General features: G+C 33.8%; 2 protein-coding genes and 3 pseudogenes across 2 annotated transcripts; all 5 read left to right on the forward strand.

The window, feature by feature from the left end:
• The first annotated feature begins 960 nt into the window (after positions 1-960).
• Positions 961-2565, forward strand: LOC149264495 (phospholipase A1-Igamma3, chloroplastic pseudogene; annotated as a pseudogene).
• A 13474-nt stretch (positions 2566-16039) lies between these two features.
• On the forward strand, positions 16040-91094 carry LOC149264496 (phospholipase A1-Igamma1, chloroplastic-like; annotated as a pseudogene).
• LOC149264497 (protein argonaute 10-like) lies at positions 45528-46528 on the forward strand. Its single transcript, XM_089370858.1, has 5 exons — positions 45528-45598; positions 45712-45845; positions 45943-46076; positions 46232-46329; positions 46459-46528. The coding sequence occupies exons 1-5, from the start codon at positions 45528-45530 to the stop codon at positions 46526-46528; spliced, it is 507 nt and encodes a 168-aa protein (XP_089226984.1).
• On the forward strand, positions 46237-48574 carry LOC149264498 (protein argonaute 5-like). The gene is made up of 6 exons (XM_089371266.1): positions 46237-46329; positions 46459-46591; positions 46692-46808; positions 46959-47066; positions 47157-47216; positions 48512-48574. The coding sequence occupies exons 3-6, from the start codon at positions 46707-46709 to the stop codon at positions 48572-48574; spliced, it is 333 nt and encodes a 110-aa protein (XP_089227392.1). The 5' UTR covers positions 46237-46329; positions 46459-46591; positions 46692-46706.
• Positions 91095-128795: 37701 nt separating the features above from the next.
• On the forward strand, positions 128796-131060 carry LOC149264499 (phospholipase A1-Igamma1, chloroplastic pseudogene; annotated as a pseudogene).
• The last annotated feature ends 13119 nt before the right edge of the window (positions 131061-144179 follow it).

A 144179-nucleotide genomic window follows, 5' to 3' on the forward strand; every position in this document is an offset into this window, starting at 1 on the left:
GTGGTATTCTGGAAGGTGGAGGTGTCAAGATTATTTGGTGGGGGTGGTCCTTCATGGGTAGAAAGAGCCATCTTAGTGAATTTGTGTTATTTTGGGTGGTGTTTCTTGGGTCTTCCATCTGCTGGTAGTGTTCTATCAGGTGGCAAGTCTGGTGTTTGATGCCTGTTCAAGGCATGCCTCCATCGTGGGAAGCTATGAAACCGTTGACTCGAAGGGGCTACTCTTCCTCCCCTACTATCCTGGTGTCTTAAGGGGTGACAGACCAGGCTCTGGTCACGGTGATGTCTCTTTGGGGTGGCGAAACAGTTGAGCATGCGCGAAAAGGCAATGTAGGTGTGAGAGGAGGTCACGGAAGTGGCAAGTGGGGTGTGAGCAGACGTGAAGGGCAGCATGGTCGTGGGCAAACTCGCAAGGGCAGCGACACCTGTTTACGCATATTAGGAGAACAAAAGCCAATGTAGAAGCATATTAGGAAAACAAAAGAAACACACTATGGACACATGTATTTTGAAATACACTAATAGTGTAAATACTTTTTCCACACGTATTTCGAAATACACATATTAGTGTAAATACTTTTTTATAACCCTTGACCTTACATAGTTTTCCGGCCCATTTGAAAGTAGACTTACAAATTACCACCGCGAGACATGCATACCTTCTAAAGCGAATTTTAGGCTCTATTTAAAAAAAAGAACGAAGGATCGAATTTTACGCTGAGGGGCATTGGTTGCACATTGCCGCGTAAAGTAGTGGAGTATGGTCAAAAGTGTATAAATTTCTAGCGACGCCTAAAGTTGAAAGCCAGATGGCAGAAATCGAATAACCTCATGACCCGGACTTTCTGGCTTTAGAAGAACGGAATTCGCGTGTTTGAACGCGGCAATCTGTCCCATAAATAACGGTGCTCAACCCCCTCTTCCCCATCTATGATCTAAGTGCTTCATTCCCTCCCTTCCCTTTCCTTTCTGCTGGTACTCATCATCAAACATCACTTCTTCGCTTGCAGCCATGAATTCCACGGGAGTGCTTGGAACCTGTTTCCCTGTGACTATACCTTCCGCTTCCGCGGCTTCTCTCGTTTCAGTACTTCATATGTTCTGCTACGATGCCCTTTCTCTTTCGCACTCCTCGGACAGAGGGCTGAACCTAATTTCTCATCATCACCATCCGCTCAATTGTTTCAGGAACCCGACTCATTGGCATCGTGACCTGACAGACATGAAAAGAAGGGCGCTGCCCATCAGAAATGCGGGAATGGAGTCCCTGACGACCACGCTCGACGCAGTCGACATCGAAGAGAAGAAGGAGCCAAAGATGTCCAAGGCGTCGAAGCCCAAGAGGAATCTGGAAGACATATGGAGGGAAATCCAAGGCGCCAACAACTGGGAAGGGCTGCTTGATCCCATGGACGGCATACTGCGAAAGGAGATCATCAGATACGGAGAGTTTGCCCAGGCCTGTTATGATGCTTTCGATTTCGATCCCTTCTCCAAGTACTGTGGTAGCTGCAAGTATCATCGCAAGGATCTCTTCCAAGGCGTTGGGATGTCGGATTACGGCTACGAAGTGACCAAGTATCTCTATGCCACTTCCAACATCAATCTGCCTGGACTTTTCCAAAAGCCTCGCGTACAGAAGCTGTGGAGTACTCACGCCAACTGGATGGGCTTCATAGCTGTGGCCACGGACGAAGATGAGATCAACAGGCTCGGACGGCGAGATATCGTGATCGCGTGGAGAGGAACGGTGACGAATCTGGAGTGGATCGCGGACCTCATGGATTATCTGAGGCCTGCGGAATTGAACAACGTGCATCCCCATCCTGACGTGAAGGTGGAGGCGGGATTCCTGAATCTGTATACGGCCAGGGAACACGACTGCCGGTTTTGTAAAAGCAGCGCACGGGATCAAGTCCTCTCGGAGTTGAGGCGTCTGTTGCAGAAATACAGAGGCGAGAAGTTGAGCATAACGATCACCGGTCACAGTCTTGGGAGCGCTCTGGCGATGCTGAGCGCGTACGACATCGCAGAGTTGGGATTGAACCGCTCGGGGAACAACGACCAGGCGGTGTCGATTCCTATAGCGGTGTTCTCGTTCGCGGGGCCGTGGGTGGGTAACGCAGCATTCAAGGATCGATGTGAGGAGTTGGGACTCAAGTTTCTGAGAGTGGTGAATGTGCACGACAGCGTGCCGAAGGTCCCGGGGATTCTATTCAACGAAAAGTTGCAGATGATGAAGCAGTGGATCGATAAGCTTCCGTGGAGTTACTGTCACGCGGGGGTGGAGCTGGCTCTTGATCACATGCAATCTCCGTTCCTGAAACCCACGAATGATCCATCGTGCTTTCATAATCTGGAGGCTTATCTCCACCTGGTGGACGGATACCATGGACGAGGGCAGCGCTTCTATCTGTCTTTGCGCCGCGATCCGGCTCTGGTGAATAAGGCGTGCAATTTCCTGAAGGAAGACTACCTAGTTCCTCCCTTCTGGTGGCAGGACGCAAACAAAGGACTGATCAAGAACTCCAAGGGACGGTGGGTTCAGCCGGAGAGAAATTTGTAGAGTTAATGACTTCTGATCAAAATCTGAAGCTTTAATTTGATGGATTTTCTCCTCATGGACTCCAAACTATGAAGTTTACCTTTACGCAAAAGATCTTTTGATATTTCAATTCGAAACTCATAAGGGGTTAGATTATGCAGTCAATGAGGGGTCTTGGTTTTGGGATAGAGTAGTATTTCAATTCGAAACTCATAAGGGGTTAGATTATGCAGTCAATGAGGGGTCTTGGTTTTGGGATAGAGTGGCTATTCATCACACCATGGGTTTCTGATTTTTTATGCTAAATCGATGCTGGTTTCTACTACGCTGATTTTGGGCTAGACTTCCAAAACTACCTTTTCTTTTTTTGCATCATAAAATTCTTGAGAATATAGGTAATATTGTTGGTAAATTAAAAAAAAGGATATGGAAAGAACAAAAAATGGAATCTTCACATTTGCCAAAATATGTGTGGAGATTGATTTGAGCAAAGGGATTCTAAACCATATAATTTTGAAACACAAAAACTTCCATTCGACATAACTTTTTTATTATGGGAACATGACATTTCGATGCCGTGCATATTTTTAGACAAGACACATAATACATTTCCACAGGTTAAGAAAAATCCTAAAAAGAAGAAGAGGCAGTCTAATAGGCCAAAAGGATGGTAATTCATGGAGAAATATCATTCTGAAGATGAAGAAGAAGATATCAAGGAAAGATTTGGCCCAGTAGGGTGATTAACTGAATGTGGTTGATCTTACTCAACCAGACAAAGTCACCATCCAACAAAAAAGTATGGGTCTCGATGTCTCTCTGATAATGGACACATCTGGGGCTCAAAAAGAGCTCATGTGTCTCAAAACTCGGACTCACATAAATATGTCTCTCATGCAGGATGAGAATTGGTGTTGGTTCTTATGGAACCAAATCTCGATGGTTGGCAAAAAATTCAAAAAAGGAAAAACTAAAAATAAAAGATTAACATTAGTTGCTAGACTTAATTTTCTCGCACTTTTTATGTCACTTGTTGGTTCATGCTTTGTGGTTTTTAGCCTTTAAAAGAACCCTTCTATTTATTTTCATGTGCTTTCCAACTTCATTTTGTAATTTCTAACAAAAAAAAATCATAGTATTAATATTTAAAATGTTACATGTCAACTTCATATTAAAAATCTTAAAGAATCTATTAATGGAATAAGAATATATATATATATATATATAATTCACATTCTACATGTAAAATCCATATTAGAAAATAAATGAATTACAAATCTCTTTAAAGAACCTATTAATGAAATAAAAATTATCTCTCTCAAACTCTAAACTCTAAATTGGCCTTACGAGATTGGATCCTAAACTCTAAAGCAGACATTGTTTTTCTCCAAGAAACTCTAGGGAAGAGCGCTGAGGTGGAAGCTATGCTAAGGACCCTGTTACCGGGATGGGTTTTTTCTGCCATTGACTCATCTGGTCACTCAGGGGGTCTAGCAATAGGATACAGAGAAGGAAGAATTAAAGTAATCAATCAGTGGGGTACAAAGCATGTTGTAGGTATGGAGGTCCTCACACCTGTCTTCCCTCGCCCTTTCACCATTATAAACATCTATGGACCTTGCCAAGGAAGAGAATCATTCTGGGTTGATATGATGGCAAAATCTTTTATGAAGGCCTCTATGCTGATTGTAGGAGGTGATCTGAATTTCTCTATGGGGAGAGCCGAGGCTTGGGGACCAACAGCTAGAGTGGACCCATTGTCGGATTTCTTCCATAATCTTCTTGAAGAACATCACCTCACAGATCCATCCCCGATAAAGCTCAAGCCAACTTGGAGGAACAGAAGAGTAGGGGAGGACCGGATAGCAAAGAGATTAGACCGTTTTCTCTTATCCGAGGCTATCACTTCAAATGCTCCTATTTTCAGACAGTGGGTGGAGGAAATCGGGAACTCTGATCATTTTCCGATCTTTCTGGATATTGCCTTCCCTCCCCCAAAACCTCCGGCTCCCTTTAAATTTAACCCATCATGGCTTCAAGATCCTTCTTTTAGCGTTCTCTTCAAAGATACTTGGATCCACCCGAGGTTAAATGCAAGAGAGGACAAAGGCTTTTTATTCATGGAGAACCTTAAGAGATTAAAAAAAGCAACTATCCTGTGGGCAAAAGATAGGAGGTTGAGACAAAATGAAGATCTTCTCAAAATCAGGGAGGAATTGAAGATGTTGGAGAGCACTGAGGAGGATGGATATCAGTCACAATCTTTAAAAGACAGAATTCTTCAGCTAGAAAAGCTCCAAAATAAAATTCTTTTAGACAAGGAAGAAGAATGGAGGATCAAGAGCCGGGCAATCTGGTTAAAATCTGGAGATGAGAACACCAGGTTTTTTCACAACTATGCAAAAGGAAGGAAATCAGTAAATACCATCTGGAGCCTTAAAGATGAAGAAGGAAGGGAGGTTAGCTCTTTTTCGGATCTCTCCAGCTTAGGGAAGAGACATTTTGAAAGAATCTTCTCTGATCCAGGGGAGGCCACTATAGCAGAAGTCCTTAGAACAGCTCAGAGTTTTCCGAGGTTTGTGGAGGAGGAAGAAGCAGAGGACCTCTCTAGACCTGTTTCCAAGGAGGAGGTTGAAGCAGCAATGAAAATAATGGCAAAAGACAAGAGTCCGGGGCCTGATGGATGGACAATTGAACTTTTCCTCTTCTTTTTTGATCTGATAGGCTCTGAAATCACTGATGTAATAGAAGAATCTCGTCTGAAGGGAGAGGTCTACAGGCCTCTAAACTCTACTTTTATAGCCCTCATCCCAAAAAAAGATGACCCGGGAACCTTTGAAGATTTCAGGCCGATTTCTTTGTGCAATTGTATTTATAAAATCATAGCAAAAGTGATTGCTATTCGAATCTTCCCGGTCTTGTCTAGGAACATATCAATGGAACAGTTTGGGTTTCTAGATGGCAGGCAAATCCATGAAGCAATTGGGGTAGCACAGGAAGTCATCCATAGTGTAAGACAAAAGAAAAAGAAGGGAGCGGTCTTAAAAATTGACTTATCAAAAGCCTATGATCGCGTTAATTGGCTTTATCTGCGAATGATGCTGACTCATTTGGGTTTCAACTACACTTTCACCAGCTGGATTATGGGATGCATCTCAAGTGTCAGCTTTGCAGTGCTGATCAATGGTTCTGCTTCCCCCTTTTTCAACAGCCAAAGAGGCCTCAGGCAAGGGTGCCCACTATCGCCGCTCTTATTCCTGTTAGTGGCAGAAGGCTTGAGCAGATTGATTCACAAGGCCAGAAGAGAAGGAAAGGTAAAAGGTATCGAGGTAGCAATCAACCTCTTTATCTCTCATTTGCTTTTTGTAGATGATATTCTGATTTTCACAAATGGTTCATATAACGAAATTAAGGAGTATAAAAGCATTTTTGATCTCTTTATGCAAGCCACCGGAATGCAGATAAACCCTAGGAAGTCTCAAATTTGTGCAGCTGATTTTGACAGAAGGGAAAGAGATAGAATCTCCAATCTTTTTACTTTTCCTCTACAGCCCTTGGACACTCCCTTTAAATATCTGGGGTTCTGGTTAAAGCCAGTAGCCTACAAGAAAGAGGATTGGAATTGGCTTATTGCAAAGATTGAAGCAAGAATAAATCACTGGAGTTTCAGGTGGCTTTCCAGGGCAGGCAGGCTGACACTCCTCAAATCAGTCCTGTTAGCTATCCCAGTTTACTGGGCTGCCCTCACTTGGGTCCCTAAAGGAGTGTTGGAGAAAATAAGGAAGATATGTAGCAGATTTTTATGGGCAGGTTCGGCGAAGGACTCCTCGGTTCTTCCATGGGTGGCTTGGGATAAGATTGCAAGACCTAAAGACTGGGGAGGGTGGGGAATCAAAAGACTCCCCGAGTTCAGCTTGTCGCTGGCAGCTAAGTCTGGATGGAGGCTAATATCGATGGAGAATCTCTGGACAAAGGTTGTCAAAAGGAAGTACATAGACCCAACCCCTTTGGAAGATTGGATCAGAAGTCAGCAGAAGAATCAGAAGAACATATCGGTCATTTGGAAGGCTACGCTGGAGGCTTTCACTGTGATAGAGCAAGGCCTTGCCTGGAAAGTTGGAGATGGCAGACACATCAGAATTGGAAGGGATCCATGGGTGGGATGCAGTGAAGCATATGCTCTATCCCAAGGTCTCCTTAGACACTTAGACAGCAAAGGAATAGTCACTCTTAATCAGGTGGAGAAAGTGGGATTTTCAAATTTATGGGGTCAGGCTTGGAAAAATGATGAAGATCTTGGCCTAAATATCCGTTGGAAGAATGAATGGGACTCTTTCATCCAAGAACTCCACCGCTCTCATGTAAGACTCAAAGATGAACCTGATAAGTTGATCTGGGCACTGGGTAAAACAGGGGATTACTATCCCAAAGAAGGATACTCTTTCCTAATGAAACAGAAAGGATGGGATATCCCTGAGTGGTGGTCTAAAAGCATATGGAAGTTGACAAGCCCGGCAAAAGCCAGAATCTTTCTTTGGTGTATGTTGAAAGGTAAAATTCCAACATGGGATAGGCTGCAAGCTAGATACCTTATCGGTCCAGGTAGATGCCCTCTATGTAAATCAGATGAGGAATCTATCAGACATCTTTTTACATCTTGCACTGTCTCTTTAAAGATTTGGGATGAGCTTACAGGGTTGCTCAACATCAAAGAAAAATGGGGACCTGAACCTTTGGAAGTGGCATGGAAAAACTGGTGGCAGAAACACCCGGACGGATCACTGAGAAACCTGCCTCTCATTTTCTTTTGGGGTGTATGGCTAGCGAGAAACAATAGCATCTTTAATGATAAAACCACCCCATCATCAGTTATAGCTTCAAATTGTGCAGCAATATACTCCGCTATTCCAGCACCCGAGATGAAAACCCCCCCTCCCCGAGACAAGCCCTTCACCATTAGGGAAGGCATTCCTTGGGCTTTTTATGATGGAGCCTCTCAGAATAATAGGGCCGGTGCAGGCATGAGCATTCATCTTTCTGCTGAGCATTTTCTTAAAGCTTCTGTTGGTTTGGGAACCGGGTCAAATAACTTTGCCGAGCTGTCTGCTTTACACCTTTTGATGTGCTGGCTCCTCCAGAGGAGCATTCTCACTATTCAAATCTATGGCGATTCACAAAATGTCACCAATTGGGTCAATGGCAAAGCATCATGTCAAAACCAGATTTTAAAGCCTCTATTAGAAGAAATTATGTTATTAAAGCCATCTTTTAACAGTTTTCACTTATGTCATATCTATAGGGAAAATAATGAAGAAGCCGATCAGCTCTCTAAAGCTGGCTTACAACAGATTCTGGGCGGATGGTCGATAGAGGAAAATCACCAAGGGCATCAATCCATATCGCAGCAGCCACCATTTGCTCCTCCTTCATGAAAGGGGATACGGCTCCTCTCTTAAAATTTTGTTACAGTCTTGTTCTATTTACAGTTTCAAATACTCTGTTTCCAAACTGCTGTTTGGTATATATAACTACTACCGGCTGATTCAGATAGTTAACAAAACTTTAAACATAATCTTCACAGCGGAATGAGTATATGCTCGTTTTTGTTGGTTTTTCCCGGGGTTGTTTTCCTTCGTAGAAGGAGACCCCATCTTGTGCTTTTCAATCAGTTATGTTTTTCTTTACAATATAGCTGAAGATAGAAAAAAAATGATGGACAGATATGCTTGACAGAGCAGCGGTTGAAGTTTTTCACAAGCTCTAAACATGTACAGCCAGTCTTTGGGCACAGCCCCAGCTGAGTAAACTTCTACGGAAGTGATCCAAACAGAATGTAAAAACTTTTTATTTTGCTAATGAAAAGTTTTTGATTTTTTCTTCGGAAAAAAAAATATATTTTTTTAATGCTATATATCAACTCCATATTAAAAATAAAAGAAATTACACATATCTCTTACAATGAAAAGTGAAAATATAATGAAAATTTTAATTTAAATTACATTGTTTTTCTTCATATAAACTTGATATAAAACTATATTAGTTAATATGGATTGTGAAACATTTTATTTATTGTTAATAGTAAAATATATTTTTGTTATTACTATATTTTATTTTAATTATCACGTGCCAACTAAATATAGAATGAATTAGACATCATGTAATATCAATTATATTATTTTTACATGACTTCTATCAATTCCATAATAAGTAGTGAATGAATTACATATTTTTTTTCTTTACTTTCAATTACTTCATCTCTATATAAAGTGGATGTAAAATTAAAGTGGAAATTGAAGCATTTTATTTATAGTCAACATTGATCTATTTTTGTTATTACTATTTTTTAATTTGTTTTTATAACTATTATTTTATTTTTTAAATATAATGCTAAATGACAACATCTCCCAAATTCATACTAAGATATAGAGCATCTCTCAATATAAAAATAAGAAAACAATGTATTATAATATATAATAAATTATTTATTTTTGCCTAGTCTTACATCACCCAGATTTGTGAATTGTGTTATATATATGTAAAGTCTATCCCTTACTGTATTTATTTATTTTCTTCTAGGTTATTATAAACTATTTATTAGTCCAGGATATCCACATCCCAGTCCCCTTAAGGATGAATTCATTCAAGTTACATTTAAGTATTGAGAATTTTGTAGAGCGCTTAGGCATCTTCTTTATTTGAACTTAAAATTTCAAGTTTGTAAAATTATTTTGAATCTCACATGGGGCTATTTCTTCGGGTACATAACATTTGTGGTTTCATAGACTTCTGATTAAGTATTGAGATCTTTTGAGTATTCTCCTATGACTCTTTCTGATATTAAATGAATGAAAACATTTTATAAGTACCTAAAACATCGATACCATCTCTTTATTTTCCATCTATGAACTTGCTTCAAATGTGTGTTCCTCATGATATGTGAATGGATATATATAGTGAAATGTTATTTACTTATTTTTATTATTATGATTTTCTTTGAATCACCTAGTCCACTCATAAGTGAGTATGTTGAAAATTTAATTTATCATTTTGAGTTGTGTAGAAAACTTAAGCCTATGAAAGAGGAGTGCCACTTCTATAAAACATAGATGGATCTTAGATAAGTCCCTAGGAGGTTAAGGATGATCCTTAGTAGGAAAGGTGATCAACGCCTAGGGGACTTCTTATATACGTAAATCCACGTGCATATGAGATTCTACATACAATTACTTTTTAAGGTTGTACTACTTCAAGAGGTACTAGAAGGGGTTATAGGGGTTTCCAACCAGATGAAACCATGTGTAGTTACTCCATGTATTCTTCCCTACTTGTAATTTTACCCACTAAATTATTTGTGAATATGTTATTTAGAGACACTTGAACACATCTCTAAAAACAAAATTAAAAATGATGTTGCTAGCTCCCCAAAAAAAGCTATTAAATTCATTAAAAATTAACAAGTAAAAAACCATAACTTCTACAGGATATATATTATAAAATATAATGAGTCAAAATTTGATTTTTCTTTTATAGATTTCATTCATTATGCCATCTCAAAATTTTGAAAATTTTATAGTCTAAAACTTGACTTAAAAAGGTTATAATGAAAATTCCAAGGTGACTTTTTCAAAACTGATTCCGCGATTAATCACATCTCTAAAAACAAAATTAAAAATGATGTTGCTAGCTCCCAAAAAAAGCTATTAAATTCATTAATAATTAACAAGTAAAAAACCATAACTTCTACAGGATATATATTATAAAATATAATGAGTCAAAATTTGATTTTTCTTTTATAGATTTCATTCATTATGCCATCTCAAAATTTTGAAAATTTTATAGTCTAAAACTTGACTTAAAAGGGTTATAGTGAAAATTCCAAGGTGACTTTTTCAAAACAAATTCTGGGATTAATCACAAGCCTTATCTTCCATAGACCATATCTTTAGAGGCGAAGTGAAAGAAAGCCTACAATTTTGATGACTTGTGTTATAATATTTCCTATCTCCATAAATTTTCATTGTTTGAAATCTCCCAAAAAGACAAATTATAGCTAAAATAAAGAGATGAATTGTTTTAAGCTAATTTCAAGATTAGTCACAAACCATAGGTTCCATAGGTTCCATAGGTTATATCTATGAATTATAGTTAACTATACATGAAATTTGTTATCACACATGTAGTTATCTATTTCACCTCTGTAACCTTCAAATTTTGTTATCCAAAAGTTACTAGAAAATAATTTATAGTGCAAATAAAAGTATGACTTGTTTGAGACTAATTTAAGGATTATCCATAAAGCCTAACTTCTGTAAGTTATATAGCCAAGACTATAGCAACCCAAAGCTTGAAATTTTAACCACATGTACATCAATATTTTTCTTTACACTTAACAAAATTTCACTATTTAAAACATTTTAGGAAAAATGTTATAGTGAAAATTCCAACATGTCTTCCTTGATTAGATAACCCCTAGGATTATATGCTCTTGATATGAAATGTTTGAACCAAACGCTTTGAATATGATAAGAATTCAATTATTACAGTGTATTTCGAGGGGAAAAATTCCATATACAATGAATGAAGTTTACCAAACAAGATTTGATAACCCTAAGACTAGCTCTCCTTGGTATATCTATAGGAGATAAAGGGTACAATTATAATGGAAGGTTACATTGAAAGATTTTAGCCAACCTAATAATCTAACAAATAAACAATGAATGTACTATGATCTTAAGATAAGGGGCCAAAAACCTTAATGTTGTGGCGGTCCTTTATTTAGCCAATTATCATTAGTCACTATCCAAGGCTAAGGTACTGTAGCAATTGCTCAATTATTAAATTTGCAAAATTAATTGTGCTTTGAATATAAATATTTACCTATTTTCTATAGTAAAAAAATAGATAATTAGATCATTTTTATTTTTATGCTATAGTAAATATTTACTTTTTAATTGTTTTATTAATGAAGAGAATCAAAGTCTTATTATTCAACAATGTCTACTAAATGGAAATGGGAAAAAACATCATAATAACAACAATAATAATAAATAAATAAACAAATGAGAAATAAATAAAATAAGATAAAATAAAATGGGAAAATGCTAAATAAAATAGAAATATCAAAATTAAATGACAATAAAACTAAAAAAGAAAAAAAAAAAACCTATAATTAATGGAAAAAGTTTTTTATAATGTTTTTTTATGAACTAAAGTGTCTACCAAAATCTATAATTATTTTTTTCGACAATGATGTGGTATTATGCATTCTATTATTTTTTTCTACAATGATGTGGTATTATGCATTCTTTTTTGTCTTTGACTCGCTATTATTTTGTCTTTGATCAATAATTTATGCCCCTTATCCATAGTTTAACATTGGGAATTCAAATTTTATTATTTATTATTTATTATTTATATTTATTTATTTGCAATGTGATTGGTTGAGGTCTTATTTTGGGTTGTTCAGTAACTTCAATTTCTATTAGTTACTATTTTTTTATTTTTATTTTATTTTTATTTTTTTCATTTTTCTCCATATTTTAAATTTAAAATAACTTATTATTATATTAAAAGCATATTTTAATAAATTTAATTATAAAAGAACTATGTATATTAATAAAAAATAAAACACATAAAAAATATAAATAAATAAATAAACATATATAATAAAGTGGATATATGTTAATACAAACAATATTATTTAATCATATATCTTAATTTTTAGCAATCACATTCAACAATATAATATTTTATTAGTTACTTTACTTTTAAAGTAATTTCTTTTTTTAATTAAACTATATTTCAACTAAATTACAAATACTAACTATTATACAATCCTTATTTTTTTAGATGTTAAATTATTCATTTTATATCAATTTTATTTCTTAAATATTTTTTTGATAGAATCATATTTACTTATCTACTTATTATTATTATTTAATTAAACTATTTTTCAACTAAATTACAAATACTAACCATTATATAACCTCAATTTTATTTTAGATCCCCAATTTTATTTTAGATGTTAAATTTTTTTTTGGATAGAATCACATTTACTTATTTACTTAATCATTTTTCAGAAAGAAAATCACGATGTAGGTTATATTGAGGAAATATAATAAGCTGTATACGTGAGAGGATAAGTTACTTAATCATATTAAATAAATAATTTTTTTTAATTGTGCACCATTTAGTATTCGAAGTTTTAAATGAAATTGCTAGTAAATTAAAACTCTTATATAATATAAATAGACAATATTGATCACTTAAAATTGATTGTTTTTATTTTCAGCAGAGAATTGTTTGTATATTATCGAAGTTATAAAATTTAGTTTTAATTTTTTGGAAGTAAATAGGAAGAGCATTCGTATATACCCCATGTGACGTCCTCCACGTAGTGGAATACGAAGTATATATGACTCCTGATCAAGTTATTTTTTTATTTAAAATATAAAAACGAATATGTACATTGTATCTCTTCACATTTTGACTCTCTGTCATATTGCTTGCTTAAATATAATTCTATTTAACTATATGATATTGTTTTTTAGATGAATTATTTTCTCATCAAGTTTTTGAGAATCCAGAAAATTTTATGAATCAGAAGTTTTGACTTATAGAATTGCTGCACCTGTAAAAATTATGGGAATCTTTGAAATTACTTGGTAAAACATACCAATAGCATTTATCATATGTACCTACTTCATAAGAGGTGTTATTGATGTGTTTTAACAAACCCAGTGTTTATTATAAGTGTTATCATCTATTGATATGCTTTGCATATGTTTTATTAAATATCAATATTAAATTTATTTGTTATTTCAACGCTTTAAGTTATTAAAAAAAAAATAATAAAATTTTTAATGGTTAGTTTAAAGTTTTATGATATTAAAAAAGTTAATAAATAAATGGTTGGTAGAATTAATTTATATTTTTAAATTTTAATTTATGCTTTTTTTTAATAATAAAGAAGAAGTTTAAAATTTATATGATTTAGATTTTTTTAATAATAATATATAATTTTGAGACCAATTGTAATAAAGAGAGTATTGTAGGAAGATGATAAATAAGTTATTGTGGAATTTATTAAAATAAATAAATAAAAGTTAAGAAATAGTATTAAAATATTAGTCAAATAGTTATATAGAAATGGTATAGTGAAAAAAAAAATAATAAATGTAATAAATTAAAATGATAGTAAATTTTTTTATAAAAGTGTTAACATGAAAATATAATAAATATATAAATAAAAATTAATAAGGGATTAGGTCTTAAAAAAGGGAGTATTGGATGGGGTAGTGAAAGGTTTGAAAGGAACATCGGGAAAAATATAGAAGAATTAGGAGGAAGAGAGAAATCATAAAAACATGAAAAAAGATAGACTACAAGAAAGGAAGGGTAACAAACATGACAACAAGAAAGGAAGAAAATAGAGAGAAGAGTAAAGAAAGAATTGGGGTGCAATGGGGTTAGATGTAATAAAGGAAATAAGAAGCAAGGTATAAAGAATAAGTGGAAAGGATTTTAATGAATAAGTAGATGGATAGTGGGTTTTCAAGATTGGCCAATTTTAGCCATCTTCGTGATTGGAATTATTAGGGTGTTTCTTAATTTCAAGATCTTCACGAATGATACAGGGCAAGTGATAAGGAGCCGGTGTGAGGATTTTTCTTGGTTCAAACAAATATTTTTTTTATAATTATGGGAGTGTTATGTGTTTAAAGTCTTAGAGATACAATTGTGAAATGGGTTAGCTATGTTCTCTTTAAGACAAGTTTTAATTGATCTACATTTTTTTCCAATATATGATTTACCACAAGAAAAGGGAATTCGGTTAATCCTTTGACTTAGCATAAAGTCAGATTTATTCTTTGTAGATCTTATTAGATTCTTAAGGGTCTCATGGGTTTAAAGGAGTCTTGATATTATTTCTAGATAAAGTATTTGAATATCACTAGCAAGACCATGGATATGAGGAAGAAAATAAGATTTGTAGGCCTGGTAAAAGAATGAGATATTTTGGTGCGCCCACTCTTGAACATCCTTTCGACTCGACAAGGAAATTGCCTTACTTGATCTGGTTGCGTTAGGGTTTTGCAGAAGCGCGTTCAGAAGCAGCAATGGCGGCAGCACTGGTTTTAGGTGGGGGTTGCCTCTCAGTCGCGGACATAGCCATCTTGACCGCGATTGACAATCTGGACATGATCGTCCTCTCATCCTGTGATAAGCTGATCCGCCTGTGGATCATAACCAGGAAGCCTGTGAAGCATGATATCCCTCGGCGTCGTCTGTTTGGCCAGATCGCGGCCACTTCCTCCGACGGCCAGCCCCCCTGTGGCTCTTGGGATGATAGATCATGCTTTCTGCTAGCCACACGAAGGTTGCCTCAAACGCCGTTTTCCTCTGGCGATCTCTGGGCACAATGAACCCCATGGGGTGGGAAGACTGTGGAATATCGCATCGAGGGGCGGCGAAGAGATGCAGAGATACGTCGCTCCAAGTGGGGGCCTCTCTTGCCCTTCTCCAAATTAGCAGCAAGGCAGGGGTTTGCATGATGCAAAGGCTCATTCGAACGATCCATAGATCTGCAGGCCCATCCTTAGCAGCGAATCAGGGCTGGAGCATTAGCTTCCATCTGCAGAAGCCTTTTCCTCCGCCACCGCCTTCAGTTCGTCAGGATACGGAAAACCCAAAAGATTCAAGCATGGCGTTGATCCAGAAAGCGTTTAAAAACTTCTCTGCCCCCTTTCAGGTTCAAATCTCATAGATCTCAGGCAAGACCATTCTGCAATGGGTCTCCCCTTCAGACCTGGTGTAGGATCTCAAGGTAAAACTGGAACACCGATTCGGGATCCCCTCTGCCCTTCAGAGACTTCTATTTTCAGGTAAACAACTTGATGATCCTCTTCCCCTCTCTTCTTACAGCATTAAAAACAATAGCTCTTTAGTGTTTTCCCTTCGCTTGAGAGGCGGCGCTGCAGGTCAATCTTCTTCTGCTCCTCCCTTCTCCTACAAAGCTGTTGTACACTCTGAGATTCCTTTTTCCCCTGAGGCTCCCAAACCCAAGCCTTTCCTGGTTGACAAGTTAGAGGAGGTTCCCTCTGTTGAGATCTCCCACCCTGGCCTTGCAGATTACCTTCAAAAATTTGCAGAAAGGGCCATCATCTGCAGATTCAACGGGCTTTGGCCACGCTCTAAGGACCTCTATGACTGGATCCATGACAACTGGACTCACCATTGCAAGGTCAGCTTCTGCTCAAAAGGATATTTTATAGTTCTGTTTGACAATCCTAAGCATTATGAACAGGCCTTAGAAGAAGGTCCTTGGTTTATGGGTACAACAGGACTCTTCTTAACTCCATGGTTCCCAGATTTTGACCCAGCAACTGCAGTCATCACCAAAGCGCCTGTCTGGATCAGAATTCCAAATTGACCAGCTCACCTGTGGCATTTAGCAGTCTATAGGTGTATAGGTAACACCTTGGGCTGCTTTTTAATGGGAGATTCTATGCGGGAACATCAAGGTCTCTACACATATGCCAGAATATGTGTGGAGCTAGACCTAAGCAAGGGTCTGCCAGATAAAATCAATCTTAAGATCAACGATTTTGTTTGGACCCAGAACCTGGACTACGAAAACACTGCCTTCCGTTGCCACCATTGTCACCTAACAGGGCACCTACAGAATTCTTGCCCATCGCTCCCTGCAAAAGCGAAAAAGGGCAACATTGCAAAGACCAAACCCAAACGTTGGGCCCCTTGTCCTCCACCGCCAGCAGTGAGCTCTGATTCCTCAAGTTCGGACGATGAAGAGAGTGATGCAGAACCGGACCAGGCGCCTCAATCGATGGATCCGCCCACTGATACTCCTGCGCACCCCTCTGTCTCAGCAATCTCCCAGAAACGCATCCATGAGACCTCCTCTTCTGAATCAGATAAGGAGATCCCCCTGACGAAAAATTCTAGTCTTCAAGTTGCTTTAGCTCATTCTCCCCAGGATGGCTGGATAAAAGTCAATAAAAAGAAAGGGAAAAAACATCGTGTTGAGAATTTTTCCCCTGTGGGGTAAAAGTCAGTCTTTGGTCTCAAGTTAACTGCTGTAGCTCTTTGTATGGTTCATTCCTTTTCCGGAACCGAGGTTGATAGTTTCATCATTTCCGGTCGACCGGTTTCTTGTCTCTCTTGATTGTACTATATTTTATTTAATACAAATAGTTTAATTTTACTGAGAAAAAAAAAAAAAGAATGAGATATTTTAGATCTAGAATTGAGGAATGAGTGAAATGCTCTCTTAATTTGGGTGATGGAATAACCATTAGATGTAATGGCCTTAATGAGGTGGGATTTTTCCTTTTCAAGGAGGTTGGGTGAAGATACACGAATGTCCCAAATAATGAGGGTCTTGAGAGCAATATATCTTTGGGCTATATGGTAGTGAGACTAAGCATGAATATACCTAATAAGGCGTGTATTTTTCCTATAGAATTGGTATGTGAGGGTACCATCGGGTTGATGAGAGATAACAACATCTAAAAAATGGAGACAATTATCGTTTTGAGTTTCTATAGTAAATTGGATGTCAAAAGAAATGTTGCTAAGGTGACGGAAGAAAGAATCCATAGAAGTTTGGTCTTCAATCCACACAACAAAGATCTCGTCAAGAAATTAAAACCAACATTTGGTCTTAAGATGGAAGTGGTTTAAGGTTATAGATTCAAAATGTTCCATAAAAATGTTAGAAACAATACTACATAAGGGTGACCCCATAGCTAAACCTTTAATTCATTCATAAAAGGTAACCATTAGGGAAATTTTGAGGTCTAAAATGAGCCTCCTAAGGAAATTATAAAATAATAATGGAAATAACAAAATAGGATTAGATTACATCATCAAATTTAGAGGGAAAAAAGACAAAACTATATTTTCAACTCGTATTTTCAACTTATCTCCCTATGGGTTTACTCAAATTGCGAGAAGAAACACTCGTTGGATGTAGAATTTGATTCCTCATCCAAGGAGTACCCATGTTGCACACTTTCGACGGACCCTGCTACACGAAAAATGAGAAATGCATGAAAAACTTGATTGCAATCACGTTTTTTCATGTATTTCTCATTTTTCGTGTAGTAGGGTCCATTGAAACTATGCAACATGGGTATTTCTTGGATGAAAATCTTGCATCCAACAAGTACTCCCACTCGAAATTTGAGTAAAAACTTAGGGAGATAAGTTGAAAATATGAGTTGAAAAAATAGTTTTATTATTTTTTAATCCTTTTACTTTTCTACTCCAAAAATGGTGAATCACCCCCCATGGTTGACATCATCATCTTGAAAAAGTGGAAATGAGGTATATTTTCACTGTGTTAGCAATTTCAAGGTGAATGAGTTTGAGGATAAGGTTAGGGGCTTTTGGAATAAGTATTTTGGTGAATGATGTAAAAAATCAAAACAAACCATGACATTATGTTCATCGAGGCTAAGAACACTCCCATAACACCTTATCCTTTCGACCAAGGCAAAATATTTTCATCTACTCCTTATTGCTCATATATCATTCATGAAATTCCCACTCTAATAATTTCAATTGGGAAGATGACCATAAAATTAACCAATCTTGGAAGCCCATTATCTATTGGCTTATTCGATAAACCCCTTCCCCTTATTCCTTATACCTCTCTTCTAATTTCCTTTCCTCCTCGCAATCCCCACCTTCCATTAGTTTTTCTTATTCCTTTCCTCTCCATTCATCTCTATAGTATTCCTTTAATGCTTTCATATTTTTTACCTTCCTTTCTTGTATGACCTAACTCCTCTCATCTTCCTTATTCCTCTCTATATCTTCATTATGTTCCTTTCAACCTTTTAGGTCCTCTTTTTGTTAGTTTATGTCTCCTTCAATTATTATTTATATATTTATTTTATTTATTATATTTTTTATTTAAACTCTTCCTTACAATTTTTTTTATCATCTTAATTTACTAAATTTGTTTTTTTGTTGTTGTGTGAATCAAAATTTTATTTTAGTTCAAATCCATGATACATCATGAGAGGATACACATCTCAAAACTATGGGCCTCATTCCTATCGGACTTGTTGGCCCAAAGATAAAAGCAAAACCACATTACAGACAAAGAGAGCGCACTACATAACCATAAGTAGATAACCCAAAATGACCAAAAGATTCCAAGAACCTAAAAACATCCAATCTTCATCACTAATCAGGAAAGAAATTCAGACTTGGGAAGCCTTGCATATTTCCTTGAGATGGAGGAGGGTATAAAGCATCATGGACTTGAGCTTCCATATGCTCCATTCCACTTTCCACCCACACTAGTCTTTCATGGATTCATTTTTTCTCTCGACACAGCGAAGCCATCCTGTCTATTTATGCTACTAGTTCTACTGGAGGTCATTCATCAATCTGATAACCTCGTTTTTGTCCTCGTGTCTGACCCGATCCATCTATTCCAAGAGTATTGTAATCTATTGAAGGTGTTTTTCTAAAGTATCGAAGAGAGGAGGCATTTCAATTTTTCCAAGAAAGTGTCTAATTGGTTGATCAACATGTTCTCCTAGGTCACGATTGGCTTCAGAGTGAATAACACCATGGACCCATGGTCCCATTCCCTAATGAACGTGACCTCACTATCGAAGCATAGAGAAAGCATATCCACAATTGCACTAGCTGCCTAGAATATACTAGGCTGCACCTAGTGCACCTCCCGAATGGTCACACTAGTCCCACCGCAAACACACCCTCAACCGCGCTCGTAGAGAAATGGCCAAGTTCCTACTATCCATGGCTACCCTCAACCGCGCTCGTAGAGAAATGGCCAAGTTCCTACTATCCATGGCTAGGGAAAAATTATATCCAAAAAAAAAATCCCTAGAGTCCATAAAACCCAAACTGTGACACAAGGATGACCACCCTCAATATACAAGAGCCACACCATAACCCACCTTTGATGCCCAGAATCTTACCCACAGAGCCAAAGACATGAGACACTCTCCACTTCCTATTAATAATTTTCCTGATGATTACCGAGCAAAATTCGACAAATCAACTTGACAGGTGAACCTTCCAACGAAGAAAACGTGAATTCCCCCTCTTTAATTCAGGATAGTTGTAGCTTACCAAGGTACTAGATCTTGAAGTGCACTACTAATTTCCCGATGTTCTGACTTTGCCCAACTGTTGGAATTCCAACCAAGTGGCTACAATACCACAAGAAATAGGAGGTTTCCCCTTCGAGCTCGGATCCCACACCTTCTCACATTGAGTCTCCCTACTGGCTTCCGATTTCGATCCCTTCTCCAAGTACTGTGGTAGCTGCAAGTATCATCGCAAGGCGTTGGGATGTCGGATTACGGCTACGAAGTGACCAAGTATCTCTATGCCACTTCCAACATCAATCTGCCTGGTCTTTTCCAAAAGCCTCGCGTGCAGAAGCTGTGGAGTACTCACGCCAACTGGATGGGCTTCATAGCTGTGGCCACGGACGAGGATGAGATCAAAAGGCTCGGACGACGAGATATCATGATCGCGTGGAGAGGAACGGTGACGAGTCTGGAGTGGATCGCGGACCTCATGGATTATCTGAGGCCTGCGGAATTGAACAACCCGCATCCCCATCCTGACGTGAAGGTGGAGGCGGGATTCCTGAATCTGTATACGGCCAGGGAACACGACTGCCGGTTTTGTAAAAGCAGCGCACGGGATCAAGTCCTCTCAAAGTTGAGGCGTCTGTTACAGAAATACAGAGGCGAGAAGTTGAGCATAACTATCATCGGTCACAGTCTTGGGAGCGCTCCGGCGATGCTGAGCGCGTACGACATCGCAGAGTTGGGATTGAACCGCTCGAGGAACAACGACCAGGCGGTATCTATTCCCATAGCGGTGTTCTCGTTCGCGGGGCCGAGTGTGGGTAACGCAGCATTCAAGGATCGATGTGAGGAGTTGGGACTCAAGTTTCTGAGAGTGGTGAAAGTGCACGACAGCGTGCCGAAGGTCCCGAGGATTCTATTCAACGAAAAGTTGCAGATGATGAACCAGTGGATCGATAAGCTTTCGTGGAGTTACTGTCATGCTGGGGTGGAGCTGGCTCTTGATCACATGCATTCTCCGTTCCTGCAACCCACGAATGATCCATCCTGCTTTCATAATCTGGAGGCGTATCTCCACCTGGTGGACGGATACCCTGGGCGAGGGCAGCGCTTCTATCTGTCTTCGCGCCGCGATCCGGCTCTGGTGAATAAGGCGTGCAATTTCCTGAAGGAATACTACCTAGTTCCTCCCTTCTGGTGGCAGGATGCAAACAATACGACGCAAACAAAGGACTGATCAAGAACTCCGAGGGTCAGTGGGTTCAGCCGGAGAGAATGAGAATCATCGAAGAGGAGTCGCATACATAGTAATGACATCACCGACATGACCATTGAGCATCTCTAATGTAGTGTCGTAGAGTCTATTTAACAATGAAACCATTTAGAAGCCTTATTAACTGCAAAATCCCCAATGATTCGGAAATCGTAAATACAATTACTTTCTGAAGCCATTGGTGAAAATTAAGGTTTCGTAACGCAGAGAGTGAACTTTCTCGAGGCTGTCATGCCGCGAATATATGGTGGTGTAGAGTCAAATTTAAAAGGGGAATTATGTAAATAGTAAAGTAGGAAGGGATAAATTCGTGATCATGTTAGCAAGATAAACTAAAATAGTACCATATTCCAATACAACAACTTATCGAATTTATATATATATATAATTCTTGTTATTAATGGCGGAAGGAGAAAAAGATAGAGGCTAGGGTTTCCTGGTTTTGTTTCATTTCTCATTGTCACGACCAAGATTCCAGCGCTATTTCATCCAATGAGCATGTATTATGGAGTTGAGCATGGATTCTCTTTCATCTTGTGAACAAAGTTGGGTTTTATTAGCAATGGATGTTATTAGAGGATTTTTCTCCTATACTTTTCTTTGGTCAATCATTCTCTGTGGGTTTATGTGGGTTTATTTCTTTGCGGCTCGGTTCTAGATCTAATCTTCTGCAGTTAGATCTAGATCTAATCTTCTACATTATTTCTCTGCAGTTGGGTCTCGACTCTTATGTTGTGTTTCATACTCTCCATTGTCTCACGCTGTGGGGTTATCAAAGGCAACAACCAATTTCATAGATGAACCACCTGTTCAATCTTCTGCGACTAGATCTAGATCTAATCTTCTGCCTTATTTCTCTGCGGTTGGGTTCTACGAGCAAGTAAAATATGGCTCCCAGCTTCGTGAAAATAGTTGTTGGCTCAGTTCCGTCCGCTTCTGGAGGGAAAGGTCAGTGAAGCCCCAGCTCCCACTATCCAGGTAGTCCAGGCCTCACTCGATAAGGCTTTGAAGTTTTTTGAAAGTGCCCTAATCAACCAGTTCAATGGTTTTTGGCCTTGGCTAATAGCTTTCCACAATTGGATCTCGGAGGTATGGAAGCCTGTCATTTTTGATGAAATTAATATCTACCCCTGTGCTAGGGGCTTCTTTATAGTAGATTTTGAAAATCCTAAAAGTAGACAATGTATTCTAGATTCTGGCCCTTGGTGTTGGGAAAACTCAGGCCTATTCATGAAGCCATGGAACCCATCACTTGATCCCTCAGCAATATTCATAACCTCAACACCAGTTTGGGTGAGATTTCCAAGCCTACCCTTGCATCTCTCGAATCTCTCCTTGCTAAAAGCCATTGGAAATGCAATTGAGAAATTTTACTGCCAGTGCCCAGAAATAGAGGAATATGCCAGAACCACCTATGCACGCATCTGTGTGGAAATGGAATTCAATGCTGGATTCCCAACTGAAATAAACCCAACAAGTAAAGACTATGTGTGGAACCAGAAACTCGATTATGAAAGTGTCCTTCTCAGATGTTGATCCTGCTTTGAGACAAGCCATCTAGCCAAAAAATGCCGAAAAGCCTCTCAGAAAAATTCTGCTAGAAAAAACCACCACAGATCTACATGGTGGGAAGGAGCACAAAAAGAACACTACACTATCATCAAAGAAGAATACTCTAGAGAAAAATATGAATAACAAGAAATCGGGCAAGAAAGAAACAACTCTCAAGACAAGTAGGGAGAAAGCCCCACCCAACAACAAAACAATGAACTCGACGACCCCTCAAGCATCAACAATTATGAGGATTCGAATATCGCACAAAATAAATCTTCATTTAATAGCAAAGCAGATCTCCTAGACCAAACTTCTTCTTCGACTATCTTCAAAAGGACGAACACAATAGATCGTGAAGCTAAGACACCAATGTCCCAAGAAACAGAAGAGATGAAGGAGATGCAAGATAAAGGAAGTTGGAAGACCGTAGAGAAAAAAAAGAAAGCTACAGCACCAATCTCACCAAGAAAGATGAGGAGCCAGACAATTAAAAACTAAGAAAATTATAGGTCCGATAGACCTATTTGGTCTCAGTGGACATTAACCACCATCATCATCATCATTATCAGCCAATATCATCTCAATGTCCTGATAAATTTTCTATTTTTCTTACATGCTAGTTTTTTTCCACGGTGTTAAATATTCATGTGATATGGTTGTGATCAAACAAAAGGGTGTCGTGGCCTATGGATTTTTCTATGCCCCTGTAAACTTCTCTCCCTTCTCACCGATTTGAAAAGTATTGAATACAATAGAGATGGGGTGACTCTATCTATTGTGGCTCCTCTTGAGGTCTCATGTTGTGGGGTTTTACTCAATCTGGCCCGAACTGAGACTTCTGCTCCAAAGACAGAGAACATTATGAAATATTGATTTCAAATTTTTATTAAAATTACCTATGGTAAGACTTCATCATTTTAGGTTCGAGAATATCTCACTATTTCTTCTCTCAAATTATTCATTCATAAAAAATGGAGCATGCCTGCATTCCTCCAAAGCTTAAAATTTGAAGGAAAGGTTTTGCAGGAACCATGTCAACTAAAATATTACGGAATTGTAAGAAATTCAAATAGCATACTAAACTGAAGGCTACATGGGGGCACTAATCAAGTCAATATTGCAAAAATTACCTTTGTTTCCTTGAAAGAAGCAATACAAGGGAAATCCTCCGCCCCGATAGATTAACATCAATATATCCCAAGCCCTTATATTGTAGAGCAAATGAAGAAAATTATTTCTATGGAGGTAAATCTCCTTGAGGTTTCATTTCTTTTCTCTATTCTTTAATCTAAGGTAGTAATTTGTAGATTTAATGACTTTTGATCAAAATATGAACCTTTAATTTAATGGATTTGCTCCTCATGGACTCCAAACTATGAAGTTTACCTTTACGCAAAAGATTTTTTGATAGTTCAATTTGAAACTCATAAGGGTTTAGATTATGCACTCAATGAAGGGTCTTGGTTTTGGGATAGAGGTGGGCTATTCATCACACCGTGGTTTCCTGATTTTTATGCTAACATGATGGTGGTTTCCACTATGCCGATTTGGGCTAGAATTCCAAACCTACCCCTTCCTTTTTGGCATCATAAATTCCTTGAGAATATAGGTAATATTGTGGGTAAATTTAAAAAAAGGATATGGAAAGAACGAAAAATGGAATCTTCACATTTGCCGAAATATGTGTGGGGATTGATTTGAGCAAAGGGATACTAAAGCATATAATTTTGAAACACAAAAACTTCCATTGGACATAAGTTTTTTATTATGGGAACATGGCATTTTGATGTCGTGCATGTTTTTAGACAAGACACTTACATAATACATGTCCACAAGTTAAGAAAAATCCTAAGAAGAAGAAGAGGCAGTCTAATAGGCCAAAAGGATGGTAATTCATGGAGAAATATCCTTCTGAGGATGAAAAAGAAGATATCAAGGAAAGCCACCCGAAAAAAAAAAAAAAAAATGAAAGATTTGGCCCAATAGGGTGATTAACTAAATATGGCTGATCTTACTCAATCGGACAAAGTCACCATGCAACAAAAAAGTATGGGTCTCGAGGTCTCGCTGATAATGGACAGATCTGGGGGCTCAAAAATATCTCATGTGTCTCAGAGCTCGGACTCAGTTAAATATGTCTCTCATGCGGGATGAGAATTGGTGTTGGTTCTTGTGGAACCAAATCTCGATAGTTGGTAAAAAATTCAAAAAAGGAAAAACTAAAAATAAAATATTAACATTAGTCACCAACCTTAATTTTCTCGCACTTTTTATGTCACTTGTTGGTTCATGCTTTGTGGTTTTTAGCCTTTAAAAGAACTCTTTTGTTTATTTTCATGTGCTTTCCAACTTCATTTTGTACTTTCTAATAAAAAAATCATGTTATTAATATTTAAAATGTTACATGTCAACTTCATATTAAAAATCTTAAAGAATCTATTAATGGAATAAGAAATATATATATATATATATATATATATATATATATATATATATATATATATATATATAATTCACATTCTACATGTAAAATCCATATTAGAAAATAAATGAATTACAAATCTCTTTAAAGAACCTATTAATGAAATAAAAATTATCTCTCTCTATATATATAATCCATATTAGAATTTTTCTTGTTATTAATATTTTTTTAATGTTATATATCAACTCCATATTAAAAATATAAGAAATTACACATATCTCTTACAATGAAAAGTGAAAATATAATGAAAATTTTAATTTAAATTACATTGTTTTTCTTCATATAAACTTGATATAAAACTATATTATTTAATATGGATTGTGAAATATTTTATTTATTGTTAATAGTAAAATATATTTTTGTTATTACTATATTTTATTTTAACTATCACATGCCAACTAAATATAGAATGAATTACACATCATGTGATATCAATTATATTATTTTTACATGACTTCTATCAACTCCATAATAAGTAGTGAATGAATTACATATTATTTTTCTTTACTTTCAATTACTTTGTCTCTATATAAAGTGGATGTAAAATTAAAGTGGAAATTGAAGCATTTTATTTATAGTCAACATTGATTTATTGATTTATTTTTGTTATTACTATTTTTTAATTTGTTTTTATAACTATTATTTTATCTCTTAAATATAATGCTAAATGCCAACATCTCCCAAATTCATACTAAGATATAGAGCATCTCGCAATACAAAAATAAGAAAACAATGTATTATAATATACAATAAATTATTTATTTTCATGCAATTTCAATGTAACTTTGCGACGACTAGGGTTTGGCCCTAGTCAACCACTCCCATCTCTTCTCCCTCTTATATAGACTTCCCTCGATGGCAGTGCCCATTTTTCTTATAGGAATGGTTCCTCCATTCATTTTTTATTCATGGCTTGGATTTCCCTCTCCAGCCTCATCATCTACTCTGACTCCCATTACAGTAGGTTGTCTAAAAGTGTCCTCTGCTTCGGGTAAAGGTACTCTCTCTTTTAAAGGTGTTGTTATCTTCGGATATAGTTCTCTTCCTCCCGTTCAAGAGGTCCATGAATCTTTTGCAATCACAAATTTGTTTCGGTGAGAAGCCATTAGTGATGTATTGTGTTTTTTGAAAAGAGATTTAGTTTGCAAATTCAATGGTCTTTGGCCTTGTTTAGTTGACCTTCATTCGTAGATCTCAGGGAATTGGAATCCCCTTCTCTCTGATGAACTTAATATTTATCATTTGCCTCGTTTGAGGTGGTTTTTTATAAGTTAAAAGAAAGGAACACCATTTTCAATAATGGTCCTTGGTTTTGGGGAAGTGTGGGGATTTTTATGTAGCCATGGGCCCCCTCCTTCAATCCTATTACAAATTCAATTTATTCTACTCCAATTTAGGTAAGAATTCAAAATCTACCTCGGCATCTCTGGAATCCATCTTAACATAAGGAAATTGGAGTCTTTCATTGTCGAAGCCCATAAAAATATATTTATGTCAACCCCATATCTACTCACATATGTGTGGAGATGAATTTGAGTAATATTTCTCTGATTGAACTGAATTTGACCAGCACATATTATTTGTGAGTTCAAAAGCTCAACTATGAGAACATTTCCTTTCAATTTCAAGAATTTTATGAGACATTGTGCATAGTTAAAAACTATTATAGAGCCATGAAAAATGCCAAGCATAGAGAAGCCAAAAAAATAGCCAAAGGCACAAATGGTGGGAAACACCCAAAGATAACACTACATAGTTTTCAAGGAAGAAGAATCCCATGATAAGGTAGAGGATAAGAAAGAGAAAAATATGGGCAAGAAGAAGTAGAAGTCATAAAGAATCCACCAGACCCAGCCTCAGAAGAAGAACTTGCTCAATAAATCCCAAGAACAATCCCTCCTCCCATGTTTCTTCAGAAAACAAGACTGGACAAGTAACTTCTTGGGTTGATCAAGCAGTTGAGGAAGAGCCACAAAGGATCCAAAAGGATGATGTTGCTAGTAGAGATCATGCTCAGTAGGGTGACCAAACAAATTCATCAGATAACTCGGGATGAACCTAAGTTGGAAAAAATGAAAACAATATCTTGCCAAGGAAAAACAGAAGCTAGTCAAAGTTAAAGTGATAATTAGATAAGAATGGGATGCAAACGTATTTGAATCTTAGGGGCATATGGAAAATATTTAGTTGGAATGTGGTTTTTTATTTTTTAGTTGAATCAGTATGCTCAATCTCAAATCCTCAAGGAATGGAGCTACGAGAGGCATTCATGTAACTTATTTCGTGGGTACCTATTGTGACCAAGTGAGGATTTCATATAAATTCCACTCATTTATATATATATATAAATAAATTATTTAAAATTAAGTTAGTTTATGTATAGATATTAAAGAGTAGGTAAAACATGTGTCATTGAGGTAAAATTTGAATTATCAAATAAATTATATAAAAAAAATAATGTCTTATAATATATAATAAATTATTTAAAATTAATTTAATTTATGTATGGATATTAATGATTAGGTACAACATCGGCCATTAATGTAAAATTTGAATTGTCAAATAAATTATATTAAAAGGTTTATAAATAGGGAGGAAAAAGAAGGAAGATTGGTATTGTCTTTTATTGATCACTAATAGAGTTGATTATATTGTTATTTTGAAGGATTTTTGGACATATCTATTCATTTTCACTGTATATGACTTCATGATATGCTAATTGAAATGATAGAACTGGATGGAAAAGCATAAGGTTTGGATGTTTCGTTAGTGATGCAAGGGCATTAGAGCTTCCAAGCCATCAATATTTTTGAAGAAAAAATACAAAAGGGGTTTCAATATTGTAAAGGAATTCTAATTCCTTAATTGTAAATATTCTTAGTTTCTTTTAATTATTATAGAATAGTTTTAGAAAAGCTATGGATAAGAGAGATTTTTTCCATAAGGCAAAAGAAAAGTTTCCTTGAAAAGAATGAGAGATTTATGGAATAAATCATGAGAGATTTAGTGAATAAATCATGAGAGCTTTAGGGAATAAATCATGGAGTGATTTATGGATTTACTAAAATCTAATTTTCTTGTAACTTTGTATTTAATCATTGTAAGCATGAGGGGAAAACTAATGGCCAAACGTATGTAGTATCAGGCCATAGAGAGTGAATGGAGAGAAATGAGAGATTTTTAGTGTATGTGTATGTACATATTTGATTTAATGAAATAGAGTTTCATATATTTGTGGTGCTCACGAATTGTCTTTGTATGAATGGAAGAATTTTAATTTGTGCATGCTCTAGAATTCACTATAAGTGAAGTAGAATTTTTATATGAAATACTTTTATAGAGAAAATTAAGAGCTTAATGATGAAGTGATTTGTCGTGTGATCTAGAGAAAGCGAATTTCTAGGAAAAGTCAAATTTTCCTGCATCAAGTGGTATGAGAGTTGGTACGCTCTTTGGAATTGAGGATTACAACCAGAATATGGACAACTTCCAACAAGTAGCAATTGGGTAGAAGTTGTCAGAGGGAAATTCCATAGTGAGTGTGGGTAGAATTTCCAAGAGAAGGTTCCAGATAAGGAATCGAGAATACCAACAAGCTAAGCATGGGAGGAAGCTTGGGGAGGTATTGGAAGTAGGTACATAGTTTTCTATAGAGAGGTTTGGTTATAGTTCACTTTTGAGCATGGAGAAGATCACAAATATAGAGAGAAGGATGACCACAGAAGTTCATTACAAAGGTTCAGGTGAAAGCCACAGCATAAGGAAGGAAGATGTTAAGGCAAATGACATCAAGAAGAAAACGAGTAATGAAGAGTTTAATAGGGAACTTGTTGAAATAAAAGCACAGTTGAATGTGCTTATGGAACTACTACAACAAGAAGTAGAAGATCATAAATGCAGATGGATTTTTAAGAAGAAATTTAAATGGTTGGTTAAGGAATTGTTTGCGAGAAAGATGCAAAAGGAGATGAGTCACATGATAAGAACCTTGTTTAAAGAAGGGGAAATAAAAGTTGTTGAGTATAAGGAGGAAAAAGTGCACTATTGTGAACTAGAGAAAGGGTTGTTTCTTGGTGAAGAAGAATATATAATAGTTGATGAGACCCAAGAATCTCATATTTATGAAAATAATGAATTTTATGTGAATGCAGGCATAAAAATTGAAGATGAGCATGAGGAGATAATTAAAGAAATAAAAGACAATATATTTCCTAATGATAGCGTTAAATCTCAAATAAAACATTCAAATTTAGTGTTTAATGATTTTGAGGAGGAGATGAGGTATTTAGAGGAATTGCTAGTAAGAGATGCATGTGAATGCATAGAGGTTGTAGGAATAGTTCAAGTTTATTTAGAGAAACATATTAGAGTGTCATACAACAAAAATATGGAGGAAGAAAGCATGCAACAAATGGAAGTTAACAACAAAAGATTTCAACAACCAATAATAAAGTTGGATGAAAAAATTAATGAGATTTGGATGTTGATGGACAGAGTGTCAAGACAGAGGTACCGTAGAAGGAGGAACAACCAAATCAAAGGAAGGTTGAAATTTAAAGTTTGGAAACCCGGAGAGACAAAGTAAACAAGAGTTGAAGAAGTCGAGCAACATCTTAATGAAGCGGATGAAAAATTACAAACTAAATTTTGGGATCGAGGAGGATTTAACAATTAATGACACATTACAAGGAGGTCATGAATAATTTTTTATACCTTGGGAGTGAGCATTAGAGCTTCCAAGTCATAAAGATTTTTGAAGAAAAGTTGTAAAAGTGGTTTCAATATTGTAAAGGAATTCTATTTCCTTAATTCTAAATATTCTTAGTTTCTTTTAATTATTTTAGAATAGCTTTATAAAAGCAATGGATAAGAGAGATTTTTTCCATAAGGAAAAAGAAAAATTTCCCTGAAAAGAATGAGAGATTTATGGAATAAATCATGAGAGCTTTAAGGAATTTATGGATTTACTAAAATCTAATTTTCTTGTAACTTTGTATTTAATCATTGTAAGCATGAGGTGAAAAATAATGGCCAAACATATGTAGTATCAGGCCATAAAGAGTGAATGGAGAGAAATTAGAGTTTTCTGAGTTTATATGTATTACATATTTGATTTAATGAAATTGAGTTTCATATATTTGTGGTGCTCACGAATTGTCTTTGTATGAATGGAAGAATTTTAATTTGTGCATGCTCTAGAATTCACTGTAAATGAAGTGGAATTTTTATATGAAATAATTTTGCAAAAAAAATTAAGATCTTGATGATGAAGTGATTTGTCGTGTGATCTAAAGAACACAAATTTCTAGGAAAAGTCAAATTTTGCTGCATCAATTAGGCTCAAGGATCCATATAGCATCGTACAACTCATCAACTTGTGTAATGAATTTTGGAATATTTTCTAGCATCTCTGCCAACACCTTGGAACCCAAGAAGTATGAGGAAACTACACGCCAAGGAGAAATAAATGAATAATATTTTTTTGGAGATGATGGTGAAGAGAGACCCTATAATGTTAGTTTTGGAAAATCTAATGTTGTTGCTAGTTTGTCAAGGAGTAACAAACCTTCTTGTAAAAGAGGACAACAAAAAGAAAAAGGACTTACTGACATGGAAGTAGATAGTGCAAAAATCCCTGACTCTGTAGCATTACATCTTGCAGAAAGTAAGAGAATACTTTAAGAATTGGCTACAATGGAGCTAACCATTTTTGAAGAGCAATAATTAACAATTCATAATACTCACTATGATGAGGCTAGTAAGGAGATACAAATTGAAGAGGTGCATGTTAAAAAAAAAAAAAGTTGATAAAGAAATGGAAGTTTGAGGTAGATGTATCAGGAGTTGGTCCTATTGAACTTCTTAAATTACATATAACACAAGGGATTCCTTTACTCATTTTATCATGTCTAGTAAGATATCAAAAATATGTGTCTAAAAAGGAAAATTAGTGAGCTTGAAGAAGTTCTCAATGGTAGACCTTTGTTCATGCTTGCTTTGACTATTATAGCCCAAGAAACTGCACCACTAGTCACACTTATCACACTAAATAAACTTTAGAAATTAACTAAATTATTGAATCGTATTAAGACCTATGTTGTAGAAAATATTAATAAGTGACAATGTATTATTGAAAAAACATGGGAGATATTTTTAAGAGAAATCTCTCTTAGGGAATTTCTTATTTTACAAAAACTGAAACATGATTAACCATTTACAAAAAATTATTTAATAAAAATCATTACTAAAATTTCTACTTTAGTGCTTCCCAAAAAACTCAATAAGGATTTTTATTGGGAAGCAAATAAAATAGATCAAAGTAAGATAGTCTCCCATAATCAAGATGTTAAAAGACATTATTTGGGATGTTCAAGGCCCAAGAATAGTTTAAAACTCGATGTTAATTCCAGAAAATATGTTACAAGAATATTTAAGGGTTATTAAGACATCATGGGGTTATGAGTTTAACAATTTTACATATTTTCACGGAGGGAAGGAAATGGTTAATTACATTTTCCAACGAAAATGAAAACCAATTTTCAAGCATTGAATAGTGAAACCTCAGCTTCAACGGAAATTGAAAAGGAAATATGTGTATTAATGACCAAAAAAAATATAACCATTACACCAATGAAAATGTATATGCCTTGATTAAGAGATTGTAAATCTTGAATAACTATTTCAATAGTTACACTAACAAATATATGAAGCCAAATGTATACCCCAACATTTGATGCTACGAAAAGATAGATGATTTATAATACAGGTCATCCTTCTGGAATTTTATGGGTGTTCTGTATTTATTATATATATGAAAATTTATATGAAATTGCTATTAATTGAAAACTCTTATAGTTTAATGTAAGTAGAGAATATTTATCACTTAAGACTAATTTTTGTTTGGATATTGTTAAAGTTGTAATTTTTTCTTATAATTTATTGAAGTAAATAGAAAGAGCATTCGATTTGGTTGTACAACCGTCACATGTGACGTTAATATTCTTATACGACATACTTTACATCCAGGTGCCAGTTCATATATCCCACATGTGACGTGTAAGGGAATACGATGTATACCTGATATTCTAAAATATAAAATACGAATATGTACATTGTATTTCTTCACATTTTGATTCTGTTATATTGCTTGTTTAAATATATCTATATTTAAGTATATGATAAAAATTAATTCTCACAGTTTTGAGAATCAAGAATATATCAAGATAAATTTATGAATCAAAAGTTTTAAATTATAAGAATGTTACACCTATAAAATCTTTGAAATGACTTAGTAAAACATATCAATAACATTTATTATATGTACCCACTAATATAAATACTAAATTCTAATATGTTTTATTAAATATCAATCTTAAATATAATTGTTATTTCAAAGTTTTAAGTTATCAAAAAAAATATGTTGTAGGTGGTATTGATTTATATTTTAAAATTTTAATTTATGTTATATGATTTAGATATTTTTTTTAATAATAATATTAAAAATTTAGTCAAATTGCAATAAAAAGGGTATTCCATATAAAGACTATAGAGTAAATAAAATAGGGTAATTATTGTAGAATTTATTAAAATAAATAAATAAAATTTAAGAAATATTATTAAAGCACGAGCTAAATAAATATTTAGAAATATTACAGTGAATGCAAGTTTATTAAATTAAATAAATTAAGATGATAATAAACTTTTTTTATAGAAATTTGAAATTGGTAAATATAATAAACAGATAAATAAAATTAAATGAAGATTAGGGTAGAAAAAAAGAAGTGAAATGTTTGAAAGGAATATAGAGGAACTCAAAGGAAAAGATATGTTATAAAAATGTGAAAAAACAATAGACTACAAGAAAGGAAGAGTGCATAGATCAAAAGAAGAAAGGAAGATAATAGAGAGGCATGGAGATGAAAGTAAAGAAAAGAAGTAGGGTGTGATGGGTTGGGTGTAATAAAGGAAATTAGAGGCAAGGTATAAATAACAAGGGGTAGGGATTTCTTGAATAAGTCGATGGATAGTGGTTATCCAAGATTAGGTAAGTTTATAGCCATCTTCTTGATTGAAACTATTAGGGTGTTTCTTGATTTCAAGTGCTTCACCACTGAGATAGGGGGAGTAATAAAGAGTAGATGTGAGGATTTAGTTGGGTCAAAACATTTTTTTTTTTGTAAATGAGGTAGTATTTGCATTTATTGTAGAGATGGAATTACAAAATGTGTTAGATATGTTCTCTTTAAGACAGATTTTAATTGATCTACATGTTTTTCCAATATATGATTTGCCACATGAGTAGGGAATTTGGTTAATCCCTTGACTTAGCATAAGGTCAGATTTATCCTTAATAGATCTTATTTGATTCTTAAGGGTCATATGGGTTTGAAAGGAGTCTTTATATTGTTTCTAGATAATATTTTTGAAATATGATTAGTAACCCCATGTATATAAGCAAGATAAATAAGATCTATAGGCTAGGTAACAGAATGAGATCATTTGGATCTAGAATTGAGGAATTATTGAAATGCTCTCTTAATTTGGGTGGTGGAATAACCATTAGATCTAAGGGCCCGAATGAGGTGGTATTTTCCACTTTTAAGGAGATGGGGTGAAGAGACTCGAATGTCACAAGTAACGAGGGCCTTGAGAACAATATACCTTTGGGCTAGGTGGTGGTGATACTAAGCATGAATATACCTAATAATGTGTGTCTTTTTTTATAGAATTGGTAGGTGAGGGTACCATTAGGTTGATGAGAGATAAGAACATCTAAAAAATAGATAGGGTTATCTTTTTGAGTTTCTATAGTGAATTGGATGTGGAAAGAAATGTTGTTGAGGTGATGGAAGAAACAATCCATAGAAGTTTGGCCTTAAATCTACACAAAAAAAGACATCATCAAGAAATCAAAACCAACATTTGGGATTAAGATGGAAGTTGTTTAAGGCTATAGCTTCAAAATGTTTCATAAGAATTTTAGAAACAGTATGAGGTAAGGATGACCGCATAGCTACCTTCAATCCATTCATAGTAGGTAATTTTAAAGGTAAAAAAGGTGGAGATGAGGTATATTTTCACAATGTTAACAATTTCAAGGTGAATGAGTTTGGGGATAATGTTGAGGGCTTCAGGAATTAGTATTTTGATTAATAATGAAATAAAATCATAACAAACCATGACATCATGTTCATCAATGCTAAGAACACTCCCATAATTCTAAACATCTTATCTTTTTTACCAAAAAGTATTTCTATCTACTCCTTATTATTTCTATATCATTCATGAAGACGTCACTCTAATAATCTCAATTGAGAAGATGACCATAAACTTAACCAATCTTGAAAGCCTACTATCTATCCACTTATTCAATAAACCCTTCGAGTTATTCCTTATACCTAGCTTTTAATTTCCTTTACTCCCCTTGACCCCATCCATCATCACTCTTTTTTAATTCCTTTCCTCTCCATTCATATCTATTTTCTTCCATTCATCCTTTTTACCTTTCTTTCTTGAGTGACTTGACTCCCCTCCTCTTCCTAGTTCTTCTCTACATCTTCTTTATGTTCCTTTCAACCTTTCACCTCCACTTTTGTTACTTAATGTCTCATTCAATTATCATCTATCTATTTATTTTATTTATTATATTTTTTTATTTTAAATTTTCCCTAATTTATTTTTATTATCTTAATTTGCTAAATTTGTTAACCTTGCCTTCATTATAATATTTCTCAATAATTGTTATTTTAATATTTTAATAATATTTGTCAATATTTATTTGTTTATTTTAATGAATTTCGTAAAGTTACTCTTTATCTTTTATAATATTGAATATAATATTTACTTCAACTTGTAAATTTTTTTAATCATTCCTTTAATTTTTATTTTAATAATGATTTAAATATCTACTAGAAAGGTAAAATATTTCAAAAACTTAACCATAATTCAATAAATATATATATATATATAGAAAAAATGTGAATCCTACCATGTTGAGATTACACTTAATAAAAAAGTCTACCTTTAAATATATGACATGGCATTTCTCAATAAAATATTTTTTCTTCGAAAATTGTTATGGAAAAAAATTAAAAACAATATTGAAATTTATTTGAATTTACGGAATGTGTATTTAGAATGTGGTGATTTTTTTTAGTTTTCTAAATTTTATTAGAAATTTAATAGAAAAGGGGACTTTTTAAGGGGAATTCTAATGTAGGGTTGTCATCTCATCAAGATTGTTATTATTAGATTTGAATTAAAGATATATAAAAAGATTTTGATAAGAAAAACAAAAAGTTTGAAATTTAATCATAAATTAGAAAAAATTATAATTTTAAATTACTACATTCATATATTTTGAGTGACTAATCCTTTTTTAATATTAATTTGAGTGTTTAATCCTTTTTTATATTAAAAATATAATTTTGAGAAAAATTTAGAATAAGCTTCCCAATTTTAAACAAGAAAGGTAGAAAAATAACATGAAAAATGCCCCCATTTTAAACCAAAGGGAGAAAAGTTAGCTTGTTAGCCTATTTAATCTGAAAAGGTAGTAAAATACATCATTCCATTATGCCATTTTAGAAAGGTAATATGAAAATTTTTGGTGTTGATGTCTGGATTGAGTTATTATATTGGACGATTGATTGAGAGTTTTTCTTGCATTGGAGCATGTTTAAAGTTGGAAAAAGAAAAATAAAGTTGTAAACAAAAAAATAGTTTGGAAATTGTTTATTTTATTATTAAATTATGTAATAGGGTGAAAATTTTTTAAAATCTAAATCATCCATAATTTTATGGTTAAAAAAAAAGAAATTGTAAAAACTATATTCAGAAATAAACCACCACCCTATGGATTATCTTAATTATAATAATGATTAATTTTCATGGTAAATTGCTGGTTAATATCAATTTCAATGTTGAGACATTTTAGAAAACTGAGTGTGGACAAATGTATTTTTAAATACATGTATTACTATAAATACTTTTTTATAAACCTTTACCTTACATAGTTTTCCGGCAAGTTTGAAAGTACACTGTTACAAATAACCACAGCCAGACATGCATACATTGTTAAGCGAATTTTAGGCTCTATTTTAAAAAAGAAGAATCGAATTTTAACCACAGTCAGACATGCATACATTGTTAAGCGAATTTTAGGGTCTATTTTAAAAAAGGAAGAATCGAATTTTATGCTCTGACGGGCATTGGTTGCACATTGCCGCGTATAGTCAAAAGTGTATAAAGCCTAAAGTTGAATGGCAGATGGTAGAAATCGAAAAGATATGGTTTGTTGTCAATAATGTCATGACCCGGACTTTCTGGTTTTTGTACAATTACGAAACTGAAATCGTGGATGTCCAATTTGATAAGTGCAGGCATTGGGCAGGTCTACAGAATTGAAGGGGACGACAAGGATGTAATATTCCATCCCTGGTTTATGTCATGGCTGGTGGGCTAATGTCATACCACCATGATGACAAGACATTGTAGGAGGAAGATATGAAGATAGTTATAATTGTGAAATTTCATTTTTGTTACTTTAAGAAAACTGATTTTAGATTATCTTCCGGATACATCATACAAAAAAAAATTTCATCAAGGTTTTGAATCAGCAACCGTGATTCATCTTCAGAATATAAATATAAGATTCTTCTTCATCGAAATTTTGAACCAGCAATGATGATTCATCTTGAGAATATCTTCATCAAAATTTTGAACCAGCAATAATGATTCATCTTCGGAATATAAATATATCCAGAAAATAATCTCAAAAAATAATCTGACCAATAATAAAATTTGCAGAAACCTCAAACACAAAAACTGATTTTGTAATCTCAACTATATAGAATCATCCACTGAACCATTCAAACATCGCCTATAAAAATCATGAGATAGGAACGAATTAATGTGATTTTAAAATACCTTTCAACTAACCATTGGAGGATTGCTTCGGCGGCCGTGGATAATAAATAAATTTAAGTTTTTTATTTATTGCATATTGAAACCTTCATTTCAAGTTGTTTATATACTCCAACACAAACGCATATTGACATCTTTATACACTAAGTGTGAATTGTTTTCCATTTTGAACACACGAAAGTTTATGCTCTCGTTTTCCTTTCTAAAGTTCTTATTATTATTGATGAAGAGGAAGAGCGTTGTTAAAATTATCTGATGGACTACCATTATTCCTTAAGAAATCAAGATTTATATCTTCTATTAATGTTTTGGTTACTCGTATAATATGTCATGCATATGCCATTATGCCATTTTAAAAGTACATTTAATGATTAATATTATATTTAAAAATTTATATAAATATTTATTAAAAATATAATAATAAATTAAAATTTAATATTACCTTTTCATACTTTTTATTTAATTTGAAATATTTTTTAAATTTAGAAAATAACCTATTTTTGAATGAATATTTGTTGATAAATTAAAAGTGAGAGTTTAATGAATATTTCTTTATAATCTAAAAGTAAGAGTTTAAGGTTGGGAGAGTTTAACAAAACTAGGATACACAATGATTATATAATCTTGATTTAAAGATGAAAAGAAATGGTGGTGGAGTATTCCTTGGAAGATGCATGCTTCCTTGAAGTGCAAATTAACTATGTGGATAGTACTACCCAAAAAATTGTTGGCTTGGGAGAATGACTTAAATAGAGGATGGATTGGCCTTGGCCTTAATAGCAGTTCACTATGTAAGAATAACAGGGAATCAATTCATCACTTTTTCATCGTATGTCCACATGCAAAACAAGTTCTAAGGTCCATGTTAGTAGAATTAAAGTCAAAAGGTATCCTTGGAAAAATCTATGTTTGGAGGAATGCATGATGAATTGGTTAGTGGATAGGTCTATAAAAAAATTGAAGCCTTTCTTGTCCTATTTTTTTAAGGTATTTGGTGCGCTATAAAATCTAGTGTTTTTAGAGATATCTATACGCCCCACCCCTTTGAAATTTTAATTAGCAAGATCATCAAGCTATATGAGGACTTAGGGGTTGTTTTAAAGTATAAAATTCCAAGGGCATGGAGATACCCTGGGGTTTTTTGGATGGAGATAACCAAGGTCATAATTTTATTTGCAGTGTGTCTTTTCTATGCTTTATCTGAGTATACTCATTACCTATTGTTGATAGTACTAAAAATTCATCAACCAAGGGGGTCTTTCCGATGTTAAGTGCCAATAAGACTTCACACCATTTAGTGTAGGAGCACCATCTAGAGTACTGGCCTGACTACCATGTATCCTTGTAGATTCTCCTTGGCTACAAAGTTCAACAAAAAAGAGTAATACACACATATTTTTGGATCAACAAGTGAGTATGCCTTGCAAAATGTTCAATTACGGAAAGGATCAAGGTCCTTCTACCAAAACGTAAGAGAATAGTGAGCCCTTTAAAGACAAGTAATAGTACTAATCTAGAAAAGGAACATGAGCATATATGTATAAATGAATTGTTGATCAACCAGCAGAAATAATTCACAAGGAAGCATCGATTGTTAAAACAAATACAACACACCTTCGAAAATATAATTACTAAATCCACCGAAGTTCAATTTACTTAGTACAGATGTAAATAACATATATTGCAAATATTCAAAGAATGATATTACAATATTCATGACATATGCATGAAAGCGTGCTAGCTCAATGAGCTTCTAAATTAAGTAAAAGTTCCAATATACATCAATATAGTGAACACCACTAGCCCCAATAGTGGAGCATTAAAGCAATCACTCGCTCCTCTGAAACAACTATCTTACTCTCCAATACCTGGTAGGAGGAGCCAAGGTAAAAAGTCCTTTACATGAGCAATGAGGGTGTATATATAACAAATGGGGTGATCATTCACATCCCTTGTGAGTCTTGGACTACCCTCATGACTATTTGACTCCTCAATGACCTTTCAACTTCCTACATGACTTTTCATATTACATGAATGACTCTTGGACTTCCACTCTACACTACATTTCTCTAATATTGAATTTACATAATCCACAAATGGTGTGGCAAATAATGATTCGTGACAGGACATGACATGACATTGATGACATAGACTACATGATGATGTGGCGGAGCCAAGTTGTCCTTCTTGATGCTTTTTCTTCCATAAAAGATGTATTCAATACATGTTCAGGTCATTTACTGTTATTTTATTTCATTCCATTTGCAAAAGTCATTTTAGGGTTTTTAGGTCTCACTAGGTCTAGGGTTTGCCACCATGGTCTTCAAAAACTCAATAAGAGGTCAACATGCACATGAGGATGTCTAATAAGTTCATAAATTAGAAATTCACTGATGACATGCTTCAGAAAATGTTTTTACCTTAAAACTCTATTTTGAGGTGAAAACAGGGTTTTTTTCTATTTCATGTACAAATTTTATGTAATTTCAAAGTTTTCATATGTAATAAGCTCCAGCTACTGCCCTTGTCACCTTGCCAACTCCAGCCATTGCAAGAAACAAAAACATCAAAGCATCAGTTCATCAAATGATCAAGAAGAGTCAAATTGCAAAATGAAAAACAGGGTCTTTTTAAAAGCAAAGTGAAAAGGACTTTAGAAAAGTGGGTTTGTAAATGAAAAATTAAAACCAAGAGGATATAAAGTTCTTCTTTGTGTTTGAAAGACTTCATTTTGTGCAAGAGAGAGAGCTAAAGGGAGAAAATCGGGTTTGTGGGAGAAAGAAGTGAAATTGTAGCAAAAATACGAACTTTCACCGGCGCTACACACCTGGGCATTGGCGCTACGCACCTGCCTGGTGCTACGCACTGGGCGCAGGTTTTGCACTACGCATACAAAGTGTGCTACGCACTTGGGAGGCAACGCTACGCATCTACTGTTGAGCTCCAAATCACATTTCATCGCTTTCCTCTGCCTCCAATTTCACAAATAACCTCTCAACAAGTAAATGAATCCTCGCATTTGATCTAGCAAGGGATTTTTTCATCTATGGTGGTGATTTATGTGTTTAAAAATTAAATCCTAGTTGTATCCAAAATTGTCTTGCCAAGCTTGCACAGGGTTGTGTTTTCTGCTGTTTTAAATCCCTTGTGATTATATCCCTACACACCATGCCCTTACACCAAATTTCCCTAAATCCCTTCCTCTTTCCCCCTCCCATTGGCACTCACTCCCTATTACCAAACCCTAAGCCCTATACATTATTCATAAACATTAACCCTATACATTCCCTAAACCCTAATTCCCATTTCCTATTCCCCCATTACATTACTTCCACCATCAAAACCCTCATTTACAGTCATACTATCATTCAATCCCTCATTTCCCAAAAGAAAAACAACAGTCACCCTACTCACCCTCATACTTTAAAAATCTCTTCATACTCATCATTTTACACTCCAAATTTTCAAGTACGGAGACAGACTCAGCATATGAGAGGGATGATGAAATTGTTAGTGATTCTTCCCAAGAGGCTCATGCACCAAGAAGACCATATAAAGGAGGAAAACATATCCAGGAGGAGCTCACCACTCTCACAGAGTTACTACCTTGCCCTCTTGCAGTAAACTGTTTTAAACATCAGCCTTGTTACCAGTTTGGTGAAATGGTGGAGAGGGTGAAATATCACCATGAGCTTGCTAGGTTATTTGTCCTTCATATTCACAATGGCCAGGTGAACCTAGCTAGTGTCTCTTTCACTTTGACACTTGAAACCATTGCAACAGCAACAGGCATCCCTAATGTGGGTAAACAGTGGAATAAGGGGCAACATGTGGACAAAGAGCATTATGAGCCTTACATCAAGGATAGTTATTAGAGGCAAATCAGTAGGGTCTTTCCTTTTAGATACTTGCAAGATACTTATGCTCCACTCATGAAACTCATCATCAAGTATTTCACCTGTCAAGGGAGGTTTTCTCGTCTGTATACGTACCATGTTAGATTACTGATGCATTCACAAGAGTGATGACGATGAACCTCCCATATTTTATATGCATAAATATTGAGAAGATGGCTATATATGTGCAAAGGAAACCTCCTCCTCAGTAGTTCAGTAGAATTTACCATTCTTCATTGATTAAAATTGTTGTTTTGCATCAACTAGGCTTGTTGAATATTTCATGGGATACCTTCATTGCACATGAGGTTTTCAAAAGCCCTCAGTTGACTCCATCAGTGCTTCAAGAGGAAGGAGTGCCTTCAAACCAGCCAGATGTTCATGAGACTAAAACTACAGGTGTGCTAGTGTTTGCCACTTATGAAAAAGGCACAAGGTGACTATTTGCAACTGCCAAACGAGTATTATCTCCACCAGGGGTGGAAGGGGTCTCATTTCCTTCACCAGAACACAGGCAAATGCTATCTTCACCTGGGGTGAAAGGGGCTTTGCCTTCTTCTTCAATAGTACAGGTACATGATAAAAGAAAGTAACATTTGCATTATGAAGGATCTTCTGAAGGTCAAGATAGAGATTTTGTTTTGGTTCTAGAAGAGGACACTGATTTAGGCTCCCAAAGCTCAAGACTCAAGGAGGTCATCAAAGAGAAAGAAGCTGACATCCATGCCTTATCACTTGACCTTGAGAGGGCTAAGTGGATTATTAACTTCCTTGAGCAAGAGAATAAGCAATTGCAGGACAAGCAAACAATCATGAAGTTGCAAAACATTAGGGAAAACAGGCAAGCAGCAAAAAGAAGGAAAGTCAAATTGACACCCCTTGGGTAAGAAATTGAGGTTGACTGGTAATCATGGTTAGAGAGGGTAAACATTCACTTTGAGAGATTGCTTGAGAAATCTAACATGGAGAAGAAAATTTTGCACCACATGGCTTATCACTATTTGGCCCGGAACAAAATTTGTAAGACAAGGATAAAAAGTCTAAAAGCCAAGTTAAAGAGAGTTTTGAGGAGCAAAAAAGAGCAAGATAGCCTCAAGATCTTGGCTGAAGCATCATTGGCCTAGCATAGCACCTAACAAAGATGACTCATGCCAAATTTCAAGAAATTCGGTGAAGTTTTGGTCATTTTTGAATTTTTGAGGCAAAAAACAAGGTTTTTCAACAGGTGACGCTACGCTTTTGATGGGGGCCTCCATTTGCAAAAAACCTTAAATTTTTGGAATCACCATGAAAATTTATGCATGCTTGGAAATGGCTGAGAAGTTTTGACAAGTTCCTGACCTCCAAAAGGGCCAAAAACACCCAAAAAGTGCCCTCTCTGCCATTTTTTGGCCACACAGGAAGCAGTCTTGGGAGATTGCATTTTTGGACGGGAAAATGGGCTCCAAATCAAAAAAATTCAAGTTGTCCCAGAAAGTAGATTCACCAAGCTTTCCAATGAGCTATTCTGCACGTAATTTGGACTTTGGAAAGTCTTCCAAAAGTGGCCTAGAAAAAGCGCTACGCATAGAATCAGTTGCGCTACACATAGGAGAAAAATTTGCCAATTTTGCCTGTTTGCTCAGAATTTCGCCTAATTTTCTACCAGTTTGACTTTTTCTCTCTCATGGTCAAATTCATGATGTAATATGATGTAAATTGATGTACTATGATGTAAAAATGATGAAAATTTACTTAAGGATGTAGATACATCAGTTTTAGGTGGTTTTGAGTTGAATGAATCTGTTTCCATAGTTTTAGAGGCAAGTTGTTCCACTGCTTATTTCTCAGTTCCTAGTTTAGATCTTGTTGAAATAGCTCCTTGACTCATGTATTCGACCCCTAATGGATAACATAGGTGGTTTGATGCCTATATCTTGTACTTTCTTAGTCATTTGTCAAGGTTGGACTCTTTTGGATGCTTTGAGCTTCATTGTACATCACTTCTGCAGTTTGGCAAGGAAATAAACAATCAGGGTTTTGCAACATTTTGTGGGATTCTTGTGGCAAGGTGATTTAGTATTATTTTCTCCTCTGTTATTCAGTTTATCATACGTTTATGTGTGCCATCATCTCTCTCTTTTTCTGCATAACTAAATGAATCAAGTGTAAAATGTGGAATTCTTTGATGTTTTAGTGCTCTGCCTTGGGGTTTATTTAGTTTTACATGTTTTCTGTTGTTTGAAGAGGACTCATGACATTTGCATGCCCTCTCCAACTCCTCACCAGTCTTTCTACTCACCATTACACCTAATTCAAAGTGCTAAAACACTTGTCTACCTCGCCCTACAAAAACCTCTGCAAATCTGAGTGCATTTCCCGGACTCAAAGCTGCCTTCCTCATCTGATCCACCAAACAACCATTTAAAAGTCAATCAAACTTCTCCGAGCATATACCTAGCATAAAATTAGTATTTACATCAGTCATCTCTAGCATTACTTGCCATATTTTCTTTGAGATTGACAAAGAGAGAGCCCTCTGTTGACCTGGTAGGGCTAGCTACTAGGTTAAGCATGGTTTGATGTTACCCTAGACTTGCCTTCCTTTATCTTGAGGTAGATTTAGGCACTAACACATGAGATATATGCTTTATTCTTCATATTTTCCCTCCAAAGGGTTGTGAATCAGATGGAGTCTTCATGTGGTCCTGATCTTTAGTCTTCTATTATAATCAAGTGTTCCTTTATCTTCTTGCTTGATGATCATCTTATCTCTTCAACTCCTTAGGTGTCTTCTAGCAGGGTCTCCTTCTCCATATCCTTCATCATCATCCTCTCATGACATAATAGAATACATGCGACTGCAATTCACCCATGACAAGATGACATCAGTGTGATAAACCCCTAGCCTAAGATTGATCTGTAAAATGTCGTGGATATTCCACTGGACAGTTCATCACAATAGATCTGATAATATTATATTAAAAATCTAAGATTCTACATTATTACAATTTTATTTAATTTCTAGATCTGTGGATTTTATTGTAATTAGTGCATGCATGCAAATGGGAATTATGAAAAAAAATAGAGAATGATAAAATAAGCTCACACACACATAAGACACAATATATGTTCTCTAGGAAACCCTTTCGGGAGAAAACCTAGCTGGAAGGTGAGGTCACTTCGCTCTCTTTCTCTGTTTGGAAATATGGCTGCAACTACAAAGAAGTAATGTCTATGGCCCATGGGCTCTTACAGTGCACCAATCCTCTGTGTGTGCCCTATATCTTATCTCTCATGGCTATATTCTCTCAACTAAGGAAAAAAATTCTCTTGAAGAATGGAATACGTCTTCCTCCTAGTGGCTCGGTTATAACACAACCCAATAGCCTACTAGTGGTTAAGTTTGACTACACATCAACTCTTAACTAGAGTTACAAAATAGACTCTTCAAGAGTCTTTTACATAACAAACACGTGGTTATCAGCTTTTCCATAAATAATCGGGGTTGACGCGGCATCCTCCCGAACTATAGGTGTGAAAAAAGAAGGTAAACTTCTGAGTAGCATAATTTTTGCATACGGGCTCCGATTGTCTAGTTGTACATCCAATCTACATGGGTGTGTGCATATAAGCAATACTTGTGATATATATATATATATATATATATATATATATATATATATATATATATATATATATATATATATATATATATATATATATATATATATACTTTAAAGTCATTGTGTAGTTTTCATATATTGCGCCCAGTAAGCTCATCCATAATTTGATTCGATTATGATCTGTGGTGTATTTATACATTTATTATTGTTATATTGTATATATATTGTGATGATATTGTAACCTCACAGCATAATTACATGCCCATAAAGATGAAAAACCACAACATAAATTTGTTGATATGTGACAGAGTTATGAGATGTTGTTTTCAGTTGATATATATATATATATATATATATATATATATATATCTATATTTTTTAAGGTGCATAATAAATATGGGGAGATTATTTCTTCTCATGGCCACTTGATTTCATTTGGGCACCCTCCCTCATCATTATATGATGCAGAACTTACCTGAAGGCAAAGATTGATTTCAACACTATCTAACAATCACTTAAAAAAAAAAACTTCAATTGAAAATGATTGGATGTTAGAGGTAAATTGAATTCGTGAAATTCAATTTTTATTATAACTATAAAAAGAATGCATACAAATAACTAATCTTTATTAGTCCCTGCCGGGGACTATAAGCGATCGATAGATCGCTGACTTTGGGTTGACCGACGCGATTTTTGGATATATTTTCCATATATCCTAAGTCGAACCAAGGTTTAGGGGGCGGAAAGGATTGGGGGTCTTATTACGCACTTCGCATCGTTCGAGGTGAATGGCACGTGGCGCGCGTGAAGGGCACGTGGTTGCATGCGCTCTGGTGGTCTGATCGGCGGCCAGGTGTCCCTCCTCGAGATGCTGGAAAGTTCAGCTTGGGTTTTACTGTCTTCGCGGCATTTGGGTTGGTATTGTTACTTGCTTGTTGAGCTCTGCAGTCTGTGCGATTTTTCGTCTGCGGTGGAGTTCCTGCCTGCTCGGGTATTGTTACTTGCTTGTTTAGCTCTGCAGTCTGTGTGATTTTTCATCTGCGGTGGAGTTCCTGCCTGCTCGGTGTGGCTTTGGTAAGTTCGGCTACTGTATGGCATTCTGGTTAAATACTGAGGGTTTCTGTTACCTGCATGCAAGAGTCCATGGTTATGTCACTTCCGCAAGAAGCATTGCAGGTTATGGATGTGGTGCTTCGTCAAGCAGCTCTGAGAGTGTAAGCCTACAATTTACCAAATAAATGATAACATTGTGGCTCTTTTTGCTTTTTGGATTTGCCATAAAATATGCTCTATAAATGCTTACAATATTTAATGTTTGCATTGGCAGTTTCGTTGAAAAAGGGAGATCGTTCTTTGGGAAACACTTTGGCGTTGAGAAGCTTCAGGGGGGTTTGGTGGCCTATCGGGGGTTTTATCAATCTATTCGGCCCGCGCAAGATAATCTTCTCACTTTAAATATAGGTACGGTGTTGTTCTGATAACCAGCTTGAGAAAAATTCTTAAATCTTCTTGAATTTTGATATACACAGTTGTAAGAGATAATAATTTTGTGCCGTAGACATTGCTGCGGCGCCCTTCTATGATTCTGTCGAGTTACCAAGCTTTATTAGTGAGGCCTTTCGAAAAGACGTGCGGGAGTTGGACCGCGAATTTTCTAGAAATGACTCCGTCGGTGACGGGATGCGATCCAGGGTATGAGGAGTTTGTTTGCGTTATTCTTCACGTTGTTTTGGTTGCAAGGACATGATTTCTTTTTCTAGTTGGGGATTTCCTTTCCTTTTGCTAACTGGAACATAAATATGACCAAGTGACTTGTAGCTTTTATATAATTTTTGTTTGTGCGGCAGTTGAAAAGGTTGCTTAAACGTCTTCGTGTCGAAACTATTCATATCAGGCATAGTTATCGAATTAAAGGTTTGACTGATAGGCCTTTGGAGGTTTTAAGGTGTGTTAATTCTTAGGTTTAAGGGGCTTCCTGAAATTTATTGTTTTTATTTGGCTTTCTAGATATTGCTCAGATTTTTGTCTCTTCCTATTAGGAATTCAAAGCATGTGCATTGTTTTATTTGAATAGTTTTGATAGCAATGGAGTGCAACTCTCTATTGTCGACTATTTCCAACAACAGTACAAGCTGACTCTCTGATTGCGGGGCTTTCCGGCGATCGAAGCCGGTAATAAAGAGAAAAAGAAATATATTCCCATCGAGGTAAACTCTTATCGTATTTATGAAATATTGTGATGTGGTTGTTGTAGAATTATTGAGTTATTCTATTATGGCATGTCATTTATAAAATTATCGGATGCAGCTTTGTCGGATTCAAATGGATCAGCCTTATATCAAAGTTCTAACCGAACAACAACGAAGTGGTTTATTAAATCTAACTTGTTTACATCCCCAAGACCGAAGGGAGAGAACTAAAGTGGTAAGTCCATAGATCGTTCATCCGTGGCAATGTTGTTTCATACGTTCTTGCATTTTAGTATTAAGCAGAAATAACATTACCTTTTTCGTTTTATCTTCAAAAGTCAACACCAAGAGAGTGAATCAATATACTTGTGTGTATGTGTTTTAGATTGGAGGACAATTGAGAGATTCAACTACCAAAGATGCTGCCGAATTTGGTATTCAAATCAACACGTTGATGACAGAAGTCCCCGGGAGGGTCTTACCTCCACCAAAGGTACCTGTGATCATATATTTGAGCATTATCTATTTCTAACATATTTATTGAATGCTTTTTGTGAATTCTGTATCGTTTGTTTCATTGCAGATAATGTACAAGGCTTATGAAGAAAATCCAAGAGAAGGTTCATGGAATATGAGAGGAAAGGTATGCAATATATTAATGCCAAATTGTAGAAACTATGGTTTAGTTGGATAAGGTACCCGACTTGTTTGACTCTCCCCAGCTTGTCTTTTAACATGTTGTACAGATTTGGGAGCATATGAATTTTCTTGCACAACATAACATCATTTTACCCTGCTGCATGTGTGTACCGAGCTGTGCATATGATAAAATACCTTTCAGCAGCTTGATCTTATTAGTCCCTGTCGGGGACTATATGCGATCGATAGATCGCTGACTTTGGGTTGACCAACGCGATTTTTGATTATATTTGCGATATAACCTAAGTCGAACCAAGGTTTTGAGGGTGGAAAGAATTTGGGGTCTTATGCGCTCTAGTGGTCTGATCGGCGGCCAGCTGTCCCTCCTCGAGATGCTGGAAAGTTCGGCTTGGGTTTTACTGTCTTCGTGGCATTTGGGTTGGTATTTTACTTGCTTGTTTAGCTCTGCAGTCTGTGCGATTTTTCGTCTGTGGTGGAGTTCCTGCCTGCTCGGGTATTGTTACTTGCTTGTTTAGCTGTGCAGTCTGTGCGATTTTTCGTCTGCAGTGGAGTTCCTGCCTGCTCGGTGTGGCTTTGGTAAGTTCGGCTACTGTATGGCATTCTGGTTAAATACTGAGGGTATACTGAGGGTTTCTCTTACCTGCATGCAAGAGTCCATGGTTATTTGAGCATTATAAGTTAATGGCATTCTGGTTGAATACTGAGGGTTTGTCTTCTGGTTAAATACTGAGGGTTTCTCTTACCTGCATGCAAGAGTCCATGGTTATTTGAGCATTATAAGTTAATGGCATTCTGGTTGAATACTGAGGGTTTGTCTTAGCTGTGGTCGGCATGCGCTGTGGTGGTCTGATCGGCGGCCAGCTGTTCCTCCTCGAGATGCTGGAAAGTTCGGCTTGGGTTTTACTGTCTTCGCGGCCTTTGGGTTGGTATTGTTACTTGCTTGTTTAGCTCTGCAGTCTGTGCGATTTTTCGTCTGCGATGGAGTTCCTGCCTGCTCGAGTATTGTTACTTGCTTGTTTAGCTCTGCAGTCTGTGCGATTTTTCGTCTGCGGTGGAGTTGCTGCCTGCTCGGTGTGGCTTTGGTAAGTTCGGCAACACACCAACCTCGCTTTTACAAAACCATGCAGCCATTTAACACTTTTACCAACCATAACCCCTCTAACAACCTCAGGACATTTTAGACATACACACGACAAGAAAACGAAAACAAAGAGCACTTGGAACATTCATGTAATTTCCTTAGATTCTCCAACTTATTTAACATTGAATCTCCTTCAGAGCCATTCAGTGGCAGCCAATTCGGCTTCAAAAGGCTTCAATGGCGACGGAGGAGCAAATTGAAGGACAATGCGAGGAAATGGACCGCGCCTGCTGCGTGGTTACAGGTGGCCGGGGTTTCGCAGCTCGCCATTTGGTAGTGAAGCTCATCCAATCCGATCTCTGGACTGTAAGAATTGCCGATGTGGCCCCCAAAATTGTATTGGACGAGGCCGAGGAGAATGGAACCCTGGGCCAGGCATTGCAATCGGGTCGTGCAGTATATTACAGTGCAGATCTCAGGGATAAGTCACAATTTCTCAAAGGTATTTAATCACTCAAAGAATTCCCCAATTTTGTGCAGGCTTAATGGTTTTTTTCTTTTCGAATCGATTTGCTTCCATATATATATATGATCTTGAGGCATTAATTGCCGAATCGCGGTTAATGTCAAGACAATGCCTCGAACTTTGCTTTTTTTTCTTAAATCTGGTTATTTTAAATCTTATTTGCATTTTGTCTCTTTCCGAAAAAGTAGTAGAAATCTTGCAATTTTGTCAATATAATGCCTTAATGTTACGGTTACCGGATATCTTAATTGGAATCAATGGTCATTTTAAATCTTAGCTACTTCTATTGTTTTCCCTGAACTAATTTTGCTAGCAAATCAGCGAACGTACATTCCGAAAGATGCAGTAATCGGCAAAATTATTAGCTAAAACCGAGTCTTACTGATTTCACAGGACATTTTGTGGAAGTTTTGATTCAGCTCGTAAGCTCAGCAGTTCTTGTAGAGTTGTAGAGTCTTGTTTCTATCGGTTGGAACTCTTGTAGTATTGTGTATGAGAATCCTGGCAGTCCAGGAGAATTGATGACTGATCATCTGTTGGGTGAAAGTGAAAAGTTGAAGCATTTAGAACGACTGTTGGTGGATTCCTCCAAGTGGACTTCGAATCCTCAGCCTGCCTCTGTTCTGCGAGGAAACCAGGCAAAGTCCTCTCGATTCCGAGTCTGGCTTGTTCTTGTGTCGTACTTGTGGGTTTGACTCAATGTCTCAAGTCAAACACGACTTGACGAATCGAATTCCTAAGTCTCGCGAGTCAGATTCTGCCGCACATCCATAAAACGATGAACTCTTGTTTTTATTTTTTTCTGATGGATTTCCAACTGCAAACATTTCATCTGTACAGAATCTATGGTGTTTCGTTGTATGTACTTTTATTTTTCTAGGTCGAAACGATTTATGAGTTAAAATTTGCATTACATGTTTATTTTAATCTTTCATATTAGTGGAAATATATTTTTTCATCAACTTTAGTGTATTTTTTAGCTGCGGAGTTCTCCCCCAGCTTTTCCTGAGCCCCTGTCAAACTCTTACTGTACGGCACCGTCAATTATATTGTTAAGACGAGTCTACTAATATTTTCAAAACCGAGTTTTGCATTAAATTGTCAAAGCATGAAGTATGAAATTTGAAAAGTGATAGTAAAACTACAAGGGACATTTAAACCAACCACATTTTGTCAATATTTGAAGCAGGATCACCCTTCCCAAATCAGTGAGAATGTGGGTGCCTGTTAAGCGTCGAGTTCCGTTTGAGTCCTAAGGTTTGCCATCTTAAAATATAAATAAAAACGAAGCATAACGTGGATACATTTCATTTTTCTACTGCTGCAGAGGTTAATGACTACTTGTATTGTTTTTTGGCATGTAAGATAATTTTTCGGTTCCAGTGGACACATAAGGTCACTAGCTGGAAAAAAGCCACCTTGAGCCCCCACAGTGACCTCATTTGTCTTGGAAGGTTGAAATCAAACTTGATCTGCAGTTTTTTTGTGGTTTTTGTAGGCCTCTTCTTCTTGGTTAATCCAGCTGTTGCTGCATTCTTCTGGAGGATATTGGACATTTACTGTCATGTTCTCTATTCAAGTCGTGGCCAAGATTTTGAAGTGGAACCTCTATGAGAACATTGATGGCAATAAAATGAACTAATGGCCATTGCATTGAAAGAAAACATTCAACAAGCTTAATCAACGCAATCAGTTGCTCTGTTGTATTGGGATGTCAACACCATCTACTCATCCAATTTGATTTGAATTATTTTCCAACATTACTGACTTGTATATTAGCTTATGACCATGAATTCATTTGACTTGTAACATGTAAAGCAATAGCGTCAAAAACACAACTCCCAAATATAACTGAGCAACACGTTAAACAGTGAAATTAGAGCCGATTATATAAGTGATCTCATATGCAGAGTTCTTTCGTGTCTCAAAATCAAGTCATTAAACAAAATCATGACAAACTATTAGTCATAAGGATAATTGACGGCAGGAACTTTCTCTGAGGATAATCTGTAAGTTATAAGTAATATGAAAGACAGTTACCCTTGAATATGCCCTACACGTTTCTATTGAATACCGTGTTATGGGAATGCTAGATCTACAAACATATAATTCAGAAAACTTTGGACAACAAGTAGAATTTGCAGCTCTGAATCACATTACTTTTGATATCTTGAAAGAAATGATGTACAAAGCAACAAGCTCAAAACTCTATCGGTCTAACATGACATTGAAGTGCCACAATTCTCTTTTATAGAATAAGAGACAAAGCGGAAATACTGAGAGGGAGGTGAATCAGTATTTCCCTTTTCTTTCTACAATTAGATTAGTTTGTTAACTTAAAACATCTAGAGCATTAAAAGAAACCATAAAACCACATCACATGAAGATCAGTACACCAGAATAATGTCCAAACAAGTGTCGTGTTATGTTTGATGTACATACAACATTTACCAAACAAGTCTGGAAGGAATTTTGTATGCAGTTCTTGATCTCCCTCCGACATTTTCCAACATTTGCCAACAATTCGTCTACTGTCCCTTTGTTGCTACTTTTTGATTTTGATTTCTTAGAACAAAAGCAGATTCCTTGCTGCAATTAAATTTCTATTTAAGATAATTAACCATAAATCTGTCTGCAAACACCAACCCCTGTAGTACTAACTATATGCTTTGTTTCAAAATTCAGTCAAATCGCAATATAAACAGTATTGGCAATTTCTCTGAGTTTGAGGACCCAATTCTTCATCAACGGACTTCTGCCAGATTTGAAAGGTACACAACATTTGCAAAATTTTGTCAATTGTTGCTATCATGTTGGTTTTGCTGATCACTATTTCTGTACTAATGTCCTTGGCATTGTATATCACCTTTGGCAGTGTGACAGCAGCTGGTCAGCTTATCACAAAAACTACAGTTGAAGTTGTAACATCTGAACGCACAGTTGCAGCCATTCTAGGAAAGTCTGGAAATCATCTTGTTAAAATTCAGCAGCTAAGCTGGTATAAAGAAGCATAAATTTCTGCAAATTCCATGGGATCCCCTTCAACTGAAAATTTTGAAACATGCAGACTTGGAATGAAGTGCTGTCATTGCTGTCAAAATGACATTGTATTGACAGAATGACAAAATGTTACAGCACAAATCCTATGTTCTTAAATGATCATCTTGTATCTGAACATTCATCTAGTGGAATGTTGCATTAATTATTAGTTGATAAAAATTGGCATTGGCAGTTTTTATTTTGTCTCTATGGCTCTTGATTCATTATGCTAATGTTTAATAAATTAGGCTCTTTATGTGTTATATATTTGATTTTATGTAGAAAATCAATGTTATAATTCAATTTGAACAAGTTTCATAAATATAAATTACTATCTACTATATTTAGTTACTTGAAATCATTTATCTAATATTTGGGTTTGTTTGTTTCTAATATTTGATAGCCATGTTGGTCATGCTTTACCATCATTCACCATTTTCTATCTACTATATTTAGTTACTTGAACTCATTTATTTAATAGTTGGGTTTGTTTATTTTTAATATTTGTTAACTACATTGCACACGCTTTACCATCATTCACCATTTTAATGATGATTGACCATTTTGACCATGGATTAGCGAGATGGCCATGCATTAGCATCACAACCATGTTAATTGTGATTAAACACTTTTTACTATTATTAATCATGATAAACATGCCAATTATAATTAAATTTAAAAATCTCTGATCCAATATAAAAATATTATTATTATTTGTTTTTATTTAATTATAATATCACACTCTATCTTTGATGTTTAAATAAATAATGCATTTTATGATTTAAATTACCCATATAATATTAAATACTGGTTATCCATTCATATTTAATTATAAGTATTAAATTATTTATAGTTTTAACTAAGTATAAATTTCCTATAATATTTTTATTATTCAGTATTCATAATGGAAAGATTACACTTCCAATCACAAAGAAAAAAAATTCCTTGAATAAAAAGATTCCCACATTGAAATGAACTTTTATGTATTTTTTAAAACAATGTTAATTGAATATGATTTTCATAATTTATAACATGTAATATCATTTCTCCCAGTTGTATTAACCTGCAATAATTAGCTTATGCCAAGGTAAGCCTTTCTTGTCACCAAGCCTTTCTTGTCACCAGGTATAAAGTTTAATAACATAATAAGTTTTAAAAAATCTAGCTGTCAAAACATTATTTCTAACTAATAAATAGAGTAATTTGAAGTGGTATAGTCAATCTCCATTCTTTTATTATTTTCAATTATCGCATTTTTCGTCATTCTATATGTCATCATACCTCCTATGCTTATGTTATGCCAAATAAATGAATTATATTAAACTATACTCCCTAATTAAGATAATCACAAAATAGAAAAACAACTATGTTTAATGGCATCTGTTTATTTGTGACGTAAGTCCTTTCATCATACTTCGAAAAAATTTCAATAAAAAACTAACTTAGTTAAATGGAACACAGATATTGCAGAAAACAAGAGTATACAACACCAAAAGATAATGAATTTTTTCTTGCAGATCATGATCAATTTACATTTCAACTCGTAAAGTTTAAATGTTTTTTTTAATTTTAATCTGTTTATTTTAGTTTTTAATTGATAAAATAAACTTATCAAAATTACTTTGCTATTGTACTTAGATCCTATATTTACTAACCCAAAACTATAAAAAAGACCAAAAGTCATGTCCTTTTGCATCACAACAAATTATTAATTAAATGCAACAAATTACTAATTAGAAATTAGATGCAGGGTTTATTTTCTTTGCTAATTAGTAATTGGACAAATTTAAAGTTCACACTAAAGTTATGATAAACAATATTTTTAAATAAATATATCTTTTGTTCTTTTGACCATGGAATAATTCCCCAATCATTGACATTAACCTGAATGGTATCACTTATGTCCAAACATGTTACTAGATATCTAATCTTTTAATCATGGGTTCAAGACTCCATAATTTTTAAATGCTTAAGTTCTTCTTTGACTTTCGAGAATGATTTATCTAAATATTGAACACTCTCCACCACGAATTTAATTAACAAATTTATATTCATAATAATGTTTATTTGCTCATTATCATTTTATGAATATTTCCATAATATTCAAATGTAAAAAAATAACAAAATTCTATCTTTTATGCACTGTGAATTAATTATTATGCATTTAAATATATTTTATACCCCGTGCTTATTAAAATACATAACTTACTTTAACACTCTCTAATTCTTCATACATTATAATGCATTATTATTACCTTTTATAGTTTTTTTCCGTCAAGTTTTCCATGATTCACTCTTAAATTTTATTACATTTTAATTATTAATCTAAACATTTTTTAAATCATGACACATTGGAAAATTACATCTAAAACTAATCTTACATTTATCACAATTCTTACTTAACAAATGCAAAGTTCATTATATTTCACTCTTTGCATAAAGTCAAAAAGTCCATACAACAATTCACTATCCAATTCAATAAATCTTAATACAAGTAAGCATGCCTACAACACACTAGTAATGCAAACCAGCTCTGATGATAATGCAAATTAAACACAAATTAAATCTCATAATAATAACTCACCAAATTGTTCTGTTAACCGGCAGGGACTAGCGCCACAACAGGGGCTCCTTGTTTTCAAACGTGTTGCCTCACAAAATGTGTTGTCTCAAGAAAAAGAGAAATTTTATATTGTTAGGAAAAGATTATTGTTAGGTGCAATTTACTTATTGCAGATTAATGGATTGAATACAAAATCCAATGCAAAAGAATGATTATGCTTATAAAGGAAAATATGTTACTTTTACATATTATATAAATATATGCCATATATATGTCCCCCACACACACTAGTTATTGTTGCACTCTTATGCATGCATAAGTAATTACTCTATGTGCTAGTTGGTAGCTGTGCAAGATGAATTACATGCCATTGTATGGACACTAGAGCATATCCCTTTAAATATAAGCAATTAATAAACTTTGGGTTATTGCAGTAAACGAAAAACCCTGCTTAAGTTGGTCCTAATGGGCATCTTAACATCTAAATCTGCCAGGTTTTAGATATTGGTGATTTTGTAACTATATGTAGTGTGGGTCATTTAAAACATTATTCTAATGCCTTAGTAGAATTCCCCATATTCTACCCAAAATATTGGTAGTATAAATGGTACTATTAAACATTTCGTAAAAAAGGTATTCTTTTTACGATGCTAGTTTCATGATCGATTTTGATAAAAGACTTAAGATAGCAATAACCCCCTACATAGACTCATTAGTACAAGGAGATGAAGTCTCGATTAGAGAGATATGGAGGGAATGTCTACTTAAGGTGGCAGTAATATTGATACGCCTGTACATAATTATAAGCTTAGAAATGCACTATGTTCCAATTATTTTTGGTAAATTGAAGATTGCAAAACATGTATTCATAGGGAACCTAGCGGAAATAAAGACACTCAACTGTAGGAACATCAGAAACATGGATATGGAGGAAACGTGAGGCGGAAAATCAAAATATTAATATTATTTATGCATGCTTCTCACTTAACATTATTTATTTGTTCTTGTATATGATTCATGGGATTTTGTCCTTCATTTCTGGAGGTCTAGTTCTCATGGTCTATAACAAAGTTTTATCATGCACAAGTGGTGCAAACTCAGTTTTGATTATTGCGATGTATGGGCTCTTATTTTAATATGTTTAGAGATATACTTTTCATAATTTATTACATGCATATGCATATATAAGGTCTAAGTAGTGTTAGTTGATCCATTAACGTGCAAGTAATTATATGTTACAAAATGGTTATTGAGATAGTTGGATTAAAATGTTAACAAACCCCCATAAATCATTCGAGCACGAGTTATATTAAAGACTTTGCTACAAAGTGGTATTAATATAACTAAAACATCATAAGGAGGAAGACATTTAGGAATCATAGGGATAGGTTTTAACATGGTAGCATTATTAAAGATAAATTGTTGAATGGAAATTGATAAGTATTGAAAACATTGAGCTAAAACCATTAATAAACAACCCTTGATGAACTATAAATACCTACATAGTATGATAATTATTGTTACACGTTGTTAGATATCATAACATATTACCCTTCAAATCAGGACAAGGAGGTGACAATACAACCCTCTTTTACCTCATTATTGGTAACACCTAATTGTAGGTATTGGACGAGGGAACTGTTTCGATCGAACCATTACGTATACTAGGACGTAGGGTTTGACAACTTAGGAACCACTTGGTGGACAAAATTAAGGTATAATGGGACAAGTATAGTCCTAGGTTTGCTACTTGGGATGACATAAGGACCATATGCCATAATTGTCCAAGCTTGTTTTGATTTTGAGGCACTTAAATCTTTCTTTTGTATATCCTTACTTTATTTAGTCATATACATAAGACTATCACTTTGAACTTATCTATAACTATAAAGAGTTACACGTGAGAAGGTTATCTCAAATGATTATGTTTCTTCATGTATGCTTAAATTAGATATGTACATGTTGTTGGTACATGAATACCAATGTGAATTATGTTAGGAATGAAATGTATACATATTATGTTTTACTTATTAGCATGTTTGATTATGTTAAATACCACATAATCTTATTATTGATGAGATGGGGATAATTATAGTGACCACACTTGACTACTTAATGTAAAGCTAACTACAGGTATATGGGTTAGATATAGCCAAATATGTTATATGAACTCAAATATCAATATCGCGGTGGAAAAAAATGTGAATGTTGGGAATGATTATTTAAATATATTGATGGATATGTTATAATGTGCGGACAAGTGTTTTTGTTGCGTTTCATATAATTAATTGGTTTTTGATATATTGATGCATATGTTATAATGTTGAGACAATTGTTGATATCGCAGTTGATATCGATATAAAACTAACCACGTGATGAAAAAACTCTAAGAAAAGTTGAGACCCAATGAGATTCCATGATAGGGTGTTGAGTATTTCCCAACTTTTACCATCTAAAACCTTAAGACATGGGAGGACTATGCAATTCATGCCCCCTAGACGTATGACGATGATTGCCACATGCATACTAGAGAAGTTAGGTTGATGTAGCCAATGCTCTCACTGTTGTGGTTTTATGGATGGTTAGGTCAACATAGCTGACACCAAGGCATATTCTAGTAGAGGGCAGATGGGATGGGGGTGGAAGAGATTAGGAAGGATGGGATGATTATAAAATAGCTTGGGAACTTTGTTGGGACAAGGTATGACTACTGAGGTGTAACCAATGAAAGTTCATAATACAAATATTAAGTGTCCTCACATTATAAACAAGAATTCAATTAAGGAGCACAATCCTTACATATATAGATTAATAACTAATGCAATTACTGATATACTATATAAGCCCTACTTCGAGACAAAGTTTTCTAGAGGGGTGTATGTAAGATCCATCTCAAATTACAGGAAGAATATGATTATTAGAATGCATACAAGGTATGCATATGATAACTGCATATGCATGCATCGTATGCACTGCACTAGTATACATAATAATTGATTATGAATAATGTCCAAGTATAGGATAAATGTATTAATCATTAAAAGTACTACTTAAATACCTAACTTTCAGAAATATAATGAATACCTTAAAGTTAATGGTATTCGCTTAAGAAGTTTAGTTACAACCTACAAGTTATAACTCAAGTATGTTAAGTACAATATATAAAAATAAGAAGAAAATGTTCTGTTACATTATATTTAAGTATAATGAAAAAATAAATATTAAATATCACATAATATTTTTATTTAATATAAAAATAAAAATAAATTAGCCATTTTTGCAATATATAACTTTCGTCTCAACATAATACCTCAAATTATTCCCAAAAAAAAAATGAAATATGGGTTAAGACCCTCTCTGATCAAAAGGGTGCAAGAATGAGGTAATCGGGATATATATATACAACAACAACAAGTTGAGTGAGACTTGAGAACTTAATCGTGTAATCTATCAAATAAATATAATGATTATGATGATATTTCAAACAATGAAAGGGCGAACGACCACCTAAAAATTCACAAAAAAACCATTATGTCTGTTGTTAGGTGATAGGAAGTCGATAGAGTTAAACTATTGTTTTATCGAGAGGTGGTGTGGAGATTGCAGGAAATGGAAGAAACCTCTCCCATATAGGTAAGTGAAAGGGGGTGAAGGCAGGGGTATTTTTTTTGGTTGGGGAAGGAGAGGAGATGGAAGAAAACATAGGTTACAGAGAAGGAGGAGCAATAAAAATTAAGGGATGAGTTAGGGGCTTGATTTTGAATTGAAATCTTGGAAACTCGAGCATTTCTCTTGGAGTGTTGAGCACGAGGGCCAGAGGACCTCAATCTCAAAGTCATATGGGTCTGGGAACCAGAGAGTTTGATCCCATATAGGCATGGAGGAATCAGTCGGTTTGGTAACGAAAGCAAAGGACTCAAAGCAACTACAGCTAGAGATTGACATAAGATGGGAGAAGTAGGTATGCAATGTATTTAATTTGATAGAGTGTAGGTGAAAGTTGCTTCTTTGATTAAAATGAAAATTTAGGCCCAATAGAAATGAACTAGAACATGATCAACAATTTACTAAAAATGCTTTAATGTCATTCATTACTAAAATTCCTACCTGTAGTGAGTTCCATAAAACTCACAAAAGGATGTTTACTGGGAAGCGAATAAACTAGATCAAAGTAGGATGGTCTCCCATAGTCAAAATGTTAAAGGACATTATTTCTTTGTGTACAAAAATTAATGATTAAAGGTGTGATGACTTATTTAAAGAAATTATAGTTGAAGATGGCTAATGCCCAAGACTAATTACAAGCTCCATGTTAATCTCGAAGGATATGTTACAAGAATATTTTAAGGTCTTTAAGAAATCACGGGGTAATGAGTTTGACAATTTTACAGATTTTCCGAACGAAAAAAATAAAAGAATTTGTTAGTTACAGTTGTCAATGGGAATGAAAAACAATTTTTGATCATTGAATAGTGAACCCTTAGGTTCAAAAGAAATTTGAAGAGAAAATCTTTGCATTAATTCCAAGCAAGATATAACCATTACACCTATGAAGGTAGTATATTGATGGATGGCTTACAAGATATTTAAATGAAATCGTAAATCTTGCAAAACTAACTCAACAATTACATTGAAGAATATATGAAGCTGAATATATAGTCCAACATTTGATGCTATAAAATGAGAGATAATTTATACTGCAAGTCATCCTTCTAGAATTTTGTGAGTGTTCTGTATTTATTTGATGAAAATTTATTTTTTTGCCTAGTCTTAGATCACCTAGATTTGTGAATTGTGTTATATATATATAAAGTCGATCCCTTACTGTATTTATTTATTTTCTTCTAGGTTATTATAAACTATTTATTAGTCCACAATATCCACATACCAGTCCCCTTAAGGACGAATTCATTCAAGTTACATTTAAGTATTGAGAATTTCGTAGAGCGCTTAGGCATCTTCTTTATTTGAACTTAAAATTTCAAGTTTGTAAAATTATTTTGAATCTCACAGGGCGCTATTTCTTTGGGTACATAATATTTGTGGTTTCATAGACTTTTGATTAAGCACTGAGATCTTTTGAGTATTCTCCTATGAGTCTTTATGATATTAAATGAATGAAAACATTTTATAAGTACCTAAAACATCGATACCATCTCTTTATTTTCCATCTATGCATTTGCTTCAAATGTGTGTTCCTCATGATATGTGAATGGATATATATAATGAAATGTATCATTAGTGAAATGCTATTTACTTATTTTTATTATTATGATTTTCTTTGAATCACCTAGTCCACTCATAAGTGAGTATGTTGAAAATTTAATTTATCATTTTGAGTTGTGTAGAAAACTTAAGCCTATGAAAGAGGAGTGCCACTTCTATAAAACATAGATGGATCTTAGATAATTCCCTAGGAGGTTAAGGATGATCCTTAGTACAAAAGGTGATCAACGCCTAGGGGACTTCTTATATACCTAAATGCACGTGCATGTGAGATTCTACATACAATTACTTTTTTAGGTTGTACTACTTCAAGAGGTACTAGAAGGGGTTATAGGGGCTTCCAACCAGATGAAGCCATGTGTAGTTACTCCATGTATTCTTCCCTACTTGCAATTTTACCCACTAAATTATTTGTGAATGTGTTATTTAGAGACACTGGAACACATCTCTAAAAAGAAAATTAAAAATGATGTTGCTAACTCCCAAAAAAAGCTATTAAATTCATTAAAAATTAACAAGTAAAAAATCATAACCATAACTTCTACAGGATATATATTATAAAATATAATGAGTCAAAATTTGATTTTTCTTTTATAGATTTCATTCATTATGCCATCTCAAAATTTCGAAAATTTTATAGTCTAAAACTTGACTTAAAAGGGTTATAGTGAAAATTCCAAGGTGACTTTTTCAAAACTGATTCTGGGATTAATCACAAGCCTTATCTTCCATAGACCATATCTTTAGAGGTAAAGTGAAAGAAAGCCTACAATTTTGATGACTTGTGTTATAATATTTCCTTTTAATCTCCATAAATTTTCATTGTTTGAAATCTCCCCAGAAAACAAACTATAGCGAAAATAAAGAGATGAATTGATTTAAGCTAATTTCAAGATTAGTCACAAACCATAGGTTCCATAGGTTATATCTGTGAATTATAGTTAACTATACATGAAATTTTTTTATCACACATGTACTTATCTATTTCACCTCTGTAACCTTAAAATTTTGTTATCTAAAACTTACTAGAAAATAATTTATAGTGCAAATAAAAATATGACTTGTTTGAGACTAAGTTAAGGATTATCCATAAAACCTAACTTCTGTAAGTTATATATCCAAGACTATAGCAATCCAAAGCTTTAAATTTTAACCACATGTACATCAATATTTTTCTTTACACTTATCAACATTTCACTATTTAAAACATTTTAGGAAAAATGTTATAGTGAAAATTCCAACATGTATTCCTTGATTAGATAACTCCTAGGATTATATGCTCTTGATATGAAATGTTTGAACTAAACACTTTGAATATGATAAGAATTCTATTATTACAGTTTATTTCGAGGGGAAAAATTCCATATACAATGAATCAAGTTTACCAAACAAGATTCGATAACCCTAAGACTAGCTCTCCTTGGTATATCTATAGGAGATAAAGGGTACAATTATAATGGAAGGTTACATTGAAAGATTTTAGCCAACCTAATAACCTGACAAATAAACAATGAATGTACTATGATCTTAAGATAAGGGGCCAAAAACCTTAATGTTGTGGCAGTCCTTTATTTAGCCAATTATCATTAGTCAATATCGAAGGCTAAGGTACTGTAGCAATTGCTCCATTATTAAATTTGCAAAATTAATTGTGCTTTGAATATAAATATTTACCAACTTTCTATAGTAAAAAAATAGATAATTAGATCATTTTTATTTTTATACTATAATAAATATTTACTTTTTAATTGTTTTATTAATGAGAGAATCAAAGTCTTATTATGCAACAATGTCTACTAAATAGAAATAGGAAAAAACATAATAATAATAATAATAATAAATGAAAAAGAAAAAAAAATGGAAAATACCAAATAAAATAAAAAGATCAAAATTAAATTACAATAAAACTAAAAAAGAAAAATGAAAAAAACCTATAATTAATGGACAAAATTTTTTATAATTTTTTTTATGAAGTAAAGTGCCTACCAAAATCTATAATTATTTTTTTCTACAATGATGCGGTATTATGCATTCTATTTTGTCTTTGACTCACTAATTTATGCGACTTTGATATTGATATTTTTGTGATATTATTAGGTATTATGCATTCTATTTTGTCTTTGACTCACTATTATTTTGTCTTTGATCAATAATTTATGCGACTTTGATATTGATATTATTGTGATATTATTAATTTTTTGGAAGTAAATAGGAAGAGCATTCGTATATACCACATGTGAAGTCCTCCACGTAATGGAATACGAATGGAATACGAAGTATATATGTCCCCTGATCAAGTTATTTTTTTATTTAAAATATAAAAACGAATATATGTACATTGTATCTCTTCACATTTTGACTCTCTGTTATATTGCTTGCTTAAATATAATTCTATTTAACTATTTTATGAATCAGAAGTTTTGACTTATAGATTTGCTGCACCTGTAAAAATTATGGGAATCTTTGAAATTACTTGGTAAAACAGACCAATAGCATTTATCATATGCACCTACTTCATAAGAGGTGTTATTGATGTGTTTTAACAAACCCAGTATTTATTATAAGTGTTATCATCTATTGATATGCTTTGCATATGTTTTATTAAATATCAATATTAAATTTATTTGTTATTCCAGAGCTTTAAGTTATTAAAAAAAATAATAAATTTTTTTAATGGTTAGTTTAAAGTTTTACGTTATTAAAAAATTTAATAAATAAATTGTAGGTAGAATTAATTTATATTTTAAAATTTTAATTTATGTTTTTTAAATAATAAAGTAGAAGTTTAAAATTTATATGATTTAGATTTTTTAATAATAATATATAATTTTGAGACCAATTGTAATAAAAAGAATATTGTATGAAGATGATAAAGAAGTTATTGTGGAATTTATTAAAATAAATAAATAAAAGTTAAGAAATAGTATTAAAATATTAGTTAAATAGTTATATAGAAATAGTATAGTGAAAACAAGATTAATAAATGTAATAAATTAAAATGATAGTATATTCTTTTATAGAAGTGTTAATATGAAAATATAATGAATATATAAATAAAAATTAATGAGGGATTAGGTCCTAAAAAAGGGAGCATGTGATGGGGTGGTGAAAGGTTTGAAAGGAACATCTGGGAAAAATATAGAAGAATTAGGAGGAAGAGAGAAGTCATAAAAACATGAAAAAAGATAGACTACAAGAAACAAACATGACAACAAGAAAGGAAGAAAATAGAGAGAAGAGTAAAGAAAAGAATTGGGGTGCAATGGGGTTAGGTGTAATAAAGGAAATAAGAAGCAAGGTATAAAGAATAAGCGGAAAGGATTTTAATGAATAAGTAGATGGATAGTGGGTTTTCAAGATTGGCCAATTTTAGCCATCTTCCTGATTGGAATTATTAGGGTGCTTCTTAATTTCAAGATCTTCACGAATGATACGGGGCAAGTGATAAGGAGCCGGTGTGAGGATTTTTCTTGGTTCAAACAATAATTTTTTTATAATTATGGGAGTGTTATGTGTTAAAAGTCTTAGAGATACAATTGTGAAATGGGTTAGCTATGTTCTCTTTAAGACAAGTTTTAATTGATCTACATTTTTTTTCCAATATATGATTTACCACAAGAAAAGGGAATTTAGTTAATCCCTTGACTTAGCATAAAGTCTGATTTATCCTTTGTAGATCTTATTAGATTCTTAAGGGTCTCATGGGTTTAAAGGAGTCGTGATATTATTTCTAGATAAAGTATTTGAAATATCACTAGCAAGACCATGGATATGAGGAAGAAAATGAGATTTGTAGGCTTGATAAAAGAATGAGATATTTTAGATCTAGAATTGAGGAATGAGTGAAATTCTCTCTTGATTTGGGTGACGGAATAACCATTAGACGTAATGGCCTGAATGAGGTGGGATTTTTCCTTTTCAAGGAGGTTGGGTGAAGATACACGAATGTCCCAAATAATGAGGGTCTTGAGAGTAGTATATCTTTGGGCTATATGGTAGTGAGACTAAGCATGAATATACCTAATAAGTTGTGTATTTTCCCTATAGAATTGGTATGTGAGGGTATCATTAGGTTGATGAGAGATAACAACATCTAAAAAATGGAGACAATTATCTTTTTGAGTTTCTATAGTGAATTGGATGTGGAAAGAAATGTTGTTAAGGTGATGGAAGAAAGATTCCAGAGAAGTTTGGTCTTGTATCCACACAACAAAGATCTCGTCAAAAAATTAAAACCAACATTTGGTCTTAAGATGGAAGTTGTTTAAGGTTATAGATTCAAAATGTTCCATAAAAATGCTAGAAACAATACTACATAAGGGTGACCCCAAACCTTTAATTCATCATAAAAGGTAACCATTAGGGGAATTTTGAGGTCTAAAATGGGCCTCCTAAGGAAATTATGAAATAATACTGGAAATAACAAAATAGGATTAGATTACATCATCAAATTTAGAGGGAAAAAAGACAAAACTATATTTTCAACTCGTATTTTCAACTTATCTCCCTATTGGTTCACTCAAATTTCGAGAATAAACACCCGTTGGATGTAGAATTTGATTCCTCATCCAAGGAGTACCCATGTTGCACACTTTCGATGGACCCTGCTACATGAAAAATGAGAAATGCATGAAAAAACTGATTCCAATCACGTTTTTTCATGTATTTCTCATTTTTCGTGTAGTAGGGTCCATTGAAACTATGCAACATGGGTATTTCTTGGATTAAAATCTTGCATCCAACAAGTACTCCCGCTCGAAATTTGAATAAAAACTTAGGGAGATAAGTTGAAAAAGTAGTTTTCTTATTTTATTATTTTTTAATCCTTTTACTTTTCTACTCCAAAAATGGTGAATCACCCCCCATAGTTCACATTATCATCTTGAAAAAGTGGAAATGAGGTATATTTTCACTGTGTTAACAATTTCAAGGTGTTGGATTTAAGAGATCTGTGGTTTGTATCTTTTGAATTAGAGACCGGAGAATCCACAGTACGAACATTTTTACACCAACGTTTCAAATCCCAAGTGGGATCCATCATCAGGGTTGAAGAATGATAATAAAAGAAGAGCAGATCAGGGAAATAAATACTAATGAGGAAGGATATTTCAAGGAGGAACACACTGTCGGCTAGAATCTTTTTAATTTTTATTTATATAATTTTATTTAATCTAATAAACTGCTTTTATTTTCCTTAATATTATTAAAAAAAAATTATTTAAGAGAAAGAAACTTAGTTCAAAACCTAATAATAAAACTAGGGACAATAAGAAATAAATAAATAAATTAAACTAATTTAATATATTTAAATCATATTAATAATTATAAATAATTAATTAACTATTATTAAAATAATAATTAATTATTATAATAATTAATTAATATATTAATTAATATAATGATTATTACATAAATTAAAATTAATAAATATAAAAAATTTTAATTAATTAATCTAAAATTAATTATTATAAAAAAATTTCATTATAAAAATATTTTATTTAATATAAAATTAATTAATTAATTATATAAAAATTAATCATTATATAAAAAAATTTCATTATACAAAATTAATTAATATAAAATTAATTATTATAAAATAATTAATCAACTGTTATTATAATAATAATTAATTATTATAATAATAATTAATTAATATAATAATTAATATATTAATTAATATAATGATTATTATATAAATTAAATTAATATAAATAAAACATATTAATATTAATAATTAAAATTTTTATAGAATTTATATAATAATTAATATAATAAATAATAAATAATATAATAAATATTATATAAATTAAATTAATATATATAGCTTATGTTAATATTAATAATCATAAATAATTAATATTTATAGTAATTAATATAATAATTAATATATTAAATAATAGCTATATATAAATATTAATATATTATAGTATATTAATGATATAAAACTGGTCCAAAAAATGGAAAGGAGAGGGGAGATAACTTACCTGAGGGGCGCATTACCTGGATGGCGACTTTTAATTTTCTTGATCAAGGGAAGCCAGCTTCCGCTAATTTCCATACCACTGTCTCTGTTCAGATTCTGAGGATGCTTGATAATTTCAAGTGCTTCTCTGATCTAACGGATTTTTGACCATCACCTGAGATCTATCTAATAGCTTGGATAATTTCTTGCGCTGCCTTGCCAGAGCAATCTGTCCCTCGTTATCTGCTTTTAGGGCAGTCCTGGCATCGATAATGGCCCAGAGATCTTTATCTATGCTGTTGGCTAGCTTAAGGTGGGATGAGAGGGCTAAACGCCCAAGATCTTCCAGAGAGGCCCTAACCCTTTTGATTTCAGACCGAATCAGAGAGAAGCTAAGCTGGATAAACGCCTTACTATTATATTTGTTCTGCAATCTATGTTTAACTTGTGCAAATGGAGGAATGACATTGTTGTCCCGATAGTTTTTAATGAAATGTAGATCTGCTGCTCTTCTTGTTATCCTCACTCTACATCTTTCGAGTAAAAGGATTTCACTCCAAGTATCCCCTCCGTATAGGGCCAAGATTTTGGATTTAAGAGATCTGTGGTTTGTATCTTTTGAATCAGAGACCGGAGAATCCACAGTATGAACATTTTTACACCAACGTTTCAAATCCCAAGTGGGATCCATCATCAGGATTGAAGAATGATAATAAAAGAAGAGCAAATCAGGGAAATAAATACTAATGAGGAAGGATATTTCAAGGAGGAACACACTGTCGGCTAGAATTTTTTTAATTTTTATTTATATAATTTTTATTTAATCTAATAAACTGCTTTTATTTTCCTTAATATTATTAAAAAAAAATATTTAAGAGAAAGAAACTTAGTTCAAAACCTAATAATAAAACTAGGGACAATAAGAAATAAATAAATGAATTAAACTAATTTAATATATTTAAATCATATTAATAATTATAAATAATTAATTTTTATAATTAATTAATATAAAATTAGTCATTATAAAATAATTAATTAACTATTATTAAAATAATAATTAATTATTATAATAATTAAATAATATAATAATTAATATATTAATTAATATAATGATTATTATATAAATTAAAATTAATAAATATAAAAAAATTTAATTATTTAATATAAAATTAATTATAAAATTAATTAATTAATTATATAAAAATTAATCATTATATAAAAATTTTTCATTATACAAAATTAATTAATATAAAATTAATTATTATAAAATAATTAATCAACTGTTATTATAATAATAATTAATTATTATAATAATAATTAATTAATATAATAATTAATATATTAATTAATATAATGATTATTATATAAATTAAATTAATATAAATAAAACATATTAATATTAATAATTAAAATTTTTATAGAATTTATATAATAATTAATATAATAAATAATAAATAATATAATAATTATTATATAAATTAAATTAATATATATAGCTTATGTTAATATTAATAATCATAAATAATTAATATTTATAGTAATTAATATAATAATTAATATATTAAATAATAGCTATATATAAATATTAATATATTATAGTATATTAATGATATAAAACTGGTCCAAAAAATGGAAAGGAGAGGGGAGATAACTTACCTGAGGGGCGCATTACCTGGATGGCGACTTTTAATTTTCTTGATCAAGGGAAGCCAGCTTCCGCTAATTTCCATACCACTGTCTCTGTTCAGATTTTGAGGATGCTTGATAATTTCAAGTGCTTCTCTGATCTAACGGATTTTTGACCATCACCTGAGATCTATCTAATAGCTTGGATAATTTCTTGCGCTGCCTTGCCAGAGCAATCTGTCCCTCGTTATCTGCTTTTAGGGCAGTCCTGGCATCGATAATGGCCCAAAGATCTTTATCGATGCTGTTGGCTAGCTTAAGGTGGGATGAGAGGGCTAAACGCCCAAGATCTTCCAGAGAGGCCCTAACCCTTTTGATTTCAGACCGAATCAGAGAGAAGCTAAGCTGGATAAACGCCTTACTATTATATTTGTTCTGCAATCTATGTTTAACTTGTGCAAATGGAGGAATGACATTGTTGTCCCGACAGTTTTTAAGGAAATGTAGATCTGTTGCTCTTCTTGTTATCCTCACTCTACATCTTTCGAGTAAAAGGATTTCACTCCAAGTATCCCCTCCATATAGGGCCAAGATTTTGGATTTAAGAGATCTGTGGTTTGTATCTTTTGAATTAGAGACCGGAGAATCCACAGTACGAACATTTTTACACCCACGTTTCAAATCCCAAGTGAGATCCATCATCAGGGTTGAAGAATGATAATAAAAGAAGAGCAGATCAGGGAAATAAATACTAATGAGGAAAGATATTTCAAGGAGGAACACATTGTCGGCTAGAATCTTTTTAATTTTTATTTATAGAATTTTTATTTAATCTAATAAACTGCTTTTATTTTCCTTAATATTATTAAAAAAAAATTATTTAAGAGAAAGAAACTTAGTTCAAAACTTAATAATAAAACTAGGTACAATAAGAAATAAATAAATGAATTAAACTAATTTAATATATTTAAATCATATTAATAATTATAAATAATTAATTTTTATAATTAATTAATATAATAATTCATAAATTAATTAATATAAAATTAGTCATTATAAAATAATTAATTAACTATTATTAAAATAATAATTAATTATTATAATAATGAATTAATATATTAATTAATATAATGATTATTATATAAATTAAAATTAATAAATATAAAAAAATTTAATTAATTAATCTAAAATTAATTATTATAAAAAAATTTCATTATAAAAATATTTTATTTAATATAAAATTAATTATAAAATTAATTAATTAATTATATAAAAATTAATCATTATATAAAAAATTTTCATTATACAAAATTAATTAATATAAAATTAATTATTATAAAATAATTAATCAACTGTTATTATAATAATAATTAATTATTATTATAATAATTAATTAATATATTAATTAATATAATGATTATTATATAAATTAAATTAAATTAAATAAAACATATTAATATTAATAATTAAAAATTTTATAGAATTTATATAATAATTAATATAATAAATAATAAATAATATAATAATTATTATATAAATTAAATTAATATATAGAGCTTATGTTAATATTAATAATCATAAATAATTAATATTTATAGTAATTAATATAATAATTAATATATTAAATAATAGCTATATATAAATATTAATATATTATAGTATATTAATGATATAAAACTGGTCCAAAAAATGGAAATGAGTTTGAGGATAAGGTTAAGGGCTGTTGGAATAAGTATTTGGGTGAATGATGTAAAAAATCAAAGCAAACCATGACATCATGTTCATCAAGGCTAAGAACACTCCCATAACACCTTATCCTTTTGACCAAGACAAAATATTTTCATCTACTCCTTATTGCTCCTATATCATTCATGAAATTCCCACACTAATAATTTCAATTGGGAAGATGGCCATAAAATTAACCAATCTTGGAAGCCCATTATCTATCAGCTTATTCGATAAACCCCTTCCCCTTATTCCTTATACCTCTCTTCTAATTTCCTTAACTCCTCTCAATCCCCACCTTGCATCAGTCTTTTTTTATTCCTTTCCTCTCCATTCATCATTTTTTACCTTCCTTTCTTGTATGTCATGACTCCTCTCATCTTCCTTATTCCTCTCTATATCTTCATTATGTTCCTTTCAACCTTTTAGGTCCTGTTTTTGTTAGTTTATGTCTCATTCAATTATTATTTATCTATTTATTTTATTTATTATATATTTTTATTTTAACTCTTCCTTACAAATTTTTTTATCATCTTAATTTACTTAATTAGTTTTTTTTGTTGTTGTGTGAATCAACATTTTATTTTAGTTCAAATCCATGATACATCATGAGAGGATACACATCTCAAAACTATGGGCCTCATTCCTACCGACTTGTTGGCCCAGAGATAAAAGAAAAACCACATTACGGACAAAGAGAGCGCACTACATAACCATAAGCAGATAACCCAAAATGACCAAAAGATTCCAAGAACCTAAAAACATCCAATCTTCATCACTGATCAGGAAAGAAATTGAGACATGGGAAGCCTCGTATATTTCCCAGAGAGGGAGGAGGGCATAAAGCATCATGGACTTGAGCTTCCATATTCTCCATTCCACTTTCCACCCACACTAGTCTTTCATGGATTCATTTTTTCTCTTGACACAACGAAGCCATCGTGTCTATCTATGCCACTGGTTCTACTGGAGGTCATTCATCAATCTGATAACCTCGTTCTTGTCCTCGTGTCTGACCCGATCCATCTGTTCTAAGAGTATTGTAATCTACTGAAGGTGTTTTTCTAAAGTATCGAAGGGAGGAGGCATTTCAATTTTTCCAGGAGAGTGTCTAATTGGTTAATCAACATGTTCTCCTAGGTCACGGTTGGCTTCAGAATGAATAACACCATGGACCCATGGTCCCATTCCCTAATGAGCACAACCTCACTATCGAAGCATGAAGATAGCATATCCACAATTGCACTAGCTGCCTAGAATATACTGCACCTAGTGCACGTCTCGAATGGTCACACCAGTCCCACTGCAAACACACCTTGAACTGCATTCGTAGAGAAATGGCCAAGTTCCTACTATCCATGGCTAGAGAGAAATTATATCCCGAAGAAAATCCCTCCAGTCTATAGAACCCAAACTGTGACACAAGGATGACCACCTTCAATATACAAGAAACAAACCATAACCCACCTTTGATGCCCAAAATCTTACCCGGAGAGCCAAACACATGAGACACTCTCCACTTCCTATCAATAATTTTCCTGATTATTACCCAGCAAAATTCGACAAATCAACTTGACAAATGAACCTTCCAACAAAGAAAACATGAATCTCCCTCTTTAATTCAGGATAGGTGTAGCTTACCAAGGTACTAAATCTTGAAGTGCACTACTAATTTCCTGATGTTCTAACTTTGCCCAACTGTTGGAATTCCAACCAAGTGGCTACAATACCACAAGAAACAGGGGGTTTCCCCTTCGAGCTCGAATCCCGCACCTTCTCACATTGAGTCCCCTTACTAGCATTGACAATTATGTCAGTTCCGCCAAAAACTCCTCCATTTTCTTTTTCATTTTGGCAGGTAGGGAATGACATAGCTAGAGTGCCATCTTGCAAAAAAAAAACCTGAAAACTACCACCACCAACAATCCCATAACCTTCAGCAAACAATAATGCGCACAACCAAACACTCGAGCAATTATATCCCCCGATGTATCTAGAAACATCAACGCGCCTTCGAAAAGGGAGGCCTATTTGGCACACTTCATTAAGCCAAGTTGCAGTTCCTGTAGCCAATTGTCACCCCATCAGAGAATTTACTAAATTTGTTAATATTTCTTTCATTATAATTCTTCTCAAATATTATTATATTAACATACTAATCATATTTAGCCTTGAGGGTTCCTCGATGGGGGTGAGATGAGGGTAGCACGTGGAGGTCACCTCCCATGTCTGAAAGTAAGTGGATATGATGGGAGGGACGGGCCTCATGGTCCCTTCACATCTTCACATGCACCAGGAGAGGTACCATCTTATGTTAGCCATTATTATGAGTAATTATTCATCATCTTTGAGTCAGGGTGGCGAAGTGTTAAGGCAATGAATGATGAATGCACCAGGCATTCATCTCTACATTCAAATATGGTGTTAGGAGTTATGGTGGCTGTCAGTAAGGAGGAGGAAGCGTCGAAGGTCGACGCTCATTAGAAACGGAGTGTGGTTCCTCGTTGTGGAAATATACATGGGCAGTGGTATTGTTTTTTCCTTGTGGCTAGGAATCCTAGTTATTAGTGGTGGAAGGAAAGACTAGGTGTAGAAGAAAATCTCCTCGCGGTCTAGAGGTAACATGTTATGCCTCATTCTTACAAGGTGGTGGAGCTCGTCGGTAAGGAAACCCCGCAGCCAAAGGAGTAACCCATGTGCCCCTGCTCTAATAGTGATTCCTGGTGCAACGGGGCATAGTGGGTTATCTTATGGTTTCTAGCTGTTGAATTTAGTAGGTGGTAACCAATTTTGTGCTCGTCTCGGGATAGAAAAAGCTCACCTATGCCTGGGTGGCGCTCAATTATTGGTGGTATTATGGAAGGTGGAGGTGTCAGGATTATTTGGTGGGGGTGGTCCTTCATGGGTAGAAAGAGCCATCTTGATGAATTCATGTTATTTTTGGTGGTGTTTCTTGGGTCTTTGATCTACGGGTAGTGTTCTATCGGGTGGCAAGTCTGGTGTTTTATGCCTGTTCAAGGCATGCCTCCATCGTGGGAAGCTATGAAACCATCGACTCGAAGGGGCTACTCTTCCTCCCGTACTATCCTTGCGTCTTAAGGGGTGACAGACTAGGCTCTGGTCATAGTGATGTCTCTTCAGGGTGGCGAAACAGTTGGGCATGCACGGAAAGGCAATGTAGGTGTGAAAGGAGGTCACGAAGGTGGCAAGTGGGGTGTGAATAGAGGTGAAGGGCCGCATGGTCATGGGAAAACTCGCAAGTGCAGTGACACCTGTGGTGACAAGGTGAAGCATGGGCTGGCAGCACCCAAGGCTTAGGAGGGGCAAGGTCTCCAGAGTTTCTTCCTGGAGAACTATCACACTCTCATTGCTAGTTTGATGGACAAGGTGGATGTTGCAAAACGAGTTCGACACAAGAAGCAAGTGGTGTAGATGGCCTCTCTGGAGCGACTGCATTACTTTCAAAGTCAACTTCGGGAAAGATTGGTTGTGGTTTGGGAGGGGAAAAGCCAACTCATGGAGAAAGTAGAAAAGCTGGAGACATGGATGACGCACTACGAATGACATGTTTAGTGTGAATTCCGCCCTCCTTCGCCTCCTGGAATGGCCCTAGAAAACCCTTCATCCATTATGTCAAATGACTAGTATGATTTCTAGTGATTTTTACATTTTAGTTGTATTTTGGTGCCCTTGGCCCAACCGTTTATGGATGATGTCTTTAGCTACTTTTTTGTATTTTTGTCATGTGGTTAACCATTTTTTCAACAAACTCAGTCAGGGTGAGACCACCTGTTTTGTGACGGACTTCATGTACTCCTTTTTCCAACATTAATAGAATATTGACTTGCAAAAAAAATCACCCTAAGGGTTTTCTCAATTAGTCGGTCTTGTTGTTAAAGCACCTTGTCATTGGAAGGTCACAAGTTCGATTCTCCTCAATGCCGTCGGGGTTAGGGTTGGATTAGTTTAAGTCTCAGGGGGCAGCTCAATTGGTTAATCCAAGAATTGTAAAATTGTTGAAACTTGAAAGATTCAGGTTCAAATCCCCCTGTTGTGACCCCGGCTACAGCGAGAAAGACATATCGTATAGTCCCCCAGAAGTTTATTAGTAGTTACGTTAGGTTCCTCTCGGTTACTCTCTCTCTATATGTATATAATAATTTATTTTAATAAATTTCATAACTATTCTTTATCTTTCATAATATTAATTTCAATGTTTAATTTTTAAAATCTTCTTTTAAAATGAAATTTGATTTCCTACATTAATAATTTCTAATAAAATTTGCCTCGTTAAATTTAAGCACTTTGTAAATTCAATTAATTTCATTTTTCCTTTTTTTCCAACTTAACAATGTTCACAACTGAAACCATCAAAATACATTATAAATTAATTAATCACGTGCTATGATTTTTTTAAAGACATAAATATGGAAATAAAATATTTTAGTGAGAAATACCATGTCATATAAAATTAATAAAAATTGAAATAGAAAAATAAGGGAAATTTTTTTATTGAAAGAGGCAAATTTATAACTTTAAGTAATTGAGTTTATATAATTTAAATTTATAAAATATTAAATTTATTATTTTATTGGGAAAAATTGAGTTTATATAATTTAAATTTATTATTTTATTTGGAAAAATATAATTTAAATGATGGAACATTATTATTTCATTTAGATTGTTGTTATTACATTTGAATTAAAAAGATATAAAATGATAATGTTGTTATTATATTTCAATTAAAAATATATAAAAAATTGGTAAGATAACCAAAAATATTGTGGATTTTGCTTGAAATTTGGTTAGAAAATAGGAAAATTTATAATTTTAAATTATTGTGTTTATATAGAATTGAGTGATTGTCAAAGTGTTAATCTGTTTTTACATTTAGAAATACAATCTCATTGAAAAATTTTAAACAAGAAAGGGAGAAAAGTTAACAGGTTGCATAATTAATAATTAAAAAAAAACCTCCATCTTTCAACTAATCCATTTTAGAACAAGTAATATGAGAAATTAGAACAAGTAATATGAGAAATTTTGATGTGTTGATTGAGTTATTATAATTGGATAACTAATTGATAGAAGTTTTGTTTATTTTAGAATATGGAATAAAGTAATATGAGAAATTTTGATGTGTTGATTGAGTTATTATAATTGGATAACTAATTGATAGAAGTTTTGTTTATTTTAGAATATGGAATAAACATGTTTATTAAAATAGTACAACCATTTAAATCAAATGATTGATAAATAATGATAATAATCAAAATACTCACTTGTTATTTGTAATTTAGAATTTGCAATACCAAGACAAGTGTAGAGATTGAACATAGAAAAATGAAAATTGAAAATTGAAAAATAGTTTGAAAATCTTAATTTCATTTATTAAGATTATGTATATAATGAAGTAGAAACTCTTATTCCTACATAGACTAACCTATGAAATAAAACCTGTATTCCCAAAGTAAATTTACCCTAATGATTAGTTTTCATCGTAAATTGCTTGTTAATTTCAATTTCAATGTTAACGGTAAATCGTTTGCTAATTTCAATTTCAATGTTTCGTCAAGAAATTTTTGCCAATTTCAATTTCAATGTTGGTAAGGAAATATTAGGAGAACAAAAGCCTAGTGTGGACGCATGTTTTTTGAAACACAGTGTGGACACATGTATTTTGAAATACACATATTAGTGTAAATAATTTTTCCACACGTACTTTGAAATACACATATTAGTGTAAATACTTTTTTATAAACCTTGACCTTACATAGTTTTCCGGCCCATTTGAAAGTTGACTTACCGACATGACCATTGAGCATCTCCAATGTAATGTTGCAGAGTCTATTTAGCATTGAAACCACTTAGAAGCCTTATTAGCTGCAAAATCTCCAGTGATTTGGAAATCGTAAATACAATTACTTTCTGAAGCCATGAGTAAAAATTAAGGTTTCGTAACGCAGAGAATGAACTTTCTCGAGGCTGTCATTCCGCGAATATAGGGTGGTGTAGAGTCAAATTTAAAATGGGAATTATGTAAATAGTAAAGTAGCAAAGGATAAATTCGTGATCAAGTTAGCAAGATAAACTAAATCGGGAAGGTCCCACCATCTTGTGAATTTGTACAATTGCTTATCGAATTTGAGAAGTGTTTGTCCGGCATTGGTCAGGTCTACAGAATTGAGGGGCGACAAGGATGCAATATTCCATCCCAGGTTTATGCCATGGCTGGTGGGCTAATGTCATACCACCATGATGACATTGCATGAGCAAGATAGTTAGAATCATGAAATTTCATATTTGTTACTCCATCGGACATTCAAAAGCTTTAAAGATTTTTAAAAATATAAACTTTGTTTAAACCGAAAAAGTCAATATGAAATATATTTATAATAAATTGTGATTAAATTGTTATATTTATAATATAACATTGATAAGGTTTATATAAATATATCTATGGTGTCTTGTATTTAATATAGACAATCGGAAAGTAAAATTCATTTAATATATATAATAATTATATTATAAGTAATATATATTATTAAAATTTATAAATAAAAAATATATTATAAATTAGTATAAATTTATTTTAATTCTATTAAGAGAGAGGGGATTAAATTTTTTAAGATGCAAATATTTTTTTGAATGCAATGTACTTTGAAATATTGACTTTTTAGTTGATTAAAAAATAAAATAGATTTATATTGATTTTAAGCAACACACTTTTATATATATATAATTATATGTCAATTGCATATTTAAAAATGAATAAATTACAAATCTCTCTTAAATAAAATTATGAATGAAATAAGAATTCTCTCTTTATAAATAAAATCCATATTAAATTTTTCATATATATATATATATATATATATATATATATATATATATATATATATATCACATTGAAATATTTTATTTATGATTCTTATTATAGACATTTAAATATTAATACATGTCCCAATTGTATTTAGATATAGAAAACATATAACTACAAGACATTTTCTCTCTCCCCCTCTCTCTCTCTCCCTATATATATATATATATTATATGTTTTTATATATAACTTTTGTTATTAATATTAAAATTGTTGCATATCAATTCATATTAAAAATTAAATGGATTACAACTCTCTCATAAAATAAATTTTATTAATAGAATAAAAATTATAATTATATATATATATATATATAACTTTTTTCATATAAAGTGGGCTTGATTGTGGGGAAAACTCCACAGTTAAGCGCGTTTACCATGTGCAAGCCTTGGAAGTGATGATTGACACTATGTGATTCATTTCACTAGTTTCAATCCCACTTCTTCACCCGTGTAAACATGCAATGAGTGCTAAGTAGACTATTTAAAAATCATGAGAAATTAGTAAGTGACAACTACCTTTCATGGAAATGGAGTGCTAAATGGACTATTCAAAACTCATGAGAAATTAGTCAGTTACGACTACCTCTCATGGAAATGGAGTGCTAAGTAGACTATTCAAAAATCATGAGAAATTATTCAGTTACCTCTTATGGAAATGGTCATACATGAATGACTTATATAACGCAATTGAATCCCAAAAAATGATATTTAATATATATTGGATATTAAAATATTTTATTTATAATCCGCATATTAAAATATTAATACATGTTTAAATTATACTTGAAAATAAAAAACATATATCAATAAAATTCTCGGAAATTATTTTTGTTACATATATAAATATATATTTATAGTTACCAATAAGAGAACGAGAAAAAGATAAAGGCTAGGGTTTCTTGGCTCTCTGTTTCATTTCTTACCGTCGCCACCAGGATTCCAGGCTCCGTTTCATCTTATGATCCTGTATTATGGAGTTGCACATGGATTCTCGACTATCTTGTGAACAAAGTTGGTTTTTATCAGCAATTGATGTGATTAGAGGATTTTTCTCATGTAGTTTTCTTTGGTGAATCATTCTTTGTGGGTTTATGTGGGAGTATTATCAGCCAGTGTCATGTCAATGTCCCGTAACTTCTCCTATCTGCTTACATGCTTAGTTTTCTTCCACGGTGTTAAATATATATATGTGTGGTGGTTGTGCTCAAACAAAAGGGTGTCGTGTCCTGTGGCTTTTTCTATCGCCCTTGTAGACTTATCTCCCTTCCCACCTATTTGCAAAGTATTGAATATAACTGAGATGGGGAAACTCTGTCTATTGTGGCTCCTCTGGAGGTCTCGTGTTGTGGGGTTCCACACAATCTGGCCCGAACTGAGACTTCTACTCCAGAGAGAGAACATTCTGAAATATTCATTCCAATTTTTTATTAAAAGTATTTATGGGAAGATTTTATCTTTTTGGGTTCGAGAATTTCTCACTGTTTCTTCTCTCAAATTGCTAATTCATGAAAAATGGAACCTGCCCGAATTCCTCCAAAGCCTACAATTTGAAAAAAGGGTTTCGCAGGAACCTTGTCAACTAAAATATTACGGAATTGTAAGAAATTCAAACATCATACCAAGTTAGGGTTGCATTAGGGCACTACCGAAGTCAAACTTGCAAAATGTGTCTTTGTTTCCTCAGCCCCGGTAGATCATAATCAATATATCTCAAGCCTTAATATTGTAGAGAAAATGAAGAAAGTTCTTTCTCGGGAGGTCAATCTCTTTGAGGTTTTCTCTGTTTTTTAATATAAAGTAGTAATTTGTAAATTTAATGGTTTCTGGCCAAAACCTGAAGTTTTAATTCAATGGATTTTCTCCTCATCGACTCTAAACAGTGAAATTTACCTGTGCTCAAAAGATTTTTTGATAGTTCAATTTGAAACTCATAAGGATCTAGATTATGCATTGAATGAAGGGTCTTGGTTTTGGTATAGATTCAGGCTATTCATCAATCTAGATTATGCACTGAATGAAGGGTCTAGGTGGTTTTGGTATAGATTCAGGCTATTTATCAATTTAGATTTTGCATTGAATGAAGGGTCTTGGTTTTGGTATAGATTTGAGTTATCCATCACACCATAGTTTCCTGCGTTTGATGCCAACACAATGGTGGTTTCCACTATTCTGATTTGGGTGAGAATTCCAAACCTATCCTTTCATTTTGGGCATCATAAAGTCCTTCAGAATATAGGAAATATTATGGGTAAATTTAAAAAATAGATATAGAAAGAACAAAAAATGGAATCTTCACATTTGCAGAATATGTGTGGAGACTAATTTGAGCAAAGGCCTCTTAGACCATATAATTTTGAAACACAACAACTTCTGTTAATCACAAGACATGGCATTCTGATGTCATGCATTTTTCAGACAAAACACTTACATAGTACATATCCACAGGTTAAGACGAATCCTAACTAGAAGAAGAGACATTCTAATAGGCCAAAATGATGGTAATTCATGTAGCGATATAGTTCAGAGGATGAAGAAAAAGTTATCAAGGAAAAAAGTAGAAATGAAAGACTCGTCCCAACAGGGTGATTAACTGAATGTGGTTGATCTTACGACATGGTCTGGATGCAACAGAAAAGTATCCTGAGGCCTGGATGCAACAGAAAAGTATCCTGAGGCCTCGCTGACAGTGGACGGATCTGGGGGCTAAATAAGGGCTCATGTCTCTTAGAGACCGAACTCGGATAAAGATGTCCCTTGTACGATGAAAATTTGTATGGGTTATTAAAGGAAAAAATCTCAACGTCTCGCAAAAAATTCAAAAAGGGAAAACAAAAAATAAAAGATTAGCATTAGTTGCTAGGATTAACTTTCTCGCAATTTTTATGTCACTTTTTTATTCATGCTTTGTGATTCTTAGGCTTTAAAAAAAATAATTATTTTCATGTGCTTTTCAATTTAATTTTGTACTCTCTAACCTATTTGCATATTCAGTGTGTGTCTACAAAATGTAATTTTTATATTGGTTTTTTCTGTGGAAAAAATGAAATTTTGTTATTAATATTTAAAATGTTACATGTCAACCTCATATTAATAAATGAAATCGATTAATAAAATAAAAATTTATATATATATATATATATATATATATATTTTATTTATGATTTACATTCTACATGTTACACGTCAACTCTATATTAGAAAATAAATGAATTACAAATCTCTTTAAAAAACCTATTAATGGAATAAAAATTATCTTTCTTTATATATAACGTTTGATTAGCTAAATAAGCTTAATTTGGATTTAGCTAGTAAGCTTATTTAGCTTATATATATATATATATGACATTGAAAGATTTTATTTATGATTCACATTCTACATGTTACAATAAATGAATTACAAATATCTTTAAAAACCAAATGAAAATGATCTCTCTCTCTCTCTCTCTCTCTCTCTCTCTCTATATATATATATATATATATATATATATATATTTTCAGAAAGAAAAAAGCACTATATTATATTGAGGCAATATATACAAGATGTTCTGATGGATCTCATAAGAAGATCGCTTGTGCATTCAGCATGATATCAGTCGGAGACCTGAAGCAACAAAAACTTAAGGACACAATACAGAAAGATGAGAGCCCTCCGAAACATCAAGGACACAAAACCAAAATTAATCTCCACATATACTGCATTCATCGGATAGTAGGAAAGAGAGCTGAGATAGAAGACAGAACATATTTGGAGGAGATATTTGAATCCTCAAAGATTTTTAAGTTCCTCCACTTCCAAAGGCACCATATAGTGATGGGAAGGATTGGTCGCTTATCAGCTTCTTGTCTTCCCCACCAGGCAAAAGCTGCATCAACAGAGATGAAGTTTAGATGCGGAAAAGAAAAAAACAGAGCTAATTCATACCAGATTTGTTGGGAGACCATGCACTTGAAAAACAAATGATAGTTTGTTTCCTCCTCCATTTTGCATAAGACACATCTGCTGGGTCCGTGCCAAGAACGCTTTCTCAAGGTATCCCAAGATAAATTTTTGTTGTAATAGACTAACCAAGAGAATATAATCACTTTGAGGGGGCAGCCAAGTTTCCACCAGAACACTGGAAAAATCTGTCTAGCCAGCCTGATTTTTTTGGAGATGAGGTCCAAGTAAATGTCCTTAACATTGGCTCGAGAGTTAGAGAGAGATAAAGACCATACCATATGGTCATCAATCCCAGACCGCTTTAAGCCACCCTGTTCGAGGGAGATTTTGAGGTTATCCCATAGGAAAGACAGGGCCTGCGGAATACCAAGATCGCCAGCATCCTTAAGCGAAGGAGAGGGCCCTCTCCATTCCTTGATAACTCTGTTCCAAGTGAAAATACCAAATCTGTGGAGATAAAAAAGAAGAGGAGCTGGAACCTGTAAATTACCCCTGAAGCCAGCAAAAGAGTCGAAACCAATGAGGATTTTCCGGCCAGAAAAGATCTTCCATTTGAGATTGTTTAGAAAGTATTGCTGAATTCGCCTGAAACTAAGCCAAATAGCAGACCCCTGCTGGATACCAATGGAGCCGAACCTGAACCAGAATTCCAAGCTTCTTCCTTTTTGATACTTTTGGCGGATAATTGCACTCCAGGGATTTGAGTCAAAGATGCCTCTCCATAAGGATTTACAGACAAGAGCTTTTCCAAAAAGTCTTATGTCCATCAGACCCCATCCACCAAATTTTTTTGGCAAGGATAAGAGATCCAGTTTTGTGAGATGGATTTTTCCTCTTTCAGCTTTTGCCCCCCATATAAAATTGGCAGAGATCCTGTTGATGGCCTGGATAATACTAGCTGGAAGAAGAAAAAGGTGAGCCCAATAGACCGATAACTGCGTCAAGACAGATTTGGCAAGGACGACCCTACCACCCAGAGATAATGATCTGAATTCCCACAGTGAGATCTTGCTGTAAAATCGTTCAACAAGCCATCGCCAGTCATCCTTCCTATATGCCTTTGCTTTTAGGCGAAACCCGAGGTACTTGATTCCATCAGACAAAAGTCTTGATTCAATTCCGAATAGCTGAGATATCCAAGAAGCCAGAGTCTCATCTGTGCCATTATGATACAAGATCGATTTGGCTTTATTGATGGCGAGCCCAGAGGCCTTTTGAAAGCGATCCAGAATAGACTTAATGCACAACCATGTTGCCTTGGATAGCATAGCAAATAACAGAACGTTGTCTACAAACAGGTTATGAGAGATATAGATTTGCTTACAGATTTTGACCGGAGTATATTCTTTTATCGCCACTGCACAGTTGATGTGTAAGCTCAAAGCATCTATGGCCAAAATGAAGAGGAGAGGCGACAGTGGACAGCCCTGTCGAAGGCCTCTTTCCGCCCGAAAGAAAGGAGAAGGACAGCCATTAATCAAAACTGCATAGTTGACGTTTTCGATACAAGCCATAATCCAACGAATGGGGCCCGAATTCAGACCAATTTTGGCGAGGAGGCTTTGCAGATATCCCCAGTCCAAGACATCGAATGCTTTCTGAAGGTCAATTTTCATAATAGCAGCATTAGAATTATGCACAGACATAGAATGTAAGCATTCTTGTGTACTGGCGACGGCATCGTGTATATTACGGCCCTTTAAAAAAGCATGTTGATTGGGAGAGAGACAGGATGCCAGAGTCCTTTTAATCCTTACAGCAATAATCTTTGTAATAATCTTGAAAGTAATGTTGCAAAGGGAGATGGGTCTGAAGTCCAGGAAGGATTCAGGCTCATCCTTCTTAGGAATGAGAGCAATGAGAGTGGACGAGGTATGGTTGTGAATGGTGCCTGAAAGTCTGGAGGCTTCCACCATGCTTAGCAGATCCTTTTTGAAAAGGTCAAAAAAATGGATCAAAAAATCTATTGACCATCCATCAGGACCAGGGGACTTATCCTTCTTAAATGATTTCATGACCTCAAGGAGTTCATTTTCATCTACTGGCCGAAACAAAGCCTCGTTCTTTTCTTGATCAAACATCTCTGGCATCAAGTCAATGCCCCATCTAATATCATTGAAACGCAATCTCATTTGACCTGCCATATTGCTTTTTGAAGAAGCCTACGGCCTGCTTTGTAATGTCCTCTTGGGAGACAGCAAAACCACCCTGATCATCCTTAATTTTCCATATGAAGTTCCTTGCTCTCCTTGCATTTGCATATTTATGGAAAAACTTTGTGTTTTTGTCTCCTTCATGCATCCATAAGGCTCTACTTTTGAGCCTCCATTTGGCTTCCTCATGTTTCAGCAAACAGAATCTCTCTTTCTCCAGGTTTCTAATACGGCATTTCCTCTCAAGAGAGCATGTGGAAAAATCTGTAGATGCCAACACCATATCCAATTCCTGTTGAATCCTTTGGAGGTTCTCTTTATCCTTCTGATGTTTTTGAAACTGCCATTTTTTCACCAGATTCCTGATCTCGACCAATTTTTCCCTGAAGGATGAAAAAATAAATTGTTTATCCCTGTCCTTTATCACTTTCCATGCACTCTGAATGTATTCATTGAAAGCAGAGTCTTGAAGGAGGCTACTGTCAAACTTAAAGGAGTAACCTTTTCTGAATAGATTTGCAGGCCAGGATAGAAGGATAGGATTGTGGTCCGAGATCATGACATTTTCCACAGATAGCCTTGGCATACCCATTTTATCAATGAGACTAAAATGGATAAACACCCTATCGAGTCTTTTGGCTATGTAAGCGCTGCCCACTCTACCATTTGACCAGGTCGGCTTCAATACAACGGGATTTATGTCGACCATGTTTCTGTTGAGCATCTCAGAATTGATGAGATCCGCCAAGCAGTTGTTTATCTTTCCCTGTCCCCAGACCTCATTTGATTTCAAGACAGCATTCGAATCGCCAGCAATAAGGAGATTATTAATATCGAAGAGCTCTGAAGCGAAGAACCTGTTCCAGAAAGAAATTCGGGATTTATATGGAGCATAAAGATTGAGAATGTTTATCGGGAATTCAACACCTCTGATTGAAGCCGTAATTATAATCCCGGCGTAGCATTTGTACGCCTTTGCTTTGACCCTGGTGGGATCCCAAAGAGTAGCCATGCCGCCCGATAAACCATTTGCCTCTGTAGCAACCATGAACCAAGTAGGTAGCATTTTCCTGAAATAAGACAAGGTGTCCTCCTTCTTGTGCATTGTTTCCTGAATAAGGATGATTGCAGCCCTGGAATGGAAAAAGAAACTTTTTAGCGTGATGAATTTAGGATCCACGCCAAGACCCCGAATATTGAAGGATAGGATGGGGATCATTTGGGAGAATTGGCAGCCAGGCTCGCTCTAAGGGGCTGTGATTCAGAGACATCAAGGATGGGCACTTCAACTAGAGACAGATTTCTAATCCCTTCATTTGATACTATAGTTCTTCCTCTAAAATGCCTGCTGCCACCTCTACCTTTCTTCCGGACCGTAATGTTTCTAGCCGAATCCGGGCTTATTGTTAGGATATTCCGACACATAGGATATAGTTAAGTTCAACTTGGTCTAGTATAGAGTTAGGTTAGAGTTAGGTAAAGTGTGTTTCTTTACCGTTGTACATTTTGTAACTTACAATCCGACGGTCATGATATGTAGTGATCCAACGGTTCACTCTCACCTCGGTATTACCGACACTTGATCTGTGGCTTGACACCCGATTGGTCCATGAGTTCTATTTAAAGCGCATGGAGGGTCATTGTTTGGGTAATCCGTGCATGAGAGAAGCTTATGTAAATTTTCATTCTTTGATTAATAAATTGCCTGTAGTGCCCACGTTGGGACAGGCCGTGGACTGTTTCCCTCCTTGCACTCTGAGGGTTTTAACCACGTCAAAAATACTGGTGTATTGATTTGAGATCTGGTTGTGAGCGGTGTCCTTTTGGTATTCTTTCTGTGGAACTTACCCTGTAAATTCCTACATGGTATCAAAGCTATTTGAGGGCCGCGTCCATTGGTGATCCAAATCTGAAGCCGGTAGAACTGCATGCGGTTGTCGTTTCCTAGATCTGCTGTTTCTGACTGCTTTCGGGCCAAGAGGACTGCTCTGTTGCGTTCGGAGCATCTGTTCCAGTGAGGAACCCCTTTCGTTTCACGCGAAAAGGTTTCCGGTAGCCCTAGTTGCGTCATTTTTCAGATCGGGAGGTATACAGTGTTTTTTTTGCAATTTACTGTTATTTTCTCTCTGCTTATTTCGGTCTCAGTTTATTTAGCCTTTTTTTTAACCAGATCTATACCTTTCATTTATGCGTATGCTCTTTGCCCTGCGACTCTGTGCGATCTGGGCAAATCAGAAACAGAAAGGAAGGATTTTTCTCATGCGTATGCTCTTTTCCCTGCACCTTAGTGTGATCTCGGAAAATCAGAAACATTGAGAAAAATATTTAGTTTTTCGGCTAAAGCTAACTTTGAGATTTTTTTTTTTCAAAATTTCTAGTTTTTTGGCTAAAGCTAACTTCGAGCCGCAAGGTTCGTTTTTCTTTGCATGTTCGTGTTGGGTTTTGTGTTTTGTAGGGAAAAAGAGCTTTCTCAAGGCAAGCACGCAAACCAAGGCCCCCCCCTCTCTCTCTCTCTCTCTCTCTCTCTCAAATTTTTTGTATAGATCAATTGGTTCAAAGCTATTTTAAGAGAGTAGAGGTCTTGGGTTCAAGTCTCCATTTTGTGGGGGCGGATTTTTTCATTCCCGCACATTCGCGCACTTTGCCGGCAACGTCAACAATTTTTTTTCAAAAAGCCATAACTTCTTCATCCGGAAGCCTTTTCAGAGCCGTTTTTTTTAAAACCACCTATTTTTTCGAGATCTATCCGTTGGAACACTTACTTTCAGCATCTTCAGCTTCAGTTTTTTTTTTAAAATGGAAAGTCCATGCCAAGTCATTCTTGACAGCACTAACTACTTCCAATGGGTAGCCTACATGGAAGATTTACTTAGAAGTAAAGGTCTCTTCAGAATAGCCACAGACCAAGAGAAGAAACCAAAAGATGAAGACAAGGCGGCAAAATGGGAAAATAGACAAGATCAAGCACGTGGTTTGATAGGGATGTCTATTTCTCCTGATCTTAGATTCCACATTGCAGGACTTGAGACTCCTCATGAAGCATTAGAAAAACTTGCTAAAGTTTTTGAGATTAAAAATGAAATTAGAGCCCATCAACTTGAAAATGAGCTGCTTACTTTGGATCCTAAAAATTTTTCTTGCATTGAAGATTTCTTGTCCAAATTCAAGACCCTTAGATATCTCTTGGAAGGTGTTAAAGTTAAGAAAGAAGATGGTAACCTTATTTATTCCATCCTTACTAAGTTGGGACCAGCCTACTCTGTATTTGTTTCCACTTTCCATTCTACAAGGGAAGCTTTCATTTGTCAAGGACAAGACTACAAGGCCCCTTCCTTTGACTCCTTTTGTGATTCCTTAATAAGAGAACAAGAAAAACTCTTACACCTTGGTCTTCTTAATCTTGGAAACTCTTCCACGAAAGCGTTAGCCGCCCAACAGCAACCAAATTCAAAGAATCCTAAGAAGTCATATCCTCAAAAGAATGGTCCTAAACCATCTCAGCCTCAAAATGAAAGATCATTTCAGCAAAATGATAAGACCAATAAAAACAAATGGAAGAAGACTGATAGACATTGTAACTTTTGTAATCGAGATGGCCACTTAGAATCTAAATGCTTTAAGAAGATGGAAGCCTTGGAAGCCGCAATGAAGAAACATAACATCCATGTGGAGCCTACTTCAACTTCAACTTCCGGAATGGCACTTTCTGCATGTCGTTGTCAATCATCTCAGTCTGGTTATGCATTAAATGTATCTTCTTCTTCTTCTCATTCTCATGAGTGGCTCATTGATTCTGGAGCCTCTTATCACATGGCCAAAAACAAAGCCATGTTTTCTTCTTTAAATGATTGTAACACCAAAAATATATATGTTGGTGATGATAGATCTCTTAATGTTGTAGGGACTGGAACTGTTCATCTAGACAATGGTCAGTTTAATGATGTATTATGTGTTCCAACCTTATCCTGCAACCTTCTATCTGTCTATCAGATAACTCATTCAGGTGAAGGTAAAATTGTTGAATTTTCACCTCATGATGTTGTAATCAAGGATCTAAAAGATCCTAAACAGATTCTAGCTACTGGTCTTGCTGATGATTCCACAAGGTTGTATAAGTTTCACAACTTTGGGTCATCACATCTTCCCTCAGTATTTGTTGCTCATAATGATGAAGTGAGCAAACTTTGGCATGAGCGATTTGGTCACTTAAACTATCGCTCCCTTCAGCATCTATGTAAAGAAAATATGGTGACAGGTCTTCCTATGGTATCTTGCAGAGATGGTGTTTGTTCCGGATGTGTACTCGGAAAACATCATCGGGACAGTTTTGACAAACGTGCCTCTTGGCACGCCTCAGCCCCTTTACAGCTTGTGCACAGTGATTTATGTGGTCCTCTTCCTGTTGCTTCATTCTCTGGCTGCAAGTACTTCTTAACTTTCATTGATGATTTCTCCAGACGCACTTGGGTATACTTCTTAAAACTCAAGAGCGAAGTATTTAACACATTTTTGGCCTTCAAAGCCTTTGTTGAAAAACAATCTGGACATCAAATTCTTAAGCTAAGAACTGATAATGGTGGAGAATATGTTAAAAACACATTCATCAACTTTTGCACCGAAAATGGAATTCAAATGCAACATACTGTTCCATACACTCCACAACAAAATGGTGTAGCTGAAAGGAAAAATCGCACCTTAAAGGAAATGGCTAATTGTATGCTGCAATCTAAAGGACTCAGTCTTAGTTTTTGGGCCGAAGCAATTAATTGTGCAAATTATATAATCAATCGCACTCCTACTAAGGTTCTAGAGAATATCACTCCAGAAGAAGCTTGGAGTTCCATTAAACCAGATGTAAGTCACTTTCGTGTGTTTGGAAGTGAAGCATGGGCCCATATTCCAGATGAAAAGCATAAAGCTTTAGAACCTAAGAGTGAGAAATGTACTTTTGTTGGATATTCTGAAGATGTAAAAGGTTATAGACTTATTCCATTTAAGTCCAAAAATGTTATCATTAGAAGAGATGTAAAATTTGATGAAAATAAATCGGCCTGCGAGCCTAGTCCGGCGGATGTGCCACCTCTTCCTATCTCTTCTACTTTTGAAAACATTTCTTCTTCAGATGATGAAAGCGAGGATGATAATCCTCCCCCACCTTCTCAGGATCCTCAACTTCCAAGATGGGTCCGTGCTACTCGGGATGCAGCAGGTGATCTTGCCGGTGATCCTACAGATCAGCGACGTACACGTTCTCAGTTTGAAAGAGCCTCTTCTTTACTGGCTCAAGCTCCAGTAAATCATGATCCTGACACTTTTGCAGAAGCTTCAGGCCATCCACATTGGGAAGCAGCTATGAATGAAGAATATCATTCATTGATGACAAATGATACATGGGATCTTGTTCCTCTACCAAAGGGACGAAAACTTGTAAGATGTAAATGGGTTTACAGAACCAAGTATGGACCAGATGGGAAAGTTGATAAACATAAAGCTCGTCTTGTTGCTAAGGGCTTTTCACAGGTTGAAGGCATTGACTACACTGAAACCTTCGCCCCTGTTGCCAAAATGAACTCTATCCGCCTTGTTCTTTCCCTTGCTGCCTCTTTAAAATGGGAAGTCCATCAAATGGATGTTAAATCTGCCTTCTTGCATGGGGACTTGCAGGAAGAAATCTATATGGAACAACCCATTGGCTTCATACAAACAGACTCCAGCCTTGTGTGTCGACTTAAGAAATCCCTTTATGGTCTCAAGCAAGCTCCTCGGGCTTGGTATGCCAAAATGGATAGCTTTCTTTTAGAATCTGGCTTTTCTAGGTGTCATTCTGACAATACTGTCTACACCAAGAAAGTGGACAACTCTCTTATCATCCTTGTTCTTTATGTTGATGATCTTATCCTTACTGGTAGTGATCCCAATCTTATAAACCATGTGAAGTCTATCCTTAAAAGGAAATTTGAAATGACAGACTTAGGACACTTACACTATTTTCTCGGTCTTCAAGTCTTGCAATCCAAGGAGGGTATTTCCCTTTCCCAGTCCAAGTATGCTTGTGATATTCTTCGTCATTTTCACATGGAAGACTGTAAGCCAGCCCCTTCTCCCTTTCAGTCTGGAGTCAAACTTTCAGTCTCTTGTACTTCTCCTGAAGTTGATGCTACCTTATACCGTCAACTTGTCGGAAAACTCTTGTATTTAACCCATACTCGTCCTGATCTTTCCTTTGCTGTTGGCCTTGTTGCTCGTTTTATGCAAAACCCCCGTGAAAGTCATTGGAAAGCAGCTAAAAGAATACTTCGTTATGTTCGAGGTACAGTACAGTTTGGGATTCATTACAGTGCCAAAGCAGCTCCTCTGTTAGTTGGTTTCACTGATTCTGATTGGGCTGGTGACCCTGATGATCGGAAGTCTACTGTCGGTTATGTCTTCACTCTTGGTTCAGGACCTATTACATGGGCTTGTAAGAAACAGGCTGCCATTTCTCTTTCGTCAACAGAAGCAGAGTATCGTGGTGCCGTGGAAGCTAGTAAGGAAGCCTTGTGGCTTCGTCAGATCCTATCAGAGTTTGGCTTTGAGCAGCAGCATCCAACCACACTTTGGTGTGATAATCAAAGTGCCATTCAGCTATGCAAAGATCCAGTCCAGCATCAGCGCAGCAAACACATTGAACTACAAATGCACTTCATCAGAAAGCTCATTCATGACCATGTTCTTGAAGTGCAATATTGTCCAACAGATGATCAGGTTGCAGACATCTTCACAAAGGCTCTCACAGAGGCGAAGTTCACTAAACTTCGATATATGCTTGGAGTTCAGGAAGTTGTCACTAAGGGGGGATAGGCTCTAGTGCCTCCTTCCTTCTCCTATTGTGTCATATTTGTAAATCCTTCAATCCTATCCCAAGTTGTTCTTAAGGGGGGATGTTAGGATATTCCGACACATAGGATATAGTTAAGTTCAAATTGGTCTAGTATAGAGTTAGGTTAGAGTTAGGTAAAGTGTGTTTCTTTACCGTTGTACATTTTGTAACTTACAATCCGACGGTCACGATATGTAGTGATCCGACGGTTCACTCTCACCTCGGTATTACCGACATTTGATCCGTGGCTTGACACCCGATTGGTCCATGAGTTCTATTTAAAGCGCATGGAGAGTCATTGTTCGGGTAATCCGTGCATGAGAGAAGCTTATGTAAATTTTCATTCTTTGATTAATAAATTGCCTGTAGTGCCCACGTTGGGACAGGCCGTGGACTGTTTCCCTCCTTGCACTCTGAGGGTTTTAACCACGTCAAAAATACTGGTGTATTGATTTGAGATCTGGTTGTGAGCGGTGTCCTTTTGGTATTCTTTCTGTGGAACTTACCCTGTAAATTCCTACACTTATAACCGGCAAGAGACTTGGGTCGGGCTTGTGTATGGTGAGCGGCTCCAGCTCAAGAGAGTCCCTGTTAAGCATATGATCCAGGTCACTGTCAAAAAGATTAACAGGAGATGAATTCGGGGAGTTTAGAGGAGTCGGACCAACACATTGAGATTTCCCTTTGATGACGTGCCGGCCAGCGTGATCGGGATTCGGAGACGAGGATGAGATGGAGATGGGAATAGATCCCACAGAGAAATCTACCCCTTTTGGAGGCCCTGGATGGGGGTCGGGGACAAAATCCTTCTGATGCATGGGAGGCGGAGAAGGGACAGGGTAATCCTCTCTAGGCTCAGTAAAAGGAGACCCGTGGCTGCCCAAATTGACGAAGGTATTAGGGCAATTAGAGGGTGGCAGGCGACTAGGAACGGAAAGTAGGCACTCAGAAGGGTCATTCAAATGATCATGATGATCTTGATGAGGCACTGGACTTGTAGGACTGTGAGGCGGAATAGACGCAGATATGGGCGAGGATTGACTGCCATTGAGAAAAGATTTTTTGTTAAACCGTCTGTATGCATATAATTTAGCACTAGGGCAATTTTTCACCAAATGACCCGTTCTCTTGCATGCAACACACCTAAAAGGAATTCCCCAGAAATCCAGTCTCTGATTAATGACCTGATCCTTCCAGCTGATCTCAATATGGTCAGGATAGCCGCCCTTAAAAGGTCTTTGAATAAGAATCCAAGCTATGCGCTTGTCCCTTTCACCTAAGCACCAGGGGTCGACGTAGACGAAACGTCCAATAGCATTACCAATCATCTCCAGAGATTCATTTGACCAGAGTTCCAAAGGGAGATTCGGGCATTTAACCCAAATTAGATTATTTACCGGGGTGTTTTTCAAAGGGTTAAAGCCTATGTACCACCTATACAATGCAAGAAAACTTCTCTTGAAGACCCAAGGCCGGCTCTGGATGACTTCAGCATCTGCAGCGTCTAAGAAATGGAAGCAATACCAGTCTCTCATGAGGCTGGATATTACCGGAACATAGCCGATAACCGGTTTCCAGAAGTTGGCCAACCATTTCCTCATGTCGATGTCAGACATTTCTGGGAAATGCCATTTTCCAATAAGAGCTTTGTGCTGAAGGCTGTCTATTCTTTCATCTAGCTGGGCAATCTCAATTCTAAGCACCTGTGGTGGAGGGGAGGTGTTGGCAGGTTTGTGCTGCTTTTTAAAATTAATAAATTTTTAATGTTATATATCAACTCCATATAAAAAAATACAAGAAATTACACATATCCCTTACAATGAAAAGTGAAAATATAAGGAAATATATATATATATGACATTGAAATATTTTATTTATGATTCAGATTCTACATGTTACAATAAATGAATCACATGCATTCTCCGTTCCTCTTGAAACCCACGAATGATCCGTGGTGCTTTCATAATCCGGAGGCTTATCTCCACCTGGTGGACGGATACCATGGACGAGGGCAGCGCTTCTATCTGTCTTTGCGCCGCGATCCGGCTCTGGTGAATAAGGCGTGCAATTTCCAAGACTACCTAGTTCCTCCCTTCTGGTGGCAGGACGCAAACAAAGGACTGATCAAGAACTCCGAGGGACGGTGGGTTCAGCCGGAGAGAATGAGAATCATCGAAGAGGAGTGGAATACAGATCACCACGAGACTCCCGATCATAGTAATGACATCACGGACATGACCATTGAGCATCTCCGATGTAGTGTCGCGGAGTCTATTTAGCATTGAAACCACTTAGAAGCCTTATGAACTGCAAAATCCCCATGATTCAGAAATCGTAAATAAAATTACTTTCTGAAGCTATTCTTAAAAGAGTGAAAATTAAGGTTTCGTAACGCAGAGAATGAACTTTCTCGAGGCTGTCATTCCACGAATATACGGTGGTGTAGAGTCAAATTTAAAATGGGAATTATGTAAATAGTAAAGTAGCAATGGATAAATTCGTGATCAAGTTAGCAAGATAAACTAAAATCGTGGAGAGCCACCCATCTTGTGAATTTGTACAACAACTTATCGAATTTGACAAGTGCTTGTTCGGCATCGGGCAGGGACGACAAGGACGCAATATTGCATCCCTGGTTTATGTCATGGTTGGTGGGCTAATGTCATACCACCATGATGACAGGACATTGTATGAGGAAGATAGTTAGAATCATGAAATTTCATTTTTGTTACTCTCGGACATTCAAAAGCTTTAAGGAAAGCTTTAAAAATATTTAAAAATAGAATCTTTGTTTAAACTCAAAATTAATCTTTTACAAGTTAATATGAAATATATTTATAATAGTTTTTTTACAAATGAATATGAAATATATTTATAATAGATTTAGATGGTTAAACTGTTATATTTATAATAACATTGATAAGGTTTTGGTTAAGAATTATATATAATTATACTCATGGTGTCTTGCATAATATTTTATATAGACAATTGAAAAGTAAATCTTCATAATTTAAAATATATAACATTTATATTATAGGTAATATATATTATTAAAATTTCTAAATAAAAAATGTATTATCTACCAATGTAAACTTAGTTTAATTTTGGATTTATCTAAAAAGAGGGATTAAATTTTTCAAAATGAAAATAATTTTTTGAATGCAATATTCAAAGTTAAGATGGATCTATATTGATTTTAAGCAACACACTTATAGACATATCACACTGAAATATTTTGTTCATTTATAATTCACAATCTACATCAAAATGTTAATACATGCTTAATCATATTTGAAAATTGAAAACATATATATATAAAACAAAAACAAAAAATTATATATATAATTATATAACTTTTGTGATTAATATTTAAAAAGTTACATGTCAATTCCATATTTATAAATGAATAAATTATAAATCACCTTTAAAAATGCTATTATTGAAATAACAATGCTTTATATATATATATATATATATATATATATAATTCTTGTTATTAATGACGGAAGGACAAAAAGATAGAGGCTAGGGTTTCCTGGCTTTGTTTCATTTCTCATTTTCACCACCAAGATTCCAGGCATTGTTTCATCCAATGAGCATGTATTATGGAGTTGCGCATCGATTTTCTTTCATCTTGTGAACAAAGTTGGGTTTTATCAGCAATTGATGTTATTAGAGGATTTTTCTCCTATGTATTATGGAGCTGCGCATGGATTCTCTTTCATCTTGTGAACAAAGTTGGGCTTTATCAACAATGGATGTTATTATAGGATTTTTCTCCTATACTTTTCTTTGGTTAATCATTCTTTGTGGGTTTATTTGGGTTTATTTCTTTGCGGTTGGGTTCTAGATCTAATCTTCTGTGGCTAGATCTAGATCTAATCTTCCACCTTATTTCTCTGCGGCGGGGTCTCGGTTCCCACGTTGTGTTTCATACTCTCCGTTGTCTCACACTGTGGGGTTATCAAAGGCAACAACCAATTTCATAGATGAACCACCTGTTCAATCTTCTGCGGCTAGATCTAGATCTAATCTTCTACCTTATTTCACTGCGGTTGGGTTCTATGGGCAAGTAAAATATGGCTCCCAGCTTCATGAAAATAGTTGTTGGCTCAATTCCGTCCACTTCTGGAGGGCAAGCTCCTGCCCATATCATCAGTGAAGCCCCAACTCCCACTGTCCAAGTGGTCCAGGCCTCCCTTGATGAGGCTTTGAAGTTTTCTGAAAGTGCCCTAATTTGCTGGTTCAATGGTTTTTGGCCGCGGCTAACAGCTCTCCACAATTGGATCTCGGAGGTATGGAAGCCTGTCATTTCTGATGAAATTAATAGCTACCCCTGTGCTAGGGGCTTCATTATAGTAGATTTTGAAAATCCTGAAAGCAGACATGTATTCTAGATTTCGGCCCTTGGTTTTGGGAAAACTCAGGCCTATTCATGAAGCCATGGAACCCATCACTCGATCCCTCAATAGCAGTCATAACCTCAACACCAGTTTGGGTGAGATTGCTAAGCCTACCCTTGCATCTCTAGAATCTCTCCTAGCTAAAAGCCATTGGAAATGCAATTGGGAAATTTTACTATAGGTGCCCAGAAACAGAGGAATATGCCAGAACCACCTATGCACGCATTTGTGTAGAAATGGACTTCAGCGCCGGATTCCTAGCTGAAATAAACCTAACAAGTAAATACTATGTGTGGAACCAGAAACTCGATTATGAAAGTGTCCTCTTCAGATGTCGATCCTGCTTTGAGACAGGCCATCTAGCCAAAAATTGCCCAAAAGCCTCCCAAAAAAATTCTGCTAGAAAAAACCACCACAGATCTACATGGTGAGAAGGAGCACAAAAATAACACTACACTGTCATCAAAGACGAATACTCTAGAGGAAACTCTGAATAACAAGAAATCGGGCAAGAAAGAAACAACTCTCAAGACAAGCAGGGAGAAAGCCCCACCCAACAACAAAACATTGAACTCGACAACCCCTAAAGCATCAACAGTTATGAGGATTCGAATATGATCCCACAAAATAAATCTTCGTTTAATAGCAAAGCAGATCTCTTAGACCAAACTTCTTCTTCGACTATCTTCAAAAGCACGAACACAATAGATCGCGAAGCTAAGACACCAATGTCCCAAGAACCAGGAGAGATGAAGGAGATGCAAGATAAAGGAAGTTGGAAGACCGTAGAGAAAAAAAAGAAAGCTACAACACCAATCTCGCCAAGAAAGACGAGGAGCCAGATAATTAAAAACTAAGAAAATTATAGGTCCGGGAGACCAATTTGGTCTCAGTGGACGTTAACCACTATCATCATCATCATCATTATCAGCCAGTATCATCTCAATGTCTCGATAAATTTCCTTTTCTGCTTACATTCTTAGTTTTTTTCCACGGTGTTAAATATTCATGTGATATGGTTGTGCTCAACAAAAGGGTGTCGTGGCCTGTGGCTTTTTCTATGCCCCTGGAAACTTATCTCCCTTCTCTGGAATCCCTCTTAACATAAGGAAATTGGAGTCTTCCATTGTCGAAGCCCATAAAAATTATTTATGTCAACCCCATATCTACTCGCATATGTGTGGAGATGAATTTTAGTAAGATTTTTCCGATTGAACTGAATTTGACTAGCACATATTATTTGTGAGTTCAAAAGCTCAACTATGAGAACATTTCCTTTCAATGTCAAGAATTTTATGAGACATTGCACACAGTTAAAAACTATTATAGTGCCATGAAAAATGCCAAGCATAGAGAAGCCAAAAAAATAGCCAGAGGCACAAATGGTGGGAAACACCCAAAGATAACACTATACTATTTTCAAGGAAGAATAACCCCATGATAAGGTAGAGGATAAGAAAGAGAAAAATATGGGCAAGAAGTAGAAGTCATAAACAAACCACCAGATCCAACTTCAGAAGAAGAACTTGCTCAATAAATCCCTAAGAACAATCCCTCCTCCCATGTTTCTTCAGAAAACAAAACTGGACAGGTAACTTCTTGGGTTGATCAAGCAGAGATCATGCTCAGCAAGGTGACCGAACAAATTCATCAGATAACTCGGGATGAACCTAAGTTGGAAAAAATGAAAACAATACCTTGCCAAGGAAAAACAGAAGCTAGTCAAAGTTAAAGTGATAATTAGATAAGAATGGGATGTAAATGTATTTGAATCTTAGGGGCATATGGAAAATATTTAGTTGGAATGTGGTTTTTTATTTTTTAGTTGAATCAGTATGCTTAATCTCAAATCCTCAAGGAATTGAGCTACTAGAGACATTCATGTAACTTATTTCGTGGGTACCTATTGTGACCAAGTGAGGATTTCATATAAATTCCACTCATTTATATATAAAAAAATAAATTATTTAAAATTAAGTTAATTTATGTATGGATATTAATGTAAAATTTGAATTATCAAATAAATTATATTAAAAAGGTTTATAAATAGGGAGGAAAAAGAAGGAAGATTGGTATTGTCTTTTATTGACCACTAATAGAGTTGATTATATTGTTATTTTGAAGGATTTTTGGACATATCTATTCATTTTCATTGTATATGACTTCATGATATGCTAATCGAAATGATAGAACTGGATGGAAAAGCATAAGGTTTGGATGCTTCGTTAGTGATGCAGGGGCATTAGAGCTTCCAAGGCATCAATATTTTCGAAGAAAAAATACAAAAGGGGTTTCAAAATTGTAAAGGAATTCTAATTCCTTAATTGTAAATATTCTTAGTTTCTTTTAATTATTATAGAATAGTTTTAGAAAAGCTATGGATAAGAGAAATTTTTTCCATAAGGAAAAAGAAAAGTTTCCTTGAAAAGAATGAGAGATTTATGGAATAAATCATGAGAAATTTAGTGAATAAATCACGAGACCTTTAGGGAATAAATCATGGAGTGATTTATTGATTTACTAAAATCTAGTTTTCTTGTAACTTTGTATTTAATCATTGTAAGCATGAGGGGAAAACTAATGGCTAAACGTATGTAGTATCAGGCCATAGAGAGCGAATGGAGAGAAATGAGAGTTTTTTAGTGTATGTGTACGTACATATTTGATTTAATGAAATAGAGTTTCATATATTTGTGGTGCTCACGAATTGTCTTTGTATGAATGGAAGAATTTTAATTTGTGCATGCTCTAGAATTCACTTTAAGTGAAGTAGAATTTTTATATGAAATAATTTTGCAGAGAAAATTAAGAGCTTAATGATGAAGGGATTTGTCGTGCGATCTAGAGAAGGCGAATTTCTAGGAAAAGTCAAATTTTCCTGCATCAAGTGGTATGAGAGTTGGTACGCTCTTTGGAATTGAGGATTACAACCAGAATATGGACAACTTCCAACAAGTAGCAGTTAGGTAGAAGTTGTCAGAGGGAAATTCCATAGTGAGTGTGGGTAGAATTTCCAAGAGAAGGTTCCAGATAAGGAATCGGGAATACCAACAGGCTAAGCATGGGAGGAAGCTTGGTGAGGTATTGGAAGCAAGTACATAGTTTTCTATAGAGACGTTTGGTTACAGTTCACAGTTGAGCATGGAGAAGATCACAAATATAGAGAGAAGGATGACCACAAAAGGTCATTTCAAAGGTTCAAGTGAAAGCCACAGCATAAGGAAGGAAGATGTTAAGGCAAATGACATCAAGAAGAAAACAAGTAATGAAGAGTTTAATAGAGAACTTGTTGAAATAAAAGCACAGTTGAATGTGCTTATGGAACTACTACAACAAGAAGTAGAAGATCATAAATGCAGATGGATTTTTAAGAAGAAATTTAAATGGTTGGTTAAGGAATTGTTTGCGAGAAAGATGCAAAAGAAGATGAGTCACATGATAAGAACCTTGTTTAAAGAAGGGGAAATAAAAGTTGTTGAGTACAAGGTGGAAAAAGTGCACTATTGTGAACTAGAGAAAGGGTTGTTTCTTGGTGAAGAAGAATATATAATAGTGGATGAGATCCAAGAATCTCATATTTATGAAACTAATGAATTTTATGTGAATGCAGGCATAAAAATTGAAGATGAGCGTGAGGAGATAATTAAAGAAATAAAAGACAATATATTTCCTAATGATAGCGTTAAATCTCAAGTAAAACATTCAAATTTAGTGTTTAATGATTTTGAGGAGGAGATGAGGTATTTAGAGGAATTGCTAGTAAGAGATGCATGTGACTGCATAGAGGTTGTAGGAATAGTTCAAGTTTATTTAGAGAAACATATCAGAGTGTCATACAACAAAAATATGGAGGAAGAAAGCATGCAACAAAAGGAAGTTGACAGCAAAAGATTTGAACAACCAATAATAAAGTTGGATGAAGAAATTAATGAGATTTGGATGTTGATGGAGAGAGTGTTAAGACAGAGGTACCGTAGAAGGAGGAACAACCAAATCAAAGGAAGGTTGAAATTTAAAGTTTGGAAACCTAGAGAGACAAAGGAAACAAGAGTTGAAGAAGTCAAGCAACATCTTAATGAAGCGGATGAAAAATTACAAACTAAATTTTGGGATCGAGGAGGATTTAACAATAAATGACACATGACGAGGGGGTCATGAATAATTTTTTCTACCTTGGGAGTGAGCATTAGAGCTTCCAAGTCATAAAGGTTTTTGAAGAAAAGCTATAAAAGTGGTTTCAATATTGTAAAGGAATTCTATTTCCTTAATTCTAAATATTCTTGGTTTCTTTTAATTATTATAGAATAGTTTTATAAAAGCAATGGATAAGAGAGATTTTTTCCATAAGGAAAAAGAAAAATTTCCTTGAAAAGAATGAGAGATTTATGGAATAAATCATGAGAGCTTTAAGGAATTTATGGATTTACTAAAATCTAATTTTCTTGTAACTTTGTATCTAATCATTGTAAGCATGAGGTGAAAACTAATGGCCAAAAATATGTAGTATCAGAACATAAAGAGTGAATGGAGAGAAATTAGAGTTTTCTGAGTTTATATATATTACATATTTGATTTAATGAAATTGAGTTTCATATATTTGTGGTGCTCACGAATTGTCTTTGTATGAATGGAAGAATTTTAATTTGTGCATGCTCTAGAATTCACTGTAAATGAAGTGGAATTTTTATATGAAATAATTTTGCAAAAAAAATTAAGATCTTGATGATGAAGTGATTTGTCGTGCGATCTAAAGAACACAAATTTCTAGGAAAAGTCAAATTTTCCTGCATCAATTAGGCTCAAGGATCCAGATAGCATCGTACAGCTCATCAACTTGTGTAATGAATTTTGGAATATTTTCTAGCATCTCTGCCAACACCTTGGAACCCAAGAAGTATGAGGAAACTACAAGCCAAGGAGAAAAAAATGAATAATACTTTTTTGGAGATGATGGTGAAGAGAGAGCCTATAATGTTAGTTTTGGAAAATCTAATGTTGTTGCTAGTTTGTCAAGGAGTAACAAACCTTCTTGTAAAAGAGGACAACAAAAAGAAAAAGGACTTACTGACATAGAAGTAGATAGTGCAAAAATCCCTGACTCGGTAGCATTACATGTTGCAGAATGTAAGAGAATACTTTAAGAATTGGCTACAAAGGAGCTAACCATTTTTGAAGAGCAATAATTGACAATGCATAATACTCACTATGATGAGGCTAGTAAGGAGATACAATTGAAAAGGTGCGTGTTAAAAAAAATAAGTTGATAAAGAAATGGAAGTTTGAGGTAGATGTATCAGGAGTTGGTCCTATTGAACTTCTTAAATTACATATAACTACAAGGGATTCCTTTACTCATTTTATCATGTCTAGTAAGATATCAAAAATATGTGTCTAAAAAGGAAAATTAGTGAACTTGAAGAAGTTCTCAATGGTAGACCTTTGTTCATGCCTGCTTTGACTATTATAGCCCAAGAAACTGCACCACTAATCACACTTATCACACTAAATAAACTTTAGAAAGTAACTAAATTATTGAATGGTATTAAGACCTATGTTGTAGAAAATATTAATAAGTGACTATGTATTGTTGAAAAAACATGGGAGATATTTTTAAGAGAAATCTCTCTTAGAGAATTTCTTATTTTACAAAAACCTAAACATGATTAACCATTTACAAAAAAATATTTAATAAAAATCATTACTAAAATTTCTACTTTAGTGCTTTCCAAAAAACTCAATAAGGATTTTTATTGGGAAGCAAATAAAATAGATCAAAGTAAGATAGTCTCCCATAATCAAAATGTTAAAAGACATTATTTGGGACGTTCAAGGTCCAAGAATAGTTTAAAACTCGATGTTAATTCCAAAAGATATGTTACAAGAATATTTAAGGGTTATAAAGACATCATGGGGTTATGAATTTAACAATTTTACATATTTTCACGGAGGGAAAGAAATGGTTAATTACATTTGCCAACGAAAATGAAAACCAATTTTCAAGCATTGAATAGTGAAACCTCAGATTCAATGGAAATTGAAAAGGAAATATGTGCATTAATGACCCAAAAAAAAATATAACCATTACACCAATGAAAATGTATGATGAAGAGATTGTAAATCTTGAATAACTATTTCAATAGTTACACTAACAAATATATGAAGCCAAATGTATGCTCCAACATTTGATGCTACGAAAAGATAGATGATTTATAACACAGGTCATCCTTCTGGAATTTTATGGGTGTTCTGTATTTATTATATATATGAAAATTTATATGAAATTGCTATTAATTTAAAACTCTTATAGTTTAATGTAAGTAGAGAATATTTATCACTTAAGACTAATTTTTGTTTGGATATTGTTAAAGTTGTAATTTTTTCTTATAATTTATCGAAGTAAATAGAAAGAGCATTCGATTTGGTTGTACAACCGTCACACGTGACGTTAATATTCTTATACGACATACTTTACATCCAGGTGGCAGTTCATATATCCCACATGTGACGTGTAAGGGAATACGATGTATATCCGTTATTCTAAAATATAAAATACGAATATGTACATTGTATTTCTTCACTTTTTGATTCTTTTATATTGCTCGTTTAAATATATCTATATTTAAGTATATGATAAAAATTAATTCTCACAGTTTTGAGAATCAAGAATATATCAAGATAAATTTATGAATCAAAAGTTTTAAATTATAAGAATGTTACACCTATAAAATCTTTGAAATGACTTAGTAAAACATATCAATAACATTTATTATATGTACCCACTTTAGCAGAGTTGTTATTGATATGTTTTAACAAACCCGGTATAACATAAATATTAAATTCTAATATGTTTTATTAAATATCAATATTAAATATAATTGTTATTTCAAAGTTTTAAGTTACCCAAAAAAAAATGTTGTAGGTGGCATTGATTTATATTTTAAAATTTTAATTTGAGTTATATGATTTAGATATTTTTTTAAATTATAGAGTAAATAAAATAGGGAATTATTGTAGAATTTATTAAAATAAACTAATAAAATTTAAGAAATATTATTAAAGATGGAGTGAAAATGCAAGTTTATTAAATTAAATAAATTAAGATGATGGTAAACTTTTTTTTATAGAAATTTGAAAGTGGAAAATATAATAAATAGATAAATAAAAATTAAATGAGGATTAGGGTAGGAAAAAAAGAAGTGAAATGTTTGAAAGGAATATAGAGGAACATAGAGGAACTCAGAGGAAAAGATATGTTATAAAAATGTGAAAAAACAATAGACTACAAGAAAGGAAGAGTACATAGATCAAAAGAAGAAAGGAAGATAATAGAGAGGTATAGAGAGGAAAGTAAAGAAAAGAAGTAGGGTGTGATGGGGTTGGGTGTAATAAAGGAAATTAGAGGCAAGGTATAAATAACAAGGGGTAGGGATTTCTTGAATAAGTCGATGGATAGTGGTTATCCAAGATTAGGTAAGTTTATAGCCATCTTCTTGATTGAAACTATTAGGGTGTTTCTTGATTTCAAGTGCTTCACTACTGAGATAGGGGGAGTAATAAAGAGCAGATGTGAGGATTTAGTTGGGTCAAAACAAATATTTTTTTTATAAATGTGGTAGTATTTGCATTTATTGTAGAGATGGAATTACAAAATGTGTTAGATATGTTCTCTTTAAGACAGATTTTAATTGATCTACATGTTTTTCCAATATATGATTTGCCACATGAGTAGGGAATTTGGTTAATCCCTTGACTTAGCATAAGGTCAGATTTATCCTTAATAGATCTTATTCGATTCTTAAGGGTCATATGGGTTTGAAAGGGGTATTTATATTGTTTCTAGATAATATTTTTGAAATATGATTAGTAACCCCATGTATATAAGCAAGATAATTAATATCTATAGGCTAGGTAACAGAATGAGATCATTTGGATCTAGAATTGAGGAATTATTGAAATGCTCTCTTAATTTGGGTGGTGGAATAACCATTAGATCTAAGGGCCCGAATGAGGTGGGATTTTCCATTTTTAAGGAGGTGGGGTGAAGAGACTCGAATGTCACAAGTAATGAGGGCCTTGAGAACAATATACCTTTGGGCTAGGTGGTGGTGATACTAAGCATGAATATACCTAATAATGTGTGTCTTTTTTTATAGAATTGGTAGGTGAGGGTACCATTATGTTGATGAGAGATAAGAACATCTAAAAAATAGATAGGGTTATCTTTTTGAGTTTATATAGTGAACTGGATGTGGAAAGAAATGTTGTTGCTGTGATGGAAGAAATAATCCATAGAAGTTTGGCCTTAAATCTACACAAAAAAATACATCATCAAGAAATCAAAACCAACATTTGGGATTAAGATGGAAGTTGTTTAAGGCTATGGCTTCAAAATGTTCCATAAAAATTTTAGAAATAGTATGAGGTAAGGATGACCACATAGCTACCTTCAATCCATTCATAGCACGTAATTTTAAAGGTAAAAAAGGCGGAGATGAGGTATATTTTCACAGTGTTAACAATTTCAAGGTGAATGAGTTTTGGGATAATGTTGAGGGCTTCAGGAATTAGTATTTTGATTAATAATGAAATAAAATCATAACAAACGATGACATCATGTTCATCAATGCTAAAGAACACTCCCATAATTCTAAACATCTTATCTTTTTTACCAAAAACTATTTCTATCTACTCCTTATTATTTCTATATCATTCATGAAGACGTCACTCTAATAATCTCAATTGAGAAGATGACCATAAACTTAACCAATCTTGAAAGCCTACTATCTATCCACTTATTCAATAAACCCTTCCAGTCATTCCTTATACCTAGATTTTAATTTCCTTTACTCCCCTTGACCCCATCCATCATCACTCTTTTTTGATTCCTTTCCTCTCCATTCATATCTATTTTCTTCCTTTCATCTTTTTTACCTTTCTTTCTTGAGTGACTTGACTCCCCTCCTCTTCCTAGTTCTTCTCTACATCTTCTTTATGTTCCTTTCAACCTTTCACCTCCACTTTTGTTACTTAATGTCTCATTCAATTATCATCTATCTATTTATTTTATTTATTATATTTTAAATTTTCCCTAATTTATTTTTATTATCTTAATTTGCTAAATTTGTTAACCTTGCCTTCATTATAATATTTCTCAATAATTGTTATCTTAATATTTTAATAATATTTGTCAATATCTATTTGTTTATTTTAATGAATTTCATAAAGTTACTCTTTATCTTTTATAATATTGAATATAATATTTACTTCAACTTGTAAATTTTTTTAATCATTCCTTTAATTTTTATTTTAATAATGATTTAAATATCTACTAGAAAGGTAAAATATTTCAAAAACTTAACCATAATTCAATAAATATATATAGAGAGAGAGAAAATGTGAATCCTACCATGTTGAGATTACACTTAATAAAAAAGTCTACTTTTAAATATATGACATGGCATTTCTCAATAAAATATTTTTTCTTGAAAATTGTTATGGAAAAAAATTAAAAACAATATTGAAATTTATTTGAATTTACGGAATGTGTATTTAGAATGAGGTGATTTTTTTAGTTTTCTAAATTTTATTAGAAATTTAATAGAAAAGGGGAATTTTTAAAGGGGAATTCTAATGTAGCGTTGTCGTCTCATCAAGATTGTTATTATTATTATTAGATTTGAATTAAAGATATATAAAAAGATTTTGATAAGAAAAACAAAAAGTTTGAAATTTAATAATAAATTAGAAAGAATTATAATTTTAAATTACTGCATTCATATATTTTGAATGACTAATCTTTTTTAATATTAGTTTGAGTGTCTAATCCCTTTTTATATTAAAAATATAATTTTGAGAAAAGTTTAAAGGAGGCTTCTCAATTTTAAACAAGAAAGGTAGAAAAATAACATGAAAAATGCCCCATTTTAGACCAAAGGGAGAAAAGTTAGCTTGTTAGCCTATTTAATCCAAAAAGGTAGTAAAATACATCATTCCATTATGCCATTTTAGAAAGGTAATATGAAAATTTTTGGTGTTGATGTGTAGATTGAGTTATTATATTGGACGATTGATTGAGAGTTTTTCTTGCATTTGAGCATGTTTAAAGTTGGAAAAAGAAAAATAAAGTTGTAAACAAAAAATAGTTTGGAAATTGTTTATTTTATTATTAAATTATGTAATGGGGTGAAAATTATTTACCATTGATGAAATCTAAATCATCCATAATTTTATGGTTAAAAAAAAAAAAAATTGTAAAAACTATATTCCGAAATAAACCACCACCCTATGGATTATCTTAATTATAGTAATGAATAATTTTCATGGTAAATTGCTCGTTAATATCAATTTCAATGTTAAGACATTTTAGGAGACTGAGTGTGGACACATGTATTTTTAAATACATATATTACTGTAAATACTTTTTTATAAACCTTTACCTTACATAGTTTTTCGGCAAGTTTGAAAGTACACTGTTACAAATAACCACAGCCAGACATGCGTACATTGTTAAGCGAATTTTAGGCTCTATTTTAAAAAAGGAAGAATCGAATTTTAACCACAGCCAGACACGCATACATTGTTAAGCGAATTTTAGGCTCTATTTAAAAAAAAAGGAAGAATCGAATTTTAGGCTCTGACGGGCATTGGTTGCACGTTGCCGCGTATAGTCAAAAGTGTATAAAGCCTAAAGTTGAATGGCAGATGGTAGAAATCGAAAAGATATGGTTTGTTGTCAATAATGTCATGACCCGGACTTTCTGGTTTTTGTACAATTACGAAACTGAAATAGAATTGAAGGGGACGACAAGGATGCAATATTCCATCCCTGGTTTATGTCATGGCTGGTGGGCTAATGTCATACCACCATGATGACAGGACATTGTAGGAGGAAGATAGTTATAATTGTGAAATTTCATTTTTGTTACTCTAAGGAAATTGATTTTAAATTATCTTTCGGATACATCGTATAAGGATTTTTTTTCATCACGTTTTGAACCAGCAACGGTGGTTCATTTTCAGGATGTAAATGTATCCAGAAAATAATCTGAACAATTGCTGGTTCATTTTCAGGATGTAAATATATCCAAAAAATAATCTGAACAATAATAAGACTCGTAGAAACCTCAAAGACAAGAATCTGATTTTGTAATCTCAACTATATTAAATGATCCACTGAACCATTCAAATCATCGCCCATAAAAATCATGAGATAGGAACGAATTAATGTGATTTTAAAATACCTTTCAACTAACCATTGGAAGATTGCTTCGGCGGCCGTGGATAATAAATAAATTTAAGTTTTTTATTTATTGCATATTGAAACCTTCATTTCAAGTTGTTTATATACTCCAACACAAACGCATATTGACATCTTTATACACAAGTGTGAGTTGTTTTCCCTTTTGAACACAAGAAAGTTTATAATCTCGTTTTCCTTTCTAAAGTTCTTATTATTATTGATGAAGATGAAGAGCGTTGTTAAAATTATTTGAGGGACTACCATTATTCCTTAAGAAATCAAGATTTATATCTTCTATTAATGTTTTGGTTATTCGTATAATATGTCATGCATATGCCATTATGCCATTTTAAAAGTACATTTAATGATTAATATTACATTTAAAAATTTATATAAATATTTATTAAAAATATAATAATAAATTAAAATTTAATATTATCTTTTCATACTTTTTATTTAATTTGAAATATTTTTTAAATTTAGAAAATAAACTTATTTTTGAATGAATATTTGTTGATAAATTAAAAATAAGAGTTTAATGAATATTTTTTGATAATCTAAAAGTAAGAGTTTAAGATTGGGAGAGTTTAACAAAACTAGGATACACAATGATTATAGAATCTTAATTTAAAGATGAAAAGAAATGGTGGTGGAGTATTCTTTGGAAGATACATGCTCCCTTAAAGTGCAAATTAACTATGTGGATAGCACTACCCAAAAAACTATTGGCTTGGGAGAATGACTTAAATAGAGGATGGATTGGCCTTAATAGCGGTTCACTGTGTAAGAATAACAAGGAATCAATTCATCACTTTTTCATCGTACATCCACATGCAAAACAAGTTCTAAGGTCCATGTTAGTAGAATTAAAGTCAAAAGGTATCCTTGGAAAAATCTATGTTTGGAGGAATGCATGATGAATTGGTTAGTGGATAAGTCTATAAAAAAAATTGAAGCTTTTCTTGTCCTATTTTTTTAAGGTATTTGGTGCGCTATAAAATCTAGTGTTTTTAGAGATATCTATACACCCCACCCATTTGAAATTTAAATTAGCATGATCATCAAGCTATATGAGGACTTAGAGGTTGTTTTAAAGTATAAAATTCCAAGGACATGGAAATACCCTGGGGTTTTTTGGATGGAGATAACCAAGGTCATCATTTTATTTGCAGTGTGTTTTCTATGCTTTATCTGAGTATACTCATTACCTATTGTTGATAGTATTAAAAATTCGTCAACCAAGGGGGTCTCTCCGATGTTAAGTGCCAATAAGACCTCACACCATTTAGAGTAGGAGCACCATCTAGAGTATTGGCCTGACTACCATGTATCCTTGTAGATTTTCCTTGGCTAAAAAGTTCAACAAAAAAGAGTAATACACACATATTTTTGGATCAACAAGTGAGTATGCCTTGCGAAATGTTCAATTGCGGAAAGGATCAAGGTCCTTCTACCAAAAGGTAAGAGAATAGTGGGCCCTTTAAAGACAAGTAATAGTACTAACCTAGGAAAGGAACATGAGCATATATGTATAAATGAATTGTTGATCAACCAACAGAAATAATTCACAAGGAAGCATCGATTGTTAAAACAAATACAACACACCTTCAAAAATATAATTACTAAATCCACCGAAATAGTTCAGTTTACTTAGTACAGATGAAAATAACATATATTGCAAATATTCAAAGAATGATATTACAATATTCATAACATATGCATGAAAGCGTGCTAGCTCAACGAGCTTCTAAATTAAGTAAAAGTTCCAATATACATCAAGACAGTGAACACCACTAGCCCCAATCGTGGAGCATTACAGCAATCACTCGCTCCTCTGAAACAACTATCTTACTCTCCAATACCTGGTAGGAGGAGCCAAGGTAAAAAGTCCTTTACATGAGCAATGAGGGTGTATACATAACAAATGGGGTGATCATTCACATCCCTTGTGAGTCTTGGACTACCCTCATGACTATTTGACTCCTCAATGACCTTTCAACTTCCTACATGACTTTTCATATTACATGAATGACTCTTGGACTTCCACTCTACACTACATTTCTCTGATATTGAATTTACATAATCCACAAATGGTGTGGCAAATAATGATTCGTGACAGGACATGACATGACGTTGATGACATAGACTACATGATGATGTGGCAGAGCCAAGTTGTCCTTCTTGATGCTTTTTCTTCCATAAAAGATGTATCCAATACATGTTCAGGTCATTTACTGTTATTTTATTTCATTCCATTTGCAAAAGTCATTTTAGGGTTTTTAGGTCTCACTAGGTCTAGGGTTTGCCACCATGGTCTTCAAAAACTCAATAAGAGGTCAGCAGGCACATGAGGATGTCTAATAAGTTCATAAAATTAGAAATTCACTGATGACATGCTTCATAAAAGGTTTTTATCTCAAAACTCTGTTTTGAGGTGAAAACAGGGTTTCTTCCATTTCATGTACAAATTTTATGTAATTTCAAAGTTTTCATATGTAATAAGCTCCAGCTACTATCCTTGGTCACCTTGCCAACTCCAGCCATTGCAAGAAACAAAAACATCAAAGCATCAGTTCATCAAATGTTCAAGAAGAGTCAAACTACAAAATGAAAAACACGGTCTTTCTAAAAGCAAAGTGAAAAGGACTTTAGAAAAGTGGGTTTGTAAATGAAAAATTAAAACCAAGAGGATATAAATTTCTTCTTTGTGTTTGAAAGACTTCATTTTGTGCAAGAGAGAGAGCTAAAGGGAGAAAATCGGGTTTGTGGGAGAAATAAGTGAAATTGCAGCAAAAATACGAACTTTCACTGGCGCTACACACCTTGGCGTTGGCGCTACGCACCTACCTGGCGCTATGCACTGGGCGCAAGTTTTGCACTGGATTTTGGGCATGTGCTACGCATACAAAGTGCACTACACAGTTGGGAGGCAACGCTACGCATCTACCTGTTGAGCTCCAAATCACATTTCATCACTTTCCTCTGCCTCCAATTTCACAAATAACCTCTCAACAAGTAAATGAATCCTCACATTTGATCTAGCAAGGGATTTTTTCATCTATGGTGGTGATTTGTGTGTTTAAAAATTAAACCCTAGCTGTCTCCAAAATTGTCTTGCCAAGCTTGCATAGGGATGTGTTTTTTGTTGTTTTAAATCCCTTGTGATTATATCCCTACACACCATGCCCTTGCAATAAATTTCCCTAAATCCCTTCCTCCTTCCCCCTCCCATTGGCACTCACTCCCTATTACCAAACCCTAAGCCCTATACATTATTCATAGACATTAACCCTATACATTTCCTAAACCCTAATTCCCATTTCCTATTCCCCCATTACATTACTTCCACCATCAAAACCCTCATTTACAGTCATACTATTAGTCAATCCCTCATTTCCTAAAAGAAAAACAACAGTCACCCTACTCACCCTCATACTTTAAAAATCTCTTCATACTCATCATTTTACACTCCAAATTTTCAAGTACGGAGATAGACTCAACATATGAGAGGGATGATGAAATTGTTAGTGATTCGTCCCAAGAGGCTCATGCACCAAGAAAACCACATAAAGGAGGAAAACATATCCAGGAGGAGCTCACCACTCTCACAGAGTTACTACCTTGCCCTCTTTCAGTAAATTGTTTTAAACATCAGTCTTGTTACCAGTTTGGTGAAATGGTGGAGAGGGTGAAATATCACCATGAGCTTGCTAGGTTATTTGTTCTTCATCTTCACAATGGCCAGGTGAACCTAGCTGGTGTCTCTTTCACTTTGACACTTGAAACCATTGCAGCAGCAACAGGCATCCCTAATGTGGGTGAATAGTGGAATAAGGGGCAACATGTGGGCAGAGAGCATTATGAGCCTTACATCAAGGCTAGTTATCAGAGGCAAATCAGTAGGGTCTTTCCTTTCAGATACTTGCAAGATACTTATGCTCCACTCATGAAACTCATCATCAAGTATTTCACCTGTGAAGGGAGGTTTTCTCGTCTGTATACCTACCATGTTAGATTACTGATGCATTTCACAAGAGTGAGGATGATGAACCTCCCATATTTTATATGCAGGAATATTGAGAAGATGGCTATATATGTGCAAAGGAAACCTCTTCCTCAATAGTTCAGTAGCATTTACCATTTTTCATTGATTAAAATTGTTGTTTTGCATCAGCTAAGCTTGTTGAATATTTCATGGGATACCTTCATTGCACATGAGGTTTTCAAAAGCCCTCAGGTGACTCCATCAGTGCTTCAAGAGGAAGGAGGGCCTTCAAACCAGCCAGATGTTCATGAGACTGAAACTACAGGTGTGCCAGTGTTTGTCACTTATGAAAAAGGCACAAGGAGACTATTTGCAGTTGCCAAACGAGTATTATCTCCACCAGGGGTGGAAGGGGTCTCGTTTCCTTCACCAGACCACAGGCAAATGCTATCTTCACCTGGGGTGAAAGGGGCTTTGCCTTCTTCTTCAGCAGTATAGGTACAGGATAAAGGAAAGCAACCTTTGCATGATGAAGGGCCTTCTGAAGGTCAAGATAGAGATTTTGTTTTGGTTCAAGAAGAGGACACTGATTTGGGCTCCCAAAGCTCAAGACTCAAGGAGGTCATCAAAGAGAAAGAAGCTGACATCCATGCCTTATCACTTGACCTTGAGAGGGCTAAGTGGATTATTAACTTCCTTGAGCAAGAGAATAAGCAATTGAAGGACAAACAAACAATCATGGAGCTGCAAAACATTAGGGAAAATAGGCAAGCAGCAAAAAGAAGGAAAGTCAAATTGACACCCCTTGAGCAAGAAATTGAGGCTGACCAGGAATCATGGTTAGAGAGGGTAAACATTCACTTGGAGAAATTGCTTGAGAAAGCTAACAAGGAGAAGAAAATGTTGCGCCACATGGCTTATCACTATTTGGCCCGGAACAAAATTTGTAAGACAAGGATAAGAAGCCTAAAAGCCAAGTTAAAGAGAGCTTTGAGGAGCAAAAAAGAGCAAGATAAGCTCAAGATCTTGGCTGAAGCATCATTGGCTCAGATAGCACCTAAAAAAGATCACTCATGCCAAATTTCAAGAAATTTGGTGAAGTTTTGGTCATGTTTGAATTTTTGAGGCAAAAAACAGGTTTTTTCAGCAGGTGCGTAGCACCACCGGCGCTACGCTTTTGATGGGGGCCTCCATTTACAAAAAACTTTATATTTTTGGAATCACCATGAAAAATTATGCATGATCAGAAATGGCTGAGAAGTTTTGACAAGATCTGGACCTCCAAAAGGGCCAAAAACACCCAAAAAGTTCCCTCTCTACCACCTTTTGACCACACAGGAAGTTGTCTTGGGAGATTGCATTTTTGGAGGGCAAATGGGCTCCAAATCAGAAAATTCAAGTTTTCTCAGAAGGAAGACTCACCAAGCTTTCCAATGAGCTATTCTACACCTGATTTGGACTTCGGGAAGCCTTCCAAAAGTGGCCTGGAAAAAGCGCTACACATAGAATCAGTGGCGCTACGCATAGAAGAAAAATTTGCCAATTTTCCTGTTTTCTCATAATTTCGCCTAGTTTTCTACCAGTTTGACTTTTTCTCTCTCATGGTAAAATTCATGATGTAATATGATGTAAATTGATATAATATGATGTAAAAATGATGAAAATTGACTTAATGAGGTAGATACATCAGTTTTAGGTGGTTTTGAGCTGAATGAATCAGTTTCCATAGTTTTAGAGGCAAGTTGTTCCACTGCCTATTTTTCAGTTCCTACTTTAGATCTTGTTGAAACAACTCCTTGACTCATGGATTCGATCCCTAATGGCTAGCATAGGTGGTTTGATGCCTATATCTTGTACTTTCTTAGTCATTTATCAAGGTTGGACTCTTGTGGATGCTTTGAGCTTCATTTTACATCACTTCTGCAGTTTGGCAAGGAAATAAACCAGGTTTTGCAGCATTTTGTGGGATTCTTGTGGCAAGGTGATTTAGTATTGTTTTCTACTCCGTTATTCAGTTTAACATATGTTTATGTGTTCCATCATCTCTCTCTTTTTCTGCATAACTAAATGAATCAAGTGTAAAATGTGGAATTCATTGATGTTTCAGTGCTCTGCCTTGGGGTTTATTTAGTTTTACATGTTTTCTATTTTTTCAAGAGGACTCATGACATTTTCATGCCCTCTCCAACTCCTCACCGGTCTTTAGACTCACCATTACACCTAATTCAAAGTGCTAAAACACTTGCCTACCTTGCCCACAGAAACCTCTGCAAATCTGAGTGCATTTCCTAGACCCAAAGCTGCCTTCCTCATCTGATCCAGCAAACAACCATTTAAAAATCAATCAAACTCCTCTGAGCATATACCTAGCCTAAAATTAGTATTTACATCAGTCATCTCTAGCATTACTTGCCATATTTTCTTTGAGATTAACAAGGAGAGAGCCCTCTCCCGACATGGTAGGGCTAGCTACCAGGTTAAGTGTGGTTTAATGTTGCCCTAGACCTGCCTTCCTTCAGCTTGAGGTAGATTTAAGCACTAACACATGAGATATATGCTTTTCTTCATATCTTCCCTCCAAAGGGTTGTGAATCAGATGGAGTCTTCATGTGGTCTTGATCTTTGGTCTGCTGTTGTAATCCAATGTTCCTTCATCTTCTTGCTTGATGATCATCTTATCTCTTCAACTCCTTAGGTGTCTTCTAGCAGGGTCTCGTTCTCCATCTCCTTCATCATCATCCTCTCATGACATAATAGAATACATGCGACTACAATTCACCCATGACAAGATGACATCAGTCCGATAAACCCCTAGCCTAAGATTGATCTGTAAAATGTTGTGGATATTCCACTGGACAGTTCGTCACAACAGATCTGTTAATATTATATTAAAAATCTAAGATTCTACTTATTACAATTTTATTTAATTTCTAGATCTGTGGATTTTATTGTAATTAGTGCATGCATGCAAATGGAAATTATGAAAAAAAGTAGAGAATGATAAAATAAGCTCACACACACATAAGACACAATATATGCTCTCTAGGAAACCCTTTCGGGAGAAAACCCAACTGGAAAGTGAGGTCGCTTCACTCTCTTTCTCTGTTTGGAAATATGGCTGCAGGTACAAAGTAATGTCTATGGCTCGTGGGCTCTTACAGTGCACCAATTCTCTATGTGTGCCCTATATCTTATCTCTCATGGCTATATTCTCTCAACTAAGGAACAAAATTCTCTTGAAGAATGGAATGCATCTTCCTCCTAGTGGCTCGGTTATAACACAACCCGATAGCCTATTAGTGGTTAAGTTTGACTACACATCAACTCTTAACTATAGTTACAAAATAGACTCTTCAAGAGTCTTTAACATAACAAACACGTGGCTATCACCTTTTCCATAAATAATCGGGGTTGACAAACAGGAAGGTAAACGTGGCTAGCATCCTCCCAAACTATAGGTGTGAAAACAGGAAGGTAAACTTCTGAGTGGCATAATTTTTGCATACGGGCTTCGATTTTCTAGTTGTACATCCAATCTACATGGGTGTGTGCATATAAACAATACTCGCGATATATATATATATATATATATATATATATATATATATATATATATATACTTTAAAGTCATTGTCTAGTTTTCATATATTGTGCCCAGTAAGCTCATCCATAATTTGATTCGATTATGATCTATGGTGTATTTATACATTTATTATTGTTATATTGTATATATATTTTAATGGTATTGTAACCTCACAGCATAATTACATGCCCATAAAGATGAAAAACCACAACATAAACTTGTTGATACGTGACAAAGTTACGAGATGTTGTTTTCAGTTGATATATATATATATATATATATTTGAAGGTGCATAAGAAATGTGGGGAGATTATTTCTTCTCATGGCCACTTGATTTCATTTGGGCACCCTCCCTCATCATTATATGATGCAGACCTTACTTGAAGGCAGAGATTGATTTCAACACTATCTAACAATCGCTTTTAAAAAAAAAACTTCAATTGAAAATGATTGAACGTTAGAGGTAAATTGAATTCATGAAATTCAATTTTTATTAGAACTATAAAAAGAATGCATACAAATAACTAATCTTTATTTTCAAACATGTTGCCTCACAAAATGTGTTGTCTCAAGAAAAAGAGAAATTTTATATTGTTAGGAAAATATTATTGTTAGGTGCAATTTATTTATTGCAGGTTAATGGATTGAATACAAAATCCAATGCAAAAGAATGATTATGCTTATAAAGGAAAATACATTACTTTTACATATCATATATATATGCCACATACATGTCCCACACACACACACTAGTTATTGTTGCACTCTTATGCATGCATAAGTAATTACTATATGTGCTAGTTGGTAGCTGTGCAAGATGAATTACATGCCATTGTACGGACACTAGAGCATATCCCTTTAAATATAAGCAATTAATAAACTTTGGATTATCGCAGTAAACCAAAAACCTTGCTTAAGTTGGTCCTAATGGGCATCTTAACATCTAAATCTGCCAGGTTTTAGATATTGGTGATTTTGTAACTATATGTAGTGTGGGTCATTGAAAACATTAATCTAATGCCTTAGTAGAATTCCCCATATTCTACCCAAATATTGGTAGTATAAATGGTACTATTAAACATTTCGTGAAAAAGGTATTCTTTTTACAATACTAGTTTCATGATCGATTTTGATAAAAGACTTAAGATAGAAATAACCCCTACACAGACTCATTAGTACAAGGAGATGAAGTCTCGATTAGAGAGAAATGGAGGGAATGTCTACTTAAGGTGGCAGTAATATTGATATGCCTGTATATAATTATAAGCGTAGAAATGCACTATGGTCCAGTTATTTTTGGTAAATTGAAGATTGCAAAACATGCATTAATAGGGAACCTAGTGGAAATAAAGACACTCAATTGTAGGAACATCAGAAACATGGATATGGAGGCAACGTGAGGTGGAAAATCAAAATATTAATATTATTTATGCATGCTTCTCACTTAACATTATTTATTTGTTCTCGTATATGACTCATGGGATTTTGTCCTTCATTTCTAGAGGTCTAGTTCTCATGGTCTATAACAAAGTTTTATCATGCACAAGAGGTGAAAACTCAGTTTTGATTAGTATTGCGATGTATGGGCTCTTATTTTAATATGTTTAGAGATATAGTTTTCATAATTTATTACATGCATATGCATATATAAGGTCTAAGTAGTGTTAGTTGATCCATTAACGTGCAAGTAAGTATATGCTACAAAATGGTTATTGAGATAGTTGGATTAAAATGTTAACAAGCCCCCATAAATCATTCAAGCACAAGTTATATTGAAGACTTTGCTACAAAGTGGTATTAATATAACTAAAACATCATAAGGAGGAAGACATTTAGGAATCATAGGGATAGGTTTTAACATGGTAGCATTATTAAAGATAAATTGTTGAATGGAAATTCATAAATATTGAAAACATTGAGCTAAAACCATTAATAAACAACCCTTGATGAACTATAAATACCTACATAGTATGATAATTATTGTTACACGTTGTTAGATATCAGAACGTATTACCCTTCAAATCAGGACAAGGAGGTGATAATACCACCCTCTTTTACCTCATTATCAGTAACACCTAATTGTAGGTATCGGATGAGGGAACTGTTTCGATCGAACCATTACGTATACTAGGACGTAGGGTTCGACAACTTAGGAACCACTTGGTGGACAAAATTAAGGTCTAATGGGACAAGTATAGTCATAGGTTTGCTACCTGGGATGACACAAGGACCATATGCCATAATTGTCCAAGCTTGTTTTGATTTTGAGGCACTTAAATCTTTCTTTTGTATATCCTTACTTTATTTAGTCATATACATAAGACTATCACTTTGAACTCATCTATAACTATGAAGATTTACACGTGAGAAGGTTATCTCAAATGATTATGTTTCTTCATGTATGCTTAAATTAGATATGTACATGTTGTTGGTACATGAATACCAATGTGAATTATGTTATGAATGAAATGTCTACATATTATGTTTTACTTATTAGCATGTGTGATTATGTTAAATACCACATATTTCTTATTATTGATGAGATGGGGATAATTATAGTGACCACACTTGACTACTTAATGTAAAGCTAACTACAAGTATATTGGTCAGATATAGCCAAATATGTTATATGAACTCAAATATCAGTATCGCAGTGGAAAAAAATGTGAATGTTGGGAACGCTTATTTAGATATATTGATGGATATGTTATAATGTGTGGACAAGTGTTTTTGTTGCATTTCATATCATTAATTGGTTTTTGATATATTGATGCATATGTTATAATGTGGAGAAAATTGTTGATATTACAGTTGATATCGATATAAAACTAACCACGTGATGAAAAAACTCTAAGAAAAGTTGAGACCCAATGAGATTCCATGATAGGGTGTTGACCCTAGTCATACTAGGGGGGTGGAGGTGTTTCCCACCTTTTACCATCCAAAACCTAAGACATGGGAGGACTATGCAATTCGTGCCCCCCTAGATGTATGACGATGATTGCCACATGCATACTAGGGAATTTAGGTTGATGTAGCCAATGCTCCCATCGTTGTGGTTTCATGGATGGTTAGGTTAGCATAGATGACACCAAGGCATATTCTAGTAGAGGGCGGATAGGATGGGGGTGGAAGAGATTAGGAAGGATGGGATGATTATAGAATAGCTTAGGAACTTTGTTGGGGCAAGGTATGACTACTGAGGTGTAACCAATGAAAGTTCATAATACAAATATTAAGTGTCCTCACATTATAAACAAGAATTAAATTAAGGAGCACAATCCTTACATATATAGATTAATAACTAATGCAATTACTGATATACTATATAAACCCTACTTCGAGACAAAGTTTTCTAAAGGAGGGGTGTACGTAAGATCCATCTCAAATTACAGGAAGAATATGATTATTAGCATGCATACAAGGAATGCATATGATAACTGCATATGCATGCATCGTATGCACTGCACTAGTATACATAATAATTGATTATGAATAATGTCCAAGTATAGGATAAATGTATTAATCATTAAAAGTACTAATTAAATACATAACTTTCATAAATATAATGAATACCTTAAAGTTAATGGTATTCTCTTAAAAAGTTTAATTACAACCTACAAGTTATAACTCAAGTATGTTAAGTACAATATATAAAAATAAGAAGAAAATGTTCTGTTACATTATATTTAAGTATAATGAAAAAATAAATATTAAATATCACATAATATTTTTATCAAAAATAAAAATAAAAATAAATTAGCCATTTTTTGAATACATAGCTTTCGTCTCAACATAATACCTCAATTTATTTCCAAAAAAAAAATGAAATATGGGTGCGATCAAAAGGGTGAGAGAATGAGGTAATCGGGATATATATATACAACAACAACAAGTTGAGCGAGACTTGATAACATAATCATGTAATCGATCAAATAAATATAATGAATATGATGATATTTCAAACAACCAAAGGGCGAACGACCACCTAAAAATTCACAAAAAAAACCATTATGTCTGTTGTTAGGTGACAGGAGTCGATAGAGTTAAACTATTGTTTTATGGAGAGGTGGTGTGGAGATTGTAGGAAATGGAAGAAACTTCTCCAATATAGGTAAGCGAAAGAGGGTGAAGGCAGGGGTATTTTTTTTTGGTTGGGGAAGGAGAGGATATGGAAGAAAACATAGGTTACAGAGAAGGAGGAGCAATAAAAATTGAGGGATGAGTTAGGGGCTTGATTTTGAATTGAAATCTTTGAAACTCGAGCACTGCTCTTGGAGTGTTGAGCACGGGGGCCAAAGGACCTCAATCTCAAAGTCATCTAGGTCTAGGAACGAGAGAGGTTGATCCCATATAGCCATGGAGGAATCAGTTGGTTTGGTAACGAAAGCAAAGGACTCAAAGCAACTTCAGCTAGAGATTGACATAAGATGGGAGAAGTAGGTATGCAATGTATTTAATTTGATAAAGTGTAGGTGAAAGTTGCTTCTTTGATTAAAATGAAAATTTAGGCCCAATAAAAATGAACTAGAACATGATCAACAATTTACTAAAAATGCTTTAATGTCATTCATTACTAAAATTCCTACCTTTAGTGAGTTCCACAAAAATCTAATTCATACCTTTAGTGAGTTCCATAAAACTCACAAAAGGATGTTTACTGGGAAGTGAATAAACTAGATCAAAGTAGGATGGTCTCCCATAGTCAAAATGTTAAAGGACATTATTTCTTTGTGTACAAAAATTAATGACTAAAGGTATGATGACTTATTTAAAGAAATTATAGTTGAAGATGTCTAATGCCCAAGACTAATTAAAAGCTCCATGTTAATCTCGAAGGATATGTTACAAGAATATTTTAAGGTCTTTAAGAAATCACGGGATAATGAGTTTGACAATTTTAGAGATTTTCTAAATGAAAAAAAAAAAAAGAAAAAAGAATTTGTTAGTTACAATTGTCAATGGGAATGAAAAACAATTTTTGATCATTGAATAGTGAACCCTTAGGTTCAAAAGAAATTGAAGAGAAAATATTTGCATTAATCCCAAGCAAGATATAACCATTACACCTATGAAGGTAGTATATTGATGGATGGCTTACAAGATATTTAAATGAAATTGTAAGTCTTGCAAAACTAACTCAACAATTACATTGACAAATATATGAAGCTGAATATATAGTCCAACATTTGATGCTATAAAATGAGAGATAATTTATACCGCAAGTCCTCCTTCTAGAATTTTGTGAGTGTTCTATATTTATTTGATGAAAATTTCTTTTTTTTTTGCCTAGTCTTAAATCACCTAGATTTGTGAATTTTGTTATATATATGTAAAGTCGATCCCTTACTATATTTATTTATTTTCTTCTAGGTTATTATAAACTATTTATCAGTCCACAATATCCACATCCCAGTCCCCTTAAGCATGAATTCATTCAAGTTACATTTAAGTATTGAGAATTTTGTAGAGCGCTTAGGCATCTACTTTATTTGAACTTAAAATTTCAAGTTTTTAAAATTATTTTGAATCTCACAAGGTGTTATTTCTTTGGGTACATAACATTTGTGGTTTCATAGACTTCTGATTAAGCATTGAGATCTTGTGAGTATTCTCCTATGACTCTTTATGATATTAAATGAATGAAAACATTTTATAATTACCTGAAACATCGCTACCATCTCTTTATTTTCCATCTATGCATTTGCTTCACATGTTTGTTCCTCATGATATGTGAATGGATATATATAGTGAAATGTATCATTATTGAAATGTTATTTACTTATTTTTATTATTATGATTTTCTTTGAATCACCTAGTCCACACATAAGTTAGTATGTTGAAAATTTAATTTATCATTTTGAGTTGTGTAGAAAACTTAAGCCTATGAAAGAGGAGCGCCACTTCTATAAAACATAGATGGATCTTAGATAAGTCCCTAGGAGGTTAAGGATGATCCTTAGTAGGAAAGGTGATCAACGCCTAGGGGACTTCTTATACACCTAAATGCACTTGCATGTGAGATTCTACATACAATTACTTTTTAAGGTTTTACTACTTCAAGAGGTACTAGAAGGGGTTATAGGGGTTTCCAACCAGATGAAACCATGTGTAGTTACTCCATGTATTCTTCCCTACTTGCAATTTTACCCACTGAATTATTTGTGAATATGTTATTTAGAGACAATGGAACACATCTCTAAAAAGAAAATTAAAAATGATGTTGCTAGCTCCCAAAAAAAGCTATTAAATTCATTAAAAATTAACAAGTAGAAAACCATAACTTTTACAGAATATATATTATAAAATATAATGAGTCAAAATTTGATTTTCTTTTTTATAGATGTCATTCATTATGTCATCTCAAAATTTTGAAAATTTTATAGTCTAAAACTTGACTTAAAAGGGTTATAATGAAAATTCCGAGGTGAATTTTTCAAAACTGATTCCAGGATTAATCACAAGCCTTATCTTCCATAGACCATATCTTTAGAGGTAAAGTGAAAGAAAGCCTACAATTTTGATGACTTGTGTTGTAATATTTCCTTTTAATCTCCATAAATTTTCATTGTTTGAAATCTCCCCAAAAAACAAATTATAGCGAAAATAAAGAGATGAATTGTTTTAAGCTAATTTCAAGATTAGTCACAAACCATAGGTTCCATAGGTTATATCTATGAATTATAGTTAACTATACATGAAATTTTTTATCACACATGTAGTTATCTATTTCACCTTTGTAACCTTCAAATTTTGTTATCTAAAACTTACTAGAAAATAATTTATAGTGCAAATAAAAATATGACTTGTTTGAGACTAATTTAAGGATTATCCATAAAACCTAACTTCTGTAAGTTATATATCCAAGACTATAGCAACCCAAAGCTTGAAATTTTAACCACATGTACATCAATATTTTTCTTTACACTTAACAAAATTTCACTATTTAAAACATTTTAGGAAAAATGTTATAGTGAAAATTCCAACATGTCTTCCTTGATTAGATAACCCATAGGATTATATGCTCTTGATATGAAATGTTTGAACCAAACGCTTTGAATATGATAAGAATTCAATTATTATAGTGTATTTCGAGGGGAAAGATTCCATATACAATGAATCAAGTTTACCAAACAAGATTTGATAACCCTAAGACTAGCTCTCCTTGGTATATCTATAGGAGATAAAGGGTACAATTATAATGGAAGGTTACATTGAAAGATTTTAGCCAACCTAATAATCTAACAAATAAACAATGAATGTCCTATGATCTTAATATAAGGGGCCAAAAACCTTAATGTTGTGGCAGTCCTTTATTTAGCCAATTATCATTAGTCACTATCGAAGGCTAAGGTACTGTAGCAATTGCTCGATTATTAAATTTGCAAAATTAATTGTGCTTTGAATATAAATATTTACCTATTTTCTATAGTTAAAAAATAGATAATTAAATCATTTTTATTTTTATGCTATAATAAATATTTACTTTTTAATTGCTTTATTAATGGGAGAATCAAAGTCTTATTATGCAACAATGTCTACTAAATGGAGATAGGAAAAAACATAATAATAATAATAAAAAACATAATAATAATAAATAAATGAAAAAAATAAAAAGGGGAAATGCCAAATAAAATAGAAAGATCAAAATTAAATGACAATAAAACTAAAAAAGAAAAAAGAAACAAACCTGTAATTAATGGACAAAATTTTTTATAATTTTTTATGAAGTAAAGTGTCTACCAAAATCTATAATATTTTTTTCTACAATGATGCAGTATTATGCATTCTATTTTGTCTTTGACTCACTATTATTTTGTCTTTGATCAATAATTTATGCGACTTTGATATTGATATTTTTGTGATATTATTAATTTTTTTGGAAGTAAATAGGAAGAGCATTCATATATACCACATGTGACGTCCTCCACGTAATGGAATACGAAGTATATATGTCCCCTGATCAAGTTATTTTTTTTATTTAAAATATAAAAACGAATATGTACATTGTATCTCTTCACATTTTGACTCTCTGTTATATTGCTTGCTTAAATATAATTCTATTTAACTATACGATATTGTTTTTTAGATGAATTATATTCTCATCAAGTTTTTGAGAATCCAGAAAATTTTATGAATCAGAAGTTTTGACTTATAGATTTGCTGCACCTGTAAAAATTATGGGAATTTTTGAAATTACTTGGTAAAACAGACCAATAGCATTTATCATATGTACCTACTTCATAAGAGGTGTTATTGATGTGTTTTAACAAACCCAGTATTTATTATAAGTGTTATCATCTATTGATATGCTTTGCATATGTTTTATTAAATATCAATATTAAATTTATTTGTTATTTCAAAGCTTTATGTTATTAAAAAAAATAATAAATTTTTAATGGTTAGTTTAAAGTTTTACGTTATTAAAAAATTTAATAAATAAATTGTAGGTAGAATTAATTTATATTTTAAAATTTTAGTTTATGTTTTTTTAATAATAAAGAAGAAGTTTAAAATTTATATGATTTAGATTTTTTAATAATAATATATAATTTTGAGACCAATTGTAATAAAAAGAGTATTGTATGAAGATGATAAAGAAGTTAGTGTGGAATTTATTAAAATAAATAAATAAAAGTTAAGAAACAGTATTAAAATATTAGTCAAATAGTTATATAGAAATAGTATAGTGAAAACAAGATTAATAAATGTAATAAATTAAAATGATAGTAAATTTTTTTATAGAAGTGTTAACAGGAAAATATAATGAATATATAAATAAAAATTAATGAGGGATTAGGTCCTCAAAAAAGGAAGCATGGGATGGGGTGGTGAAAGGTTTGAAAGGAACATCGCGGAAAAATATAGAAGAATTAGGAGGAAGAGAGAAGTCATAAAAACATGAAAAAAATAGACTACGAGAAAGGAAGGGTAACAATCATGACAACAAGAAAGGAAGAAAATAGAGAGAAGAGTAAAGAAAAGAATTGGGGTGCAATGGGGTTAGGTGTAATAAAGGAAATAAGAAGCAAGGTATAAAGAATAAGCAGAAAGGATTTTAATGAATAAGTAGATGGACAGTGGGTTTTCAAGATTGGCCAATTTTAGCCATCCTCCTCATTGGAATTATTAGGGTGCTTCTTAATTTCAAGATCTTCACAAATGATACGGGGCAAGTGATAAGGAGCCGGTGTGAGGATTTTTCTTGGTTCAAACAATAATTTTTTTATAATTATGGGAGTGTTATGTGTTTAAAGTCTTAGAGATACAATTGTGAAATGGGTTAGCTATGTTCTCTTTAAGACAAGTTTTAATTGATCTACATTTTTTTCCAATATATGATTTACCACAAGAAAAGGGAATTTAGTTAATCCCTTGACTTAGCATAAAGTCTGATTTATCCTTTGTAGATCTTCTTAGATTCTTACGGGTCTCATGGGTTTAAAGGAGTCTTGATATTATTTCTAGATAAAGTATTTGAAATATCACTAGCAAGACCATGGATATGAGGAAGAAAATAAGATTTGTAGGCTTGATAAAAGAATGAGATATTTTAGATCTAGAATTGAGGAATTAGTGAACTTCTCTCTTAATTTGGGTGACGGAATAACCATTAGATGTAATGGCCTTAATGAGGTGGGATTTTTCCTTTTCAAGGAGGTTGGGTGAAGATACACGAATGTCCCAAATAATGAGGGTCTTGAGAGTAATATATCTTTGGGCTATGTGGTAGTGAGACTAAGCATGAATATACCTAATAAGCTGTGTATTTTCCCTATCGAATTGGTATGTGAGGGTATCATTAGGTTGATGAGAGATAACAACATCTGAAAAATGGAGACAATTATCTTTTTGAGTTTCTATAGTGAATTGGATGTGGAAAGAAATGTTGTTAAGGTGATGGAAGAAAGAATCCAGAGAAGTTTGGTCTTGTATCCACACAACAAAGATCTCGTCAAGAAACTAAAACCAACATTTGGTCTTAAGATGGAAGTTGTTTAAGGTTATAGATTCAAAATGTTCCATAAAAATGTTAGGAACAATACTACATAAGGGTGACCCCAAACCTTTAATTCATTCATAAAAGGTAACCATTAGGGGAATTTTGAGGTCTAAAATGGGCCTCCTAAGGAAATTATGAAATAATACTGGAAATAACAAAATAGGATTAGATTACATCATCAAATTTAGAGGGAAAAAAGACAAAACTATATTTTCAACTAGTATTTTCAACTTATCTCCCTATTGGTATACTCAAATTTCGAGAATAAACACTCGTTGGATGTAGAATTTGATTCCTCATCCAAGGAGTACGCATGTTGCACACTTTCGATGGACCCTGCTACACGAAAAATGAGAAATGCATGAAAAAATTGATTGCAATCACGTTTTTTCATATATTTCTCATTTTTCGTGCAGTAGGGTCCATTGAAACTATGCAACATGGGTATTTCTTGGATTAAAATCTTGCATCCAACAAGTACCCCCGCTCGAAATTTGAATAAAAACTTAGGGAGATAAGTTGAAAATATGAGTTGAAAAAGTAGTTTTATTATTTTATTATTTTTTAATCCTTTTACTTTTCTACTCCAAAAATGGTGAATCACCCCCATGGTTGAAATCATCATCTTGAAAAGGTGGAAATGAGGTATATTTTCACTGTGTTAACAATTTCAAGGTGAATGAGTTTGAGGATAAGGTTAGGGGCTGTTGGAATAAGTATTTTGGTGAATGATGTAAAAAATCAAAACAAACCATGACATCATGTTCATCAAGTCTAAGAACACTCCCATAACACCTTATCCTTTTGACCAAGACAAAATATTTTCATCTACTCCTTATTGCTCCTATATCATTCATGAAATTCCCACTCTAATAATTTCAATTGGGAAGATGGCCATAAAATTAACGAATCTTGGAAGCCCATTATCTATCAGCTTATTCGATAAACCCCTTCCCCTTATTCCTTATACCTCTCTTCTAATTTCCTTTACTCCTCTCAATCCCCACCTTGGATTAGTCTTTTTTTATTCCTTTCCTCTCCATTCGTCATCTTTTACCTTCCTTTCTTGTATGTCCTGACTCCTCTCATCTTCCTTATTCCTCTCTATATCTTCATTATGTTCCTTTCAACATTTTAGGTCTTGTTTTTGTTAGTTTATGTCTCATTCAATTATTATTTATCTATTTATTTTATTTATTATATATTTTTATTTTAACTCTTCCTTGCAAATTTTTTTATCATCTTAATTTACTTAATTAGTTTTTTTTGTTGTTGTGTGAATCAACATTTTATTTTAGTTCAAATCCATGATACATCATGAGAGGATACACATCTCAAAACTATGGGCCTCATTCCTATCGGACTTGTTGGCCCAGAGATAAAAGAAAAACCACATTACAAACAAAGAGAGCGCACTACATAACCATAAGCAGATAACCCAAAATGACCAAAAGATTCCAAGAACCTAAAAACATCCAATCTTCATCACTGATCAAGAAAGAAATTGAGACATGGGAAGCCTTGCATATTTCCCAGAGATGGAGGAGGGCATAAAGCATCATGGACTTGAGCTTCCATATTATTCATTCCACTTTCCACCCACACTAGTCTTTCATGGATTCATTTTTTCTCTTGACACAACGAAGCCATCCTGTCTATCTATGCCACTGGTTCTACTGGAGGTCATTCATCAATCTGATAACCTCGTTCTTGTCCTCGTGTCTGACCAGATCCATCTGTTCTAAGAGTATTGTAATCTACTGAAGGTGTTTTTCTAAAGTATCGAAGGGAGAAGGCATTTCAATTTTTCCAGGAGAGTGTCTGATTGGTTGATCAACATGTTCTCCTAGGTCACGATTGGCTTCAGAATGAATAACACCATGGACCCATGGTCCCATTCCCTGATGAGCGCAACCTCACTATCGAAGCATGAAGATAGCATATCCACAATTTCACTAGCTGCCTAGAATATACTGCACCTAGTGCACGTCTCGAATGGTCACACCAGTCCCACTGCAAACACACCTTGAACCGCACTCGTAGAGAAATGGCCAAGTTCCTACTATCCATGGCTAAAGAGAAATTATATCCCAAAAAAAATCCCTCGAGTCCATAGAACCCAAATAGTGACACAAGGATGACCACCTTCAATATACAAGAAACACGCCATAACCCACCTTTGATGCCCAGAATCTTACCCGGAGAGCCAAACACATCAGACACTCTCCACTTCCTATCAATAATTTTCCTGATGATTACCCAGCAAAATTCGACAAATCAACTTGACAGATGAACCTTCCAACAAAGAAAACATGAATTCCCCCTCTTTAATTCAGGATAGGTGTAGCTTAGCAAGGTACTAGATCTTGAAGTGCATTACTAATTTCCTGATGTTTTGACTTTTCCCAACTGTCGGAATTCCAACCAAGTGGCTACAATACCACAAGAAATAGGAGGTTTCCCCTTCGAGCTCAGATCCCGCACCTTCTCACATTGAGTCTCCCTGCTAGCATTGACAATTATGTCAGTTCCGCCAAAAACTCCTCCATTTTCTTTTTCATTTTGGCAGGTAGGGAATGACACAGCTAGAGTGCCATCTTGCAAAAAAAAACCTGAAAACTACCACCACCAACAATCCCATAACCTTCAGCAAACAATAATGCACACAACCAAACACTCGAGCAATTATATCCCCCAATGTCTCTAGAAACATCAACGTGCCTTCGACAAGGGAGGCCTATTTGGCACAGTTCATTAAGCCAAGTTGCAGTTCCTGCAGCCAATTGTCACCCCATCAGAGAATTTACTAAATTTGTTAATATTTCTTTCATTATAATTCTTCTCAAATATTATTATATTAACATACTAATCATATTTAGCCTTGAGGGTTCCCCGATGGGGGTGAGATCAGGGCAGCACGTGGAGGTCACCTCCCATGTCTGAAAGTAAGTGGATATGATGGGAGGGACGGGCCTCATGGTCCCTTCACATCTTCACATGCAGCAGGAGAGGTACCATCTTATGTCAGCCATTATTATGAGTAATTATTCATCATCTTTGAGTCAGGGTGGTGAAGTGTTAAGGCAATGCATGATGAATGCACCAGGCATTCATCTCTACATTCAAATATGGTGTTAGGAGTTATGGTGGCTGTCGGTAAGGAGGAGGAAGCATCGAAGGTCGACGCTCATTAGAAATGGAGTGTGGTTCCTCGTTGTGGAAATATACATGGGTAGTGGTATTGTTTTTTCCTTGTGGCTAGGAATCCTAGTTATTAGTGGCGGAAGGAAAGACTAGGTGCAGAAGAAAATCTCCTCGCGGTCTAGAGATAACATGTTATGCCTCATTCTTACAAGGTGGTGGAGCTCGTCGGTAAGGAAACCCTGCAGCCAGAGGAGTAAGCCCATGTGCCCCTGCTCTAATAGTGATTCCTGGTGCAACAGGGCCTAGTGGGTTATCTTATGGTTTCTAGCTGTCGAATTTAGTAGGTGGTAGCCAATTTTGTGCTCGTCTCGGGACAGAAAAAGCTCCCCTATGCCTGGGTGGTGCTCAATCATTGGTGGTATTATGGAAGGTGGAGGTGTCAGGATTATTTGGTGGGGGTGGTCCTTCATGGGTAGAAAGAGCCATCTTGATGAATTCGTGTTATTTCTGGTGGTGTTTCTTGGGTCTTTGATCTACGGGTAGTGTTCTATTGGGTGGCAAGTCTGGTGTTTGATGCCTGTTCAAGGCATGCGTCCATCGTGGGAAGCTATGAAACCGTCGACTCGAAGGGGCTACTCTTCCTCCCCTACTATCCTTGCGTCTTAAGTGGTGACAGACCAGTCTCTAGTCATAGTGATGTCCCTTCAGGGTGGCGAAACAGTTGGGTATGCACGGAAAGGTAATGTAGGTGTGAGAGGAGGTCACGGAGGTGGGAAGTGGGGTGTGAATAGAGGTGAAGGGCCGCATGGTCGTGGGAAAACTCGCAAGGGTAGCGACACCTGTGGTGACAAGGTGAAGCATGGGCTGGCAGCACCCAAGGCTTAGGAGGGGCAAGGTCTCTAGAGTTGCTGCCTGGAGAACTATCACACTCTCATTGCCAGTTTGATGGACAAGGTGGATGTTGCAGAACAAGTTCGGCAAAAGAGGCAAGTGGTGTAGATGGCCTCTCTGGAGCGACTGCATTACTTTCAAAGTCAACTTCAGGAAATACTGGTTGTGGTCTGGGAGGGGAAAAGCCAACTAATGGAGAAAGTAGAAAAGCTGGAGACATGGATGACGCACTATGAATGACATGTTTAGTGTGAATTCCGCCCTCCTTCGCCTCCTAGAATGGCCCTAGAAAACCCTTCATCCATTATGTCAAATGATTAGTATGATTTCTGGTGATTTTTACATTTTAGTTGTACTTTGGTGCCCTTGGCCCAACCGTTTATGGATGATGTCTTTAGCTACTTTTTTGTATTTTTGTCAAGTGGTTAACCTTTTTTTCAACAAACTCAGTCAGGGTGAGACCACCCGTTTTGTGATGGACTTCATGTACTCCTTTTTCCGACATTAATAGAATATTGACTTACAAAAAAAAATCACCCTAAGGGTTTTCTCAATTGGTCGGTCTTGTTGTTAAAGCACCTTGTCATTGGGAGGTCACAGGTTCGATTCTCCTCAATGTCGTCGGGGTTAGGGTTGGATTAGTTTAAGTCTCGGGGGGCAGCTCAATAAGTTAATCCAAGAATTGTAAAATTGTTGAAACTTGAAAGATTCGGGTTCAAATCCCCCCTATTGTGACCCGGGCTACAACAAGAAGGACATATCGTATAGTCCCCTAGAGGTTTATTAGTAGTTACGTTCGGTTACTCTCTCTCTATATGTATATAATAATTTATTTTAATAAATTTCATAACTATTCTTTATCTTTCATAATATTAATTTCAATGTTTAATTTTTAAAATCATTCTTTTAATTTTCAAAATAAAAATTAAGAGAAATTTGATTTCCTTCATTAATAATTTCTAATAAAATTTCCCTCATTAAATTTAAGCACTTTGTAAATTCAATTAATTTCATTCTTCCTTTTTTTTTTCAACTTAACAATGTTCACAACTTAAACCATCAAAATACATTATAAATTAATTAATCATGTGCTATGACTTTTTTAAAGACATAAATATGGAAATAAAATATTTTAGTGAGAAATACCATGTCATATAAAATTAATAAAAATTGAAATAGAAAAATAAGGGAAAATTTTTTATTGAAAGAGGAAAATTTATAACTTTAAGTAATTGAGTTTATATAATTTAAATTTATAAAATATTAAATTTATTATTTTATTCGGAAAAATATAATTTAAATGATGGAACATCATTATTTCATTTAGATCATTGTTATTACATTTGAATTAAAAATATATAAAATTATAATGTTATTATTATATTTCAATTAAAAAGATTTAAAAAATTGGTAAGTAAACCAAAAATATTGTGGATTTTGCTTGAAATTTGGTTAGAAAATAGGAAAATGTATAATTTTAAATTATTGTGTTCATATATAATTGAGTGATTGTCAAAGTGTTAATCTATTTTTACATTTAGAAATACAATCTCATTGAAAATACAAAACATGTTGCCCAATTTTAAACCAGAAAGAGAGAAAAGTTAACATGTTGCATAATTAATAATTTAAAAAAAACCTCCATCGTTCAAGTAATCCATTTTAGAACAAGTAATATGAGAAATTTTTATGTGTTGATTGAGTTATTATAATTGGATAACTAATTGATAGAAGTTCTGTTTATTTTGGAATATGGAATAAACATGTTTATTAAAATAGTACAACCATTTAAATCAAATGATTGATAAATAATGATAACAATTAAAATACTCACTTGTTATTTGTAATTTGGAATTTGCAATACGAAAACAAGTGTAGAGATTGAACCTAGGAAAATGAAAATTGAAAATTGAAAAATAATTTGAAAATCGAAAAATAGTTTGAAAATCTTAATTTCATTTATTAAGATTATGTATATAATGAAGTAGAAACTCTTATTCCTACACAGACTACCCTATGAAATAAAACCTGTATTCCCAAAGTAAATTTACCCTAATGATTAGTTTTCATCGTAAATTGCTTGTTAATTTCAATTTCAATGTTTACGGTAAATCGTTTGTTAATTTCAATTTCAATGTTTCGTCAACAAATTTTAGGAGAATAAAAGCTTATTAGTTTTCATGCTAAATTGTTTGCCAATTTCAATTTCAATGTTTGGTAAGGAAATATTAGGAGAACAAAAGCCTAGTGTGGACGCATGTTTTTTGAAACACAGTGTGGACACATGTATTTTGAAATACACATATTAGTTTAAATAATTTTTCCACACGTACTTTGAAATACACATATTGGTGTAAATACTTTTTTATAAACCTTGACCTTACATAGTTTTCCGGCCCATTTGAAAGTAGACTTACAAATTACCACGGCGAGACCTGCATACATTCTACAGCGAATTTTAGGTTCGATTTAAAAAAAAGAACGAAGACTCGAATTTTAGGCTATGAGGGGCATTGGTTGCACATTGCCGCGTATAGTGGAGTATGGTCAAAAGTGTATAAATTTCTAGCGACGCCTAATGTTGAATGCCAGATGGCAGAAATCGAATAACCTCATGACCCGGACTTTCTGGCTTTAGAAGAACGGAAATTCGCGTGTTTGAACGCGGCAATCTGTCCCATAAATAACGGTGCTCAACCCCCTCTTCCCCATCTAAGTGCTTCATTCCTTCCCTTCCCTTCCCTTTCTGCTGCTACTCATCATCAAACATCACTTCTTCGCTTGCAAGCCATGAATTCCACGGGAGTGCTTGGAACCTGTTTCCCTGTGGCTATACCCTCCGCTTCCGCGGCTTCTCAGGTTTCAGTCCTTCATATGTTCCGCTACCATGCCCTTTCTCTTTCGCACTCCTCGGACAGAGGGCTGAACCTAATTTCTCATCATCACCATCCGCTTAATTGTTTCAGGAACCCAACTCATTGGCATCGTGACCTGACAGACATGAAAAGAAGGGCGCTGCCCATCAGAAATGCGGAAATGGAGTCCCTGACGACCACGCTCGACGCAGTAGACATCGAAGAGAAGAAGGAGCCAAAGATGTCCAAGGCGTCGAAGCCCAAGAGTAATCTGGAAGATATATGGAGGGAAATTCAAGGCGCCAACAACTGGGAAGCGCTGCTTGATCCCATGGACGGCATACTGCGAAAGGAGATCATCAGATACGGAGAGTTTGCCCAGGCCTGTTATGATGCTTTCGATTTCGATCCCTTCTCCAAGTACTGTGGTAGCTGCAAGTATCATCGCAAGGATCTCTTCCAAGGCGTTGGGATGTCGGATTACGGCTACGAAGTGACCAAGTATCTCTATGCTACTTCCAACATCAATCTGCCTGGTCTTTTCCAAAAGCCTCGCGTGCAGAAGCTGTGGAGTACTCACGCCAACTGGACGGGCTTCATAGCTGTGGCCACGGACGAGGATGAGATCAAAAGGCTCGGACGGCGAGATATCGTGATCGCGTGGAGAGGAACGGTGACGAATCTGGAGTGGATCGCGGACCTCATGGATTATCTGAGGCCTGCGGAATTGAACAACCTGCATCCCCATCCTGACGTGAAGGTGGAGGCGGGATTCCTGAATCTGTATACGGCCAGGGAACACGACTGCCGGTTTTGTAAAAGCAGCGCACGGGATCAAGTCCTGTCGGAGTTGAGGCGCCTGTTGCAGAAATACAGAGGCGAGAAGTTGAGCATAACGATCACCGGTCACAGTCTTGGGAGCGCTCTGGCGATGCTGAGCGCGTACGACATCGCAGAGTTGGGATTGAACCGCTCGGGGAACAACGACCAAGCGGTGTCGATTCCTATAGCGGTGTTCTCGTTCGCCGGACCGAGAGTGGGTAACGCAGCATTCAAGGATCGATGTGAGGAGCTGGGACTCAAGTTTCTGAGAGTGGTGAATGTGCACGACAGCGTGCCGAAGGTCCCGGGGATTCTGTTCAACGAAAAGTTGCAGATGATGAAGCAGTGGATCGATAAGCTTCCGTGGAGTTACTGTCACGCTGGGGTGGAGCTCGCTCTTGATCACATGCATTCTCCCTTCCTGAAACCCACGAATGATCCGTCGTGCTTTCATAATCTGGAGGCTTATCTCCACCTGCTGGACGGATACCATGGACGAGGGCAGCGCTTCTATCTGTCTTCGCGTCGCGATCCGGCTTTGGTGAATAAGGCGTGCAATTTCCTGAAGGAAGACTACCTAGTTCCTCCCTTCTGGTGGCAGGATGCAAACAAAGGACTGATCAAGAACTCCGAGGGACGGTGGGTTCAGCCGGAGAGAATGAGAATCATCGAAGAGGAGTCGCATACAGATCACCACGAGACTCCCGATCATAGTAATGACATCACCGACATGACCATTGAGCATCTCCAATGTAATGTTGCAGAGTCTATTTAGCATTGAAACCAGTGATTCCGAAATCGTAAATACAATTACTTTCTGAAGCCATGAGTGAAAATTAAGGTTTCGTAACGCAGAGAATGAACTTTCTCGAGGCTGTCATTCCGCGAATATAGGGTGGTGTAGAGTCAAATTTAAAATGGGAATTATGTAAATAGTAAAGTAGCAAAGGATAAATTCGTGATCAAGTTAGCAAGATAAACTAAATCGGGAAGGTCCCACCATCTTGTGAATTTGTACAATTACTTATCGAATTTGAGAAGTGTTTGTCCGGCATTGGGCAGGTCTACAGAATTGAGGGGGGCGACAAGGATGCAATATTCCATCCCAGGTTTATGCCATGGCTGGTGGGCTAATGTCATACCACCATGATGACATTGCATGAGCAAGATAGTTAGAATCATGAAATTTCATATTTGTTACTCCATGGGACATTCAAAAGCTTTAAGGAAAGCTTTAAAGATTTTTAAAAATATAAACTTTGTTTTAACCGAAAAAGTCAATATGAAATATATATATAATAAATTGTGATTAAATTGTTATATTTATAATATAACATTGATAAGGTTTATATAAATATATTTATGGTGTCTTTGTATTTAATATAGACAATCGGAAAGTAAAATTCATTTAATATATATAATAATTATATTATAAGTAATATATATTATTAAAATTTATAAATAAAAAATATATTATAAATTGGTATAAATTTATTTTAATTTTATTAAGAGAGAGGGATTAAATTTTCAAGATGCAAATATTTTTTTTGAATGCAACATACTTTGAAATATTGACTTTCTAGTTGATTAAAAAATAAAATAGATTTATATTGATTTTAAGCCACACACTTTTATATATATATAAAAAATTATATGTCAATTACATATTTAAAAATGAATAAATTACAAATCTCTCTTAAATAAAATTATGAATGAAATAAGAATTCTCTTTTTATAAATAAAATCCGTATTAAAATTTTCATATATATATATATATATATATATATATATATATATATATATATATCACATTGAAATATTTTATTTATGATTCTTATTATAGACATTTAAATATTAATACATATTCCAATTGTATTTAGATATAGAAAACATATAACTACAAGACATTCTCTCTACATATATATATTTTTAAATATTATATGTTTCTATATATAACTTTTGTTATTAATATTAAAATTGTTACATATCAATTCATATTAAAAATTAAATGGATTACAACTCTCTCATAAAAGAAATTTTATTAATAGAATAAAAATTATATATATATATATATATATATATATATATATATAAAGTAGGCTTGAAAAATAACATGAAAAATGTCCAATTTTAAATGAGAAAGGGAGAAAAGTTAACATGTTCGCTACTTTAATCCATAAAGGTAGTAAGCTACATCATTCCAATATAAAAGGTAATATGATAATTTTTTATATTGGTGTGTGGATTGAGTTATTATATTGGACAATTAATTAAGAGTTTTTCGTGCACTGGAGTATGGAATAAACATGTTTAAAGTAGAATAACCATATAAAGCAAATGATTGATAAATTTCAATAACAATCAAAATAGGTGTGTTATTTCAAAATAAGAGTGAAAGTTGGAAAAAAAGAAATAGAAATGGGAAATAGAAAAAATATTTATAATCATTCATAATTTTATTTTATAGTTTAAAAAACAAAAATTATAAAAACTATATTCCAAAAGAGACCACTTATAAATTATCTTAATGACAATAACTTGTCAATATCAATTTCAAGAAATTTTAGGAGACTGAGTGTGGATCCATGTACTTTGAAATACATGTATTAGTGTAAATACTTTTTTATAAACCTTGACCTTACATAGTTTTTGGGCCACTTTAAAAGTACTCGGTTACAAATTACCACAGCGAGATATGCATACATTCTTAAGCGAATTTTAGGTTTTATTAAAAAAAGGGGGGGAAGAATCGAATTTTAGGCTATGAGGGGCATTGGTTGTACATTGCCGCGTAAAGTAGTGGAGTATGCTGAAAAGTTAATAAATTTCTAGCGACGCCTAAAGTTGGATGGCAGAAATCGAAATGATATGGTTTGTGGTGAATAATATCATGATATGGGATGAGGCCAAGGAAAAAGAGAAGCTACTCAAAGTTAAAGTGATAATTAGATAAGAATGCGATGCAAATATATTTTGATCTTTGGGGTGTTCTGGAAAATCTTTAGTTGGAATGTGAATGTATATATATTATTTTTTTTTTGGTATTATAGAGTTTTGAATTGAAGATTTGGAAGTGAATTTATATGCTCAATTTCAAATCCTCAAGGAATTGAGCTATTAAAAGCATTCGTGTAACTTATTTTGTGAGTACCTATTATGACCAAAATGCAGATTTAATATAAATTCTACTCATTTATATATAAAAAATTAATTATTTAAAATTAATTTAATTTATGTATGGATATTAAAGACCGGGTAAAATATGTTTTATTGAGGTAAAATTCGAATTTTCAAGTAAATTATATATATATAATAAATTATTTAAAATTAATTTAATTTATGTATGGATATCAATGACTAGGGACAACATCGGTTGTTAAGGTAAAATTTGAATAGGAAAAAGAAAAAAGAGTGGTCTTGTTTTTTATTGATCTCTAGTAGAGTTGATTGTATTGTTATTTTGAAGGATTTTTGGACATATCTATTCATTTTCACTATATATGACTTCATGATATGATAATAGAAATGATGATAAAATTGGATGGAAAAGGATAAGGTTTGGGTGCTTCGTTAGGTTTGTAGAGTTGATTGTATTGTTATTTTGAAGGATTTTTGGACATATCTATTCATTTTCACTATATATTACTTCATGATATGATGATAGAAATGATGATAAAATTGGATGGAAAAGGATAAGTTTTGGGTGCTTTGTTAGGCTCAAGGATCCAGATAGCATCCTACACGTCATCAACTTCTGTAATGAAGTTTGAAGTATTTTCTAGAATCTTTGCCAACACCTCAACACCCAAGAAGTATGAGGAAACTACAAGCCAAGGAGACAAAAATGAATAATACTTTTTTAGAGATGATGGTGAAGAGCGACTCCCCCATGTTAGTTTTGGAAAATTTAATGTTGTTGTTACTTTGTGAAGGAGTAACAAAAGCTCTTGTAAAAGAAGATAATAAAAATAAAAAGGACCTACTGACATGGAATTATATAGTGCAACAATCCCTGACTCGGTAGCATTACATCTTGCAAAATGTAAGAGAATATTATAAGAATTTGCTACGAAGGAGCTAACCATTTTTGAAGAACAACAATTAACAATGCCTAATACTCACTATGATAAAGCTGGTAAGCAGATACAAATTGAAAAGGTGTATGTTAAAAAGAATAAGGTGATAAAGAAATGAAAGTATGAGGTAGATGTATCGGGAGTTAGTCCTATTGAACTTCTTAAATTACATATAACTACAAGGGATTTGTTTACTCATTTTATCATATCTAATAAGATATCAAAAACATGTGACCAAAAATGAAAATTAGTGAGCTTGAAGAAGCTCTCAATGGTAGACCTTTATTCATGTCTTTTTTTTACTGTTATAGCCCAATAAACTGCACCACTAGTCACATTTATCACACCAAAGTTAAGAAAGGAAATAATTTATTGAATGGTATTAAGACTTATGTGGTAGAGAATATTAATAAATGACTATGTATTATTGAAGAAGCATGGGAGATATGCTCTCTTAGAGGATTTCTTATTTTACAAATTGTTTGCAAAATGAATGAGAACATGATTAACAATTTACAAAGAGTTATTTAATGACATTCATTACTAAAATATCTACCCTTAGTGATTTCCCTAAAACTCAACAAGGGATTTAATTACGAAGCAAATAAAATAGATCAAAGTAGGATAATCTCCCATAATCAGAATGTTAATGGACCTTATTTCTTTGTGTGCAAAAATTAATGACCAAGGGAATGATGACTTATTTAAGTAATTAAAGTTGTTTAGGATGTTCAAAACCCAAGAATAGTTAAAAACTCCATGTTAATTCTAAAAGATATGTTACAAGAACATTTAAATGTCATTAAGACATCAAGGTGGTATAGAGTTTGACAATTTTACATATTTTCACAGAGGAAAAAATAAATAAAAATGGTTAGTTACATTTTTCAAAAAGAATGCAAAACCAATTTTCGATCATTGAATTGTGAACTTATTATTATTATGTAATACCAAATTGGTGTATGAGACCCCTTTGAACAGTGAACTTATTATTATTATTATCCAATTTTAAGGTCATGGCCAAGCGAGACACCAATTGGTGTATGAGACCCCCTTATTTGTGGAACAAGGGACCCACCTCCGTGTAGTGATTTGACTACTAAGTCTACAAAAGTATACATACTCCACCCTTGTGATTTTGTACATGTAACCTCTTAGGAGAAAACACAGGCTCTTAACCATTAAACCCACTCAAATTTTTCATGAAATTAATATTAATTTAAAACTCTTATAGTTTAATGTAAATAGAGAATATTGATCACCTAAAATTAATTTTTTTGTTTGTATATGGTTAAAATTGTAAAATTTTCTTATAATTTATTGAAGTAAATAGAAAGAGCATTCGATTTGGGTTGTACAACCGTCACATGTGACGTTAATATTCTTATACGACATACTTTACATCCAGGTGCCAGTTCATATATCCCACATGTGACCTCCTCCATGTAACAGAATATGATGTGTACCTGTTATTCTAAAATATAAAATACGAATATGTACATTAGATTTCTTCACATTTTGATTATGTTATATTGCTTGTTTAAATAATTATATTTAAATATATGATAGAAATTAATTCTCACAATTTTGAGAATGAAGAATATATCAAGATAAATTTATGAATCAAAATCTTTAAATTATAAGAATGTTACACCTATAAAATCTTTGAAATGACTTAGTAAAACATATCAATAACATTTAGTATATGTACCTACTTTAGCAGAGGTGTTATTGACATGTTTTAACAAACCCGGTATAATATAAATATTAAATTCTAATATGCTTTATTAAATATAATTCTTATTTCAAAGTTTTAAGTTATCAAATATTTTGTAGGTGGCATTAATTTATATTTTAAAATTTTAATTTATGTTATATGATTTAGTTTTTTTTTATAATAATATTAAAAATACAGTCAAATTGCAATAAAAAGAGAATTCCATATAAAGATTATAGAGTAAAGAAAATAAAAAGAGAATTCCATATAAAGATTATAGAGTAAAGAAAATAGGGTAATTATTGTAGAATTTATTAAAATAGATAAATAAAATTTAAGAAATATTATTAAATCACGAGTAAAATAAATATTTAGAAATATTATAGTGTAGGCAAGCTTATTAAATTAAATAAATTAAGATGATAGTAAACTTTTTTTTTGTAAGTTTGAAAGTGGAAACTATAATAAATAGATAAATAAAAATTAAATGGGGTAGGAAAAAAGAAGTGAAATGTTTGAAAGGAATATGGAGGAACATAGAGGAATTTAGAGGAAAAGATATGTTATAAAAATATGAAAAAACAATAGACTACAAGAAAGGAAGAGTACATAGATCAAAACAAGAAAGGAAGATAATAGAGATGCATGGAGAGGAAGGTAAAGAAAATAAGTATGGTGTGATGGGGTTGGGTGTAATAAAAGAAATTAGAAGCAAGGTATAAAGAATAAGGGGGAGGGATTTTTTGAATAAGTCGATGGATAGTGGTTATCCAAGATTGGGTAAGTTTATAGTCATCTTCTTGATTGAAACTATTAGGGTGTTTCTTGATTTCAAGTGCTTCACTAGTGATATAGGGGAAGTAATAAAGAGGACATGTGAGGATTTAGCTGGGTCAAAACAAATATTTTTTTATTTTTTATTTTTATAAATGTGGTAGTGTTTTTGATTTATTATAGAGATGTAATTACAAAATGTGTTAGATATGTTCTCTTTAAGACAAATTTTAATTGATGTACATGTTTTTCCAATATATGATTTGCCACATGAGTAGGGAATTCCATTAATCCCTTGACTTAGCATAAGGTCAATTTTATCATTAATAGATCTTATTAGATCATTAAGGGTCATATGGGTTTAAAAGGAGTCTTAATATTATTTCTAGATAATAATTTTGAAATGTGATTAGTAACCCCATGGATTTAAGCAAGATAAATAAGATCTATAGGCTAGGGAAAGGAATGTAATCATTTGGATCTCGAATTGAGGAATGAGTGAAATTCTCTCTTAATTTGGGTGGTGGAATAACCATTAGATCTAAGGGCCCGAATGAGGTGGGGTTTTCCATTTTTAAGGAGATGGGATGAAGAGACTCGAATGTCACAAGTAATGAGGGCCTTGAGAACAATAGACCTTTGGGCTAGGTGGTGGTGATACTAAGCATGAATATACCTACTAATGTGTGTCTTTTTTTAATAGAATTGGTAGGTGAGGGTACCATTAGGTTGATGAGAGATAAGAACATATAAAAAAGAGACAGGGTTATCTTTTTGAGTTTCTATAGTGAATTGGACATGGAAAGAAATGTTGTCAAGGTGATGGAAGAAAGAATCTATAGAATTTTGGCCTTAAATCCAAAAAAAAAAAATAGATAATCAAGAAATCAAAACTATGAGGTAAGGATGACCCCATAGCTACCTTCAATCCATTCATAGTAGGTAATTTTAAAGGTAAAAAAAGTGGAGATGATGTAAATTTTCACAGTGTTAACAATTTCAAGGTGAATGAGTTTGGGGATAACATTGGGGGCTTAGGAATAAGTATTTTGATTAATAATGAAATACAATCAGAACAAACCATGACATCATGTCCCTCAAGGCTAAGAACACTCCCATAATTCTAAACATCTTATCTTTTTTACCAAGAAATATTTCCATATACTCCTTATTACTTCTATATCATTCATGAAGCCCTCACTCTGATAATATCAATTGGGAAGATGGCCATAAACTTAACCATTCTTGAAAACCTACTACCTATCCGCTTATTCAATAAACCCTTCTACTTATTTCTTATACCTAGCTTTTAATTTCCTTTACTCCCATTGACTCCATCCATCATCACTCTTTTTTAATTCCTTTCCTCTCCATTCATATCTATTTTCTTCATTTCATCTTTTTTACATTTCTTTCTTGTGTGACTTGACTCCCCTCCTCTTCCTAGTTCCTCTCTATGTCTTCTTTATGTTCCTTTCAACCTTTCACCTCCATTTTTGTTACTTAATGTCTCATTCAATTATAATTTATCTATTTATTTTATTTTAACTTTTCCCTAATTTTTTATCATCTTAATTTATTAAATTTATTAACCTTGCCTTCATTATAATATTTCTCAATAATCTTAATATTTTTCAATATCTATTTGTTTATTTTAATGAATTTCATAAAGTTACTCTTTATCTTTTATAATATTGAATATAATATTTATTTCAACTTGTAAATTTTTTAATTATTCCTTTAATTTTTATTTTAATAATGATTTAAATATCTACTATAAAGATAAAATATTTCAAAAACTTAACCATAATTATATATATATATATATATATATAAACCTGAATCCTACTATGTTGACATTACACTTAGTAAAAAAAGTCTACCTTCGAAGATATGGCATGGCATTCTTCAATAAAATATTTTCTTTGGAAAAAAATTAAAAACAATATTGTAATTTATTTGAATTTAAATAATGTGTATTTAGAATGAGGTGATTTTTTTAGTTTTCTAATTTTTATTTAAAAATTAATTAAAAAAGGAGAATTTTTAGGGGAAGTCTAATGGAGCATTGTCATATCATCAAGATTGTTATTATTAGATTTGAATTATAAAGATATAAAAAGATTTGATAAGAAAAATAAAAAGTTTGAAATTTAATCATAAATTAGAAAAAAATATAATTTTAAATTATTGCATTTATATATTTTGAGTGAGTAATTTCTTTTTATATTAAAAATATAATTTTATGGAAAATTTAAAACATGTTTCTCAATTTTAAACAAGAAAGGTAGAAAAATAACATGAAAAATGCCCAATTTTAAATGAGAAAGGGAGAAAAGTTAACATGTTAGCCAATTTAATCCAGAAAGGTAGTAAGCTACATCATTCCAATATACCATTTTAGAAAGGTAATATGATAATTTTTTATGTTGGTGTGTGGATTGAGTTATTATATTGGACGATTAATTGAGAGTTTTTCTTGCATTGGAACATGGAATAAATATGTTTAAAGTAGAATAACAATATAAAGCAAATGATTGATAAATTTTAATAACAATCAAAATATATGTATTATTTGTAATTTAGAATTTGTAATTCAAAATAAGAGTGAAAGTTGGAAAAAAAGAAAAAAATAAGAAATAGAAAAAATATTTATAATCCTTCATAATTTTGTTTTATAGTTTAAAAAATAAAAATTATAAAAACTATATTCCAAAATAGAACACATAGATTATCTCAATGATAATAACTTATTAATATCAATTTCAATTTTAAGAAATTTTAGGAGACTGAGTGTGGACCCATGTACTTTGAAATACATGTATTAGTGTAAATACTTTTTATAAACCTTGACCTTACATAGTTTTTGGGCCATTTTAAAGTACTCTGTTACAAATTACCACAGCGAGATATGCATATATTTTTAAGCGAATTTTAGGTTTTATTAAAAAGGGGGGAAGAATCGAATTTTAGGCTATGAAGGGCATTGGTTGCACATTGCCGCGTAAAGTAGTGGAGTATCTTGAAAAGTTAATAAATTTTTAGCGATGTTTAAAGTTGAATGCTAGATGTCACAAATCGAAATGATATGATTTGTGATGAATAATATCATTAATAATATCAAATTTTAGGTGTTCTGGATGTTTTTGATAGTGATGAATTTATTTTTATTATCAAAAATACGATTCAAACATTATTTTTACAAGATATTTTAAAAAAAATTTACCAAAATTCCAACCACTTTTCACTGTCTAAATAATTCAAGACAAACAACTTCATAAGATAATTGCTTCGGACGATAATTAATAAAATTAAATTGTTTATTTATTCCCTTGCATATTGAAACCTTCATTTCAAGTTGTTTATATACTCCCACACAAACGCATATTGAAATCTTTATACACTAAGAAAAAGTTGTTTTCCATTTTGAACCAAAGAAAGTTTATGCCCTCGTTTTCCATTTCTAAAGCTTATATTATTATTAGATCATTAAAATTATTTCATGGACTAGAATTATTCCTTAAGAAATCCAGATTTATAGTTTCTATTAATGTTCTCGTTAGTCGTATAATATCTCATGTATATGCCATTTTAAAATAAATTTAATGATTAATATTATATGTTTTCGTTACTCGTATAATATCTCAGGTATATGCCATTTTAAAATAAATTTAATAATTAATATTATATTTTAAAAATTTATATCAGTAATTATTAAAAATATATTTAATAAATTAAGATTAAAATTTAAAATTTAATATTATTTTTCATACTCTTTATTTAATTTAAAATAATTTTTAATTATAATACATTTAGAAAATAAACAAATTATTGAATGAATATTTGTTCATAAGTTAAAAATAAGAGTTTAATGAAGATTTGTTCATAGTTTAAAAGTAAGAGTTTAAGTTTGGGAGAGTTTACCAAAATTAGGATAAATAAAGATCATGAAATCTTAATTTAAGGATGAAAATAAATGGTAGTGGAGTATTTTTTTTTGGGAAGATTCATGCTCTTTTGAAGTGCAAATTGACTGTGTGGATAGCACTATCTAACAAATTGTTAACTTGGGAGAATGAATTAAAAAGAGGATAGATTAGCCCTAACAGGGGTTCACTGTGTAAGAATAACAAGGAATGAATTCATCACTTTTTCATTGTATGTCCATATGTAAAACAAGTCTTAAGGTCCATGTTAGTAAAATTAAAGCCGAAAGGTATCCTTGGAAAAATATAAGTTTGGAGGAATGCATGATGAATTGGTTAGTGGATAGGTCTAGAAAACATTTTGAAGCCTTTCTTGTCCTATTTGTTTAAGGTATTTGGTGAGCTAGAAACTCTAATGCTTTTAGAGATGTTTATACCCCCTCTCCCTCCCTCCCTTTGAAGTTTCAACTCGTAAGGTCATTAAGCTATCTAAGGAATTAAGGGTTATTTCGAAGTATAAAATTCCAAGGACATGGAAAACCCTTGGGGTTTTTTGGATAGAGCTGACCAAGGTCATCATTTTATTTGTGGTGTGTGTTATGCTCTATCTGAGTATAGCTATTACTTGTTCATTAGGTATTCTCCAAGTAGAGGCATAAATAAAAGAGATCAAGTTATAGCTCTAAGGACTCTCCTTATGGTTGTATCAAAAAGAGGTGTTAAAAACTATAAGCTATGAGTGACTCGAAATTGGTTATCAATTGGGCTTCAAAAAAATATCTTAGTGGTGAATGTTGATTTTGGCTCTCTCCTTGGGATTTGCATGAATCAATCATCTCTTTTTAACGACTCTCCTTTTGTCACATTTACATGGAAGTAAGTACAAAAGGTGATGCACTTTCTAGGGAGACATTGTTTGTCCCTCCTAGATCTTTGGCCATTCATGAGTTTCATGATGGGGAGGAAATTGATACCCTGGACTTTTAGTTTTGATTTAATTGTGTATGGTTTGATGCTTAATGTGAAAATAAAAGTGGTTTTATTTGTAAGTTTTTAATGTAAGCATTAATGTATGATGAAAAGTATTAACACTATATATATTTTGTAAAGGATGTATTAAAGGATGGAAGTATCTTAAAAATATACATTTAGGTGAGAGGTAAGTACTAATTGGTTCAATTTTCATGCATCAATATGTATATTCATCCCTCTTAAATATGGATATTTTTTTCTTTGGAAAAGAAAAGATCATCATAGATATGTCTCAAGAGATATGAACCCTTAATTTTGTTATTATAATATTTTTCAAAAATTGAAACTACATATAAATATAGTGTTAATTAGGAAGGATCTATATTACTAATATATTGCAAATATACAAAAAAGACTAGTTTTACTAGTCTTGCATAGGGGAATGCTAACCAGTAGAATAACAAGATAGATTTTTCCATGACATACTATTTGCACTTTAAAACAACATTACCTAGATAATATCATTTTAGACTATCTTATTCTTTTTTTAACATAGACACTAGAGTTCATAACTAATATTGCAACATCATTGTTGATGAAAATAAAAATAAAATTTAACTACTAGACCAATTACTTGGATGGTGAATTAACCTATATTGTAGCAGGATGAGCCTCCTTTTCATATGAAATTGAGAACTCCAAATAAGTGATCCAAATGGATCCTAGAAAACCCTCTAAGTCTTCAAACATTCAAGACTATCGCAAAAGAAGAACCTTTTAAAAAGTCAGATTACACTCTCGGGAGGCAAAAACATGAAGAAATAGTGGAAAAATAGAGTATCGACGGTTTAAAAATACTTTACATGAGAGTCGTCGAATCTAACAGATCAACGGTCCAGATTCGATCAGCATATCGCAATCGACGGAGGCTATCGGAGGCTACCACAGACTTATTGCGATAGCAATCAGCGCGGTCAACGAGGACCATCGATCAAGCGCGCAGATCGACGGCCCAAGTTGAATCGCAATATCGCAATCGGTGATTACAAAGGAGCACTTACAGACGACCTGGGGGTATGTGCGATATGCGATTGTGATCAATCGCATCAGAGCATTACAATGGAGCAAGGCCGATATAAAGATAACTCGCGATAGCCGGACCCAATGGAGATAGAGCACATTTGATATATTTTGAGATCCGGAAAACAAGGTTTTCCTTTGTGTTTGCATTTTTTGTTAAATAAATGAAATACAAAAGAAAATATGTCGATGTGATGAACTGGACCCGAAAGGGCTTGTTAATGCAAATATATATTATTTCAAGTCCGATATGAGCGGGATTTCCATGTTTTAATGTATTTTTCAATATAAAAGGAAACCACGAAACAAGCAGGATTTCGGGAGGACCGAAGGCGGTAAGAGGTTTTGGCCAGGCTCCGCCTGAGCCCATACATTGGCTGCCACGTGTCCAGGCCCTAGAAAGAAAACCACTCTTTTCGAGTGGTTAACTCCCGTACGCATCGACCACCCAAAATGAACCTCAGCCATTGGATCCATATCTCCCATATCAACGGTGGAGATGTGATAAGCGACATAAAGGCGGACCCGCTAGGGGTTATAAGGGTAATTTATAGTATTTCATATCCGATAAATGGTAGTTTGGCGAATTTCTTGTGTTTTTAGTGTATTTCTCTCTGAACACAGAGAACGCTGTTGTTGGGGATTTCAAAGGCCCAATAACCCATTCTATTACAGAACAGGTGGCCACCATCCCTGAAAGCATTTAGCAATGATTGCTAATGCTCAAAGGGGGATTTGAGCGGACAAAGGCCGGGAAACTAGAAAGCCCGGAAGGAGAAACGAACAAACAACACAAATTGGCTTTAAATCCACAGACTGATAGAAACAGAGACAAGCAGTGCTGAGAAAGAGAGCAGACAGAGACATAGAGTCAATGAGGAGGGTCTGTGTACTCAGAAAGACTTGGGGGATCCAAGTGAAGCCTTGTTGTTTTGTATTTGTTGTGTGAGACTCAAATTGAGCTCACTTTTGTAAAAACTCTGCTTCTGAAGACATAATAGAGAGGTCACCACTGAAGGCTGGACCAGGAGACGTAGCTCAGGAGTGTTGGGTGAACTCCTTATTAAACTTGTTGTGTTTATGTGTGTTTGTCTATTATGTTCTTTAACTGCTTCATTGTCTATGTATTTCGCAATCTTATCGATCCATTGCACAAAGTAACATAGGCAAATCCATGGACATGAGTCTGTAATACCTTAATAATTGTCTAAGATCTCATTATCAGATCAAGTGGTATTAGAGCTTTAGGTTTGCTAAGGTTAGAAAATCTTGTGCTGGATTGTTGAATGCTAACTAGGTCAAAGCTCAAATTAGGAGAAGGAGAATTGGTTGAGGCTAACCCAGAAATTAGAAGAGTCTATCCTAGGAGGAAAATGGAAAAAGAAATTCCCTTGGAATCATACTCTCAGTTCATGGACAGTTTCATGACCATGAGAGCCATGGTGGAAGAAATGTATCAGGAATTTAAGAAGGGTTGAGGTGCAAGCACCTCAAAACCCGAACAAAGCAAAGGAGAAGAGGAACCTCTTCTATTTTCCCATTCAAAAGGCAAAGGGAAAGGAGAAAAGCCTCCTCCATCAACACCTCCTTCTAGCCCTGAAAATAAAAAGAAGAAAACATCTTTGATTAAATTAGATGTAAAATTTGATTTTCCAGTCTATGATGGAGAATTAAATGCAGAAAAGCTAGATAACTGGATTAGACAGATTGATGTGTATTACAGGGTGTAGAACATTGATTTAGAAAGGAGTAAATTTCATTTGGCTAGCCTTTGCCTTGGAGGAACTGCCCTAGTGTGGTGGGAAGGCAAGACCCAACCTGATTTGAAGAAGCATGGTAAAATTCTTTCTACCTAGAGTGAATTTGTTTATGCCTTTAAAAAATCGTTTTATCC

This window comes from Pinus tabuliformis, chromosome 6 (assembly GCF_031772625.1).
Source record: "Pinus tabuliformis cultivar Carrire ecotype Pingquan chromosome 6, CPIR1, whole genome shotgun sequence".
Lineage (NCBI taxonomy): Eukaryota > Viridiplantae > Streptophyta > Pinopsida > Pinales > Pinaceae > Pinus > Pinus tabuliformis.

What these genes read in the sequence shown, in the direction of transcription:
- LOC149264497 (XM_089370858.1), top strand. Translation starts at nt 45,528, where the DNA reads ATGGTTATGTCACTTCCGCAAGAAGCATTGCAGGTTATGGATGTGGTG. An exon ending in CGTCAAGCAGCTCTGAGAGT is followed by an intron (nt 45,599 to 45,711) that starts GTAAGCCTACAA and finishes TTGCATTGGCAG; the next exon opens with TTTCGTTGAAAAAGGGAGAT. An exon ending in GTGACGGGATGCGATCCAGG is followed by an intron (nt 46,077 to 46,231) that starts GTATGAGGAGTT and finishes TTTGTGCGGCAG; the next exon opens with TTGAAAAGGTTGCTTAAACG.
- LOC149264498 (XM_089371266.1), top strand. Translation starts at nt 46,707, where the DNA reads ATGGATCAGCCTTATATCAAAGTTCTAACCGAACAACAACGAAGTGGT. An exon ending in GAAGGGAGAGAACTAAAGTG is followed by an intron (nt 46,809 to 46,958) that starts GTAAGTCCATAG and finishes TATGTGTTTTAG; the next exon opens with ATTGGAGGACAATTGAGAGA. An exon ending in GGGTCTTACCTCCACCAAAG is followed by an intron (nt 47,067 to 47,156) that starts GTACCTGTGATC and finishes GTTTCATTGCAG; the next exon opens with ATAATGTACAAGGCTTATGA.